Genomic DNA, 141927 nt, shown 5'->3' on the forward strand with positions numbered 1-141927 from the left:
GGGTCTTGGAAGGTCAAAGACCCACTACTATTTTTTCAGCAAGGTCCCTATTTACAGTATCCCAGATGTGCCCGATCTACCTTCTCATCATCTAAAGCTAAGCATTTAGGAACATGAAGTGCTTCGGTTTCAAGAGAATGGTATGTAAGTTCTTTGGGAAACACAACTCCAGCCATTCTAGAAGATGATGTTGGAGCACTCCAAATCATATCCCCCTGTATGTGCACAGAAAACACCTGCAAGGCAATGCATGGGGGGTCTCCACTGATGGTTGCAATGCACCCCTAATTATGGTTATTGTATAATCTTAAGGTTATTGCATTATCTCAGACAGTTGTGTGATCTTAGAAGGGGCATGACTGTGAGACGACGTGGCTGTGGTTCTCACGAAGGGGCTCTGTGCTTCTGAATTTGCCACAGCTCTATGGGGGAAGGTATCACGATCTAAACCTCTGTGTAAGCTTTGCACAAACAAATCCGGATGAGTGCTCAGTAAATAGATAATAAGGAGGAGCCCCTGGTAATGTCACCATGGCCCTCCCCAGTGCATCTCCATAATGTAGGGCTGCCATACATCCCGATTTTCCAGGACACGTCCTGGAATTCGCATCTGAAAATGGCGTCCTGGAGTTTTTTTTTTTGGGAAATCGGGCAAATGTCCTGGAAAACCGGCACCAGGGGTTAAATCATGCCAAAAATGCTGAAGGAAAGCTCCCAAACTCGAAAATTCTTGTAGCTTTTGCTAAACAAAGCTCAACAACCTTGGTTCCCCTAAAAAAAAAAAAAAAGAACTCAACAACTTTGGGCAAAAAAATTAATAAAAGCTCAACAACTCTGTCCTGATTTTCACTTTTGGAGCTGTGGCAACCCTACCATAATTCTCACTTCAGGCGCTCCTGGCCTCTTTCCAAACTGCACCTTCCTTACAGTCTCTCCCATTTGACTTCTGTTAATGTTTGGATTCAACGCTCCTTTCTATCCCCCATTATATTCTTGTAAATGGGGACAAGGCTGCAGCAATGAGCCCCTGGGCACTCTTCATGATTAAGCCCCATAGTTCCCCATTCTGAGACATGGATGGGGAATAAGATGTGACTGGACTCTTGTCTCTCATCAGATGCCACCACGGCCAATGCTCAGGGATGATGGGAAGGTGGAGTTTATCAGCATCCAGAGAGGTACAAATTCCTCACCACTGTTCTGAGATATACAGCATGAATTAATTATTGGCTGGTTATGGCTTCAGTGTCAGGCCAGCGTTTTTCTCTCCCCCCCCCCCCCGCCCAATCTTGTTTTGCTGAAGAGTTCTGTTGGACGCAAAAGCTTGCACACTATTTTATGACATTTTGGTTTAGTTCTATAAAGGGGCTTGGGGGGGTTCAAAATAAAAGTGGCTGTTTAGCCCTTAGCCCACCTCTTCCTCTGCTTGAGTCACTTCTGCATCTTACATTCAGTGCACTATTATACCACTCTAAACCAAATAATCCTGGGAAATGTAGTTTGTTAATGGTGCTGAGAATGGTTAGGAGTCCCTTATTCCCCTCACAGAGCCACAGTTTTCCAGAGCTTCCTGGGAAGAGAGGGAGACTGTTAAACCACTCTGAATTGTGTCTCTGTGAGGGGAATATGGGTATCCTAAGCACTCTCAGCACCAAGCAATAAACTACAGTTCCCATGATTATTTGGTGGAATCCTTCACTATTTAAAGTAGTAGGATATTGCTTTAAATGTATAGTGCAGATGCAGCCTCCATCTTGCCATCAATTCCCCCGCCCAACCAGTGGCTTCAATGCATGTAAATTAGCGTATGCAATTTTTAAAATTGTTGTTGGGAATCTGTTTCGTGGACCTAGGTGTCCTCCTGAATCAGAGCATTAGTTCCTGCCTGCATTAGCAGAGAGGATATTTCACTCTGCACATGCTCAGAAGCACCCCCGTGCCCTCCAACAAGTATGGAGGGGCATGATATGAGCAAATCATGCACCTGGAGAGAGCAATTGATGATGCTTCCCCATGGATGACACTGAAGAAGTGTGCATGCACACAAAAGCTCATACCAAGAACAAACTTAGTTGGTCTCTAAGGTGCTACTGGAAGGAATTTTTTATTTTATTTTGTTTTGACTATGGCAGGCCAACACGGCTACCTACCTGTAACTGGAACCATGGAATCCTGGTATTGTAAAATGGTTTGATGGGGTGCAGGATCCTGGCCTCTAAAGCATCAAGCTCCAGGAAGCTGACATTTTAAATAAATAAATGGGAGGAAGGTGGGGGACCACATGGCAAATAGCAAAATGTTCTAGGAAGCACATATGGAAAGCAAACACAGGATGGAAAGCTAGGAAGCAGATGTCACACACACACACACACACACACACACACAGTGAGAGAGAGAGAGAGCACCTCTGAACACCAGGTTCACCCAACAACATGTGTAGATCAGGCTTATTATTGGGGGGGTGGGTGGAGGGAAAGAGATTCCAATTCAGCAAATGTGGGCCATGATCCAGACAAAGTTAAAGGCTTCATAAAGAGCCCTGCTGAATTGAAATTAGTACGGGGACAAACGAAAGAGGATGCCTTCACTCCAGTGTGGCTCCCCTTTATTGCATACACAGCCCAGCAGGCCAACAACAACATAACCCCACCAACAGCATATGAATCGATATGGCTAATTTGACCCAACAACCCCTCCCCTCCCCAACAAAACTCACTGCAGTCAACCCAGCGCAACTGACCAGGCCCTAGGCTCCCCAGTCTCTCTCACTGCCAATGTAAACTGGCAAATGAATGCATGAAGAACCTATTCACGTGACGCTGGCATAAAAGCCCTACACACTATGTAAAAGAAGGAAAGTTTACGGGGTTGGACTAGATGACCCTTAGGTCCCTTCCGACTCGTAAGATTCTACAATCCCCCCATGGGCATAGCCAAGGGGGACAGGCGGGCAGCTGCTTCCCTAAATCAAGTAAATCGATAAAAATACTTAACTAACTGAGGTTCTGCCCCCCCAAACATAAAGCCTGTCTATGCCCACGATCCCCTCCTCCTTTCTCCCCACCTTTCTCCCCCTACTTCATATATAACATTAGTATCTCATTTAATGTAATTGATCTGTAGAAAGGATTCTATGAATTGAAAACAGAGACGCTGTATGTGCTTTTGTTCCGCAATAAAATATTTTAATAAAAACAAGTTAAAAATAAAATAAAACAAATAGTCCTGCTGGGTCAAACCAAAGGCAGCTACAGTAAGCCCACAACTTATTTGGGGACTATGTTCCTGGATCACACCGAAAGCCAAGATCACATATTGTCGAAACACACTGGGTTCAATGGCAGGTGGGATTGCCAAAGTGCCTTTTTCCTGGACACACTTTCTGCCCTCTTTTAACCGTTTTAAATTTTTATTTAGGCAAGGGCGCCAAAAGCTGAATACGCACAAGTTCAATGTGTGTAAGTCTCAGGGGCTGGGCCTGGGCACCATTTCCGGGCTGAGGGACACATGTATTCATGTGCAACTGTCCTGGAGACACATGCCAGCGGCGAACAGGATGAGTGGGGTGGAACCAGAGGCAAAACGCGACTCTGACCTTTGTACATGCAAGCACACATCTCTACTCCATTCTGGTGACCAGAGTTCGAGGATGCGCTCCAGAATTTAATGACTCCCCCCTCCCCCGCAGAGAATCCTGGGAATTGTAGATCAAGGCTCCCACCAGCACCCTTAAAATACTACAGTTCCCAGGATGCTTTGGGGAAACACCCCCCCCCCCGCTTTAAATGTGCGTTCAGCGTTCTCAGTAAGCATGCATGGGATCGTGCCGCAGTCCTGCGCACACTAACCAAGGAGGAAGCGCCGTGGACTACAATGCAATTCGATTGTCCAATATATTGTGCAACCGGCACAGCGGTCTCTGCGTGTGGCCGGATCCTGCATGGATCCAGGAGGAGCGAAGGACCGTTGACTCATCACAGTGTCTCTCACACAAAGGACCGTCTAATGTCCGTCTCTGGTTGTTAAATTTAGCAGGACAGGCAGCGAAACTGTCCAATATTAACGGGACTCTCTCGAGTCCAAGGGGTCGCTCCGCTCCGCGCGCCGGATCTTCATCACCCTCCCACGCCTTTCCGGACCTGAAGGAAGACAGGGGGCGTTCTTGGGTGCAAGTGTGTGACACACACATAGCGTCTTACATCTCCCGCCCCACATCAAAAAGGAGCGTTGCCAGAGCAGATACACGATCGTCGGTGCCCGATCCTGCAAGCGCATTCAAACATCTGGAGAGAAAGTTTGTGGGAGGGAGGGGGAAACTTGCACTGCGGCTCCACCCCCGCCTGGCCCACACCGCTATTCTCCCCACCCCAAAAGCACCTGCCTTCTTGATCCCTCCTCCCCATGCCTCTTAGAGGGGGGTGGACTTTGGTCCAGATCCTGACGTCACTTGGAGGGGGGGGCTGCCTCTGCCTTTACCTGCCAGCCCGCGCAGTTTCTGAGTCCAAAGGAAACCTCGTCGAAGGTTGTCACTTCTGCAGCAGCGCGTCTTCGCCCGTCGGGGCTTCTCCCTTTTGCCTGCCTGCTTGCCAGACCACCCACCACTCCCCTCCACTCCCGGTTCCCGCCATCCCATAATCTGCCTTTGCCATCGCCATCCTCCTCTCGTCGTCGTCCTCCTCCTCTCCATCACCATGTCTATGATGCTGGAGACCGTCGGTTTTTTCCTGGCGACCATCGGCTGCGGGATGTTGGGGATCACACTCTACAACAGCTACTGGAGGGTCTCCACCATCTCCGGCAACGTCATCACCACGTCCACCATCTTCGAGAACCTGTGGCAGAGCTGCGCCACCGACTCCACGGGCGTCTACAACTGCTGGGAGTTCCAGTCGCTGCTGGAGCTGCCAGGTGAGCGGCAGGGGAGGAGGGAAAGCGGCGGAGGGGTCCTCGGATCTCACAGGACAGGAAGGCAGGTTGGCATCCATGCATAAGGGAAGTGGGAAGGCGAGTGGCAGCCGGGTGACCATTGGCAGCAGGACATCGATTGGCCATGGGAATGAGAGCGAATGCCCATGGGAATGGCACCAGGTGGCCATGGGAGTGAATCAGGTGACCATGGGGATGACATGTCTTGTCTATGGGAAGGACACTATATGACATACGAACGCAAGAAGAGCTTGCTGCAGGCATAGACCAACTCGGCCCTGCAGGTGTTTTGGGACTACAACTCCCATCATCCCTGACCACTGGTCCTGTTAGCTAGGGATGATGGGAGTTGTAGTCCCAAAACATCAGCAGGGCCGAGTTTGCCTAGGCCTGGCTTGCTGGATCAGGCCAATGGCCTGTCTTAGCCCAGCATCCTGTTCTCCCAGTGGCCAACCAGATGCCTGTGGTAAACCAGCAAGCAGAATTCAAGCGCAACAGAATCCTCTCCCCCTGTGGTTTCTCTTCAGAAGCAATGTTGCCTGCTGCTTTAGTACCATCCTGGCTAGTAGCCTTTGACAGCCCTCTCCTCTCCTCCATGTTTCTGTCTAATCCTCTTTTAAAGCCTCCTTCCATCACTGCCTCCTGTGGAAGTGAGTTCCCTAGTTTAACAAAGTGCTTTCACGGTGGCAGCCAAGGAGAATGATTCCGAGTGGCCATGGGAATGGCACCAAGGGGTCATGGAAATGGCTCCGAATGGCAGCTTGCATCCCAGGGGCATCCCAGAATAGTTTCTTTTCTACCCGCTTCCACCCATGCACAGGCTCCAGTCTATTTTCCTGCTGGGCAGCTCTTAGTAGGCATCAGGGTGGGTTTCTGGGCAAAACCCACCCAGGCCGAGTCCCTTCCCATTGGATCTGTTGCAGCAGATTCCTGAAGAGATCCCTTCCTCTCTTTACCCCTTTCCTCGAGGCTGGATGCTTCGCCTTTACATTCGTTTCTGGAAAAGTGGGGTGATGGGGGACCAGACTTGTTACACCACCTGCCTGCGGCAGCTGGGATGCCACCCCAAAGGAGTGCTAGCTGGGTATATTTAAGTCCTTTGCCCATGCTCAGAGGTGCTTTGTTATTAGTTTGAATAGCGAATCTAGAGAACAGCTCGCCGAAGGCCGCCAGAAGAATTTTAAACTCTGCCCCTGGGATAAACTGCCAAATCATCATGTCCTATGTATTATGCTAGGCTAGCTTATATAACCAACAGCCAGTCGGACCTTTCAGCGGGCATGCAAAAGCCATGAAAGAAGTTCCTCTGAGCATGTGCAGAGCAATCTCCTTTTCCCATTAGATCTGGCTTCCATGCAGGCTTGAAACCTTCTGTTACATCTTTCTGCCAAGATTCTCCCGGATATTGAATAGTTGCACATCAGGCAGAAATTCAACAGATGTAGCTTCCATCAATATGGGAGAGTAATGCCCTTTCCCTTTCCCAACTAAGCACTGTTGGGCGGTGCGGGGAGGGGGGGGAGGCGTGCGATATATGGGTACAGCACCTGTTCGATTGACCATGTTGGAATTAAGACTTCTGTGTCAAAAAACAAACAAACACAGTCCTGAACCGTGCGACATTTTGATGCAGTGTTCTGGGGCATGTGCAGAGTGCTTTTCTCTCTCCGCACCCCTACACATGGGGAAGCGCCTTAGAGGGCGTGGGGGGGGGGGAAGATGCCGATTGTGAGCGTTTCTCCTAAAGCCCTGCAGGGGACAGCGATGAGCAATGAAATGATCTCCGATAGGAAAATGCCTACAAGAGAATCAACTGGCTTTTGGCTGCAACTGTTACCCCATACGCCAAACGGGGTTGTTATGTTAGTCTGCATCCTGGTAGGTTGTTTGCAGAATGGTTCTGCTAGCTGCAAACATTCAAAACAGCTGTGTATCATCTGCTGGCACGTGGGGGAAGGTAACATCATGGAAAAAAACAAAACAAAAGCCGTCCTTTCCAGGTGGCTGAAGGGGACTGGCGACAGTGTGCAAACGGAGGTTGCCAATTGCTTGCGCGCAGCTGTGCTTTTAACCGCACTGTGACGATTCCCTCTATTTATGTCCAGGCTTTGAGTGCCGTCGGTTATGTAGCCGAAATGGAACTTCCTTGCGCAAGGGGGATCCATCACGGGCAGCCTTAGAAGAACCCTAAAGTTTGTAGATATGTAGCAGGTGGCGCTGTGGGTTATTAAACCACAGATCCTAGGGCTTGCTGGATCAGAAGGTTGGCGGTTCAAATCCCTATGACGGGGTGAGCTCCCGTTGCTCGGTCCCTGCTCCTCCTGCCCACCTAGCAGTTTGAAAGCACGTCAAAGTGCAAGTAGATAAATAGGTACCGCTCCGGCGGGAAGGTAAACGGCGTTTAGTGCACTGCTCTGGTTCGCCAGAAAGCGGCGTAGTCATGCTGGCCACAAGACCCGGAAGCTATACGCCGACTCCCTCGGCCAATGAAGCGGGATGAGCAGAGTCGTCTGCGACTGGACCTAATGGTCAGGGTTCCCTTTACCTTTTAGAATGCTTTAGGAGGGGGGCGGGATTAAGGGAGAGAACTCCTCGCCCCCCAAAAGAGCTTCTGCCCAATAAGAACTGAGCAAACCTGGTGGCAGCAGAATGCTGACCGAGAGGGATGGAATGGAGTAACTTAAGAAAGGACATGACTGGCTGGCTTGCATCACGAACAGGAGCGTTTCAACAGGCGCCGCTTTGTTGTGCTTTACTAATATAAACGCAACTTTGAGAGGGGGCATTTGGTAGTAGATGGTCCTGTGTGGGTAGGGATGGAACAATCTGGCCACGTTGCTTTCTCTCAGCATCTGGTGTCCCCCCCCTCTAATCTTTACACTGAGATACAGTGTGGTGTAGTGGCTGGGCGACCTTAAGCCAGTCACTCACTCTCAACCTACCTTACAGGGTTGTTGTAAATGATGGAGTGGAGAGGAGGAGACCTGTTGCACCACCCTGAGCTCCTTGAGAAAAGACAGGATCTAAATGTCATAATAATAATAATAATTTTAAAAATCAGTTATTCACACCAGCTTGGGATTTGTTTGTTTATTTATTTATTTTTAAAGAACTCATGAAAATTCACTAGCATTCATAGTGTGAATTTATCATAACCCTTTTTTTTGCATGCAGTTTTGCTTAATGTACAAAAAAATAATTAAATCTGTCATTTTATGCAAAGCAATTCTCCCTAGCAGAATGCATTTGTATATGTTAGGCTCACAAATACATTTGAACAGGTTGTTTTCACTTATAAATGAATTCTCGTGCACACTTCACTCTGGTGTTCGCATTTTTTGTACACATTGCCAAGCTGAAGAACGGCACTGCCAAACTCACAAAGGTGTGAATGTTGAAGGGTGGCTCATGGCTGTGCTTTGATGGTTCACTTTTTGAAAGTGTGAGTTAGGTAGGTTCACCTTTGAATGCCAATGGGATCAAATTTCCCTTCCCATCTTTATGTGCAGGTCAGTGGGAGGGGACAGTCAATTGGAGGAGGCTTTGAGGTCTTCTTCTTTGCCAGGATCCCCCCCCCATCTCCTTCTCCTGGTATTCATTCCCGCCAGGTCATCAATCACCCCATCACGAGCAGGAACAGGCTCAGCCGAAGACATTTTGCTGCCTTGGGCAAAGAACAAGATGGTCCTCCTCCTGCCTCCCACACCCTCCATGTCACATAAAGATGATGAGTAGCAAGAGGACAGCATCCTTCAGGGCACCTGAGGACAGCAGGACAGTTTTTAGGGAGTGCAGGACACAGGCTGTGCGGCACACTTATCTCTCATCCTCCTTGCTAGGGAACAGCTAATCTGTCAATTTTGTTCTCTCCCAGTGTTTCATTTTTCCAGTCTTCAAGTCCAGCTCTCTACATTTTTACATCAGTTAGCAATTTTTAACTCTGCGAATAAATAAGTAAATTTAAATTCAATCCAACTTTTTTTAAAAGGTCTCGTGAAAAAAATCACCAGTGATTCCCCCCCCCCCAATATACATATTTTTGTATGCGGTTTTGCCTACTACAGTGGTACCTTGGTTCTCAAACTTGATCTGTTCCAGAAGTCCGTTCTAAAACCAAAGCGTTCCAAAACCTAGGCACACTTTCCCATAGAAAGTAATGCAAAACGGATCGATCCGTTCCAGACTTTTAAAAAAACAATCCCTAAAACAGCAATTTAACATGAATTTTACTATCTAATGAGACTACTGATCCATAAAATGAAAGCAATAATCAATGTACCGTACTATAAAATAAATAAGGCAGTATTGTAGATGATAAAAATTAAAATTATTATTTTTTCTTGCCTGCACTGATGATAGTCATTGTTTGGATTGGGGGGGGGGGCTTTTATCCATTTCCGCAGTCACACAATCAATCAATCAATCAATCAATCAGTAGCTGAACTGGGTTCCACACAGTCACATAAACAAATCAACCGAAAAAGCCTCAGAAACAAAAACGCAAAATAAATAGCAAAAAACAAAAGTGCCAAACTTAATCCGTTCCGGAAGTCCGTTTGACTTCCGAAATGTTTGAAACCCAAGGTGCAGCTTCTGTTTGGTGCAGGTGCCCCGGGAACAATAGCCGACAGTCGTATCGGGCGTTCGGCTTCCAAAAAACGTTTGAAAACCGGAACACTTACTTCCAGGTTTTCGACGTTTGAGAACCAAGGTACCACTGTATATACATTTTTGCCAGCACTTTCCACTAATAACAAACAATTTTTTTTGCATGCTATTTTCATGAATACAACGTGACTTTTTTCATGCACACACCACCCTGGTGCATTCTGTACACCATCACATTACTGGGATGGAGAACGGCACTGCAAACAGAAAGTTTGGCTTCCCTCTTCAGCTCAGTTGGAGTTTATTGAGCTGCGGGAGCCATTGGTACTTGGCCTATGTGTGAATCAGCGTGTTTGCCACAAGAAAGGGGCGGGTGGAGGTGGGAAGAAAGAGATTTCAACACCCGGACAATGAATTGAGGCAGGACTGATGACCACAGAGCTGTCCTCAGATCAGCAGGCAGGAGAGTCTGGGCCAAAAAGGATTTGAGCAGGGAATGGCAGAACCTGTTTCTTACTTCCCTGTTTATTCTCTGAGACACACCTCCTCTGGCACATTAGCTCTTCCCTACCACCCTTCCAGCAAAGATCTGGAATTGAAGCAGAAAGTGTGATGGAGGAAGAGGAGTGCAGATCTCCTATAGCGAGAGAGTGAGATGCGTGACAATGCTGGACAAGGATTCAGAGTCAAATCAGTTTGGGCAGTGGAACCCGCATGCTCCAGCTGTTCCTTTCTTACCAGGGAGAGTCTGTGTTGTTCCTGTGGGGCTTTTCAGCGGGGAACTTGTCTGCTGCAAATTATTGCCCACATTTTTTTAAGCCATTGCTTTCATGGGCGTAGTAGTAGCCAGGATTTATGTTGTGCGGGGCAGGGGGCAAGACACCCTCCTGTCGCCATCCTCTGTCTGGTTCTGTCTAGCAGACTCAGAATGAAATGTCTCAGCAGCAGTTGTTTCCAGTTACTTTCTTTTGAACCCAAGGGCTCAGAAAAAGCTGCCAAAATCTTTGTACCATTTCTACTTTTAGTTTTTCTGTTTTTTTCTTGAAATTTTTTAAAAATTAATTTTCAATTACAATAATCCAATAAAAGGCTCGTTTTAACATTGCCAAATTATAATACCATTAATAATGCCAATCGTTCAAAAGCCAAATTATACAATTTAGGTGGTCCCCCACATGCTAGAGTTGATGATTTGATGATTTACAGTATTTCTGCATTCCAAAATCTTATAAATTTTCATTACCACAACTGCAATTTTAACGACTTCCATCTGCATTAACACATTAAATGATTTATAGTTCCACAGGTGAAGCATTCAAACCCTCTCTTTGTTCTTCTTGTGTCTGACAATTATTCTGTCCATGATGTTTCTTCCTCAATTTCTACTTTTAATTCAGTGATGGAGCTTCATGCTCTTGCACCGGGGGCGGGAAGCAGGCGGGGCAGGGCCTGGCACGCCCCGCCCCCTAGCCCCGCCCTTCCTACACCAGTGTTTTAGTTAAGTACAGTGGTACCTCGGGTTAAGAACCTAATTCGTTCTGGAGGTCCGTTCTTAACCTGAAACTTTTCTTAACCTGAGGTACCACTTTAGCTAATGGGGCCTCCCGCTGCCGCCACCCTGCCACCGCCACACAATTTCTGTTCTCATCCTGAAGCAAAGTTCTTAACCCGAGATACTATTTCCGGGTTAGCGGAGTCTGTAACCCGAAGCGTCTCTAACCCAAGGTACCACTGTATTTTTATTTACTGTATTTACTTGATTTCAGTGGGGGGGCAGCTGCTTCCCCCCCCCCCGCCCTGCCTCCCCCGGCTATGTCCATGTTTGCCTTCTTAAAATGTGAACGTTGGTTCCTTTCGGAGAAATCTGAGTTTGTTCTTTTTAAAAAGGAACTTTCCAAGTTCTGTTCTAGGGGGTGGTCTGAGAGGACATCAGGCGACGGCCACCTTGTTTGAAACTAAAGCAAATCTGGGTCTGGTCTGTGCCCAGGGAACTGCACAATGTGTCACCTTGGTTTCCCTGATGGAAGAAAGGCAGGATCCAAAAGCAAGAAGATCAATGGATAATTAAACCAGGGCTGGCATTACCATGGAGCAAAAGGAAGCACTAGTGCAGGGCAACAACTTCACGCACCCAGCCTCTATCTCTGTGTACCTTAAAACACACACACTCACACACACACACACACACAAAAGTGATATGCGGAAGGTCAAATGGTTAAAAATTGCATTTTAAAGAGCCATTGATTTAGCTTATTTGCTTGTGGGAAGCGTTATCAACAGGGTTCAAACAGTCACACCCCCACCCCCCACCCCAAGAAAAGGTAAAGGGATTTGTGGTTTTGGCATGCACAGCTTGGTTTCATTGCTTATATGACAATAGCTCTCAGTGTGTGTATAGTGTGTGTGTGTGTGTGTGAAAGAGAGAGAGAGAGCTAGACTACTGGGCAAAACCACAGGTGTGGAAAAACTCTTCAAATGACACCTTTGCTTTACTCCAAAAGCCAACTTTCCGGAACCCGAGGTTAATACCATGCCCAGGGGGTTGTGGGAGGCAGAAAAAATATCTAACGGGATTGTTTTGCCATGTTTTTGTGTTACCAATTTCAATTACCGATGTTTTCCCATGTTCCGAAGGAATTGCTTTATTGCGTATTTGAGTTACATATGGGTTTTTTAATAATGGATTTTATACTTGCAAACTGCTAGACCAATACTTGGAGTCGTTGATGATGTGGGTTAGTAAACTGACACTGAGTCCCAAACAGGCAGAGGTGTTAGGCGACCCGAATTCTCACATCCTGGAGGTGTGGAGATGGCCCCCTTTGGACTGAGATGACTTGGCCACTGAACACCACACTCTGGTAACCTCCAGGTCAGATTATTGCAAAGCGCTCTGCGTGGGTCCGCCTTTGAAGAGCTCTTCAGTTGCTCCAGAGTTCAGCAGCCAGATTACTGTGTTTAGGGCTTGCATGTTTAGAACTCATTCCTGTTTTAAAACAGCTGCACTTTGAGCAATTGTGAGGCCCAATTCAAGGTGCTCACATTAGTGTTTAAAGCCCTAAATGACTCAGGCCCCCAATAACCTGAGAGACTACCTCCTTCCCTACAGACCCTAAGATGGGAGGAGCATGAGGCTCTCAGTCTCAGCGTTGTGGGTTCGAGCCCCACGTTGGGCAAAAGATTCCTGCATTGCAGGGGGTTGGACTTGATGACTCTGCGGTCCCTTCCAACTCTATGATTCTGTGACCCTCTCATTTGTTCCACCACCCTCAGAAGTTCGGATGGTAGCTGTGGCCCCGGAGTGTGCATTCTCTGCGGCAGCCCCTGAGTTGGGAAACTCTAACCCAAATTTGAGGATTGTGTTGGAAAGGTATGCCTGGGTCAACACTGAGCGCTTTTTCGCTATTCCTCTCCAGCTTACCTGCAGGCGTCCCGAGCCCTCATGATCAGTGCGTTGGTGCTGGGCTTCTTGGGGATCCTGTGCGGCATGTTGGGTCTGCAGTGCACCAAGGTGGCAGAGGGGAACCCCAATGTCAAGGCAAAGATGGCGGCTTTCGCGGGCTGCATGTTCATCTTGGCTGGTAAGTGGAGCGAATAGAGGGAGCCTTACGACTGTTGACCAAGACGGAAATTACTTGCTGAGCAATGTTCCTGGATTCAAAGCTGGAGATAGTTCATAAGCCTTTTGGTTGGAGTGGGGAACCTCTCTTATCTGGCACTGGGGATTCTGCCCCCTGGACACACCCCTCTTCCCAGACCACACCCACTTAGTAGCCCTATTTACTGTCAGTGGCTCCTGGCTGGTTGCCCAGGAAAGTATAAAGGAATAGTTTTTTACCATCTTTTTTTAAATTTCAGTCTTCACAGAGAGAGGCTATAGAACCCAGCCTCTTGTATAATGGCATTGTCCTGAATGAATCTCTCCCACCTCCTCATTCGTCATTCTCATCGCCTCCTCTACAGGTGCTGCTACGTGCCCTCTGTCTTTGAGCTCTTTGCTCTCCTACTTTTAAGGCTTGCCAGGTTCTGGGAGATGGAGGGTCTGGAATGCTTTCTAATAACAACGTGTCAGCCGGGTGTTGTTCTGGCCCTCCCATGATTTCCCAGCTTTCCCCCTCATCTGCCTCTGAGCTGTGACCTCCCTCAAACCCCTGTTGTAAATCTATACTGTCTTTCTCTTCCTCCTCCCTGGAAGGGTCAGGATGGGGAGGCAGTCTCCACCATTCCTCCTCTGCCCAGTCCCTGACACTTACAGGTGAAACTCGAAAAATTAGAATATCGTGGAAAGGTTCATTTCTTTCAGTAATTCAACTTAAAAGGTGTAACTAATATATGAGATAGACTCATGACATGCAAAGCGAGATATGTCAAGCCTTTATTTGTTATAATTGTGATGATTATGACGTGCAGCTGATGAGAACCCCAAATTAACAATTTCAACTTTGGGGTTTTCATCAGCTGTGCGCCATAATCATCACAATTATAACAAGCAAAGGCTTGACATATCTCGCTTTGCATGCCATGAGTCTATCTCATATATTAAACTCCAGTAGCTAATGAAAAAAAATTGCTTACATAAATGGACTTTTCCACGATATTCTAATTTTTCGAGTTTCACCTGTACATATCCTTCCCAGAGTGTTTTTGCTTGGCTGCAATGGGTCCTTGAATTCTGACAAGGCCTCTCACTTGCTTGGATGGAGAATAAGAAAGGGGAGGGTATGAACATTATGTACAGATATTATTTATTTGTGTAGCTGAAGCCATTGCTTCAAAAAACATAAGACAAAATACATAAAACAGAATTAAATGCATTACACAGCTAAACTATTTCTTAAAACCAGGCATTCTGTCATAAGAGTCTGCTGCTCGGAAGCATTTTAACTATAAACCCTACAAGCTTTTCTCCCTAAAATTGGTGCTGTAAAGGCAAAAGAGGTGCTGTGTGTACAAAGTGGTGTGTGGAGGAACTATCCAATTGTACAAAGCTAGATGCAAAATTGACATCAGCTGCTCATGTCCATTTTTTCCTCTGGCTCCACCCAACATTGCCACTTGTCTCTTGGAAGGTCCCACAGATGGGAACCTGGCCCTCCGTCTGAAAGTGGTTCCCCACCCCTGCTTGGAGTCTCCTAGCGGCTGCAAGAAACACAGAAAAAGCAGGGGAAGGTTGCCATTGTTTTATCTCCTGCCACATCGGGAAATTTCATGAAACTGGGGGAGGAACCTTTCTCAGCCTGAGGGTGTTATCTCCTTAATAAACAATGTTGTGGGGACCATATGCCCAGCCACACAAACACCAGAAGTTTCTACATACATGGATGTGCTTAAACACACACACACACACACACATAAACAAACCTCTCCATCTGGGCATCATCACAGTTCAGGGACACATTCCAGCCTTGCAAAAACATTCAAGGAGGGTGCAGAGCAAGGCTGTGACTTGTGGAGGATCTCAAGGGCCAGACTGAAGAATCTTAAGGGCCGCATTTGACCCCTGGTTCTTTCCCAAGTAAGTCTTAATCCTCCTCTGCTGGTGATTGTTGACAGTCTGCAGAGATGTGACGGGGCTTCATCCTGTCCTAAACAACCTTTCTTTTTTCTCCTTGTTCAGGTATCTGCGGGATGGTGACCATCTCCTGGTACGCCTTCAATATTACCCGGGATTTCTTTAACCCCCTCTTTGTCGGCACAAAGTAAGTCTGCCAAGCGGCAGGAGGGGCGGGGGCGGGGTGTCAGATCAAAGGACGCCGAACAACAATGAAATAGGGGAAGAGAGGCAGTGCTTCTTTCTAGACTGTCTTAACGACTGGGTCTTTCTTTACAATGACTTTACTGCAATACATAAATTAATTAATTAAATTAGCACTAGCACTAGCGGACTTTAAGGACACATTTCACCCAGGCAAAAGCATTTAGGGTGCCTCATGGGACCAGGTAGGGGGTGTGGCCTGAAGATATGAGGCGTTGCCTGGGGAGAGGGGGAGTGGCCTGGGGCCAATTAGAGAGGACTGGGCGGGCTGCATTTGGCCCCTGGGCCTACAGTTCCTGACCCCTGTTTTATAGGACATGCCCTTGACTGTTTATGCGTATTGTAAGAGTCAAGGGTAAAGAATTTTATTATCCGTGTAGTTTAGTTGACCCCAGCACAGGGGCAGGGAGCCTGTGGCCCTCCAGATGGTGTTGGGCTGCAACTCCCAACATCCCTGACCATTGGGCTTGCTGGCTGCAGGGGCTGATGGGATCGGGATTCCAACCGCATCATCACTGGCATGCCATGTTTTTCGCCAACATTTCCCCCCCCCATGTTTGCTTTTGCAAACTGAATTCCTTTTGGATGACAAAATGTGATGAAAGGATTTTAACCAAGATTCCTTTGGGATGGTTTCCAACGTGCAGGTATGAAATTGGACCTGCCCTCTACCTGGGCTGGAGCGCCTCACTGCTTGTGATAATTGGAGGAGGATGCCTGTTCAGTTCGTGTAAGACCCATTTGTCCCAGGACAAGAGGTGAGAGCAGTGCTGGCTCCAGACGTTTTGTGGGGTGGGTAGAGGGGCTTGTGGCTTCCTCCCTTTCCCCCTCTGGGTCCTAGCTGAAAGACCATGTGCGCAGCCTGGGAGTCATTTTGGACTCACAGCTGTCCGTGGAGGCGCAGGTCAATTCTGTGTCCAGGGCGGCTGTCTACCAGCTCCATCTGGTACGCTTGCTGAGACCCTACCTGCCCGCAGACTGTCTTGCCAGAGTGGTGCATGCTCTAGTTATCTCTCGCTTGGATTACTGCAATGTGCTCTATGTGGGGCTACCTTTGAAGGTGACCTGGAAACTACAACTAATCCAGAATGTGGCAGCTAGACTGGTGGCTGGGAGTGGCCACCAAGACCATATAACACTGGTCCTGAAAGACCTACATTGGTTCCCAGCAGGGGCGTCTTAGCCATAGAGGCTAGTGGCATGGGGAACCACGGCACCACATTCTGGAGGGCACCAGAGAAGAGGCAGAGGCTGGACGTGGCACCTCCCGGCATCAGCTTGCCGCCCTCGCCCGCCTCTGCCATTCTGCCGCGCGCCTGGTCCCTTGTCCCGTTGGAGGAGCCGCCCTCCAGCTGCTGCCTGCCCGGAGGGAAACGTGGGCGGATCCCGGCCAAGGCGAGGTGGCCTTGCTAAGCTTTCAGCTGCCCAAGTCTCTCACCATCGATGCCAACTTAGCCACGGATGTGTGTGGGATCTTGCCCGCTGCGCCTTTACAAGAAGGCAGTTTACCACTGGGGAAAAGGGGGGAAGCTGCACCTGATGAGCTGCTGCCTGCTTTGCAGCGGATGAAGATGCAGGAGCTTGGTGCAGGGTCCATGGGTAAAAATGGAAGTCCCAAGCTGACAGGGGCGTGGGGGAGCGGGGCGGGGCGCCGGAGGGATCTTTGAACCACGGCGTGGCCCCGGATAGGCTTAAGATGGCCCTGGTTCCCGGTACGTTTCTGAGCACAATTCAAAGTGTTGGTGCTGACCTTTAAAGCCCTAAATGGCCTTGGCCCAGTATACCTGAAGGAGCACCTCCAGCCCCATTGTTCTGCCCAGACACTGAGGTCCACCTCGGAGGGCCTTCTGGCGGTTGCCTCACTGCGTGAAGTGACGTTACAGGGAACCAGGCAGAGGGCTTTCTCGGTGGTGGCGCCCGCCCTGTGGAACGGCGTCCCATCAGATGTCAAGGAAATAAACAACTATCTGACTTTTAGAAGACATCTGAAGGCAGCCCTGTTTAGGGAAGTTTTAAATGTTTGTTGTTTTATTGTGTTTTTAATATCCTGTTGGAAGCCGCCCAGAGTGGCTGCGGAGACCCGGCCAGATGGGTGGGTGTATAAGTAATAAATTATTATTATTATTATTATTATTACCCGGAAGGAAAAGGGAAGGCAATGAGAGGTTGTCATGTGACTTCCTGCCTTATGGCTATTTGTCCACCTAGCTTAGAATTGTCTTCTCCAGGGACAGGGAGCCTGGGTACCTCCAGAGGTTGCTGGACTCCAACTCCCATCAGCTCCAGCCAGCATGACCAATGGTCAGGGATGATGACAGTTGCAGCCTCACAAAATCTTTGGAAGGCCACGGGTTCTCTTATAAAGTGGGATGGTTATGAAAACAGCAAGAAAAGGGGGTGGGGGCAATTCTGAGAGGAAGCAACAAGGCCGAAGCCACGTCGAAATTTATCGAAGAGCAACCCCCTCCCCAACATCTGTTTTTGTGTCTTCACAGCTACACTTATCCATACAAGTCAGCCCCTGCCAACACAGCCCCTCGCCCCCGCAGGGAGTCTAACGCCAGCAGCAACGGGAAGTATGGCAAGAACGCTTACGTCTGAGCTTTGCAGTGGGGTGTGGCCACCTCTCTCCGTTTGCATTTTTCCAAGAGAGACGTTTTCAGATGCTTTCCTGGTTGCACAGGAACCCAAAGGCTTTTTTTTTTTTTTTTTGCAAGCCATGGTAGGAAGGGCTCTCTTTCTCTCTCTCATATCCCACTCTCTGCTCCAATTCCTTTGGACATTTCTGGTGATGATGATGGTAATAGGAACTGGACAGAGCCACTGAATCCACAACCAACCCTGGAAAATGCTGCATGGTGTTCAGTTCTTCAATGCGGAGGAGAGCTGTCTACATATAATGATTTTGCCTTCCTTCTCCTCTGAATGGAGACGGTTCCCTGTTGGGTCAGCTAACCCTGGGCTTGCTAGGTTTTGGCCAGCGTGTCATTGGGGAGCAGATGGCTTCTTAAAACGACAGAGGCAGGGGATGAAATCACACCATTTCTCTTGTGAGAAATGACTTCCAGACATTTGCACAGGTCATATGCGCTTGGTGATTGGGAGAGAGGCCAAAAAAGATTTTGAACGTGCTCAGAGGAACTGGTTTTTATCATTACTTCCTACAGCGCAAAACGCCAAATACTTGGATTGGTCTCTATGGGGAAAAGAAGTAGTCTGAACTCAAATTCACTTGTAAATAGCAACAAAATAGTATTTTCTGTAGGTTTTGTACCCCCTACCTCCGCACACCCCAACAACACCCACAATTATTGAGTTTTCTGGATGGGGGGGGAATGGTATTGAATCAGGATGACAGTACTGAATAAGGCTTGCTGATACAGAATAGGATTGCTTTGAGGATTCGTAAGACGAACTTTTAAGATGTGGCTTTTTAAAGCTGCCCTCCCCATTAGACTTCCACTCCCATCAGCCCCAGTCAGCTTGGTCTGGGATAATTGGGAAGTGCAGTCCAAGCATAGACAGAAGACCTCAGATTCCCACTCCCTGAAGTAGCAAAGTGGCTTCAAAATGTCAAAAAAACCTAGACACCCTGTAGAAATGTAAGCTTTTACAAGAACTATCAGGTCTCGTGTTGTAAAGCAAAGTAGCATTGCTTCTGTATCTCATCCCTCTCTTACTAGCCTTAGGGTTTTTTGATTGCTTTTTTGTATTTGAAGATGGGGATCAGGTAGATCAAAAGATCCGGTGCTTTGTCATCATTCATCAAGCATGGCATTGGGTGTATATATTATCTCCAGCAATTCACAGCTGAAAATACAGTTTTGGGTACTTCCTGGTTCCGCTAGGAGTCTCTCCCTCACCCCACCCCCAATTATTACCTACGGCTTAGAGCACACCTCTGCCACCTTTCAGATTAGCACTAGCTACTATCCCCTGGTTTATTCCACGGCAGCTCCTCCTACTCTGGTGCTCTCCAGATGTGGTTGAACTACAACTCCCATCTTCTCTGACCATTGGCCACGGTGGCTGGAGCTGACCAGAGATGAGTGTCCAGCGTCATTTGAAGGGCATCAGGTCAGGGAAAGTGGCTCCACAGCAGGGATCAATGTTATAATCTCTGCAGAGTTACAAATCACCCTGTGAAAGGCACAGCAACATGGGCTGGTTGAAAAGTTGGCAACCAAAGGTAAGCCTTTGTTCTGCAATAACACCTCCTGGCTTGGCTCCTGAAACAGGGTGTGTAAGAAAATTGAGGTCACCCTTTCATGCAGTGTTGCTGGTTTGGAAATTTCTGCTGAAAGGGCCGTGTCAGCCTTCATCCCGGCGGGCAGGAAAGTTCAGATGCAGCTGGAGGTGCATATTGAAAAGTTTTGCATTTCAGGATATGACACACCAAGCTGGTGACTTGAAAGCTCTCCAAAAAGCTCTGGTTGAAAGGGATCACTACTTCTGACAATTACACATAAGGAGGTTAATAATAGCACCTGGACTCTGGACTTGTACAGAATGTTCAACAGCTCCTCTTTGTGATAAGTGTTACTCAAAAGATACTCAACGCGGAGATACGGCAGCCTGGGGTAACTTGGCCTCCCTCCATCTGAGAAGAGGAGCAACTGGACTCCTACAGATAAGAAAACGCGAATTTTGCTTTGACTTTGAACCAAGTCTTTGCTCACTCAATGCTGAGAAAAACAACTCTGGGAGCACATGACCTGTGCGCTAGAAGCACTACCTTGTACATTTCAGATTTATATATTATATATATAAAATGAACATTGTTTTAAATGACAATTGACTGGTGTCTGCTGTTTACAATCAGCTGCAGGAACCCAACTAAAATAAAAGCAGGATTCTTAATCAGAACTAAAGTAGGGCAACCCAGCCAGGACTTGATGGCCAAGTCCTACAACCAAGTGCTCCGAAATGACCACTTTGGAGCAGACTTCACTGGCAATGATCCATGTTCCGATCTTTTCATCCAGGAGCTGCCCATCACAACCCCAACTCTTACCACACTGACACACACACACACAAACAAACAAACAAAAAAAGGCTCTTTGCATCTAGGGACAATGGTAAATTGAGCTCCATAATCTTCACAACCTTGCAATGTCCTATCATTCCTCTCCCCATCCCTAATTGCAGGAGGGCCAACCCCCCCCCCCCTATCCTGATACTGCCTGGGGGCTCCGGATCCTGCTGCCAGTAGCAGGGAAAGAAGTCCTTTCAGCAGCGCGGTGTACCGAATCCACTTATGTTTGCTCCCAAGGCGTAACATACTGGATTTGGCAAAGTCTTGCAAGTTGTTCTGGGTTCGTTGATACACAAGAGAGACCAGAGAAAGGCATGGTTAAACTACCTTGCTCTCCCTAACACGGAACACACTGAAGGCAAATGTGGGTGTCCTGTGGGTGTCCATGTTGGACTACAACTCCCATCATCCCTCACCACGGGTGATGCTGGGTGAGACTTGTCTGACATCTAGAGGGCCACAGGTCCGCATCCTGCCATGCATGCCCCACCAAGTTCTAGTGAAGTGTATAGGCTTGTACCTGCAACTCACCTCTCTCCTTGCAAACCTGGGCAGAAGGCATTAGTAAATCGTTTTTGGGAGGGGTGTGTGGGTGTCACAAAGGGTTCCTCCCTTAATAGGCGAGGTCAGCTCGATAATGCCAGATAAAGGTCTTCATTGCAGAAAGACCTTTGCTTTTGTAGGACTTAAAATGGGGCTGGAGGAGACTCTTGAGAGTCCCATGGACTGCAAAAAGATCAAACATATCCACCCTTAAAGAAATCAGCCCTGAGTGCTCACTGGAAGGACAGATCCTGAAGTTGAGGCTCCAGTACTTTGGCCACCTCATGAGAAGAGAAGACTCCCTAGAAAAGACCCTGATGTTGGGAAAGATGGGGGGCACAAGGAGAAGGGGGCGACAGAGGACGAGATGGTTGGACAGTGTTCTCGAAGCGACTGGCATGAGTTTGGCCAAACTGCGAGAGGCAGTGAAAGATAGGCGTGCCTGGCATGCTCTGGTCCATGGGGTCACGAAGAGTCAGACATGACTGAACGACTGAACAACAAGAAAAATGTCCCCCCCCCGGCTCTTTTTGCACCCTTTTTCTGCTTCCAAGAGAATTTGTGGGGCTGTGATGAGACAGATCCTCCAGATGTGGCCAACCTTCGTTTCTTGAAGCAGCAAGGCAGAAAGGCGAAGGAAAGACAAGCGAGAGCTTTGCAATACAAACGTTTAATCTTGACACTTTTGGTAATAGGTGGAGGTTTAACACCCCCTCCTTAACGTTTCCTTCCCTCGGCCCCTGGGCAACGGCTAGAGCAGGTTCAGGCTTTATAGAAGTACTGTGCTGTCTTGGGGTGGATGCGTGGGGTAAGGGTACAGCAGTGCCTCCCCCTTTTGCCCTGGAGCAGGAGGAAGAAAAGTTAAAAAATTCGCCTAACTGGAGTAAATTGAGGGAGGCAAGAATCCCTCACTTGGGTAGTAGAATATCAGACTCGCAATTCACACACTGTAACAGTCAAATGGTGGCAAGGAAGGAGGGGGATTTCACAGGGTTTAGGGCAAGGTGTAGGACCTAAGCTCCTCTCCCCTAAATCCAGACTGGGTTCTTCTTGACCATTATTCCTTTTGTATTTGGGGGAAGGGAGAAGTCAAATGTGCAATCCCGGAATCCGCCCCACCAAAAGAAGAGATGAGTTTTGCCACTTCATAGGGTGGCCCCAAACCACCGCAAAACCTGGCGGGTGTTGATAAAGGGCCGTTTCTCACTGCCTTTTCCAAGAGGAATAGCTGCATCAAAGAAATTAGGGGTGTTGCAACGGAGGAAGACCGTTGCAGGACTCAGCGGTGCTTTCTCCCATCAGCAGAGATCAGCCCACACTTCATATTAATCAAATGTTTTCTCAGGCAGGCAAAACTCAAATGCATGCCAACAGGTGAACAGGACGGTATACTCTCCTCCCCCCCCCTTTTCTTTTTTTTACAATTTAAATGAGAGGAATCTTTGCATCCTCATGAGCTGCTGGGTTGGTAGTTATATGGCAGGGAAGGATTTTTTTTTAAAGGATAGATGGGAGCGGGGGCAGGAAAGGAGGAATCAGTTTCCATACCACCAGCTTAAAGAAAAGAATCTCAGCGGACACGAGAGGTATAGCCCATTGCCCAACTAAGTCGGGCCGCGTACATAAACTCAGTTGCAAGGACTCCCATGAAAGGCAGGATTTTCAGAAAGGTATGTAAGGCCTGCATGCATGGTTACATCTCACCTTGCAGCCCCCCCATTGGTTGGGAACCACAACCAGAGGCAAGACGACACCATCTTTCTTCAGGCCTCAGCTCTTGTCGGAAAGAGCGTCTGGACATCTGGGCCAGGGATGTCTGGATGCAGCAGGGAGGCCACCTCCACCCACCCCCATTGCATAGTGGTTGTTTTCTGATGGGGGCTGGTAACCTTTGCAGTATCTGAATGGACAAAGCATAGCCCAGAGGTCCATGCACCAGTTTGCTAGTCACAGGGTCTTTTTTTTTTTTTGGCCTTCCTGTTCCAGGCTCGGTTCCGAGTTAATTGAAGTGGAATTTGAAGTGGAAGTTCCCAGAACCAAAAGGGTTGAATTCGAAGGGCCACTGGTGCTGGTGTCCTGCCCCTCCCTGCTGGTTCTCTGGGTCCAGGGGGTCCTCGCCGGAGTCAAACTTCTGCCGCATTTCTGGAAGGGGGCAGAAAACAAGAGAACAAAAAAGTAGGGTGGGAAAGAGGTTGAAGAGATGGCCCCTGGATCAAAAGAGGTGCAAGGCCTATCTGGGTGGACACACGTGGGTGGGAGAAAAGGAGGGAGCCAGCTCTGGTCTTCGTATCTATCAAGCACTCCTTGTTAGCTTCACATCTGAAAGATCTCATCCCCAACATATGTGGATGTTTCTAGACTCATTTAAATACTTATTGTGTGCTAGATGGTGTAGACAAAAACACAAAAAAACCATGCAACCCTACGTGGTCCCTGTCTGCGTGAATCAGTGAGATGCAGAGGTTAGACGAGGAGAGTCACGGATTCAAATCACACCCATTCACAAAAGTGATTATGGGACTGTCACCAACTCACAGCTTGATCTGCCCACACAGGACTGCTGTAAGGTTAAAGGGGAAGAAGTACCATACACAGCATCTTGAGCTCCTTGGAGGAAATTTGGAGTTTAAATACTAGCAAGTACATGGAAATTAGATGCAATCAGTTGTAACCCATTGCATACTCCCAAAATTCTAGTGGTTAAGGGGCGGGCTATCTTAGCAAAGAAGAGCACATGGCAAATATGTATTCTTGCACTTGTTGTGCAAAACAACCAATTTATCGCTTACAGTGAAGCACACACAAACCTGAATTTAATCAGGCAGGCCTTACCTGGATCTGTCAGGACCTCTTTAGCAGCTGCAATGTCAATGAACTTCTTCTCAGCCTCCTTTTTCTCATCTTCAGACTGGAAATTGTCAGGGTGCCATTGCTGAGCTAGCTTCCGGTAGGCTTTGATGATTTCCTGCTTATTTGCACTCCTAGAGTGGGGGACAGGGGAAAACCAGAAACTAAGTTTCCCCCCCTGCATTTTCTTCAGTGACGTGAATGATAACAAATTTAAGCATGAAAGTTTCCACAGACTGCACAGCTCAGACATGGGTTCCAGTGCCATGGGTTTCAGAAGAATAGGAGCAGCAAAGTAGGTACCGGTAGGTAAAAGGACCTTGCTATGTTTGGCCAACTGAGCTCAGCATTCAGTGTATGCAAACTTTGGAGATATACAGAAATCTTTCATGTCTACCAGAGATTCCTGTGCAAACCCAAAGGCTTGCATATTCCTGCAGCAACATAATTAGAGCCACAAGAGTTGTTTTCCCCCACTGCCACCTCATAAATACACTTTGCAAACTAACCAGTACATCTACCTTGCCGCATCAAATATTTACCCAGAACCTGGCTGGGCTGACTTTGTCTTTAAAACTATTGAAGTCGTTCCAATATTTATATCCTTTTGTGAGTGCCGGGTGGGTGGGTAGGTGGGGAGGGCAAGAGTTGAAAAGTTTAAAACTATGCTCTGGAAAAGCTACGACTTAAGGTCTGATTCAGTCAAAGTCAAGTCCCACTGAATTCAACAACAGACAGGTGGCGACTGTGGTCAGAAACACTTCTGCCTGGCTTGGGCTGGTGTGTCTCAATTGCGGCCTTCTCTGGTGAAAGCTGAATTTACCACAGTTACACATGGAGAGAGGACACGTTTGGATTAGACTACTGCAATGCATACTACATGGGGCTGCCCTTGAAAACTGTCCACAAGCACCAATGGGTTCAAAACAAATGAGGAGGATGTGAGCTCAGTTTCTTGACTCTATTAAACCGATGCTATATTGTCTCTCAATTTGTTTAAATGTCCAATTCAATCTGGACCAGGAAAGAGTTATGGAAAGTGCATGCCATACCTCCGGATCCCAAGGATTTTGTAATAGTCCCGTTTCTTCGATTGCTTCAGCAGTTTCTGCGCCCTCTCCAACCCTTCTTTTACTTCCTCGTTTTCACCATCAAACTCTTTGGCCTCTTGATAGTCTTCAACGGCTACAAGGCAAGAGTTGGCTTTAATTCAGGGGGGAAAGTGACTTTTTTGCAGCCACTTTTTTTTCAACTTTTGTCTCTTAACGTCATTATCTGGCAGGTCTGCGCACCTGGAATCTGACAGAAGTGCATGATATCCAGAGAAAATAAAATATTCCTTTTTTTAAATAAAAAAACAGCCTAATCCTTTATTACTGTAATAAAATAAAATGAAAATTTTGACAATTTTCAAGCAATGACCCTGTGCTTGGTCGAGTGAGCAGGGGGGCTGGACAAGATCAAGGCTTCTTCACTTGGGTCTCCTCCTGTTTTTGGACTACAAACTTCCATCATCCCTAGCTAGCAGGACCAGTGGTCAGGGATGATGGGAACAGCAGTCCCAAAACAGCTGAGGACCAAACCCTGAACGAGATGATCCTCAGCGTACCTTCCAACTCTATGATTCTGCAGGCAAAGCAGATGCTCTAGCACTGAGCCGCAGTCCTGACATGGTCCTCCTGTATCACCAACCCTTTTACCTTTCTCAAACTCCTCATTCAGGATATAGGCTTCAGCTCTGTCACGCAAGATGAAGATGTTCCTGGGGTCGAGTTGGTGGGCTTCTGTGCAGATGTCTATAGCTTCATGAGGCTGTTTGCTCTGTGGCACAGAAAAAGGTGAAGGGATTTTTTTGCTACTGGTTTCCCAGCAATCGTGTAACCCCCACCATATCTGCCCCAGATATTATCTATTCTGATCCAGTGGATCACTGTTATAGAGTAGAGAGATGGTGTTTCAAATCTTTCCTGAGATATAGGCCAGTTGCAGCTAACAGGGTGTCCTCTAGATGTTTGATGGATGATTCCGGTCAACCCTGTCCATTAGTCGTGCTGGCTGGGGGACTGATGGCTGTTGGGGAGTCCACCACCAACTGGAGGTCACCCTGTTGGCTACTCTGATTGTAGGCCAACTAGTTTCATTTCTACAGGAAGGAAGAAGCATGAAAAGGCTGAGAACATGACCAGGCACAGATAGGATACCAGCGGCAGAGCAGGAAACCAAATGCAGATCCCTAGATTTCAAAACTGACATCTCTCTTACTTCTAAGGCTGTCAAGAGTTCATTCTAAAATGGACAAAATTGCAATACAAGTGTTATGAATTTTCATTCATTTATGTCAAATACTCTGGCAGTTGTATTTGATTGTTTAATTAAAAAACAAAACAAAGCCAAGTTTGTTTCAGTTCCTATTCGTCTCCTCAAACAGGCTGGACCACACTGCCTTACCTTGGATAAACAGTGGCAGATCCGTTCTTTTGCCTTACTGGTATAGATCTCCACGTTGGGCTCGGTTTTCATGGCTGCTTTATACTTCTCAATGGCATCTTCGTACCTGTCCCCGGGCAACGACAGAGAAGACAACCGTATATGGAAAGGAAAGGAGCACGCGAACCTTGAGGCTGCACAATGCTCTCATCGACAAAGGGATAATGAGCAGCCAAAGAACTGAACGTGATTGGTCTGATTTTGTGGTCCATCTGTGTAACAGAAAGGCTGTGATTATTCTGCTATCACTCTACTCAAGTGCAGAGATTGCTACCGGGCCCTGGAGTGCAGCAACATTGTGTTTGCACAAACAAAACCACACGATAGACATCTATTAAATTATGAATGGTACGGAAGGGAGGAGAGCTTTCTTTTCTCACAGCACTGGAGCCCAGGGATGTCCAATGAAACAAACAAGATGGACAATAGGTGCAGGAGCACTCTGCAACACACGATTATCTTACAAAACTCACTACAAGAAGACATGGAGGTGGTGACCAGCTTAGATGGCTCCATGGGTAGCTGCTAAGACCCGTTTGCTGCAAAGTTGTCTGATAGTTCCCCTTTTAAAGTCACATGAATCTGCCTTGTTAGAGAGCCAGGTGTTCTCAGCCAGCAAAGCACCATTTTCAGTTCTGTCTATCTCCAGTTAAAACAACCATGGGCTTCACAGCTGGGAAAAGACCTTCTCACTTGACCTCAGAGAACCAGTTCTGGGCTAATGGCCTGACTCAGGATAAAAGGCAGCTTCATGTGACTTTCTAAAAAAAGGGAGCAGACAGATTCATGAAGGATACCCACGGCTTGGGAGTGAACTTCCCCAAAACACGTTTTGTGTGGGATGCCTGACTACATGAATCCTTGGTGTGAACCAGAAACTTGGTTCTTATTTTCTTATCTCAAGAGTATCAGTTTACATTTTCTAGACTTAATGTACTGCAAATACAAAACTGTTTATGTACTTAACAGAAACAGAAGCGATGATACACACTGAACAAATATATGCATACTGGTTCAACCCGCAAGCTCATAAAATGCTACAGAACAGAGCATTCCTCTGCGCACCCTTTGAACATGCTTAGAGCACAACGATGTGCACAGAAGGCACTCGATGTGCACTGCTGACTTCTAGCCAGCCACCCATGCAAAGAAATAAAGCAGGAAGGTTTAGGCGGGTGGGCTGAGGGAGGCACTCGGCGCACCTCTGAGATCTGATGTGCTCCTCGGCCGACTCCAGCTGCTTGGCGAGCTTCTTCACTTGCTTGTAGTGGGAGAAGCAGTCCTTGTCGTCCTGATCCAGCTTCAAGCACTCCCGCACTTGGCTGTGGAGGAAAAGAGACCCGGTCTAGATGCAACAGGTGGGAGCCAAGACACTGGAAAGGGTGCAGAAACTCCCTGCCTGTGGAATGCTGCTCCCCAGCAGCTTTATTATTAAACACAGTGCCTGGGATAAGAAATATAGAATGGCACCCCCCCCGCACGAGTCTGTAACACACCGCACAACATATGCATGCACGCACCACTCACTTTAAGGAATCCTCGTGCTCCCCCAAGTTGTAATAGAGTTTGCTGAGCTTCAGGAAGGCCGCCCTGTTATCGTTACGCAGCTTGGTGGTGGGTTTCAGGTCCATGATGGCCTTGTTGTAGTCGCCAAGGTACAGGTAGCACTCAGCACGCAGCTCTTTTGCTTCTGGGTCCCAGGGGGAGATCTGGGGGCACAGAGAAGAGGAAGTTAATATCCTCAAAGCCTCCTGTTGTTTTTACTTTACAACCATGGTTGGTAGCTGAGGAAGTTGCCTTACACAGAGTTGGGTGGCTGGTCCATCTAGCTCAGGATAGTCCACCCTGACTTGTCCACCCTGGCTCTCGAGGGTTTCAGTCAGGGAGTCTCCCCACCCTACCTAGAGATGCCAGGCCTCATTGCATGTAGATGCTCCAATGCTCAGCTATGGCCCTTCCAACCCCCAAACTTATTTCTGCTACGTTTATTCAGAGTTTTGTGTTTGTGTGGGTGTGTATATGTGTATGTGCACACACACACAAACATATACCATATGTGTGTGTGTGTATAATTTATTTATTTACTATTCCTCCCCATGACTAGATAAGTGTGCCAAGCCCAGCTTCAAGTGACCGGGGTGGGTGGAGATGAGCGAAGAGACAGAGGTAAAAGGTAAAGGACCTCTGGACAGTTAAGTCCAGTCAAAGGCGACTATAGGGTTGTGGTGCTCATCTCGCTTTCAGGCCAAGAGAGCTGCCATTTGTCCACAGACAGCTTTCCAGGTCCATGTGGCCAGCATGACTAAACCACTTCTGGCGCAAAGTACACTGTGACCCGAGCCAGAGCGCACGGAAATGCAGTTTACCTTCCCACTGCAGCGGTACCTATTTATCTACTCGTACTGGTGTGCTTTTGAACTGCTAGGTTGGCAGGAGCTGGGACAGAGCGACGGGAGCTCACCCCATCAAACCGCTGACCTTCCGATCAGCAAGCCCAAGAGGCTCAATGGCACCCTCTCCCTTTGGAAGAGACAGAACTGGAGACAAGGACCATGCTATTTATTCCACTTCCATTTTTCCTCCAAGGCGGTCTACATGGTTTTCTTCTCCTCCACTTCATCCTCACAACAACCTTATGAGGTGTGTGAGGCTGAGAGAGAGTGCCTGGCCCAAGGTCAAGCAATGAGCTTCACAGCTGAATGGGGATTGGAAGCCTGGTCTTCCAGGTTCTGGTCTCAACATTCTAACAACGCAGGTTAAAAAGAGGGTTCCTCCTCTCGCTCACACAGACACCACTTCTCCCCAGCCTTTCCAAGCAATGGACGAGTTAAACACCCCCACACGTTGGCCCAAGAGGTGTTTGGTGTGTGACTGTACTTCAACACAGCTGAATGAGTTTTTTAGACTTCATAGCACTCTCATACCAACTACCTCGTTTATAAGGACAGGAAGGCCCGTTAACCTGACCCATGGTGCTGCTTAAATAAGAATATAAAGCCAGGAGGAGCTGAAGACAACATACCTCAATTGCTTGATCCAAAATACTGATTGCTCCCAGGTAGTTCTTCCTCTGAAAGGCAGTACGGGCTTCTTGCATGGAAAATTCTAGCTCAGAGACACGCGCAAGCTGCCTTTGGGCCTCTGTGTTGTCCGGATTACTTTGGAGCTGATGAGATAATTTTTTCAATAAAATAAAACAGAACGCGTGTGTTAGGTCACTGAACATTGTAAGGAGTCTATCCAAATCTGTGAGTAGGTCCGAAAATGTCCACGTAGTTGACACAGGGAGAAAAGATGGGGGCCAATACAGAAAGAACAATGGTGTTGCTATGTATCTGGGGATTTGAAATTATGAGAAAGGTAATTTCCCAAGGTGCTCAGCTGGGCAGATATCCCACTGTCCCTGGAACATTTCTGCTTGCTACAAAGTGAGATTCCCCAAATAATCATATGTGGTACTATTTGCACACCACAGTGAAAGCAATATTTTGCATAACTGCAAGGTTTGAATCCAGTATGTGCTGCTGCAACTTCCTAACTGGCTAGAACGTACAAGCCCAAAGAATCCTGAGAACTGTAGTTTACCCCCACAGAACTAAACTAGACTCTTAAACTACAATTCCCAGGATTCTTTGTGGGAAGATTTTAACTGATGGTGTGTTCCCAGCCAGTGTTGAGCAGAGACTGGTGCTGGAAGGCTACCGCTGCTGAGCTACAAAGCCTTTCTGATGACCCGGAAATGGAATTCTAAGGAGGCGAGAGAATATATTTCACCAGTGGTCCATTGCCAGACATGAAAATGGGTGTGCATCGCTAGCTGAGGCTCCTGCACATGTGATGTGGACGTGGGCAAGTTGCTTACCACAGCTTCAAAGTCCTGCTTGGCCTCCTGCGTGCTGCCTTGTTTCAGGAGGATGTTGCCTCGCTGTAATCGGGCCTGTGGGACAGAAAACCCCCCCAGATCCTTTAAGACAAGTGTGACAGGGAAGTAGGTTTGGGTGTCAGCCATCATTTCCTGCTTGGAAACAGAAAGCTTATCCGTTGGGTTGCGCAAACTGCAATGAGGCAAACCGTTCGCACTTGTGCACATTTGCAAACACACGCAAGGAAGGATAGAGTAAGAATCTGGAGGGCCCTGATTATATAGCAAAACGGGAAACTTCACAAATATGCCCACCGCACGAAGCTGCTCATGCATCCTGACACCACGGCAAAGGAAAGACAAGCCTGGCCTCAGACATCAGTACAAGGTGAGCAGATGCAGGGACGTTACTATCTCCCTGCAGCTCGCCACGCCCCACCTCCAGAAAAGGGACCTTGCTCTGTGCCACTTGCCATGGGACAGCAGTATTGAGGGGAAGTATTGAGGGCTGCTAGGCAATTTAAAATAACAAAACCGTATGGATCTAATGTGTTGCAAGCTATCCCTGAAATCAGCTGATCAGAAGACAGGCTAGAACCTCTTTAAAAATAAAACAAATAATGGCTGCGGATTAGCTATAACCCATATCAATGGCATCTGCCAGCGTGCCCATGCTATTCAGAATCATTTTCCACCCATGCAAGAGGCACTGAAAGAGGAAGCAGGGGACTGATTTGAATCATTCAAACTGGTTCTCTGAGCTGGAAACAAACCCTTCTCCCTGCACCCTTTCCCATTAAGAAGGTCTTAGGGGGGAGGGGGGGGGAGAAGACACAAACACGACTTACAGCCATGAAATCCGGCTTGAGCTCAATAGCCTTTGAGAGGTCAGGGAGCGCCGATTTGAACTTGCCCATGGCCAAGTAGATAGTTGCCCGTTTGTAGTAGGTAAGGTAGTTTTTGGGATCACTTTCTAGGAGAGTTGAGGGAGGAAAACCCAAACAGAAATAAATGTCAGTATGCTTAACAGAATGTATGCAGTGTGAGATGCAAACAGTTCTGCATCTGCACCCTGTCCCCCTCATGAGTAGCAACATAAACTAATAATTATAGGGACAGGCTGGATTTGCTGTGGTTTAGCTCTTTCACATGCATTTCTCTGAACCAGCTGCAGCTATATTTATGATTTAAATTTATACAAAGAAGAACAGATCAGGTAGTGGAACCATTACTTTCCAAGGGCCCTCTAACATACTTTGAGAGAGCTCAGAAGTCAAGCGACACACCGACATTGAGAGGGCAGCATAAGCCTGTAAGACACCTGTCAGTTAGATGCCTTAGGGATGACAGTCAAAACAGGCTATATTACTCACCCACTGCAGAGTGGTAGTGTGATAGCGCCTCAGCCAGCTGCCCAGCGGCCAATAGCTTCCGCCCCATTTCCAGGTGGTTTTCTATCTCAGCTTGCCCAGCAGCCAGCAAACCTGCAAGGTATGAAATGGTTTGTGAGACCAACAGCCATTGTAACAGAGCAGGAGAAAGAGAGGTGTGAGTAGAGGACATATACATGTTTTAAAGAAAGGGGGGCCCCGAGCAAAATGGCAGGACACCTGCTCTGCATAAGATGATCTTTGGGTCAAGCCTGTTGGAAGTACAACAGCAGGGATTATTAAGTTAGCAACCCAAGGGTTAATTCTATTTACAGCTAGCCAGCCAACCAAGAGAATGGTGGAGGTGTTGCCTAACAACCAGTCAGAAGGGCATGCTGCTTGCTGAGGTAACTCACGCTTTGACTGGCTATGTAGTTCTGAGAGAGTTTTCCCCTATATGTGCAGTTGTACATCTTCCTGCTGTGAACAAGGCCTTAATTACAAAACACAAAAACCTGTTTATTTCTCCTCATATTTATGTACTGCTTTTGTTCAGGTTGCAAATTAAAGCATTATTAGTTCCTTTTCTCTCTGGACTCTCTGCTATTGAAGTGACTCTGTTAAAAACTCCTTAGCATTTCCAGGGGGCGGGGGCGGCGGGAAGAATCAAGCAGAATGAGATGTGAAAGATCACTTCTGGAAACTCCATTCAGTTATTCGTTCCAGAACCAGGTATCCTGCCAATCTCTGTTTTGTTCACATTGCATAGCTTTCTGCAAACCCAGAAGGTGTGTACTGTAGAAGTAAGCTTGAAGGGCAAAGCTCTAGAACTGGCTTGCTGTTTTTATAAATTCAACAGACAATTAAACCATTTTAAAAGCTAAATCCATCGTGTTCAAAAACAGCTGCCTCCTGTCATTTAACACAATCTCCCCAGACCCATGGAAACATCTGAAGTGATCTATTGGACTAGAGACTTTAATACACATCACAAACTTGTTCCAAGCAGCGGTTCCAACTTCAAACTACTGTACCGTTACGCCTTTCCCCAAGAAACGACATACTAGCTGCTATCGTTGCTTATGTATGGCACGTGAAGAAATATTAAAGATACATTAGGAAAACATACGTATGGTTTTATAATCAAGGAATGTTCCCTTCAATTAGGTTATCCGACAGGTCCTGAACAATCCTGCCTCTGTTTGGGTAAATAATAAGTGTACTCCTTGTGGAGACAGCGGGGAGTAGGGCGGAGGGAGCGACTACCTCAGCCGCAAGATATTGACGGGTAGCCGGCAAGTACCTTCCACGGGATGCAAAAGATCAGAAGTGCAAGGCGTGAGTTGCGGAAGAGTGGAGGAGAACACTAAGGACTAGAAACATGCTATAAACACGTGGGCGGGGCTACAAGGCGCTTCAACGTGAGAGGGCGGGGCCCGTGGCGGGGCGGGGCTTAGAAGGTGGGTTGGGGTTGTCAGAGCGAACCCTGAAGCGGAGGAGCCGGCAACACAGGAGGAGGGGAGAGAGAAAGGGGCGGGGCCAGCAGAAGCCCGGTCGCTGAGGGCGAAGAGGAAATGACCCCTCGCCTCCCGGTTACCATGGTTACCTGGCAACTGCAGATCCAGCAAAACGCACAGCAAGGACGCGACCCACAGCAGCCGCCTCTCGCAGCCCCCAGGGCCCAGCCCGGGGTTGTCCCCGCCTCTGCTGAGCAGCCCCAGGCCGCGCCACACCGGCTGCTGCCCGGACTCCATGTCCCAGCTCCGGACCCAACTCACTTCCGCTTCCTCGTCGGTAAAAACCATTTCCGGCCGCTCTAGCCTCTAACTCATCTCTTCTTCCAGGCTACGCCAACGTGCCGACTCGGCCTCCCTACTCCTCCAATTGCGTCAAGGAAATGAAAGAAGGACAGGGGAAAGGGGGGGGAATGAGCTCCAGGCCAATCAGCTTCCACATCGTGTATGCCGTGGAACTTAGATAGCCAATCAGCGCCAGATGAAGTCCCGGCATACCACGTGGGCGGATGCGCTTCGGGGTCTTTGCAGAGCCAAGTCGAGGGTGAGATTCCGATGCACGTGTGGATACGATAATAGGGGGGTACTTTTGCAGGGTAGGATCATAATGATAATGAAATTTCTAATGATTACAGATCTCATCGTCCTAATAATAATAATAATAATGATGATGATGATACTTGCTAGTCATAAATGTCATAATTAGGAATTATTAAACTCAGCACTTGTGAATTTCTTCAGTGGGTGAATTGGAACAAGGAAAGAGGTGCACGTGGGCTCAGCTACTCCCCGGCTCTGGCTCATGCGGTTCAATCCTAAAGAGCATGTGCAGAGCGACTTACTTCCTTGGCTGAATAATCACAATCCCTCCCACCGTATTTGAGAACCTGAAGTCCCAGTATCAGCCAGGTTATAAAATAAAGCACTGCGTGTGTGTTTGCCTGTGTGTTGAAATGGGCAGAACTTGTTCTGCTTACTGTATAGTTGTTTTAACAGGTTTGACTAAGAGAGCCTGTGCCAGCGTTTGGTAACTCGATGAGCTTTAGCGATGTATTGATATTTCTCAATGTTTATCTTTCAAGAACAATAGCTTCATACTCGTTTTCAGTAATCTAGTTATTTGATTGTGAGCCTGCAGGCATAGTCAGGTCAGGCTTCCCACTTACAGCCCTTTACAAGTGATACATAGTGATAATGGCATGCAGCCTTTTATTGCAAAGAGAGAGGGGGAGAAATGCACAGGTGTGGTGTAGTTTTGTTGTGTCGTGCTGCATTTTTTAATAACGGGCTCTCCTCTTCCTTCGCCCCACCATCCAGAGAGCGTGCCAGGGATGCGCCCATCCTAATGGAGCCAGGCTGCAAGCGCCGGAAAACGGTGGAGCTGAACGGGGCCTCCACATGGGACGTGCTTCCTGTTCTTTCCGAGAGGGAATCCCAGAGTGTGGTACTAATCCCCGCCTATGCTGCACCCGTCCTGGACAAGAAGGAGGCGTGCCGCCTGGTGAGGGAGGTCTCTGCCGCCTACCCACTGGGGGACCACCCCCACTTGAAACGTGTCCGTGCTTGCGTCTCCGCGGAGAGCACCCACCCACTGGAGATGATCCTATGCCTGGCCAGCCCCAGGCCAGAGCAGGATGGCTCCCATTCCCTTGCTGCACTTTTCCCCGATGGCCAGGTTGACCCGCGTGGCTTAGGGGCGCCTTTTTTGACCCTGGTGCCAGCCTTCCCGCCCTTGACCCGCCCCCAGTTCGAGGAAGCCTCCTCGCACTGGCCTGTCTCTTTCCATGAGAACAAGCGCATCAGCCGGGCTCTCAGCGGCTGCCTCTTCACTCCCTCGGAGAAGGCCGCCATGCAAAGCCATATGGAGCTGGCTATCCGAGCGGCGCGAGGAGGTGCGCGGCTCAGCATGGAGCCGGTGGGGGCCGTGGTGGTTGACCAAGCTTCTGGGAGAGTTCTGGCGGTGGCGCACGACTGCAGGGAAGGCTTCAACCCGTTGCTGCACGCCGCTATGGTCTGCATCGACCTGGTGGCCTGCGGCCAGGGAGGTGGGGCGTACAGTTATGAAGATTACCCTTCCTGCACCTTCCTTCAGCCGGATGGTGACTCAGGCCATTCCTCCTCCTCCTCGGGCGACGGGCTCCCCTACATCTGCACCGGCTGCGATATGTACTTGACGCGGGAGCCGTGCGTGATGTGCGCCATGGCTCTGGTGCACTCGCGCATTGGACGGGTTTTCTACGGCGTACCATCCGCTCACGGCGCCCTGGGGACCAAATACCACATCCACTGCCGCAAGGACCTGAACCACCGCTTTGAGGTGTTCCGCGGCGTTCTAGAAGACCAGTGCCGCAGCTTGGCGCATATTTCGGTTCCCAGGGAATCACGGAAAGGCAGTCCTTGAGGAGGATACTTCTCGTTATGCTTCCTTTTTAACTTTTTATAATATATATTTTATGTATGTCTTATTTTAAGAGAAGTCACGTGTCTGCGGAGCTTTGGAATGTGTGTGTGTGGGGGGGGGTTGTCTCTTATTTTAACACTTTTTACTGTTCTCTTTTTTTCTTTTGAAATACATTATTTAAAGAACAGTCATGTGTCTGTGGTAATTGGGAATTTGGAATACCTGAAACTGAGCAGTGACCCTCTACAGATTTTTGGCACTTGTGAGAATTTTTTTTTTTTGCTGCATCGTGAGAAATGATGACTAGGGAAAACCTCTGCTTATAGATGCTCCTATGTGCAGTTTTGAGGTTCACGAGTGGGACCTGCAAGAAAATGTTGCAGTGCGGAAAGCCCTTGTTCAGGATGTTAGGCAGCCGGTACCTCCCTTCCCTTCACCTGCAGCAGGTGGTCAACTTTCTATAGCAACTGAGCATGCCTAGTCCTCATCAGTGTTTTGTGGTCCCCTAAGTTTTTCTTTTCTAAAGTTGTTTTATACATCTACTCTTAAGATTTAGTGTCAGGAGTATAACGTATTCCTGGACACCGCAGAGTTAGACGCAGACTTTTCTGGAAGCTTCTGGCTGTTGTGTAATTGACTGGACAGCACAACGCAGGAACTCAGCAACTCTCTGGATAACTATATACAGTATTTATTGAAGCAACTAGTATCCATAAGTTACTATTTACAGACATTACAAAATAAAATAAACAAAACATAAAATCTTTTCCTCTCTGTCTCTCTCTCTCTCTACACTGACCACTTTCTCCACACCAACACCTGCACCACACACTAACCACCAACCACACAAGCTCTCACACAGAGCTGAGTCTTTAGGAACTCACTTGACCAATCACAGGTCGTTGCTAAGGGTCTGAGAGAGAGCAGATCTGGGCTTTCTGCCAACTAGTTAATTGCTTGGAGACAGACAGATGAATTTCTGCATGTAGGCAACTCTGAAATCTCTAACATCTACATACCTAGGGGCTTACTTGAGCCTGTTGATACCTCCTGTGTGGGTTATTATTTCTTGCTACATAGGGATTCATGCTTGGAAAATTCAGGCACCACCATGTTGATGACCCCAATGTACGCTTCATGTGGGGAATACTACGCGTATTTCATTGTATTCCTGACTCTAGCATCCTACCCGTCAGCATGAAAAAGGATATTTTTAGCCCCTATATGTTCTAAAGCTAAGCATTTGGGAATACTGAAAATACAAGGTGCTTCAGTTTCAGAAGAAGGTACTTCAAGATCTGTTACGTGCAATGGAGATTTACGGAAAACAACTTAAAAGTCACTCCAAAATAAGATATTGGAGCACTCCAGATCACGTGTGCGCACAGAAAATAGTACATCAAGCTGAAGGGCAACACATGGAGACCTGTCTTGATTGTTGCAACACACCCCTAATTTTTTTATTAATGCATAGTTGTAAGATTACTGTATGATCTTAGAACAGCTGTGACTGCAACTCTCATGAAGGGACCCAACACTTTTGAGTTTGCCGCTGATACAGAAAACCAGCGCTGGCAGTGACAGGCGACTGCATTCAAGAGTGGTACAAATGGGCTGTGAGCTTAGGCCATGCCATTTTAGGGGGTGGAATGTAATTTTCGCAAGTTTTGTCAGTGAGGGGGGGGGTCTTATGTTTTTGCTTGTGAAGAACTCAAATCTGCTATCGGGCAGCATTTAGTTTGGTAAATGATAAGGAAGCATATAAACTGCTTTTGGAGAACCAAAGGATTTTAATTTTAACTTCTGAAAATGTCAGGTAATGCTAAATAAAAGTAAAAATAAATAAATAAAATATATTAATATATAATATAGCTGCCTATTTTGGGCAATCATTTTTAAATATTTCTGCAGTGGAAGACAGGCGTGCCTGGCGTGCTCTGGTCCATGGGGTCACGAAGAGTCGGACACGACTGAACGACTGAACAACACCATGCTATTTTACACACATTTTACTTACTAAGAAAAACAACAACCCTAAATTATATTAATATAACCAAAATATATTTTGAATTGCCAAGTCACGTTTCAACTTTTTAGCGCCTCTCGTTTTGGGAATTTGTAAGTTGAAAAATTCAACACACCCCATTGCGAAGCCAACCTTCCCCCTCCCAATGCCCATCAGTATGCAAAGGTGAGGAAGCCAGTATGTTTTAGACCCAGAATTGCTCGTCAAAATTCGCTGGCTCTAAAATGCACAGCATCGTTTCAAATCCGTGGTCCGTTTCAATTGGCCGAATTTCATTGCTTTGTAATACACAGCGGCGACTATTTAGGAATGTAATGCAACCTTTCTTCTCGTGCAGCAGAGTGGCGCAGCGGAAGCGTGCTGGGCCCATAACCCAGAGGTCGATGGATCGAAACCATCCTCTGCTAAGTTTGATTTTTATTTTTTCAGGGTGACATTTTTAATTTGGTAGCAATGTGGAAGAAATTAATTAATATGCAGGCAATTTGAGTCTCAAATAGCTGCAATACCTTCCAGATTAGATGTCTGGAGACAGAAGTCTTTTGTTTGAATAACTCTTGTTTCCCCGTCAGGGAAAGGAAGACGCCAATCAATGGGTTATTTCAGTCCTTTTTTGGGGGGGGGGGGGACGCAGGGAAACCCCTAAACATTTTGTAAATCTAAGTTTTGGCCACATTGAGGGGCAGTATTTCAATATGAGTAGGAAAATGAGTGTACCCCTAAACATATTTTTTTAAGAAAAAAAAAAGCACTATTCATCGTTCAGTGACAGGGAGCAGACCCGCTGGAATCAATGGGTCCACTCCTAATATGACATGCAGTGCAATCTTAAGTATGATTACTCATAAAAGGTATTGAAAAATATGTCTTTCTGTAATAGTTAGCCGGTCGGTGATTTTTGTAGGGTTTTGTTTGTTTTTTAAACTGTATATATAATTCCGGTAAATCGCTCAAAACCTTACACTTACGTATCCTCATTGAACGCCAGATCTACTTCTGAGTAAGCTTGCTTAAGATTTCGCTGCAAGCTCATGGACCGTGATAGTATTCGATGGGGGGACCCCCACCCAGCCCCACCGTTTAATTTGCTTTGCTTTGACGGCAAAGTTGCAAACAAGCCCGCAGCTTTTTAAAAACAAGCCCTAATGAAATGTGATGCACGAACGTGACACCTTTCCAAGAAGAAAAGGAAAGGATGCTTTTAAAAATAATTTGGATTCATCATTAATTGCTACTTTTGCAATTCACCGTGACCACAAATGGTTGTAAGCCAAGCCTTGCGGTTTTTAAAAGCAGATGCTTATGAACGCGCAAGCTGAGCTGAATTGCGTTAGGATGAAATTCATCGTTAAAAGAGGTCCATCCTTCCAACGGCCAACTTCCAACATTTTTAAAAATGTGTTGTGTTTCTATATACATGCTTAGTTAGGCAAAGGTGGGTGGGGGGGCTGCTTAGCCAGATACGGAAATGAAAGAACAAAACATACTTGATTCTCGAAAAGGGCACTTCTTTGATTTTTTTTTTTTGCTATTTGGAGAGGATTCAAAGCAATCTCTTTAAGAAAGGTAAAAGACAAAAAAGCAAACCAACAAAAAAAAAAAACTCGGCCGCCCGAACAGGGACTTGAACCCTGGACCCTCAGATTAAAAGTCTGATGCTCTACCGACTGAGCTATCCGGGCTCTGATAGTGGTTTGTTCCAGGACTAGTGTAGTGTGTTTTGGCATAGCAAGGCTGCAGGTTCTTTGCACACTGTCTTTCCCTTTGTTTTCCGTAAGGACACAAGAAGAGTCCAGCTGTTGCATCGGGCCAGTGGCCCACCTTGTCCAGCGACCTGTCCTTACATTGTCCGAGCCATGGTGCCCACGGGATGCCCAAAAATAGGAGGTGGGGAGGAGGTCGGGTGGGGGGGTGCGCACAGCGTTCTCCCCACTTGTGATTCGCAGTAACTAGACCCACTGCGTCCAACAGGGGAGAAAGAACGTAGCCACTGTGACTAATCATCGTTTAAAGCCATCCAGGTTGGTACCGCTAACTTAGAGCCCCTTTAGTTCTGTAATTAAAATGGCTCAGATCTGAGACAGAAGAAGGAGACAGTCATTTGTTAACCCAGTGGTTAAATGATTATTACACATATTTTATTGATTTAAAACTTTGAACATAACAACAAATTATTAATACTGCAACCCAAGAAAGAGTAGCCAACAGCTGTCAGGATGGCCGAGCGGTCTAAGGCGCTGCGTTCAGGTCGCAGTCTCCCCTGGAGGCGTGGGTTCGAATCCCACTTCTGACAAGAGGTTATTTTTGGTGCCTTTCCCAAAGAGCGGGTTGGAGAGATTCTTCTCCTTCTCCTTTTTGGGTGCACTAAGCTATCCTTCACTGAAAATTGCATACAATTCACACACCCCGTCCGCTATTGCAGTTAATTGCAATTTTAATACCCCCAAAATTACTGCCATCATTATAAGACTAAGCAGCTTGCAGAGCAGCACAGAATATAACTGCTTAAATCATTCTGTTTCGGTGTTTTATCGTTTCCTCTCTCTCTCTCTTTCTCTCCCGTTTTGCCCCACTTTTCGGGCAAATGTGATTTGATTTGATTTGTTTGATCTGGAATAAAGCTCGAAATAGGAATATCGAGTGCTCTATTTATGTAAGCATAATGGCGTGTGTTGATAGGCGAGAGTTCCTCCAATGTTTTAGTAGTGTGATTTCGCCATCTAGCGTTCACTTTCACGATTTTAATATCCCCTATTACATTCTACAGCTATCCAGGAAACAAGCCTTTCGTAACTGGCCGGTTAGCTCAGTTGGTTAGAGCGTGGTGCTAATAACGCCAAGGTCGCGGGTTCGATCCCCGTACGGGCCAATTAATGGTTTGTTTTTGGAACCTTTTCCAATGCAATACATTATTGTTAATTCTCTCCGATTTTCTCATGCTTTCATTTATTTTTTGACAAAAGAGGGAGCTGAATGGGAAACTTTATTGTGTAATCCAATGGGTGTTTATTCAGATGCCTATCTCTGGTGCATAAAACTAATTTCTTTCCCGCTCTGTGGTTATAATAGAGACCCTCCACTCCGTTGTGATATGTTCATTATATCTGTTGTGATCTGTTGCGTTTTCTGTGTAGGGAGATAATTCAGATTATAAACGCGATGTCATTCCCGAAACTTCAAACGAAACGAACACAAGTTAGTTAATTATTTACTAAAATAGCAAATTAACATCCTGTTCAGGCTTACTGGTACCTTTTAATGATATGTGCCTTCTTAGCGCAGTAGGCAGCGCGTCAGTCTCATAATCTGAAGGTCCTGAGTTCGAACCTCAGAGAGGGCATGATCTTTTTCAAAAACAAAAAGTGTATTTCTAAGCTAAGATATGGTCATTTCTCGTTGTCAGATATTTATGCGTAGAGTTAATGCCTTATCCTGAGGCTCCTGAACATGTCTTTTGTTGACCCATTCTTAGCAGCAGCTCAAAAAGAAAGTATAATTTGGGGTAGGGGGGTTGGGATGTAAGACGAACCCAGCTGGATCAGGCCAATGACCCATCTATTCCAGCATCCCGTTCTCACAGTGGGCAGATCACGTGAATAAACGCACAAGCAAGACCTGAGTGAAGCAGCACTCTCCCCTCCTGTAGCTCCAAGAAACTGGTATTCAGAAGCATGTTTGAAACAGCCCTCCATGCTGTTTCGTGTTTATTTTAAGCAGTCCCTGTGCTGAGAGAAGGACCTCCTTTGTCACTTTCACACTAAGCAACAGGTTTTCAGAAAAGGTTCTACGCTGCATGTACAGATTTTGCTTTCCAGGTATCATTCCAGCTTGTTGGACCTTCTGTTTGGGGTGAATGAGAGTCCGGCAACAAGATGGAAGGCCGCAGGCTCCTCGCCCCTGAGCTAAGCCAAATATTTCACTGTGAAACGTACATAGAGATTCTCTGCAAAAAAAAAAAAAATTCGTGCATATAACTCTACGTAGGAACCCACCTTCCAGCAGATCAGACCCATTGGTCAGTAATGCCTATAAAACTTCTTCATGGCTTCTGGTACGGGAGTCCTTCACTAGCCTTAGCCTGAGCTGCGGCCCTTCCCCGTCCGCCAAAATTTCCGCCCAACGTGGGGCTCGAACCCACGACCCTGAGATTAAGAGTCTCATGCTCTACCGACTGAGCTAGCCGGGCTACTGGCTTAAAGACCTTTTTTCCATCTCCTGCAAGCAGCTGTTTCTCAAAGCAGCTGGTATCTTAGTCTTCACTAGTGAATAAAGATGCCCTTTCTACCTGTCTCATAAAGGTAGACATGAAAATCATCCATTGAAACTGAATAAAAAAAATTTAAAAATTCCTTCCAGTAGCACCTTAGAGACCAACTAAGTTTGTTCTTGGGATGAGCTTTGTGCATGCACACGAAAGCTCATACCAAGAACAAACTTAGTTGGTCTCCAAGGTGCTACTGTAAGGATTTTTTTTATTTTTAATTTTGTTTTGACTATGGCAGACCAACACGGCTACCTACCTGTAACTGGAGCTATTGAAACTGATCAGCGGTAGATTCAGGACAAATAGAAGCCCAGCGGTTTGTGTAATTCATCACCATAAAATGTGGTGATAGATTATCAGTGGCTTAGACATGCCTGACACCAGCTACCAGTTATGGCAACTAAATGGAACCTCCAGCTTCAGATACGGCATATATTTTCTTATGGGAGTGGGGCTAGCGAGGAAATACAGGACCAGTGCTGTTTTAGGAACATTCGCACGGAAACCAAAATGCTTGTTTACAAAGCTATTGTACTACCAACCTTACTGTATGCTTGTGAAACATGGACCACTTATAAACGCCATCTCCAACTCCTCGAAAGATTCCATCAACGGTGTCTCGGGGGAAAAAAATACACATCACTTGGGAAGACTGATGAACTAATGCCAGTGTACTGGAAGAAGCAAACATCACCAATGTCAAAGCAAGGATTCTTCAACATCAACTTCATTGCACTCCTCATGTTGTTTTGATGCCTGGTTATGGTCTTCCAAAGCAACTACTCTATTCCAAAGCTAAAAATGGAAAGTGTAATGCTGGTGGTCAACAAAAGAGGTTGAAAGACTCTCTCAAGGAAAAACTTTTTTTAAAATGTAGTACAGACACTGACAACTGAGAAACACTGGCCTGCGAGTGCTCCAACTGGAGAACAGCCTTTACCAAAGGTGTCATAGACTTTGAAGACGCTCAAACGCTGGACTAAAGGGAGAAATGTGCTAAGAGGAAGGCACGCTTGGGAAACTCTCACCATGATCAACTCCTGCCCGGAAACCTATGTGCCTACTGTGGAAGGATGTGTGGATCCAGAATTGGCCTCCACAGTCACTTATGGACTCACTGCTAAGACTGTGTTCATGGAAGACAATCTTACTTGGCTACGAATGATCACCAAAGAAGACAGTAGCAGTGCTGTTTTAGGGCACTGTTGATTATGGGATCGCTGAATACATCAGGCTGAACACTGTGGCGAGCAGAATGCCCCACCAAATAGACCTTTAACCTGACCGGCTCTTCTGTTATGTCCTCAAGGGCTCTAAACCCTCCCAAATTATATAGTCACTCTGGACCTCTACTAAATAGCATTCTACCTCTAAAAAACGATTACCCACACATCCTATTGCCTCCTTGCCTATTGACATCAGGCAGGTGCCTTCACTGAACTCTTTTCAGCACCTGCTAAAAACATTTTTATTTAGGCAAGCCTATTCAGACATAGGTGGGTAGCCGTGTTGGTCTGCCATAGTCAAAACAAAATCGAAAATTCTTTCTAGTAGCACCTTAGAGACCAACTGAGTTTGTTCCTGGTATGAGCTTTCGTGTGCATGCACACTTCTTCAGATACACTGAAACAGAAGTCACCAGATCCTTAAATATAGTGGGGGAGTGGGGAGGGGTATTACTCAGAAGGGTGGTGGGAATGGGTGATGGGCTGATAAGTGTGGAAAACCTGTTGACGACTCTAAACGGATCTGGTGACTTCTGTTTCAGTGTATCTGAAGAAGTGTGCATGCACACGAAAGCTCATACCAGGAACAAACTCAGTTGGTCTCTAAGGTGCTACTAGAAAGAATTTTCGATTTTGTTTTGACTATTCAGACATGTCAGATGTCAACATTTGTTTTAATTTGGTTGCTTTTTGGCGTATCGTTGATTTTAATTATTTGTTGGATGTCTAGATACTTTTAAACTTTATTTTAGACTGATAATTTTGTTAATCTTTTTGTAAACTGATTCAAGGTTTTACTACAATCAAGTGGTGCAAAAATGTTGTGAAATAAATGCTAATTATCTTGCCTCCCAAAAGAATCCCAGGGCAGCAAACACACTAACGATAAAATAAATAAAACACCTAAAAAGAATTCCAATACAGGTGTAGATTGGGAAAGATCTCTACTTAAAAGGCTTGTTTGAAGAGGAAAGTCTTCAGTAGGTAGGGTTTGAAAAGTCAGATGGCAGGGACATTGCTAAGTATTCAAAAAGAAACAGGCCCAGAGCCAAGCTGTTTGCAAATTTATGCAGACTTCCTGTTATGGGGTAGTTACATGATTTTCTGGGACCTGTATGTTGAATAAGATTGAACATTATACAGATCAGGAAGACAGAGCAAATTTCCACCTGCCAGCATTTCCACACACTGCAGTGGGAGATCTGAAACTGAGCAGCACAAAAACAAAAGAACCCTCCAGAAACTCAATAGCCCAATTCCTAAGTTTTTAAAGTAGCATGAAACAGAATTTACCACTACAGATCTACCTTCAGCCATGTCCCAAGCTATTTAGTCTCTCTAGTTAACCAAGAGGCAATGCTTAGCAATAGCAGCTCATTTTACTGCAGAAGTAGGTGGCTCTTAAAAGAGCCTTTGGTTTTTTGAAGCCCAGTAATCAGTTCTTCGGGGAAGCTCACTTGGAGCTGGTGTACTTGGTGACGGCCTTGGTGCCCTCGGAGACGGCGTGCTTGGCCAGCTCTCCGGGCAGCAGGAGTCTCACGGCGGTCTGGATCTCCCGGGAGGTGATGGTGGAGCGCTTGTTGTAGTGCGCCAGGCGGGAAGCCTCGGCCGCGATGCGCTCGAAGATGTCGTTGACGAAGGAGTTCATGATGCTCATGGCCTTGGAGGAGATGCCCGTGTCCGGGTGGACCTGCTTGAGCACCTTGTAGACATAGATGGAGTAGCTCTCCTTGCGGCTCTTCTTGCGCTTCTTGTCGCCCTTCTTCTGCGTCTTGGTGATGGCCTTCTTGGAGCCCTTCTTGGCCGCGGGAGCGGACTTGGCTGGCTCAGGCATCTTCCAAACTTTTACCAACAGCACCGAAGGAAAGAAAGTGGAGTAACAGCCGGGCTGCGCGCTCTCCTATTTATAGGACGCTTATGCAAATGAGGTATCGAAAGGGCTCTTGTCACAATTGGCTACATTCCTCGCTGACGCAAAAGAAAAAGAGAGGGGCGTAGGTTCAGAATTTTGGTCTTTGAGCCCGTGAGCTCTCATTGGCCAACAGTTTCCCACCGTCCTCTCTCATTGGCTGCATTTCAGAATTCCTGCTGCCGCTGGCATCCTGCACGGTCATTGGGCATTGAGTTCCATAGGCTGACCAATCAGAACGCGCAGTCTCAAAACCAGGGGAAAGTATATAAGGAGCGGAATCGAGCACAGTTGCTTCATTGCAGCATCAGAGGAGTTTATTTGTGTGCATATTCTCAACGTCATCGTCATGTCTGGACGCGGAAAGCAAGGAGGAAAAGCTCGGGCAAAGGCCAAGACTCGCTCTTCTCGTGCCGGGCTCCAGTTCCCCGTGGGTCGTGTGCACCGTCTTCTGCGCAAAGGGAATTACGCAGAGCGCGTCGGAGCCGGAGCGCCCGTCTACTTGGCTGCTGTGCTGGAGTACCTGACTGCTGAGATCCTGGAGTTGGCCGGAAACGCTGCCCGGGACAACAAGAAGACCAGGATCATCCCTCGCCACTTGCAGCTCGCCATCCGCAACGACGAGGAGCTGAACAAGCTCCTGGGCAGAGTCACCATTGCTCAAGGCGGAGTGTTGCCTAACATCCAGGCTGTGCTTCTTCCCAAGAAAACCGAGAGCCACAAGGCCAAAGGAAAATAAAGCAACAAGAAGAAACAAGACAGGTGCTAAAAACTAAAAAATCCCAACCAACCCAAAGGCTCTTTTAAGAGCCACCTACAATTTCATAAAAAGAGCTGATTTTTCTGTTAAGGAGTTGACTCCTTGCGAGATGTAAAAATCCAGGCGAAGCCTCGAAGGAAGAGTTTTAACTTATAAAATTATGGTCCTCACGTTCGCGAGTCCCTTGCTAGATGGGTTTTACGGCCCCTAAAGCTGGCTGCGGTATCTTCCCCGAACAATACATTAAATAAATAAAAGCTCATTGGGACTGGTGAGTGAATTTTTTTAAAAATACACCACAGTAACACAAAAGAGCTGTACTTTGGGGAGCGATGTTTCCAGTAAGAAGGCAAGTTGAATACACTGTTACGGAAAGGGAGGTTTGTACACTACTGAAACAAGTAAACGCCACAACTGATACCCAAGTAACAATTTTGAATCTAATTCAAGTTTCCAGTTCGGCACTAAAGTTCTGATGTTATAATGTAGCAGAATCTCTCCCCCCCCCCTTTCCAGGAGTAAAGAAAAGAGCCGAAGCGGCAGGGACTTAATTGGCTAGTATTTCAGCGCGGGAATTTTGAAAACAGTTTGGACCAATCGTAAGAAAGCGCGGGACTTTTGAAAAAAAGAATTTGGACCAATCACATCCAAGTGCGGAAGTTTCCGTGAAAGAAATGCGGCAATTATAATTAGGAAATTCGTGGTGTCCCCCCCCCCCCTTTCCCTTTCAGGTAAAAATTATTGGTCAACCTAGTACTTCAAAGAACAAAGAAACATGTGGTACCATAAAGGCTAATAAAGTGATTTTGGGGTAAGCTTTCGTGGACCTAACCTCTATTTTTCTGTTAATGTCTGAACTTCTAGAATAGAATTTGCTCATCTTCTGCCTCTCCCGCAACATGAAGCCCTGCCCCCCCCCCCACATAAATCCTGGCTACGCCTATGGTTATGGTAATGTTGTCCACAGGATCCTAGCAAAAATAGGAGATTGCCTTCCACCTATTCGCCATCAACTTTTTAACACAATCTTTATGCTCAAATACCTGGGAAGAAGGCTCTTTGAACTCCATGGGGCTTATTTTTGAGCAATCATGCATAGGATTGCTCTGTGAAAGATTCAATGGATCTTATTCTCAGATTAGGATTGCAGCCTTATTTAGGGTCCCAAATTGTGCGCTTTCAAAATATAGAGAAGTAGCAATGCTTCGTATTCAGTCGTGTCTATTTTGATGTTAGATTGGCACCTTTTGTATCCTTTCAGATCGAAGCTGCCCATCTTTTTCCAGGTGCCTTCTTAGCGCAGTAGGCAGCGCGTCAGTCTCATAATCTGAAGGTCCTGAGTTCGAGCCTCAGAGAGGGCAAGTTTTTTTATGCATTCCTCGCTTAAAACATTTTTCTCTGAACCAACAAAGCAGAACACTACGAACTTCCCCGGGTAGTTTTCAAACGTCATTTATAAAATACCCTCCTGCCCGCAGTTTTGTAATCTAGAAGACGCAACACAAGGAAAAGCAATTGGAAGGAGGTAAACCTCAAACGCAGACACCCTTTTAGTTCACCCACGCTACAGCTCAAAAATAACTCTGGGTGCTGTGATCTTTTAAGTGGCTTTGCAGAACGCGCATCTCCAGTTTAAATAAAATAAAATCCAGAGTAAGAGTCGTGCAGGGGATTGAAATAAAGAAATTCAACTGAAATATAGTTCATGCGTAAACTGACACTCTTCTAGAGTATCGCTATATAGATGAGTGTTTCAGATTCATGTTTCCAGCAGCCCGGCTAGCTCAGTCGGTAGAGCATGAGACTCTTAATCTCAGGGTCGTGGGTTCGAGCCCCACGTTGGGCGCAGAGTTTTTCTCTCTCTTTACTGCTTATTCTTTTAAGTAACCTTTTGTTTCTTCCAAAGCCAACAGCTTTTTTTTTGCGTTACACACCACACATTGATCGTTGCTTCAGTTCATTGTACACTGTATCATTATGGTATCTTTAGAGCTGCCTATATATAGGAACGTTAAGCTCTTTGGCAATTTCTTTTGAGCCAATACCTTCCCCAAAAGTCCACTACACAAAGGCCCTTTTTTGGCGGCGGGGGTGGGGTGGCGGGTGTGCTTCTTCATACTCAGAAGAAATACTGCGAGAGCCAAACAGGTAGCAGAAAGGAAAGGCAATAAAATTAAAATGTCAGAAACTGTATTTGGGACGAGGAAAAAAAAATTGAGTTAGCAGAGGATGGTTTCGATCCATCGACCTCTGGGTTATGGGCCCAGCACGCTTCCGCTGCGCCACTCTGCTACACGGGGGTTTATTGTTCATTAAGAATTCTAAAAAGAATGCTCCCGCCTGTGCTTTACATTTTGATTAGTCCTTGAGAAATCTTTCTCGCGCTCGTCTTGAAAAGATTCCCTGCCTGCTAATTTTGTCTTGGAAGTGAAATGCTTCAGCAGCCACCCGGGAAGGGGAAAAAAAAAACACATATGGAGTTTTGTACGCGCTATGCAACTCTGTATCCTAATCCCCCGCCGCCTAGGAAACAAACAAGCAAGAAAATCTAGTGGTTTCAGGGAATGAATTAATTCCTTGAGATCTCATCCCAACGCTTCCTCAATGAGCTTCACGAGGCAAGGTTTCGGATCGCACAGGGCAGTTCTTTCGGCTTCAACCTAAACGCTGCTCCTTTTTTGAGATGAGGGATGATTTGTGGACACGTTGAGACCCGCAGTAGTTTGGCTGCTTTCAGACGTGCGTGTTCCCGTTGAACATGCGTGGATACTTTAATGTGGGTTTCTTGCACTGATTACTGTATTGTTTTTAAAAGAATCCTGTCATATGATTCCTGAGAGGGACTACACCATTATTATTACTTTTACTTACTTACAAACCCTGTTGGATCAGATCACAGATCCATTTGACCTAGAATCTCCCTTCCACTGTGGGGAGCCATATGTTCTTGTGAAATCCCACAAGCATGGCATAAAAGAAACGAACTTCTGCACCTATAACTTTGGTTGCTAGGCAGCAGGTATTTAAAGAGATACAATTCCTCTGTACGTATATGGAAGTTTCATTGCGCTATCAGAGCTACTAAGAGCCGTTTGAGCAGGAAGGTCCTCGTAGCTCGCCGTGATCGTATAGTGGTTAGTACTCTGCGTTGTGGCCGCAGCAACCTCGGTTCGAATCCGAGTCACGGCATAATGAGGGTTACTTGTTTTATTTTTTTTTTCAACACAGTGCTGTATAAGTGTTAACATGGCCAGGCTAAGAAGTTTATTTATTTAGCAAGCTGTTTAATTGAAAACAGAAAACATCACATGAAATTAAAAAACAAGATAGGAAATATTATTTAAAAATAGTAAGAAAAACCAGACATTAAGAACAGCAGGCACAATAAAATTTCCAATCTGTAGATAAAACCAACATATTTTAATAGCAGATATACATAACCAGGTTTATTTTATTTGGCGATAATGCTAATTGGCGCAGACCCCCCCTTTTTTTGTTGCTCATGGCAGTCATTTTTGGCTGCCCCCAAGACTTTTCAATTATTATTTTTGATTACTTTAAAACACACACACAAAACCACTGTACATAGTACAATTTTTTTCATTTACCCTTGCTTCTAGCCATGAAGCTCACCGGTACTTCTCTTTTAGCCTGACCTACATCACAGGGTTGTTGTGAGAATAAAGTAGGGGGAGGGAGAACCAGCTTGGGTTTGTTGGTGGCAGGGTGTGATAAAAACACAATAACTAGAATATTATTAGTGTGTGTGTGAATCAGTTCAGCTGGTCAGAAATTATTTACTTGCTACATTTGAAAGCACTTTTCATAAACACCAACTTTGCTTGGATACCTGTTTGAACACTGTTGTTGATCTTTATGTGTAACTAACATGGATGTGAGGAGGAATTAAATAACCTTTTAATGAGGGTGAAAGAGGAGAGCGCAAAATATGGTCTGAAGCTCAACATCAAAAAAACTAAGATCATGGCCACTGGTCCCATCACCTCCTGGCAAATAGAAGGGGAAGAAATGGAGGCAGTGAGAGATTTCACTTTCTTGGGCTCCATGATCACTGCAGATGGTGACAGCAGTTACAAAATTAGAAGACGCCTGCTTCTTGGGAGAAAAGCAATGACAAACCTAGACAGCATCTTAAAAAGCAAAGACATCACCTTGCCGACAAAGGTCCGTATAGTTAAAGCTATGGTTTTCCCAGTAGTAATGTACGGAAGTGAGAGCTGGACCATAAAGAAGGCTGATCGCCGAAGAATTGATGCTTTTGAATTATGGTGCTGGAGGAGACTCTTGAGAGTCCCATGGACTGCAAGAAGATCAAACCTATCCATTCTCAAAGAAATCAGCCCTGAGTGCTCACTGGAAGGGCAGATCCTGAAGTTGAGGCTCCAGTACTTTGGCCACCTCATGAGAAGAGAAGACTCCCTGGAAAAGACCCTGATGTTGGGAAAGATGGAGGGCACAAGGAGAAGGGGACGACAGAGGATGAGATGGTTGGACAGTGTTCTCGAAACTACTAACATGAGTTTGGCCAAACTGCGAGAGGCAGTGAAGGATAGGAGTGCCTGGCGTGCTCTGGTCCAAGAGTCAGACACGACTGAACGACTGAACAACAACAAAACATGGATGTACGGATGCTTCTCATGTTGTTAGTGGGAGCCGAGCCGAGCTCTTCTTTCATTACAGAAGGCACAATTTTTGTGACGTGAACAATTCTTTTATTTATTTTTCCGATAATAGTTATCCTTCAGGTTAAAGAGCAGTATCACTTTTCAGACAGGTAAAAATGGTAAATGCAAGATCTGTTGCCGTCCTTTATGCCCTCGGGAGTCGCCCAACAGCATTAAGGTTTCATTTGTATCTTTGTACTACAATCCCCATCAGTCTCAGCCACTGGACTGGCCAGGGATGATGGGAGTTGTAGTCCAAAAGATTTTGAAGTCAGAATTTGGGGCAACCTTTCTCAACCTGGGGTCCCCATATGTTCTTGACCTACAACTCCCACCATCCCTGACCAGCAGTGCTAGCTAGAAATGATGGGAGTTGTAGTCCAACAACATCTAGGGACCTAAGGTTGAGAGAGGCTGGTTTTTTGGGGGGAGGGGGGAAAGGTTGTTACAAATAAGCTCCCCCGTCTTGTGTGACGAGCAGTTTAAGAGGCAATATTAAAGGATTTATCTTCCATAGAATGAGCTCTGGAGTCTCTCTGATATATTTATTTGCAAATTCATGGGCAGATGGATTTTAAGCAGAAGGAGATACACTCCTCTAAGCAGACGGCACAATCTGCGTTGCATTAGCAGGAAGCAGCTTGTGCTTCCCTCTGCAAGGCTGGGACGCCGTTTCCAGCAAACGCCCGCCTTCCTCTTTGAATCCAAGCTGCAAACTCCCCATTTCTAGGCCCCCCCGCCAACCACAAGTCTAGCAGTTCAGAGCAAGCGGCGGCGGCGCCTCCTCGAGTTTGCAGAGTGGTCCTATACTGCCACCTTGTGGCCATAATAGAAAGCAGCAACGGTAAAGATAAATGGGAATGGGCAACAGAGCCATCTACCAATGCACACCGGAACAGAGACGTGGTTCGGAGAAGTGGCTGAATTGCAACTAATCAACAAACTTAAAACCATGGAGAAACCTGGTCTGAACAAAGACATTGGATTCTTATCTCATTATACATGACAAAGCTATCTTTAGCCATCTCACCCCTTGCCTTTCCCTGCAAGACCAATTGCAGCCGTTAATTATCGTCAACAGGTTTTCCACACCTATCAGCTGATCACCCATTCCCACCACTCTTCTGAGTAATACCCCTCCCCACTCCCTCACTATATTTAAGGGTCTGGTGACTTCCGTTTCAGTGTATCTGAAGAAGTGTGCATGCACACGAAAGCTCATACCAAGAACAAACTTAGTTGGTCTCTAAGGTGCTACTGGAAGGAATTTTTTAATTTTATTTTATTTAGACTATGGCAGACCAACACAGCTACCTACCTGTAAGTGGTTCAGAGGGTTCACTCCTTTGGATAAACCTTATTTTCATATTTGGAACTACAGCCGATTATAGTAAAGGATTTCCATTTTTAATGCACATGTGATCTTTATGTAGGGCTGTCATAGTTCAGAAGTTAGCACATGAAGATCTGGACACAAAAGTTGTTGAGGTTTTTTTTTTTTTTGGCAAAGTGAAATTCGTCAAAAAACAACAACACTTCTGACATGGGTTGCCATACCGCCGGGTTCTCCCAGACATTTTCACCGTTTTTCCCAGTGGGGAATTATGCAACGCAGCTATGAGAGCCTCCCATTAGATATAGGGTTTCCCGAACTTGGGTCTCCAGCTGTTTTTGGACTACAATTCCCATCATCCCTGACCACTGGTCCTGCTAGGTAGGGGTGATGGGAGTTGTAGTTCAAAAACAGCTGGAGAGAGACCCAAGTTTGGGAAACCCTGCATTAGAATGTAAAAACATAAAGAGCCAGATGGGTTAGATCAGTGGCCCAGATGCCTGCAGGAAACCCAAGCACAAAAGCACTCTCCCTTCCCTTCGGAAGTTTCCAGAAAATGGTATTCAGAAGCATTGCTGCCTCAAGAATGGTGCCCTCTATCTAGATCAGGTGTTTGGAATCTCTGGCTCTCAAGGTGTTCCAGTTACAGGTAGGTAGCCGTGTTGGTCTGCCATAGTCAAAACAAAATAAAAAATTAAAAAATTAAAAAAATACCTTCCAGCAGCACAACTCCCATCAGTCCTGGCCATCGGCCATGCTGCCTAGGGCTGATGGGAGCTGCAATTAAACGAACATCTGGTGGGTCAAAGGTTCCCAACATCTGCTCTAGACGTTTTGCACTACACATTCCACTACCCCTGAGAATCTTGCCATGATGGCTGGCTGAGGTTCATGGGAGTTGTAGTTCAAAAATCCGGAGGCCACCATTTTTGGCACGCCTGTTTTAGACTTCTTGCTGTCATGACTGTTCTATTTGCAGTCAGATGGAAGTGCAGAGTATAAACAGAGGAGGGAAATTCACTCCGTTAAGCAGATCGCACAGGTCTGCCTTGTTTTTTCAGGGAGCGGCTTCTGCATCCGTCTGCAAGGCCGCAGCGCCGTTTCAGGAGACTCCCAGACACTCTGCCTTCATCCTCAAACTGCAAACTCCCCGTTTCTCATATGGCCGCTCATCTCATATGCCTCATCTCACAGCTCTCTGAGCAGCGGTCCTGTACTGCCACCTCGTGGCAATAATACAAAACAATGATTGGAATCATTGGACACAAGCTTAGAAAGTTGTTGGTGGTTTTTTTTGTAACAGAAATATTTATTATGAAGATAATTTTTAGGACCTGCACTCCAAATTAAAAATCAGATTCAACAGTTAGCCCTAAGAGAAAATGAAAACAACGCCAGAAATGTGTGGAGATATACTTAGTCTAGATATGTTCACTACATAAGCCAATGTTTGGCAATGAAGCACAGAATATATCAGAACCCGTTCAGAATTGAACTTTTGATACCCCTGGCTAGAACAGTCACTAAAACAAATGCCAACTATTTCATAAGCACAAAACAAGAGAACAAAATCCCGAAATAGTATAATTATTTCGCACAGTCCCAATATATTTACAACTCTTTTATAGTTCTATGCAGGATACCAAGAATGTAATAAAACCGCAGACTCTTCTATCATTTATGTCTTTCTTCGTATCAGATGTTCTCTGCTGTTGAGCTCAGGCCGCAACACAATAATGTAGCATTTGGGGAGAAAGATGCAACCCAGGAGGCCAGCACTGGAAGCCAAGATGGAAAAGACTTCAACAGCCACCATATATTTTCCTCTTGTGCTCAGGTAAGTTGGGACAAAGGATACCCAAACACTGCAGAAGACCACCATGCTGAAGGTGATGAACTTGGCTTCATTGAAACTGTCAGGCAACTTCCTGGCTAGGAAGGCCACAATGAAGCTGACAGTGGCGAGAAAGGCCATATATCCCAAGACGCAATAGAACATGAAGACCAAGCCTTCGTTGCATTGCAGTACTATTTCTTCTGTCATTGTGTGCATGTCTAAATCAGGGAAGGGAGGAGAGGTTGCCAGCCACAGAGTGCAGATCCCCACTTGGATTTTGGAGCAAAAGAGGACAAGGGAATAAGCCAGCCTTTTATCCACCCATTTCCTTATCCTGGATCCTGGCTTGGTAGCCATGAATGCCAAAACCACCGATATCGTTTTGGCCAAGATGCTGGAGAGGGCCACAGAGAAGACGATGCCAAAACTGGTTTGTCGGAGAAGGCAGGTCGCCTTATTAGGTGTTCCAAGGAACAGTAAAGAGGAGAGGAAACACAAGAGAAGGGAGACAAGGAGAACATAGGTGAGGCCTCTGTTGTTGGCTTTGACTATGGGAGTGTCCCGGTGCTTGATGAAGATGCCAAAGACGAGAGCTGTGATCAGAGACAACAACAGTGCAGAGAATGTTGAAATGATGGCCAAGGTTTCATCAAAGGCTAAGAAGTTTGGAATCTTAGGAATGCATTGATTCTTGCCATTGTTTGGATAGTGATCTTCTTGGCATACGAGACAAGTTTCCATTTCTGGAAGAGGGGTGGGAAGCAATGCATCACAATCTGAACCAGTTACAGCTATTCTTAAAGAGTATTTATTAGCCTAATATTTATTATTACCCTAATAGTATTTATTAGTCCACCTAGCCTAATATTTTTCTCCAGGGAGCCTTTCAAAATTTCATGCCTAAAACATTTTAAACAGTTTAGTCGTGTTATCAGACCTGGAGTTTTGTATGTGAAGGACATTTAAAAAAATAAAAAAATTCCTGTTTGCTTTGTTCCCCCCCCCTTTATCCTCTTGAATCATTTTAGCCAAAATTTGGCAGCCAAGCCTGTTGATTTTGATGAGACTTTGCAGCTTCTCTCCACACAGCCTTTGTTCATAAAGGAGAATCACAATTTCTATTTCATCTCAAGTTAGTAGAACTAGATGGCGGAATGTAGTAAATTCATTTCTTAAAAAAACGTATTCTTCAAACCAGGTGTTCCCAGACTTATCAGACCTCAGGCCGCTTCCTCCAGCGCCGATTGTGCGGTGGGCCGGAGGCTGGGGGAGCACGCGCCCACACGCTATTTCTGGCGCACTTTCGGGTCGATGGAGCACCGGAAATAGTTTGTTCGCCTGCACACGGGCCTCTGCAGACCCGGAAGTGTGCCGGAAATGACACTTGCACATGGGCACAAGCTATTTTCGTCGCTCCGCTGACCCGAAAGTGGGCAGCCGCGCCACACCGTGCTGGTAAGAGCAGGTGGCGGGGGTTGCCGGGGGGCCGGATAAATGAGCCCCTCAGGCTGCATCCGACCTGTGGGCCTTAGTCTGGGGACCCCTGCTTCAAACTGTTGAAACTTAAAATTGTATACATATTATTTATAACCAATGGGAAAAAAATACACAATGCCATTATTAAATCCTTTCCCTGCTTTAATGAGAAAAGAATTGCAAAAGAGCTTCTCAGAGATTACGGCAATGCATTGTACTGTTTGATTTATCTTAACATGGCATTCCCTACCCTTCTCATTTGAGACCATCCCATCTGGACATGGAACGCAATCATAGCAGCAGAATTTAACTCCTTCCTTCTTCTTTTTCCCATAACCAGGATGGCAGATGCCATTACATTCTGAAAGCGGTGGCACCTGTTCAAATGTATTTGAAGAGTTTAATATTCAGAGAACATCTTGGAGCATTCATCTTACATCAGATAATCTACTAGTAAAGCGGAACACTAATCGTACAAAATATATTATTCCTAATAGCACAGTGGGACAATTATCTGCTGTATTAAACATCATCCAAACTGTAAAAGATTAGAATGTTAATACTTAGAATAAACAATTAGGTTAGAATTCAATCTAATGCCACTAAAGAGAAATTTTAATCTGCATTTTGATTTTTGTATAGTAGTAAAATCCCCCCCCCACCTAGATTTTCTTGTTTGGTCTTCTCGTAAAGCACTTTGAGGTATTTTTTAACAATCAAGGAGTGCATTCAGTTTATGAAACAAACAAACAAACCAGCCTCAGGGATTTCACAGAAGAGAATGATGGACAACATCCTCTGACATTAATTGAGTTCTTGTTAGAGATGTTTTTCCCCCCCGGTTGGTGCACTTTTAATATTGTTGTCATTTGTATATTTACTGGTAGAACTTTCAGTACTTCTTAAAGGACAATATCTTCTGCCAGGTGGCTTACAAACATATCTTCATATGCATGTCGGTATTGGAGAGACCGTGCAGTTATTTGCGCAGACAGGCGGAGTCCCCCAAACCCTAGGCGACCCCTGAGCAGAATAATGACACACGACAACGTGCTATGGGATTAAAATTGGCCACAACTTTATTAAGATTCAGAAGTAGGGAGACCTTGGCTCAGGCATTGGGCGTTTATCCTTCCCAGCTCCCCAGCCGGGGATCTGGGAAACTTCAGGGTTATCCAGAATGTGTGGGGATTGGGCTAGCTCTGGAGAACATATGTTCAAGCAGAGATCCTGCCCCCCATTTTGCTGCCACTGGTGGGGGAGAGTAATGACAACCTCTCGGAGTATGGACAATGCCTCCCCCAATACCCCTTTAACGCGGAACCCTGGTATCGCTGCCACACTGGGGGCGCGGAGTCACTGCCCCACCCCCCACCCCATTTAGGAAGATGACTAAAGGATTCCGCCCAAGGCCTGAAACCGCCAAAGTTGTGACGAATTGCTACAGGAAAGGCGAAACCTGCCAATGCAGGGAAATTCCTTTCTGGCCCTTCAACAGCGGCCTTGACATAGCAGCACCTGTGTACCTGTGGAGAAGAGGTTAACCTGCAAAATAAGCATTAAGTGAGGGAGTGGAGGGTGGGAGAAGCTCTGGAGCCCAACTGCCGTTTCCCAGGTAAGCTACACCCTCTATTGTGTGGGCTGGGTGGTCCCTCCCCTTACCTGGGCGATACCTTGGCAACGCCTCCCCCAGGCAGGATTGGACGGTTAAGTGGGTAGGCGGAGACCCCAGGTATCCCTTCTGGGGGAGGGCGCAGCCAGCCGAACTACCAGGTGTCACCCAGGAATTCAGGGGGCTGCGCGCGACCACGCAAACATTGCCCCCCGTTTAATGTGGGGAGCGGTCATTCCTCACCTGAGTCAAGCCTCTTTGCCATTTGATTCTGTCCTCATCAATGGTGAGTTGTTTCCTAGGAGGTGCCTGAGGATCCAGCCTTCCCACTTTGACCCTGATGAAGGACTGATTTGGGAAAGTGACCAAGTTCGTAATATCAAATCCAGCCACTAATTCTCCATGTTCATTAAATGTAATTTCATCACCAGCGTTGTTGTTGAATGAGATCCTCTGCAGGAATGAATGGAGCTAGGTGGAGAGAGATTAAAATTGCATGTAAAGTGCTGTGGTGATATTCTTATTAAGATTGCTCCATAGCTTTCCTGGATGTATTTAAGCAATTTTCCTTTAGGAGGGAACACACGTCCGCTAGAAACAAACATTCTGCACCCTTTCCAACAGTTTGGCAAGTAGGAGCTGCTAATATGAGCTAACTGTACAGGCATGAGATACCACTTTTTAAAATTACTATTTTAAGTGCTGCCTCTATCGCCGAGGAAGAGACTGATTGTGCTAACAGCTAATTTATCAAAGTTTATTTTGTTATGTACTCACATATAAAAGTATTTATTTATTGCCGGCTCACATAAAATATCAAAACAAAATAAAAATTTCTTTCCAGTAGCACCTTAGAGACCAACCTAGTTTGTTCTTGGTATGAGCTTTCGTGTGCATGCACACTTGTTCAGAATTTATAAATTTATAAATTTTTATTTTTAAATTTTTATTTTGTTTTGAATATGGCAGACCAACACGGTTACCCACCTGTAATGAGCGTTCCCCCATATCAAACGGGGTGCGCATGTTGCGAGGTTGCGAGGAGACCCCTTTGGATCACGGTGGCAGCTCCTGGCAGTTGGTCTGGCTTCACCTTCCCAGGTTGGGATACCTGTGGACTCCACCCACACTAGCAGCCGCCCAATCCTGGCTGGGAAGGTGGTGCCAGGGGGGGGATTGGCCAGGTAGAGGGAGGGATTATACAGTACACACAATAGAACTCGAGTCATACCTGGGAAGCGGCCGTTGGATTCAGAGCTTCCCCACCCTCCACTCCCTCAATTGATGCTTACTTTGCAGGTTTAACCACCTTTTTTCCACAGCCACACAGGCACGCAGGCGCTGCTATGACAAGGTCGCTGTTGAAGGGCCGGAAAGGACTTTCTCTGCATTGGCAGGTTTCGCCTTTCCCGTAGCAATTCGTCACAACTTTGGCGGTTGCAGGCCTTGGGCGGAATCCTTTAGTCATTTACAGGATTGGGGGGGCGTGGGGCGGTGACCCCCTGCCCCCATTGTGGTGGCGATAACAGGGTTCCCATTAAAGGGGTCTCAAGGGGAGGCATTGACCAAATGCCCAGGGTCGTCATTGCCCTCCCCTTCCAGTGGCGGTGAACATAGGGGGGTGGGCTATCTGCTTGAACATATGTTCTCCAGACTAGCCCACTTCCCAATCATGCTGGATAACCCTGAAGGTACCCAGAACCCCGGCTGGGGGGGCTGGGAAGGATAAACACCCAATGCCTGAGCCAATATTAATAAAGTTGTGGCCAATTTAATCCCATAGAACGTTGTCATGTGTCTTATTTCCCTCAGGGGCTGCCCCGGGGTACGGGGGGACTTCGCCTGACTGCGCAACATAAAATATCAAAGCAGTGCACAGCATAAGATACCATCAATACTATACAAAACCCCCCCACAAAATGAATGGTTCGTCTAAAACTGAATGTCCCCCCTTTTACTGTCTAAATTTTATATTCTTCAATTGCTTTTATACTTTTTATATAAAGTGACAATATTCACGAGAAGAGAAGACTCCCTAGAAAAGACCCTGATGTTGGGAAAGATGGAGGGCACAAGGAGAAGGGGACGACAGAGGATGAGATGGCTGGACAGTGTTCTCCAAGCGACTAGCATGAGTTTGGCCAAACTGCGGGAGGCAGTGAAGGATAGGCGTGCCTGGCGTGCTCTGGTCCATGGGGTCACGAAGAGTCGGACACGACTGAACAGCTGAACAACAAGAACAACACACACACACACACACACACACACACACAGACAGACACAGAAAAGTATAAGAAAAAGAAAAGCAAACAACTGAATAGGCCAGTTGGCATAACAGAATACTTTACAAAATTAACTGTTTCCCTGCTAAATTCCAGAACATGGCCAGGTCTCAAGAGTTTGTAGAAGAGGAGGAGAAGAGTACCTGCCAAGGTTTCACATTTTGAGGATACACCCTTCTTCTGTGGTTGGATCCAGCTGACTGCATTGCATGCAAAGCATGTGCCAAAGCATAGACAGCATTATAGATACTGTAGCTGTGGCCAGTCATGCTCATCTCAAAATATGGAGAAGGAAGGCTCTCCAGCATCTCCTCTCCGGTACACACTTTATCATCGTTCGTTGTCTCCGTGGAGTTTGAAACTGAACAAGTGAACGCCCGTTGCCAGAAACCGTTTATAAAACCATCTCCATCTGCCCAACCAGGATTTACATCTTGAATAAATTTTTGGAAGTCTGGAAGCTCCTTTGAGTGAATTGTGAAAGAGATAGCACCATGGAATATTTGTATATCAGTCTCAAGAGTTTTCTGGATGCTGTGTAATGCAAAATCAATTTGGGCTGTTGTAATCCATACCTTTACTTCTGGGGATTTCTTATGTTGAGGAAATATCAACTGAACCATCTTCAGTGCCTTTATAGTACTTGCCAACCATAAAATCGTACCAGTTTTTCCATATATAACAATTGCCGTGGCTTTGTTTGTCGAAAAAGCTGATGAGAAAATTTTTGTATCTTTCATCAAATCAAATATGCTACCAGTGAAACGCAGATTGTTTACAACTCTTTCTGTGAATGCTGAACAGATCCCATTCTCGAAAAGCATTGGCTCTATGATCTGCAAGAAATGTTCTCCACCTTCATTATTTATAGTGATGAGCCCAACCCATTTCCATCTGAAATGCAGAAGTAGTTGAATAATTCCCTGGTACTGAAGGGCTTCATTGGGGACCATGTGGTAAAAAGATGGGAACTTAATTAGATTATTTGCTTGTGATTCAAATGAACCATATGAAATCTGAAAAAATAGGCAAACAGGTAAGAATGGGAACAAGAGTGTGGATCACATTGCCATTTGACGGAATATTTTTTCACAGTGCAATTGTACATATTCCACAAATATTTTTTGAGAGCAATGCCCCCTCCACTTGCACACAAAACACAAACACAAACACACATATACAGTAGTCTTGCTCAACTGTTTCTGTATATATTGATTCCTATTACATCCATGCAGTTTTTAAATTATTATTTTTGTTTCTATTAATGTTTCACCATAAGGAGCCCAGGGTAACGCACAGTGAAATGTCAGTAGAATATAAAAACACCATAGCATTTACAGCAAATATTAAAACATCTAAAACCATCAAAACTAATTCAAGCAATGCAGCACAACAGTACAATAGCAGTACTTCTGGATTAATAATAATAATAATAATAATAATAATAATAATAATAATAATTTATACCCCGCCCATCTGGCTGGGTTTCCCCAGCCACTCTGGGCGGCTTCCAACAAAAGATTAAAAATACATTAAAACACCAGTCATTAAAAACTCCCCTAAACAGGGCTGCCTTCAGTGCCAGATAATAATAATAATAATAATAATAATAATAATAATAATAATAATATTTATTATTTGTACCCCGCCCATCTGGCTGGATTTCCCCAGCCACTCTGGGCGGCTTCCAACAGAAATCAAATACAAAAATATCACACATTAAAAACTTCCCTAAAAAAGGCTGCCTTCAGGTATTTTTTGAATGTCAGGTAGTTGTTTATTTCCTTGACCTGTGATGGGAGGGCGTTCCACAGGGCGGGCGCCACTACCGAGAAGGCCCTCTGCCTGGTTCCCTGTAGCTTTGCTTCTCGCAGTGAGGGAACCGCCAGAAGGCCCTCGGTGCTGGATCTCAGTGTCCGGGCTGAATGATGGGGGGTGGAGATGCTCCTTCAGGTATACAGGACCGAGGCCGTTTAGGGCTTTAAAGGTCAGCACCAACACTTTGAATTGTGCTCGGAAACGCACTGTCTCCCCAGTGCCAGAACTACAACAAATGAATTTTTGATTGACTCCTGAACGTGAAGAATGTGGGGAAAACTTCCTAGTTTCCCAGGGAGGGATTTTCACAATTGGGACACCAACACTGGAAAAGCCCTGGTCCTTGTCGTCACTTGTTAGCTATGGCTGTTGGTAGGACATTAAGCATGACTTCCCCTACTGATCTCAAACCATGGATCAGTGGGTATTGAGGAAGGCACTCCTTAGTTAATGGACCCTGAGCTAGTTGGGGCTTTGTAAGTTAGCATCAACATAATAAATTGAGCTCAGGAGTTCGGTATCCAGTGCCGTGCTTTCAGAATTAATATGATCCCACCTAGTGGTCCCAATTAGCAATCTGTCACCTTCAGAATAATCTTTCAACACATATTCTCGAGATCCTCATACACATTGTTGGGTACCCATATTATATTCCCCAAACATTTCCCATATATTTCAGCTCCTTTTGCTTTTCTCCAGTACATCGTTCCAAATTTATGAATCAACAAATTCCTGCTGGAAAGAAAGAAGAAGAAGAAGAATGAATTATAGTGCCAGGTCTCTCTGTCTCTGATGCTCAGTTCCTACCTGTGGAATCTTGTACAGACCCAATATGTCTGCCATGCATGAAGTGGTATCAGAGCTCAGTCCCCCGATAACTCCTATTACATTTTTCTGGATGCCACATTTGTAGTTGGGGACGAAGTAATTTGTGTTAAAGAGCAGGTCCAGAGTGGCCTTGTAGGTCATCCTTGAATCAGTGTAGCTATCATAGATGTGGAACCCAAGAGTGACATTGGGCAGGATCCTGGGATTCTGGTTGATCTCATCAACAGCAAACACCAAGGCCAAGATGTGCTGGTAGAATTTTGTCAACATTCTGCAAATAAAACGACTTGCTATTTGATGGCGAGATAAGACCAAGTTTCATAAAAACATCGTTGTCTCCATTTATACACTGCCCACAACTAAGTCACACGTTCATTTGCGTTGTGATGGAGGTGATGCAAAGCAAATTTCAGGCTGATCGCTAAAAGGCAGACTTGTAGTAAAATAGCTGTGATTCCTGCATTTCAGGGGGTAGACTAGATGGCACTTGGGACCCCACCAAAGCTGCAATTCTATGATTCTAACTCCGGTGGTCTAAAGGGGAAGGTGGGTGAGCGGGGGGGGGGGGAATTCTTTGGTTTGTCCAGGAACCTACTTCCCTGCCCAGTGCAGAACCCAGGAAAGCTGCAAAAAGTCCTATCCTGTAACTACTTTGTCAAAGCAACAGAAGCACCTTTCAGTCAGATAGAGAAATATAAAGATAAATGAAATTTAAATGGACCGTTTACTTACAAGGGGTTGTCGATCATAACCCGAGAAGGGTGTTCATTGAATAAAACCTTGGGAAACACATAATGGATATGAGATGACATTCCACCGAGGAGGAGATCGCCCGACTCATACCACTCGTGGTGAATATGTACTGGATTGCTTTGGGTGCGCTTCACACAATGCTCTTTGCACCCCAAGTTGGGGAGCAGGAACAGAAGCACCAGCACCACCAACATCCTGATTTCAAACTTTATTCTACGCATGGGCTTTCCTCTCTCTTTCCAACATTGTTGCTCTTTTCAGCCTGATTTGAACAAGATGGCTTGGTGGCAGCAGAACCTGCCAATGGATTTCTCAACCGGACATATATCCACTTTATCCTTGATTTCAACATTGTCACAAAAGCATGCCTTGGATATCAAATAAGGTACACTGATCTGAAGCTTTAGCTAAGTCAGGATTATTATTGATTAAATTTCTATAGTGCCCTTCTTCTAAAGAACACAGGCCAGTTTACAACAAAAAAACACAAAATGCATAATAATAATAACATTAATAATAATAATAATAATAATACTGCTACCCCCACTACCATGAAAGAAGGAACCTGAACAGCTTAACAAAGCCTGATCACTCTGTCATTCTTTATCTGATCTGGCCATGGATTACTGAAGTGTTTATAATCATTTTAGCCTTGCTTGTTGGCTTTTCCCTGTCTCCCTACCGTCTTCCGGAGCTTTGGCTGGGTGAATTGATTACTGTAATCTTAATAATTACAGGGGAAAGAATCACTACTGAAATGCTTTGGGATGATGTAATGTGTCATCATTTGGCGCTCTGCCAAAGGAAACTTATTTGTCAGAGCAGAGATTACAGAGGGGACCTCCAAGCAGGGGCATTGGAAAGGGGGCGGGTTGACCCAGTTGCCATCATGGAGGGGGGTGACAAATCATCACTGCCCTACTAGGGCGGTTCATAAAAAACTTTTTTTTTTAAATGCCTGCTCCAAAGGTCTTATCTTACTACACTAGGGATTATATAGCTATATCTGAAATTTCATGCATAGCAGTTAATGTCTTGACCCTCCTCCATGAAAATAGCTGTTTACTTGGCCGTTTTCCTGTGTTGTGAAGGCTGAAATTTCAATTCAGTGGAGCAGGGTCACTATACAATCCAAAAAAGAAAAAAAAAAAGAAAAGCAAAACTGATGAAAAGGGGCTGATATCCAACTGCATCCATTTATCAATGGGACCAACTTCCATGAGTGGAGAAGAGAGAAAGAGCTATTACACAGCGGTACCACATATGGTTCATGTGCAGAGGGTCTGACACTGAATACCTAGCATTTCCAGGTATAGTATTGCTGGAAGAGACCCCAGTCTGAAAACTTATAAAGCAGCTGTCCACCATTGTAGACAATATTGAACTAAATGCAGCAATGGATTGGTACAATATAATCTAGCTTCTAATGTTCCTATGTTCCCCTCCTTCTCCTTGCTCTGCAGCTTCCCATAGGAGGGTACCCATGGTGTGCAGGAGAGACTTTCTGCTGGCTACCCGGCAATGGCTTTTCCCACCTGCCTTGCCCCACTCTTCAGCCCCAGGAGCCTTTCACAGACCATGGCTTTAGGAACAGCAGAGGCTTTCAGTCATATGATGTTGCAAAGCACCCATAGTTTCATTCCTTCACACAGCCCCTGTTCATTAACACTTCTATTATGAGGGGTCATGCTTGACCTACATTTTGTGTTTGTAACTGGATAAGAAGTTGGCTTAACCTGCAGTGTATCCTGGGTAATCGCCCCCTTTGCCTATTTCTTTTCCGACCCTCTTTAGCAAGTTGCTGTGTGACAGGGGCCTTAATAATTAAATGACTGAAAATGCTGAGTTGCGATAATGATGATGATGATGATGATGATAATGAAATATATTAGCAATGGAAACATCACTGAATGCAGATTTCAGAACTTGAGCCTGTGTCTGAACCTCTGGAGAGAGTACCCTTTAGTCAAATGTAGCTACATAAATGTGGGATGTGTAGTAGAACATTAGCTGGTCATGTTGGGTGTCCTGGCTAGCCAGGAAACAAGATGTAAAAACTTCCTTAAGGTAGGAAATCCATTCAGGAGGACTCTCTTTAAGATAACCTTCCTTGACTGCACTTTGTCATGTACACAAAGACTCACATCTTAGTGGAAGCCCACTAGGCAGCCCTCTTCATTACAGCACTTATACACATCCACTTCTGGTACCTGAAAACCTAGTGGCTTATGCTGGCCACTCTTAGCATAAGCTCAGCAACCTTTCACACTTCTCCCTTCTGCTTTCTAAGAGCAACATTTGTACAGCCCTGGATAGTGTACCTAGGGGCTAGGCAGGGATTCAATTGCCTGTCAGTGTGAAGCCTAGATATACAATTAAGAACTATAATAGCTTCAGGCATAGAATTTCTGGTCCTGGGCAGAATTTCTGGTACCCGGAGTGGCGCTTGTCCCAGGGGGCATAGTGCATGCCTCAGGGTGTGTGGCGCTTGTCCCCGGGGAGTGGTGTGCATCTTGGAGGGTGTGGTGCGTGCCCAAGGGGTGCTGCCGATCAGGGGGTTGGCATTTTGTCACCCACCCCTTTGGAATTGTATTTGGGCCGGCACACACCCCGCCCCTCCTCGGAACGCCCCTGGTCCTGGGTCCATCAAATAGATGTATGACCACGCAGCTGCAGCAGTGGCTTTAGTCAGTGTTTGGACTGTTAAACTTTGGATCAATCACTATCTTCTTGGGAACAGATCTGGCCCAAGACCTTTTGGTGCCTGGTGTAAGCCACAAAAGGCCACCCCCATCTTCTCCATGGAAGAAGGAGTTAGTAAAGATCTACAATAGGAACAAGTGGGGAATAAAGATCTACATTGGAATCTGCTGCCCTTGTAGATCTTGCTGCCAGAGGTGGTCACTTCCCCTTGCCTCATGGGAGGGCCAGCCCTACTTGGGAATCATACAACACACTGTTATGCTGTATCCATTTATCTTCCCCGTGTAGTGTAGGAAGTTGTTACTATGAGTCTGAATGTGTGAGGATATTATTTTAAATGTACCCATGGTTCTATATGTTCTACACTATGCTAATCTATCTATTGTTAAAAGATAAACCAACTCTGTGGTGAACAATCCAGTCTGTGAGAGCTCATTTCTGGGCATAAGATAATTTGGGCACATTCTCAGAGCCGTGCCCAGATGATTTCAGCAAAAGATCTCACAATGGAGTGTGTTTTAGGGGTTAGGAAGGTTGTGGACACACATGGGGATTCCAATTTACACTTTTAAGACCTTATGTTCCTAGACTGATACCGAGAACATAAGTGAAACTACAAACACATCTGTCCTTTACACATTTCTCTATATCAGCTGCTCTCTGTTGTTGAATTCAGACCACACTACTATAACATAGCTTTTTTATTTAGCTTCTTAAATAATTTATCTACCACATAGTCAAAAAACCCAACAACTCTAATATTTAACTCTTCATTCATATTAGCTGTCTAATCAGAATAGCTATAGAGTAATGTTGATGTTTCTCTTTCTATTTCAGAGTTTCAGAATTTCATTGTCTTCAGTTGAAGCCCGGAAGCTCATGTGAAAGTTTGCCTCATTTGGTCTGAATGGCCTCTTAAAATAACATGCAACAATATTGCAGACCAGAAACAAAGCACAAAATAGATGAAATAGTTTCATTTGGTCACATTGTCCTCATTCATTCACATTTTTGCTGAAATAGTTTTATTTGGTCACATAGTCCTAATCAGGGCTTCTTTTCAGCCCTAACTCATTTCTCTGAAACTCATTTCTGGCGTCTCTTAGGTGGGTGCCATTGCCATTCTAAGAAAATGAGTGAGATGTTCATTGTGAGTTCCTGCACCTATTTTTCTATTATTATTTTTTATGTTTCAGTGTTGAAAACAAAGAACAGTCATGGAGGCACAAATTCTTATTTTATTCATATCTTTCTTTGTATTAAATGCTCCCTGGTGTTCAAGTCAGGCCTCACTACAATAATGTAGCATTTGGGGAAAAAGATGCAAGCCAGTAATCCAGCACTAGATGCCAAGATGGAGAAGATCTCCACAGCCACCATATATTTTCCTCTGGTGCTCAGGTAAGCTGGAATAAAGGAGAGCCAAACACTGCAAAATACCAACATGCTGAAGGTGATGAACTTGGCTTCATTGAAGCTATCAGGCAACTTCCTGGCTAGGAAGGCCACAGTGAAGCTGATACTGGCAAGGAAGCCCATGTAGCCTAAAACACAGTAGAACATGAGGACTGACCCTTCATTACATAACAATATAATTTCTTCACTCATTGATTGCATGTCCAAATCAGGGAATGGGGGGAAAGTTGCCAGCCAAAGACCACAGAGCCCTACTTGAATAGTGGAGCCGGACAGGACAATGGAATAAGCCAGTTTTTTGCCTACCCACTTTCTGATTGTGGATCCTGGCTTGGTAGCCATGAATGCCAAAACAACTGATATAGTTTTGGCCAAGATGCTAGAGAGGGCCACAGAGAAGACAATGCCAAAACCTGTTTGTCTGAGTGGGCAGGTTGCCTCCTTAGGGGTACCAATGAACATCAGAGAGCAGAGGAAACACAAGAGGAGGGACACAAGGAGAATGTAAGTGAGGCTTCTATTGTTGGCTTTGACTATGGCAGTGTCCTTGTGCTTAATGAAGATGCCCAACACTTGAGCTGTGATCAGAGACAACAGTAGTGCCGAGAAAGTTGAAATGATGGCCAAAGTTTCATCAAAGCCCAGAAAGTTTGGTATCTTAGGAATGCAATTATCCTGTTCTTGGTTTGGATACTTATTTTCTGGGCAACTGATACATGTTTCCACGTCTGAAAAGACAAAATGAAATTACGAAGAAAATTCTTAAGGATTTTAGTCATCAGGAGTTCACCTCGTTTAATGTTCTTTACCAGGGTAGCTTTTAAAACACCTAGCCCACATCTGGAATTTCTACATAGAGGACCTCTCTATGTTTTAGTTTTGCTCCTCTTCTTTTTTTAGAAATCTATGTAAAATGCCGTACGTTCTTTTCTAAAAACAATTTCTTAACATGTTTTAAAGATTAAAAACTATCTGACTTTTAGAAGACACCTGAAGGCAACCCTGTTTAGGGAGGTTTTTTAATGTTTGAAGTTTTATTCTGCTTTTAGTCCTCTGTTGGAAGCCTCCAAGAGTCGTTGGGGAAACCAAGCCAGATGGGTGGGGTATAAATAATAAAATTATTATTATTAAGGTTTAATATATTGTAAGCAATGATAACGATATAGAAATCCAGTTACAGGTAGGTAGCCGTGTTGGTCTGCCATAGTCAAAACAAAAAATAAAATAAAATAAAATAAAATAAAAATCCTTCCAGTAGCACCTTAGAGACCAACTAAGTTTGTTCTTGGTATGAGCTTTAGTGTTAGTCTCTAAGGTGCTACTGCAAGATATACAAATCCATTACTTAACCCTCCCACGCAGCAGAATTTTAATGACAACAAAATTTTAAGGATCTCAGAATCTGCTAAATAAATTGTGCAGTTTGGTCTATCTTAACATAGCATTTCTCACCCTTGTCATTTGAATACATCCTGCTGGGACATGGATCACAATCATAGCAACAAAATTTACTTGTTTCCTTTTTTTTCTTCCCGTAACCAGGACGGCAGATGTCATTACATACTGAAAGGGGTGGCACCTATCCAAAACATTGCAAGAATTTAGTTGTTTTTTTAAAATGTTTTGGAGATTTAATCTTATACCAGGGGATGTATAAGCAATAGGAGGACCAAGAATGTGAAACATATGGTCCATATTTGCACAGGTCACACATACAATGGGATAAAAAGCAGCTGTATAGCATCAAGTGAAGGAGCTGCACTGTTGTCAGAAGGTTGTGTTGGACAGAACGGTGGCTGAATCCTTATATGTCCAAAATTCTTTGGTTGAGTGGTTTCTGTCTCTCAGAAGGGATTGGATTCACTGTGAAGGAATATGTTTATATTTGGAAGTACTTTGAGATTCCAAACTCATCACTAGGGTCTCAAGTGGCTTCTGTGGCTGCTTATGCCCATCTTAGGTTTATACACTAGCTACAGCTAAGCCTAGATGTATACCTGCTGTACATAGCTTCACACCAAACTCCAGAAGGTTATAATGTTCAGTCTAATAAGAAGCTTGGCATTCTATCTGATGCCACTAACTGGAGATCTGCCTCTGGGACTGCACAAATAAGAATGGCTGACAACTCTTTCTGATAGCCATTGGTCATCCTTAATATGAGATGTCTTCTGTGCATGCTGCTCTTTCTTTGTATTGTGGTTCATTTGTTTATTTAGTGATAGACGTTACAGTATTCCTTCAAGTATATTGCTTACTCTTCGGTGGCTTACAAATACTCAATAAACAAAAATGGAATTTCCATATCATATACAATATAATATCACATACCAAGCAGAAAGCAGTCAACATATGCTGGACAACACATAGGATCTCTTAAACTAATGTGCACGCATTTCCTCACAAGTAAAGCCAATCGTTCAAATAGAGATTCTCTCCATTAAAATACTATCCATCCAGACAGGAATTTCCTTTCCTTAAAGCCTACCTTTCTTTCCAAGGAAACTTCACATTTAATCAGGTTCTAAGTGAAAAAAAGCCTCCTTGTTTTCATTGCATCCCACTTTATTTGGATAACATTTGAGAAATTTATTTCCTCACCTGAGTCAAGCCCCTGTGCCATTCAATCTGTCCATCATTAATGGTGAGCTCTTTGCCTGGAGGGGCCTGAGGATCCAGCCTTCCCACTTTGACCCTGATGTAGGATCTATTTGGGAAAGTGATCAAATTTGTAATATCAAAACCAGCTGCTAATTCTCCATGTTCATTTAATGTAATTTCATCACCAACAGAGTTGTTGAATGAGATCTTCTGTAGGAATGAGTGGAGCTAGGTGGAAAGAGAATCAAAAAGTCTATAAAGTATCATAACATTCTGATTAAGATTGTTGAATATGTTTCCTAGATGCATTCAAGATCGTTATAACTAGGGGTTATAAAGTTTTGATTCAAAGTATAATTTGTGACTTTGGCCACCTCATGAGAAGAGAAGACTCCCTGGAAAAGACCCTGATGTTGGGAAAGATGGAGGGCACAAGGAGAAGGGGACGACAAAGGATGAGATGGTTGGACAGTATTCTCGAAGCTACTAACATGAATTTGGCCAAACTGCGGGAGGCAGTGAAGGATAGGCGTGCCTGGCGTGCTCTGGTCCATGGGGTCACGAAGAGTCGGACACGACTGAACGACTGAACAACAACAACATAATTTGTGACAGTGTAGAATTGGCAGAACCATTCTTGTTTTCTGAAAATGAAGCAGTTATACCACACACACCACATATGGAGCAAAGGTTACATGCTGTCATGTTAAAATACTTCTTTTATGTCCCTTTTCCATTTCAGTTTTTAATCAGTATTGTGTGATGATATGTTCTTGGATAACTGGGACCAATAAGCACATACAAAAATCGTTGCAGTTGCTTCTCCATGCCAATATCTTCCTCTAAGAGGAAGATGGTCTAAGGATCATGTTTGGAGTGGACATGACAACTGAGGTGTTTTAAAAAGTTAATATTATGATAAAACATCCCAATGATTTATGTTCTGCTTAAGGAGCATAGCCTGCAACTCAGTAGGAATCTTCCTTTAGATTCGAGGAGGCCTTTCAAAAGTCTCCACTACAGAAATCAGGTAGGATATGTTGAAGGAAATTGCTGTCTCATTTTAGGCACACCAATGCTATTCTAATCTATCACTTGAATACACTCAAAAGTGGATAGAAGAACTTTGGTCAAACGACTCAGTTGGAAGTGTTAATTCTGGTGATAAATTATTAAAATGAGCATGAAAAGCATCTCTTTACTGATCTGTATTGCTTGACATTTTAGAAGCAATCTTTCAGAGGTTTTGAACAAACTCTCTGGGTGACAATATTTAAGCTCACTACCAATTAATTGAGAAGCTGCAGTTTGTTATTCTTGGATGCACCTCCTACCCTATAAAAAGGTATATTGGGACCGTAAGGATACTTTTTCAATATTGACAGTTTGAATAATTAGTTATATGGAGCAATGCCAAACGACTCTACTGCCTCATTTCAACAATGCCTTCCTTCTCCTCTGCAAATCAAGAGTTGTTTTTTCTGATGCTTTTGCTGGTGTTGGCAGCACAGAGAAGGTTTTTCAAAGTTTGGATGGGTGCATCAGAAAGTTCTTAAGAAATTCAAAGAGGGAAGGGAATTGCCTAAATTATTTCTTATCCCTTGTTAACACCATAAGGTGACCAAGTGGAGAATGTGCTTGATTTTAATTTGCTTTCTCTTTTTAGCTTATGGCATCCCTATACTTTGCTAGAACAGTGCATACAATCAGAAGGTAGGAAAAGGAAAAAAAAAAAAAAGACAGGCACACCTTCCTAGCAAATATATTTAAACAATTATGCAGCACCTAACCAAACTTGGTTTGGATTTCTGTTACTACTCACCCCATGGTTACTACCAACCCCAAAGCTATAAAAATTGTCTAATTAAATGCCATTTGAAATTTTGGAAAAAACACCTTCCAGGGCACAATAGCGAACACTTTGTAAACCAAACGTTTTGAAACAGCAAACACTACCTTCCAAGGCACTATATTCTGAAGAGATCGTCTGCCTGCAGCCTCTGTTCTTCTACGGTTGGATCCAGCCAAGTGCCTATGTAAGGCATGTGCCAAAGCATAGACAGCATTATAGATACTGTAGCTGTGGCTGGTCATGCTCATTTCAAAAAATGGTGCAGGGAGGTTCTCCAGCATTTCCTCTCCGGTACAATGCTTAGCTTTCTCTGTTGATTTAGTAGAGTCTGCAAATGAACAATCAAATGCTTGTTCCCAGAAACCTGTGACAAAACCATTTCCATCTACCCAGGAAGGATTTACATTCTGCAGAAAGTATCGGAAGTCATGAATTTCCTTGGAATGAATTGCAAAGGAGATAGCACCATGGAACATTTGTATATTAACATCAATAAATTTCTGAAGAACATATACTATGAAATCAATTTGAGCTGTGGTAATCCATACTTTTCCTTCAGGTAAGTTCTTTTTGGACTGAGAAAATATGAACTGAGATATCTTTATTACATTTAGAGCGGTTGACAACCATATAATAGATGCGCTTTCTCCATATACAACAACTGCATTTGCTTTGCTTGTGATGAAAGTTGGGGACAAAATCTTTGTATCATCCACCATATGAAGTATGTTATCTCTGAAACGCACATGGTATTCAACTCTTTCAGTGAATGCTGAACAGATCCCATTTTTGAAAAACATTGGTTCAATAGCATTCAAGAAACGTTCTCCAGCTTCATTTGCTGGAGTGATGAGCCCAACCCATTTCCATCCAAAATGCAGGAGCAACTGGATAATTCCTTGATACTGAAGAGCTTCCTTAGGAGCCATGTGGTAAAAGGAAGGGAACTTAATGTGATTATTCATGGATGCTTCAAATGAACCATACGAAATCTGAAGAATTAGAAAGAGAACCATTCCAAATGGATGGAATAATTTATAACAAACATATTTATCCCACACACCCCAAATTTACTGATTTTTTTTTTTTGGAAAATATACACCTCCATTTACATAAAATATACAAACACAATGTTGCTCAAATTCCCATTTCATATGGAGAGCATTTCTAGTTAACATGTCCTGAGCTTATATGATCCACTGATAATATTTTCCCAGGATCTTATATGATCCCATCTGGTTGCCCCACTTATCAAATTGGCACCTTTGAATCAATCTTCCCTTATAGGCATTAAGCACACATCCTTAGTAACCTACCCCCTCTCATGCACACTGTTAGAGACCCCCATGCTATAACATCAACCAACCCATACATTTTTTCCTCCCTTGTCCCTGTTATACCACTCCAAATTTATGAATCAATAGGCTTCTACTGGAAAGAGAGCTGAAGAGTGAATTATAACGTGAAATCTCAATTTTCTCTTACCCAGAATGTTCCTACCTGTGGAATTTTGTAAAGACCCAAGATGTCTGCCATGCACAAGGTGACCTCAGAGCTAAGTCCCCCAATGACTCCTATTACATTTTCCTCGGGGCCACATTTGTAGTTGGGGACAAAGGTATGTGTGTTAAACAGCAGATCCAGAGTGGTGCGGTAGGTCATCTTCGAGTTACAGTAGCTGTCATAGATGTGGAACCCAAGAGTGACATTGGGCAAGACCTTGGGATTCTCATTGACCTCATCAATCGCAAACACCAGGGCAAGGATGTGCTGGTAGACTTTGATAAAACGCTGTGAATGAAGTGGCATTATTTCATGGGAAAATAAAATAGTGCACATAATCTAGTTTTGAGAGGTACAACTTTCAGAATATTGTGGTATATAAGGACTATAAGGAAAGGCAGCAAAGTTAGTCATGAAGTAAGTGTTATTGGAAAGATGGGTCTTACATTGTTCCTTTAGAATATTTGGATTTCCCCTTAGCCCAATTTTTTTTTTTTAATTCCTCAGACACATAGGGTCAGAAATTTTCTTGAATTTAACTTCATCTTTTGCATTTCTGACCATGTTGTTCCTTCTCTGTATTCAGTTTCATCTATAAACATGTGCTTTGCCATATGGACATGCTACAGTTTCTGAAATTATTGCTATATCCCTTTGGTAGTAGCTTTCTCTGGAAATGGAAACTTGCATTAAATGATAATACAGCTGATGATAGCTGCCATTTTTAATGCAAACTATTAGGTTTTTGAGAGAATAAAGATACAGCAATGCAGAGTTTCACATATTGTATTTCTACCAAGTATGCCTATTTGTGAGCTAGCGATGATGGTTGCTAAAGTCTCTGATCCCATGTTTACAAATGTGAACTAGAGTCTAATTCCAAGAAGAAGTGCATCTGGCAACTTCACTATGTAGCTTTCAGCAAATACTGAAGAGGCACCTCCAGACTCTCCAAGATTCCCTATTTTCCAGGGACGTCCATGATTAAGAGAAGCCTTCCTGGTTTCTGATTGGATCCTAGAATGTCCCACTTTTCCTTAGGATGTCCCTACTTTTATTGGAAAAATGTTGGGGTGTGTGTGTATGGAGTTATCTGACCCCCGAGCTATCACAAGGCACCCTTGTATAGAGAAGTTTTTAAACTACAGAGCCTAGGTCTTGCCGATCAGAAGGTCAGCGGTTCGAATCCCTGAGACAGGGTGAGCTCCTGTTGCTTGGTCCTTGCTCCTGCCAACCTAGCAGTTTGAAAGCACGCCAAAAAGTGCAAGTAGATAAATAGGTACCGCTCTGGTGGGAAGGTAAACGGCGTTTCTGTGTGCTGCTCTGGTTCACCAGAAGTAGCTTAGTCATGCTGGCCACATGACCTGGAAGCAACCCCAGAGTCATCTGTGACTGCACCTAATGGTCAGGGGTCCTTTCCCTTTACCTTAAGTAGAAAATAATTTTAACACAAACACGTGTAAACACACGTGCACTATTCAATGCTTACAGTGGTATCTCGGGCTACGAATTTAATTGGTTTCAGAGGTCCGTTCTTAACCTGAAACCGTTCTTAACCTGAGGTACCACTTTAGCTAATGGGGCCTCCCGCTGCCGCCACACGATTTCTGTTCTCATCCTGAGGTAAAGTTCTTAACCCGAAGTGTTTGTAACCTGAACCGTTTGTAACCCGAGGTACCACTGTATATGGGAGACTGGAAATCACATAATTTTATCTTATTCTTTTTTTTGTTTTATAAACCCACTTTGTTTATTAATAACTGAGTAACTAAGACCAACATTATGTTTTGCTGCAAAGACCTTTTTGAAAAGGGGGGAATCAATCCATTAATAATGATACATGACATGAAATAATACAAGTTTTGCCTATTGAAATTTATAGGTCCATTTTGTTGTATTTTAGCAGCCAGTTCTTATGCAAGTTCAGGGCATTCTCCATTACCTTTTGTGGGAGCAAATTCCACCGTTTAACTATTCAGTGTGTGAATAAGTAGGTTCTTTTGCTTGTATTGAATTTTTCCACATTTAGCTTCATAGGATTTTCCCAAGTTCAATAATTATGAGAAAGGAGAAAAACTTTTCTCTATCCACTTTCACCACACCATACATAATCTGGTACACCTATACAATGTTACCCATTGCTCACCTTTCTCTGAACTAAAAAGTCCCAAATTTTAGTACCCTTTTCTCATAGGCAAGTCCCCTGTATCACCTCTCCCCTGCTTTTTCTGAACCATTTCAAGATGTACAATATATCTTTTTAGATACAGTGAACAGAACTGTACACAACATTGCATAATTAGTATAATAACATTATGATTTGTATGTGAAATTAAGGCCTTTCTGCCCCAATGGACATCACTTCACACATTGGATTCCATTTGTCATTTTATTGCCCATACATCCCATTTCAAAAGATCCGTTTTGAGATCTTCAAATCCATTTCTGTTTTAAACACCCTGAAAAATTTGGTTGCATCAGCAAACTTGCCTGGTTCATTGTCGGTTTTTTTTTGCCACCCCCCTTCTCCTTCTCTTACTCAATTTTCTCTTTGCAGACTCGGATCACTAAATCTTAAGGATTCCTAATGTCCAAGTGAGAGTGTAGACGTGGCTTGTATGCACAGATGTTTCTCATACAGTCTATCAAATCTTTCAAATTAATACAGTCAATTAATTAATACAGTTTATTAATAGAATTCTAAAACTACTCATTCAAAGCAAAGTATATTTCAGTCAAATATTGATATTTTAAAAATGTATAAAATAATATTAAGTACTATTTACTTACAGTGGTCTGTCAATCAAAACTTGAGAGGGGTGTTTATTGAATAAAACAGTGGGGAAGATGTAGCGGATATGAGATGCTATCCCACCAATGACAGGGTCACCTGGCTCATACCACTCATGTGGAATAGGTACAGGGTTAGTTGTGGTAAAATTAGCACCATGCACTTGGCACACCATGTTGGGGAAGAGCAAGAGAAACAACAGTAGCATGGACTCTTCTTTGCCTCTCTACAACATCATTATTATTATCAGCAGCAGCATGGATTTGGAGGCAGCAGACTCTGCCAATTCAGTGCTTAAAGGGACATGCATGCATCTATATCATTAAACACTGTCGCAAAGACCTGCCTTGAATGGTAAATAAGAACGAAGTGATTTGATATATGACCTGTACAATCACAGAGCCTGGCCTCTCTCTCCTGCATTATCCTATCTATCTATGGATCACTGGGGTACTATAAACATTTCAGGCTTGCTTGCTGATTCTCCCTCCACCCCACATTTAGCCTTCTGGAGGTGAACTAATTATTGTAATTTGAATAATTACACGGGGGACAATCACTTCTTGCAATTTTTAAACGACTCCACAGTGCATCATCATTAGCAGAGCTGCCAAGTTAAATACATTTATCACCTCATGGAATTATACGTTAGGAAGAAAAAGATTTTGCTTGGTGCTTTTTTTTTTTTGGTATGCAACCATGTAATGGAGAAGAGAAAAAATGGAGGGATGGTAGATACCGCTCCGGGTGCCTTCGTGGGTACCTTGTCAGCAAGTTGTTGATGGAAGCAACACAATAACTTTCTATTCGTGTGAGCAGCAAGTTATCAACAAGAAACAATGGCTTCTGGGCAACTAGGTCTTCTGTATGAATTTAATGGGGCAGGGGAACTGGATAATTTTGGGGGGTTTGCCATTTCACACCAGGTTCCCTTTGATCCTTTGTTTGACCCATCACCCAGCCTATCACTTCATGGGAAATTAGCTTATATTAATCAACTGCTGATTCAGGGGATTAGAGAGGTCTAGTACACAGTTTAGCATCCCAAACCCTAATTAAATTCTGACACTTGCTGGGTCCAGAATTTATAGTGGTCTGGCAACCTCAAGTTCTATACAGCTTCATAAAAATAAATAATAAGTTTCTGTTTCCATCTCAGAGTTTCAGTTTCTTCAGTTGAACTTTGGATCAGCTTTTCAACTTTTTTTTTCCACATTTGGTCAGAACAGCTTCTTTAAAGAAGAGGCAACCATTTTGCAACCCAGAAATAAAAGATGTTTTATTACATAAATAAAATGTTCACCAGTTGATCATCAATTGCTGAAATAGTTTCATTTGGCCACATTGTTCTAATTGATTTAAATATGTTGATATTTTGGTGTGGAATACAAAGAACATGTATGAACCCAGAAAGTCTTCTGTTTATAACTTTCATTATATTGGATGCTACTTGCAGAGGATTGAATGACATGGCCTCTGATGACATTAAATAACAATCCATTTAGATTTTAGTGAACTTGCCTGTCTGTGTGAAGCCCAGATATACCATTCAGAACTACAATAGCTTCAGGCATAGAATTCCTGGGTCCTGGGTCCAGCACATCCTTATGCCCACACAGCTGCAGCAGTTGCTCTAGTCAGTGGTTGGATTGGTAAACTCTTCATCCATCACTGTCTTCTTGGGAGCAGAGCTGGCCCAAGACACTTTGGTGCATGAGGTAAGCCACAAAATGGCATCCCCACTCTCTCCAGGGAAGAAGGAATGAGTGAATGTCTCCATCAGGATCAAGTGGGGAATAAAAATCTACATTGGGATCCCCTGCCCCTGTGGATCTTGCCACCAGAGGTGGTTGCCTCACCTTTACTAATGGGAGGGCCAGCCCTGCTTGGAAACCATACAACACACTGTTATCCTCTATCCCTTTATCTTCCCCTTGTAGTGTAGGAACTTATTACTTTGAGTTTGAATGTGTGAGGATATTACTTTAATTGCACCCATAGTTCTATATATGCTAATCAATCTATTGTTAAAATATCATTTATTCTTTCGTAATAAACCAGCTCCAGGGGGAATAGTCCAGTTTGTGAGAGCTCTTTACTGGGCATAAGATAATTTGGGCCTATTCTCAGAGCTGTGTCCAGTTGACTCCAGAAAAACAGCTGACAAGGGAGTGTATTTTAGGGGTGAGTTAGTTTGCAGACACACAGGGGGATTCCAATAATATACACTTGTCTGACCTAATGTTCCTAAAATGATACCAAGATCATAAGGGAAACTACAAACACATCTGTCCTCATAGCTGTCAACTTCCCCCTTTTTTAAAGGGAAATTCCCTAATTCCGAATAGGATTCCTCACAAGAAAAGGGAGAAGTGGACAGCTATGTCTGTCCTTTACATATTTCTCTCTATCAGTTGCTCTCTATTGTTGAATTCAGGCCTCACTAATATAACATAGCTCTTTTATTTAGTTTCTTAAATAATTAATATATCACTTAGTAAAAAAACAACAACTCTTAATACTTAACTCTTCATTCATATTAACTGTCTAATCAGAATAGCTATAGAATAATGTTGATGTTTCTCTTTCAATTTCAGAGTTTCATTGTCTTCAGTTGAAGTGAACATTTGCCTCATTTGGTCAGATTGGCCTCTTAAAATAACATGCAATAATTTTGCAGACCAGAAACAGAGCACAAAAAAGCTGAAATAGTTTAATTTGGTCACATTGTCCTCCACATTCATTCACATTTTTGATGTTTCAGTGTTGGAAACTAAGAACAATCATGGAACCACAAATCCTTCTATTATTTATATCTTTCTTTGCATTAGATGTTCTCTGGTGTTCAACTCAGGCCTCACAAGAATAATGTAGCATTTGGGGGAAAAGATGCAAGCCAGTAATCCAGCACTAGAAGTCAAGATGGAGAAGATCTCCACAGCCACCATGTATTTTCCTCTGGTGCTCAGGTAAGTTGGAATAAAGGAGATCCAAACACTGCAAAAGACCAGCATGCTGAAGGTGATGAACTTGGCTTCATTAAAACTGTCAGGTAACTTCCTGGCTAGGAAGGCCACAGTGAAGCTGACAGTAGCCAGGAAGCCCATGTAGCTCAAAACACAGTAGAACATGAGGACGGACCCTTCATTACATAACAATATAATTTCTTCACTCATTGATTGCATGTCCAAATCAGGGAATGGGGGGAAAGTTGCCAGCCAAAGACCACAGAGCCCTACTTGAATAATGGAGCCAGAGAAGACTATGGAATAAGCCAGTTTTTTGCCTACCCACTTCCTGATTGTGGATCCTGGCTTGGTAGCCATGAATGCCAGAACCACTGATATGGTTTTGGCTAAGATACTAGAGAGGGCAACAGAGAAGACAACGCCAAAACCTGTTTGTCGTAGAAGGCAGGTTGCCTGCTTAGGTGTTCCAATGAACATCAAGGAGCAGAGAAAACACAAGAGGAGGGACACAAGGAGAATGTAAGTGAGGCTTCTGTTGTTGGCTTTGACAATCACGGTGTCCTTGTGCTTAATGAAGATGCCCAACACTAGAGCTGTGATCAGAGAGAACAATAGTGCAGAGGAAGTTGAAATGATGGCTAAAGTTTCATCAAAGCCCAGAAAGTTTAGTATCTTTGGAATGCAATTATCCTGGTCTTGGTTTGGATACCTATTTGGTGGGCAACTGATACATGTTTCCATGTCTGAAAAGACAAAATGAAATTACAAAGACAATTCTGTAGAATTTTAGTCATCAGGAGTTCACCTAGTTAATGTTCTTTACCAGGACAGCCTTCAAAACTTGTATCCCAAGGACTTTTGCCTGAGATATTTCAGAAATAATTCTCATGCATCAAATCTGGAATTTCTACATAGAGGACATCCCTATGTCTTAGTGGCCCTCCTCTTCTTTCTTAGAATCACAAGCTGCTCTGTAGTGAAATGAGACCAATATTGCAGCTGAAATCTTGTGAGCCAAAAGAGGTCCACTGAGTGAGACATTTACTCTCTCCCCAAACTGCCTTCTTCTTCGTGGAGTGACCATCACTTCTATTCCATCAGAATTTAGTAGGATTTGCGTGTAAATTGTATCACGTTCCTTTCCAAATATTTTTCCTTCAGGATATTTTAAAGATTATATTGCAAACAATAAGAACAATTTAAATATCCATTCTTTAACCCTCTCCCGCACCAGAATTTTAACGACAACAAAATTTTAAGGAACTCAGAGTTGGCTAAATAAATTGTGCATTTTGATCTATCTTAATGTAACATTTCTCACCCCTTTCATTTGAGTACATCCCGCTGGGACATGTTTCACAATCATAGCAACAAAATTTACTTCTCTCCTTCTTTTTCTTCCCATAACCAGGACGGCAGTTGTCATTACATACTGACTGGGGTGGCACCTATCCAAAAATATTGGAAGAATTTATTATTATTATTTTTAAAAAAATGTCTGGGCGGTATTAACCCAACACTGGGTGATATATAAGAAATAGGACCAATAATGTGAAACATATGGTCCATATTTGCACAGGTGGCACATACAATGGGATATGAAACAGCTGCATAGCATCTTATAAACTCATGAGGGTTATAATGTTCATTTTAAGCCCAAGCAGTGCTGTAACAAGCTTAGCATTCTATCTGATGCCACTAACTGGAGATCTGCATCAGGGAATTCACATACAAGAATGGCTAACAACACTTTCTGATACCGATTGGTCCTTCTCAGTGTGAGATGTCTTCTGAGCATGCTGCTCTTTTTTGTATTGTGGTTCATTTGTTTATTTAGTGATAGACCTTACAGTATTCCTTCAAGGACATTGCTTACTCCTTGGTGGCTTACAGATATGCAATAAACAAAAATGGAATTTCCATATCATACACAATATAATATCACATACCAAGCAGAATGCAGTCAACATGAGTTGCGTGTTTAGACCTTTTACCTTTCCCCAAAATAAATTCACACAGGAGTCAGATATGTGGTTTGGTTTTTGGCAGAATTTAGGCCACAACTTTATTGATTACATAAGGGACCCGGGTGTCGCTGTGGGTGAAACCACAGAGCCTAGGGTTTGCTGATCTGAAGGTTGGCGGTTCGAATCCCCGGGACGGGGTGAGCTCCCATTGCTTGGTCACAGCTCCTGCCAACCTAGCAGTTCAAAAGCACATCAAAGTGCAAGTAGATAAATAGGCACCGCTCCGGTGGGAAGGTAAACGGTGTTTCTGTGCACTGCTCTGGTTCGCCAGAAGCAGCTTTGTCATGCTAGCCACATGACCCAGAAGCTGTATGCCGACTCCCTCAGCCAGTAACACGAGATGAGCACTGCAACCCAAGAGTCGGACACAACTGGACCTAATGGTCAGGGGTCCCTTTACCTTTACCTTTTTGATTACAATCAAGTGAGTGGTTGCATAGGTTCTGGTTCATAGGACAGCCCAAGGATGAACACCAGGGACAGCTGATGGAAGGAGCACCAATCAGCTGCCCTGATGTCCCCTGGACTCTGGCGCGGGCCGAACCCCTTCTGGGGATCGCCAAACCAGTGATTCCCTGGATTCCTCTACCAGAATATCCTTCATTGCATAGGTGGGGCCACGTCATGTGCCACGCCTATCACTTGAAACAGAGCCTATCCGCAACTTACAAGTTGTGATGATTTACTACGTGGCAGGCAAAACCCAAATGGCACCAGCCAATCAGCCAAGCGAGGAAAATTCCTACCGTGCTCCTGCCCCAAAAGCAGGCAACACACGACGGCATAGCAAGGTCAAGCGCAAGCCCTAAATATAGGGAGAGGTAGATGGGTGTTCTGATGCGAAAGTCCCAAAGAGGAAGCTCGTAAGCCTCGAATGGGTTATATAGGTCCCGTGTTGCTCCTTTTCTTCAGCACCCCATTGGTCAGATTGCACCCAAACAATGCAGGACCCACCTATCAGGGGTTGTGGCTGTTCCAGGATTACCCACCGACAACACTGGGTCAGGTGGCCAGGTCGCACCTCAACACATGCCCTCTTTTAATGGAGGACCCGCTCTGGACAATAAATAGGATCTCTTGAACTAATATGCAAGTATGCTCGCACAAGCAGAGCTCATTGTTCAAATAGAGATTCTCTCCATTAAAATACTTTCCATCTACATATTGATTTCCTCTTCTTAAAGTCTACTTCACATTTAATCACGTGTTAATGAAAAAAAGCCTCCTTCTTTGCATTGCATCCCACTTTATTTGGATAACCATGAATGTTGGCATTTGAGAATTTTTTCCCCCTCACCTGAGTCAAGGCCCTGTGCCATTTAATCTGTCCATCATTAATGCTGAGCTTTTTGCCTGGAGGGGCCTGAGGATCCAGCCTTCCCACTTTGACCCTGATGTAGGATCTGTTTGGGAAAGTGATCAAATTTGTAATATCAAAACCAGCTTCTAATTCTCCACGTTCATTTAATGTAATTTCATCACCAACAGAGTTGTTGAATGAGATCTTCTGTAGGAATGAGTGGAGCTAGGTGGAAAGAGAATAAAAAGGTCTATAAAGTATTATAACATTCTGATTAATATTGTTGAATAGCTTTCCTAGATGCATTCAAGATCGTTATAACTAGGGGTTATAAAGTTTTGATTCAAAGTATAGTTTATGACAGTGTAGAATTGGCAGAACCATTCTTGTTTTCTGAAGATGAAGGATTTATACCACACAAACCACATATGGAGGAAAAGTTACATGCTGTCATGTTAAAAGACTTCTTCTATGCCCCTTTTCCATTTCACTTTTTAATCAGTATTGTGTGATCATTTGTTCTTGCATAATTGGTACCGGTCAGGGACATATAAAAATCTTTGCAATTGCTTCTCCGTGTAATATCTCACCTCTAAGAGGAAGATGGTCTAAGGATCATATCTGTAGTGGACATGACAACTGTTGGGTTTTAAAAAGTTATTGTTATGACAAAACCTCCCAATGATTTATGTTTTGCTTAAGGAGCATAGCCTGCAACACAGTAGGAATCTTCCTTTAGATTCGAGGAGGCCTTTCAAAAGTCTCCATTACAGAAATCAGGTAGGATATGTTGAAGGAAATTCTTTGTAAGCAGGAATTTCTTTCACTGCCTGCTAAATCAAATGATTGCTGTCTCATTTTAGGCACACCAATGCTATTCTAACTTATCACTTGAATACATTCAAAAGTGGATTAAAGACCTTTGGTGAGAAGACTCCATTGGAAGTGTTAAGTCTGGTAATAAATTGTTAAAATGAGCATGAACAGGATCTCCTTATACACCTGGATAACAGGACATTTTAGAAGCAAATTTTCAGAGCTTTTGAACAATCTCTCTGGATGACAATATTTAACCTCAATACCAGTTAATTGAGAAGTTGCAGTTTGTTATTCTTGGATGCTGCCCCTACCCATTTGTGTATTCTTTGAGGTATATGGGAGCTTAAATATACTTTTAAAAAATTGGTATCATGGATAATTAGCTTATCTAGTGCAATATCAAACTGCTCCATTGCCCAATTTCCCCAATGGCTCCCTTCTCCTCTGCAGAACAAAATGTATCTTTTCTTGCTGCTTTTGCTGGTTGTGGCAGTGCAGAGAAAGCTGGTGAAAGGTTTGCAAAGTTTGATTGGGTGAGCTTGAAAGCTCTTAAGGAATTCAGAAAGGGAATGCAATTGCCTTTTCCCTTTCTAATGTTAACATCACAAGGTGGCCAAGTGGAGAATGTGCTTGATTTTAATTTTCTTTCTCTTTTAGCTTACGGTGGACACGGGTGGCGCTGTGGTCTAAAACACTGAGCTTAGGGCTTGCTGACCAGAAGGTCGGCGTTTCGAATCCCTTCGATAGGGTGAGCTCTCGTTGTTCGGTCCCTGCTCCTGCCAACCTAGCAGTCTGAAAGCACGTCAAAGTGCAAGTAAATAAATAGGTACCGCTCTGGCAGTGAGAGATTTCACTTTCTTGGGATCCATGATCACTGCAGATGGTGACAGCAGTCACGAAATTAGAAGACGCCTGCTTCTTGGGAGAAAAGCAATGACAAACCTAGACAGCATCTTAAAAAGCAAAGACATCACCTTGCCGACAAAGGTTCGTATAGTTAAAGCTATGGTTTTTCCAGTAGTAATGTACGGAAGTGAGAGCTGGACCATCAAGAAGGCTGATCGCCGAAGAATTGATGCTTTTGAATTATGGTGCTGGAGGAGACTCTTGAAAGTCCCATGGACTGCAAGAAGATCAAACCTATCCATTCTCAAGGAAATCGGCCCTGAGTGCTCACTAGAAGGACAGATCCTGAAGTTGAGGCTCCAGTACTTTGGCCACCTCATGAGAAGAGAAGACTCCCTGGAAAAGACCCTGATGTTGGGAAAGATTGAGGGCACAAGGAGAAGGGGACGACAGAGGATGAGATGGTTGGACAGTATTCTCGAAGCTACTAACATGAGTTTGGCCAAACTGCGGGAGGCAGTGAAGGATAGGCGTGCCTGGCGTGCTCTGGTCCATGGGGTCACGAAGAGTCGGACACGACTGAACGACTGAACAACAACAACAACTGGCGGGAAGGTTTACAGTGTTTCCGTGCGCTGCTCTGGTTTGCCAGAAGTGGCTTAGTCATGCTGGCCACTTGACCCGGAAGCTGTCTGCAGACAAACGCTGGCTCCCTTGGCCTATAAAGCGAGATGAGCACCACAACCCCAGAGTCGTCTGCGACTGAACCTAATGGTCAGGGGTACCTTTACCTAGTTGTGTACCAAATGCAATTATACAAGTAATTTCTCACTCACTGGATCATCACCTTGTCTTGGTGAGTGGACCTGCTCATTCCTGTGAACCTTGTGAACAAAGCGGTCGGGAGTCTTGTACTCCCAGTAGGGTCACCCAAGCTAGTAAAGTCATAGGGGAAGAGCTAGACAAAGAATGATCCAAGAAGTCTTCAATGGCAGAATAGGTTGATGATAACAAGCAGTATGTTACAATGGTTGTGAAGGTGGATGAAGGCTGCAGTAGATAAGAATCTACCAGTCATCGTGATAATCATGCCATTGGAATAAAGCCTTAAAGACAGACAGACCTTCCCAGCAAATGTATTTAAACAATTATGCCACACCAAATTTGGTTTGGATTTCTGTTACTATCCACTTAACAGTACTACCCGCCCCAAAGCTTCAACAATTGTCTAATCAAATGCTACTTGAAATATAGGAACAGCATTCATTCCAACTCTTTAAATATATGATGTTATTTAGCCACTATTTATAACTAAATAGCAACTCACAAGGGATGCGGGTAGCGCTGTGGTCTAAACCACAGAGCCTAGGGCTTGCTGATCAGAAGGTTGGCGGTTCAAATCCCTGCGACGGGGTGAGCTCCCATTGTTTGGTCCTTGCTCCTGCCAACCTAGCAGTTCAAAAGCACATCGAAGTGCAAGTAGATAAATAGGCACCGTTCCGGTGGGAAGGTAAACGGTGTTTCTGTGCACTGCTCTGGTTCGCCAGAAGTGGCTTAGTCATGTTGGCGACATGACCCGGAAGCTGTATGCCGGCTCCCTCAGCCAAGAAAGTGAGATTAGCGCCTTAACCCCAGAGTTGTTTGCGACTGGACCTAACGGTCAGGGGTCCCTATACCTTTACCTTACCAACTCACATAAAATATCAAGGCAGTGCACAATGTGAACACTTTGTAAACCAAACTATTTGTTACAGCAAACACTACCTTCCAAGGCTCTATATTCTGAGGAGATCGTCTGCCTGCAGCCTCCATTCTTCTGCTGTTGGATACAGCCAAGTGCCTATGTAAGGCATGTGCCAAAGCATAGACAGCATTATAGATACTGTAGCTGTGGCTGGTCATGCTCATTTCAAAAAATGGCGCAGGAAGGCTCTCCAGCATTTCCTCTCCGGTACAATGCTTGTCTTTCTCTGTTGATTTAGTAGAGTCTGCAAATGAACAACCGAATGCTTCTTCCCAGAAACCTGTGATAAAACCATTTCCATCTTCCAAGGAAGGATTTACATTCTGCAGAAAGTATCGGAAGTCATGAATTTCCTTGGAATGAATTGCAAAGGAGATAGCACCATGGAACATTTGTATATTAACATCAATAAATTTTAGAAAAATATATGTTACGAAATCAATTTGAGCTGTGGTAATCCATACTTTCCCTTCAGGTAAGTTCTTTTTGGACTGAGGAAATATGAGCTGAGCTACCTTCATTATGTTTAGAGCATGTGACAACCATATAAGAGATGAACATTCTCCATATACAACAACTGTGTTTGCTGTGCTTCTCCTGAAAGCTGGCAAAACAAAACTTGTGTCACGCACCATATCATATATGTTACCAGCGTAATGGATATTGTATTCAATTCTTTCTGTGAATGCTGAACAGATCCCATTCTTGAAAAGCATTGGTTCAATTATATTCAAGAAACGTTCTCCAGCTTCATTAGCTGGAGTGATGAGCCCAACCCATTTCCATCCAAAATGCAGAAATAATTGGATAAGTCCCTGATACTGAAGATCTTCATTAGGAACCATGTGGTAAAAGGAAGGGAACTTAATTTGATGATTTGTGGCTGTTCCAAATGAACCATATGAAGTCTGTAAAAGGAGAAGCCCAAGCATTCTGAGTGAAAGAATTCATAACAAACCTATTAATCCCATATATCTCCAATATACTGATTTTATGGAAAACACCCACCCACACTTACATAAAAAATAAAAACAAAATCTTGCTCATTCCCCTGCCCTGTAGATTCCTGTTATTCCCATTATTATGGAATCAAAGCAGATTCCTACCTGTAGATGTTACTTTACTTCAAGTATAGGAGAGAATTTACTCTTTTTTAATTTGCTGCTTTCTACACCTCAAAATAAAATATCAGTAAAACACAAAAATACCTTCTCAATCATGTCCAGTAAAAAACAAAGGAACTAAAATGAATTTTTTTTTTTAAAAAAGAAACCATATAATACTGGCACTGCTAGAAGTGTCTCCCAAATGCCGAATGACAGAATAGTAACTAGAAAAAATGGTTTTCAATTAGTCATTGAATGTGAACATTCTGCAGAAACAGCATAGTTCCCCAGAGAAAGAATTTCCCAAGTCTTATGGAAAGCATTCCTAGTTAAAATGTCCAACAACAGATCCATACATTTAGTCCCTTTCAATTGTCCCTGTTATACCACTCCAAATTTATGAATCAATATATTCCTGCTGGAAAGAGAGCTGGAGAGTGAATTATGGTGTGAAATCTCAATTTTCTGATAACCATAATATTCCTACCTGTGGAATTTTGTAAAGACCCAAGATGTCTGCCATGCACGAGGTGACCTCAGAGCTAAGTCCCCCAATGACTCCTATTACATTTTCCTGGTAACCACATTTGTAGTTGGGGACAAAAGTATGTGAGTTAAACAGCAGATCCAGAGTGGTGCGGTAGGTCATCTTAGCATCTTTGTAGCTATCATAGATGTGGAACCCGAGCGTGACATTGGGCAAGACCTTGGGGTTCTCATTGATCTCATCAATCGCAAACACCAGGGCAAGGATGTGTTGGTAGAACTTTGGTAACACGCTGTGAATAAAGTGGCATTATTTCATGGGAAAATAAAATAGTGCGCAAAATCTAGATTTGAGAGGTACAGCTTTCAGACAACTGGGATATAGAAAAACTATAAGGACTATATTCTTTCCAGTTACAGGTAGGTAGCCGTGTTGGTCTGCCATAGTCAAAACAAAATAAAAAGTAAAAAATCCTTCTAGTAGAACCTTAAAGACAAACTAAGTTGGTTTTTGGTATGAGCTTTCGTATGCATGCACACTTCTTCAGATATTCCTTCCAAAGAGCAATAGGCATGTCAAGTTTATTTTTCACATTTTTTACCACCTTTCATGAATGAAACATAGGCTGGCTTTCTCAGTTCTCTTTGCTCCCCTTGAATCCTCACAACATTCCCTTGGTTGGAATTCACCCAGAGAATGGAGATTGGAAGCTGTATCTCCCTAGTGTTAGTCTGCCATAAAAGCCAACAACTAGAATGCAGGTAGTGTAAATGTCTAAAATAGGTCAATCAAACATGAGAAGGTAACATTAGCACACCAACCATATGGTGGTGGTGGTGAAGAATGCTGACATGGCGGCAGAGATTTTATGAGTGGTGAATGGGTACCTGTCATCTGTCCATGTTAGCATTTCTCTGGCATCAGTAATGATGCATGAATGAGCTATCCCAGGATATCATTCCTGATCATTCAGCACCAGTTCAAATGCCATAGTTTTATAAGTTAAATTAAGACTTTTTTTGCCCAAATTGAAATCACTTCACTCATTGAATTTCAGTTGTCATTTTACTGCTCATACATCCAGTTTGGCAATATACATTTGGAGCTCTTCGCAATCCACTTTTGTTATAACCAATCTGAACAATTTGGTCTCATCAACAAACTTGACTGCTTCACTTCTTCGGTTTTTATGCCACCCGCCTTCTCCTTCTCTTACTCAATTCTCTCATTGCAGAATTGAATCACTAAATCTTAAGGATTCCTAATGTCCAAGTGAGAGTGTAGACGTGGCTTGTATGCACAGATGTTTCTCATACAGTCTATCAAATCATTTAAATCAATACAGGCTGTCAAATCATTGCAGTTCTAAAACTATTCATTCAAAGCAAAGTATATTTCAGTCAAATATTAGAATGTAAAACATGAATGAAATAATATTAAGAACTATATACTTACAATGGGTTCTCAATCAAGACTTCAGTGGGGTGTATATTAAATAAAAAACCGGGGAGGATGTAGCGGATAAAAGATGCTATCTGACCAATGACATGGTCACCTGGTTCATACCACTCATGTGGAATAGGTACAGGTTTAGTTGTAGTAAAATTAGCACTATGCACTCGGCACACCATGATGGGGAATAGCAAGAGAAGCAACAGCAGCATGATTCTGCACATGGACTCTTCTTTGCCTCTCTGCAATATCATTATCATCAGCCTGATTGGAACAGGATGGATTTGGAGGCAGCAGACTCTGCCAATTCAGTGCTTAAAGAGACATGTATGCACCTTATCATTAATTTGAACGCTTTCACAAAGACCTGCCTTGAATGGTAATAAGATGAAGTGGTTTAAAACATGACCTATATAATCACAGAGCCTGGCCTCTGTAACCTGCATTATTTTAACTGTCTATGGAAAAGGGGGATACTGTAAATATTTGGGACTTTGTTGATTCTCCCCCCCACTCCGCATTCTGTCTTTCAGAGCTTTGGCTAGGTGAATTAATTATTGTAATTTTAATAATTACAGGGGAGACCATCACTTTTTGCAATTTTTAAAGGACTCTATCATTAGCAGAACTGCCAAGTAAACATATTTATCACCTCAGTGAGTTATAGATTAGGAATGGTTCTCCAAAGTTATCTAGTCCAAACTTCTTGCTGACACAATACACCCACAGTTATGAAACCATTGATAGACAGGGACCAGCCATTTCCCTAAAAAACCCTCTATCAAAATACAGTATTTTTAGAGTTGAGCCAGCCCTAGCCTTCCCCCAGTTTGTTAGTTTGCCACTACTGGGGCTCCTGTACTCTCTCATGTATGTGACTTTGTTGGGACACTTTTGCCACCCCACTAACTGGATCTTGGGAACAGTGCTGGAACTGTTCCAGCACGTAGGGACGCTGGGAAATGAAGTAAATCATGACACCTATTCACTTTAGAAACAATACATTTTTATTGTCTAAGGCAATCTGGTAGGCATGGGAACCTCTCTGGCAGTGCACTCACTATTGATGGGTGGTCCCATCAGTAACAGTCCATGCAATGTGCTCCAGGTCTTGCTGCAGTTCCCATCACCCACCCATTTCTTAAATGATTCAGTATATTTAAAGGACATGGTTGGATTGGTGATTAATACAGTGCTATTTGTTTATGGGCTTCTTTGATGTCGTAAAAGGCCCATTGAGTGTGTCAGTGGACAAGCAATCTTGGTCCTTATTGCTGAACAAAAAGTGAATGTATTTATTGCCAGACTGGCTCCACTTAACTGCTTTAACCTCTGTAGCTTCTGGACTGAGGATATTATTTTAAATGCACACATGGTTCTATATCAGGGGTCAGCAAACTTTTTCAGGAGGGGGCCAATCCACTGTCCCTCAGACCTTGTGGGGGGCCGGACCCACCGCCTCCTGAAAGCCACCCCTTCCCAAAAGCCCCTCCACCAATGCTACTAATGCCAGGGGGAAAATAAATAAAAGACAAGAGTCTTGTCTTGTCTTGCTGGGGCGCAGAGCCCATGCCACTGGCCTGGGCAGCGGAGGCAGCATCCACACCGCCGCTGCTTCCTCCTGCTCTGCCGCCTCAGTGGGAAGGAAGGGATGGCGCCCAGAGGTTCCGCCAATTTCCTGAAGCCAAACAGAAGCCGTGTCAGCATCAGTGTCTGCCCAGAGGTGTCTGCGCCTTTTGATTGGCTGCAGGAGCAAAGTTCGCGGGCCGTATTAAGGAGCCTGGTGGGCCGTATCCAGCCCGTGGGCTGTAGTTTGACGACCTCTGTTCTATATGTTCTGCACTATACTAATCAATCTTTTCTAATAAACCAAAACTGTGGGGAAGAGTTCAGTTTGTGAGAGTTCATTTCTGGGCATAAGGTAATTTGGGCTTATTCTCAGAGCTCTGCCCAGTTGACTCCAGCAAAAGATCTCACAAGGTGGTATGTTTTAGGGGTTAGGTAGGTTGTGGACACACATGGGGATTCCAATTTATACTTGTAATACCTCATGTTCCTAGACTGATACCAAGAACATAAGTGAAACTACAAACATACCTTTCATGTACCGTATTTTCCGGAGTATAAGACGACTGGGCGTATAAGACGACCCACCAACCTTTTCCAATTAAAATATGGAGTTTGTGATATACTCGACCGCAGATTCTCCACGCGGCATATAAGAAGACTCCTGACATTTGAGAAGATTTTCCAGGATTAAAAAGTAGTCTTATACGCCAGAATATACAGTACATATTTCTCTCTATCAGTTACTCTCTATTGTTGAATTCAGGCCTCATAAATGTAACATAGCTTTTTTATTTAGATTCTTAAATAAATTATATATCACTTAGTCAAAACAACATCAACTCTAATATTAATACTCTCTACTCCTCATTCATATCAGCTGTTTAATCAGACTAGCTATAGAATAATGTTGATGTTTCTCTTTCAGAATTTTACTGACTTCAGGTGAAGCTCAGAAGCTGATGTGAACATTTGCCTCATTTGGTCTGATTGACTTCTTACAACAACATACAACAATTTTGCAGACCAGAAACAAAGCACAAAAAGCTGAAATAGTTTCATTTGGTCACATTGTCCTCATTCATTCACATTTCTGACGTTTCAGTGTTGAAAACTAAGAACAATCATGGAACCACAAATCCTTCTATTATTTATATCTTTTTTTGCATTAGATGTTCTCTGGTGTTCAACTCAGGCCTCACAAGAATAATGTAGCATCTGGGGAAAAAGATGCAAGCCAGTAATCCAGCACTAGAAGTCAAGATGGAGAAGATCTCCACAGCCACCATGTATTTTCCTCTGGTGCTCAGGTAAGTTGGAATAAAGGAGATCCAAACACTGCAAAAGACCAGCATGCTGAAGGTGATGAACTTGGCTTCATTGAAACTGTCGGGCAGCTTCCTGGCTAAGAAGGCCACAGTGAAGGTGACAGTGGCCAGGAAGCCCATGTAGCCCAAAACACAGAAGAACATGAAGACTGACCGTTCATTACATAACAATATAATTTCTTCACTCATTGATTGCATGTCCAAATCAGGGAATGGGGGAAAGGTTGCCAGCCAAAAACCACAGAGCCCTACTTGAAAAATGGAGCCAGAGAGAACTATGGAATAAGCCAGTTTTTTGACTACCCACTTCCTGATTGTGGATCCTGGCTTGGTAGCCATGAATGCCAAAACCACTGATATAGTTTTGGCCTAGATGCTAGTGAGGGCCACAGAGAAGACAATGCCAAAACTTGTTTGTCTGAGTGGGCAGGTTGCCTCCTTAGGGATACCAATGAACACCAGAGAGCAGAGGAAACACAAGAGGAGGGACACAAGGAGAATGTAAGTGAGGTCTCTGTTGTTGGCTTTGACTATGGCAGTGTCCTGGTGCTTAATGAAGATTCCCAACACTTGAGCAGTGATCAGAGACCACAGTAGTGCAGAGATAGTTGAAATGATGGCCAAAGTGTCATCAAAGCCAAGAAAGTTTGGTATCTTAGGAATGCAATTATCCTGGTCTTGGTTTGGATACTTATTTGGTGGGCAACTGAAACATGTTTCCATATCTGAAAAGACAAATGATTAGGAGAATTTGAAAGTGTGAGGAAAATTCTTGAGAATTTTCGTCATCAGGAGTTCACCTAGCTAATGTTCTTTACCAGGACAGCTTTCAAAACTTCTAGCCCAAGACATTTGCCTGAGATATTTCAGAAATAAATCTCATGCATCAAATCTGGAATTTCTACATACAGGACATCTCTATGTTTTAGTGGTCCTCCTCCTCTTTCTTAGAATCATAAGCTGCTCTGTAGTGAAATGAGAGCAATATTACAGCTGAAATCTTCTGAACCGTGAGAGGTGCACTGAATGAGACATTCACTCTCTCCCAAAACTGCCTTTTTCTTAGAGGAGTGTCCATCACTTCGTTTCCATCGTAATTTAGTAGAATTCGCATGTAAAATGTATTGCCTTCCTTTCTAAATATTTTTCCTTCAGGATGTTTTAAAGATTATATTGCAAACAATAAGAACAATTTAAATATCCATTCTTTAACCCTCTCCCGCACCAGAATTTTAACGACAACAAAATTTTAAGGACCTCAGAGTTGGCTAAAGAAATTGTGCATTTTGGTCTATTTTAACGTAACATTTCTCACCCCTTTCATTTGAGTACATCCCGCTGGGACATGCTTCACAATCATAGCAACAAAATTTACTACTCTCCTTTTTTTTCTTCCCATAACCAGGACGGCAGTTGTCAATACATACTGACAGGGGTGGGACCTATCCAAAAATGTTGGAAGAATTTATTATTATTATTTTTTAAAAATGTCTGGGCGGTATTAACCAAGTGATATATAAGGAATAGGAACAATAATGTGAAACATATGGTCCATATCTGCACAGGTGGAACATACAATGGGATAAGAAACTTTATCATTGAGACTTTGACTGTCTCATCCATTACTTCCAAGTCTAAGAGGAGTTTATATATTCGAGAAGTTAGTTTAGTTTTACAATTTAATAATTCCCTTTCAAATCTTGAGGGTTCGATTTCGAAACCCACTTGTTTATCTTGTTTGTAAACTTTGTTAATTTGGAAGTAATCTAGCCAGCTAAAAAGATAATTTTTTATCTCCTCATATTTTTTCAATTTGGACTGATATTCCGTTTCTTTTAACAATATGTTGTATGTTGTCCACTTCTCTTTTATATTATTCGGGTTTTTTTGTTTTTTTTTTACCGCGGTAGCTTCTAAGGGAGTGATCCATTTTGGTGTTTTGGGTTCCAGATATCTTTTGTATTTGCTCCACACCAAATATAGTGCATTTCTTATTAGATCATTTGAGAAGCTTTTATGGACTTTTGTTTTGCCATAATTAAGGTAGGCATGCCACCCAAAATGGGTGTCATACCCTTCCAGATCTAAGACGTCCCAATTCTTTAATGTGCACCATTTTTTCAACCAGAGTAGGCAAGAGGCTTCATAATACAATTTCAAGTCAGGGAGACCATACCCACCTCTATCTAACGTGTCAATTAATATCTTATGTTTTACTCTGGGTCTTTTGCCACTCCATAGAATTTTGAAATTTCTTTTTGCCATTTGTCAATATTCCTCGTCTTACCTATGATTGGCAATGTTTGGAACAAGTAAAGTAATTTAGGCAAAACATTCATTTTAATTACCGAAATACGGCCTAAAAATGATAGGTGTAATCTATTCAAAGTCTCTAGTTGTTTTTTTATTTCATTCCAGCAGTTTGAGTAGTTATCGTTATATAAATTTATTTATTCATTGTCTTCAGTTGAAGTTCGGAAGTTGATGTGAACATTTGCCTCATTTGGTCAGATCGGCCTCTTAAAATAACATGCAACAATTTTGCAAACCAGAAACAGAGCACAAAAAAGCTGAAATAGTTTCATTTGGTCACATTGTCCTCCACATTCATTCACATTTTTGATGTTTCAGTGTTGAAAATTAAGAACAATCATGGAACTGTAAATTCTTACATTATTTATATCTTTCTTTGCATTAGATGTTCTCTGGTGTTCAACTCAGGCCTCACAAGAATAATGTAGCATTTGGGGAAAAAGATGCAAGCCAGTAATCCAGCACTAGAAGCCAAGATGGAGAAGATCTCCACAGCCACCATGTATTTTCCTCTGGTGCTCAGGTAAGTTGGAATAAAGGAGATCCAAACACTGCAAAAGACCAGCATGCTGAAGGTGATGAACTTGGCTTCATTGAAACTGTCAGGTAACTTCCTGGCTAGGAAGGCCACAGTGAAGCTGACAGTAGCCAGGAAGCCCATGTAGCTCAAAACACAGTAGAACATATGGACGGACCCTTCATTACATAACAATATAATTTCTTCACTCATTGATTGCATGTCCAAATCAGGGAATGGGGGGAAAGTTGCCAGCCAAACACCACAGAGCCCTACTTGAACAATGGAGCCAGAGAGGACTATGGAATAAGCCAGTTTTTTGCCTACCCACTTCCTGATTGTGGATCCTGGCTTGGTAGCCATGAATGCCAGAACCACTGATATGGTTTTGGCTAAGATACTAGAGAGGGCAACAGAGAAGACGATGCCAAAACTTGTTTGTCGTAGAAGGCAGGTTGCCTGCTTAGGTGTTCCAATGAACATCAAGGAGCAGAGAAAACACAAGAGGAGGGACACAAGGAGAATGTAAGTGAGGCTTCTATTGTTGGCTTTGACAATCACGGTGTCCTTGTGCTTAATGAAGATGCCCAACACTAGAGCTGTGATCAGAGAGAACAATAGTGCAGAGGAAGTTGAAATGATGGCTAAAGTTTCATCAAAGCCCAGAAAGTTTAGTATCTTTGTAATGCAATTATCCTGGTCTTGGTTTGGATACTTATTTGGTGGGCAACTGATACATGTTTCCATGTCTGAAAAGAGAAAATGAAATTACAAAGACAATTCTGTAGAATTTTAGTCATCAGGAGTTCACCTAGTTAATGTTCTTTACCAGGACAGCCTTCAAAACTTCTATCCGAATGACTTTTGCCTGAGATATTTCAGAAATAATTCTCATGCATCAAATCTGGAATTTCTACATAGAGGACATCTCTATGTCTTAGTGGTCCTCCTCTTCTTTCTTAGAATCACAAGATGCTCTGCAGTGAAATGAGACCAAGATTGCAGCTGAAATCTTGTGAGCCAAAAGAGGTCCACTGAGTGCGACATTTACTCTCTCCCCAAACTGCCTTCTTCTTCGTGGAGTGACCATCACTTCTATTCCATCAGAATTTAGTAGGATTTGGATGTAAATTGTATCATGTTCCTTTCTAAATATTTTTCCTTCAGGATGTTTTAAAGATTATATTGAAAACAATAAGAACAATTTAAATATTCATTATTTAACCCTCTCCCGCACAAGAATCTTAACGACAACAAAATTTTAAGGACCTCAGAGTTGGATAAATAAATTGTGCATTTTGGTCTATTTTAACGTAACATTTCTCACCCCTTTCATTTGAGTACATCCCGCTGGGACATGCTTCACAATCATAGCAACAAAATTTACTTCTTTCCTTCTTTTTCTTCCCATAACCAGGACGGCAGTTGTCATTACATACTGACAGGGGTGGCACCTATACAAAAATATTGGAAGAATTTATTATTATTATTTTTAAAAAATGTCTGGGAGGTATTAACCCAACACTGGGTGATATATAAGGAATAGGACCAATAATGTGAAACATATTGTCCATATTTGCACAGGTGGGACATACAATGGGTTATGAAACAGGTGCATAGCATCATATAAACTCAAGAGGGTTATAATGTTCATTTTAAGCCCAAGCAGTGCTGTAACAAGCTTAGCATTCTATCTGACGCCACTAACTGGAGATCTGCCTCAGGGAATACACATACAAGAATGGCTAACAACACTTTCTGATACCTATTGGTCCTTCTCAGTGTCAGATGTCTTCTGAGCATGCTGCTCTTTTTTGTATTGTGGTTCATTTGTTTATTTAGTGATAGACCTTACGGTATTCCTTAAAGGACATTGCTTACTCCATGGTGGCTTACAAATATGCAATAAACAAAAATGGAATATACAATATAATATCACATACCAAGCAGAATGCAGTCAACATGAGTTGCGTGTTTAGACCTTTTACCTTTCCCCAAAATAAATTCACACAGGAGTCAGATATGTGGTTTGTTTTTTGGCAGAATTTAGGCCACAACTTTATTGATTACATAAGGGTGGCACTGTGGGTGGCACTGTGGGTTAAACCACAGAGCCTAGGGCTTGCTGATCAGAAGGTCGGCGGTTCGAATTCCCCGACAGGGTGAGGTCCCGTTGCTCGGTCCCATCTCCTGCCCACCTAGCAGTTCGAAAGCACAGCAAAGTGCAAGTAGATAAATAGGTACCGCTCTGGCGGGAAGGTAATCGGCGTTTCCGTGCGCTTCTCTGGTTTGCCAGAAGCGGCTTTGTCATGCTGGCCACATGACCCGGAAGCTGTACACCGGGTCCCTCGGCCAGTAACGCAAAATGAACGCCGCAACCCCAGAGTCGGACACGACTGGACCTAATGGTCAGGGGTCCCTTTACATTTACCTTATTGATTACAATCAAGTGAGTGGTTGCATAGGTACTGGTTTGACTATCTCCCTGCACTCATGCAGGCAGCACTGTCTCAGAGCCACGTTCATAGGACAGCCCAAGGATGAACACCAGGGACAGCTGATGGAAGGAGCACCAATCAGCTGCCTTGATGTCCCCTGGACTCTGGCACGGGCTGAACCCCTTCCGGGGATCGCCAAACCAGAGATTCCCTGGATTCCTCTACCAGAATATCCTTCATTGCATAGGTGGGGCCACGTCATGTGCCACGCCTATCACCTGAAACAGAGCCTATCCGCAACTTACAAGTTGTGACGATTTGCTACGCAGCAGGTGAAACCCTAATGGCACCAGCTAATCAGCCAAGTGGGGGGAAATTCCTACCGTGCCCCTGCCCCCAAAGCAGGCAACACACGACGGCATAGCAAGGTCAAGCGCAAGCCCTAAATATAGGGAGAGGTGGGAGGGTGTTCCGATGTGATAGCTCCAAAGAGGAAGCTCGTAAGCCTCGAATGGGTTATATAGATCCCATGTTGCTCCTTTTCTTCAGCACCCCATTGGTCAGATTGCACACAAACAACACGGGACCCACCTATCAGGGGTTGTGGCTGTTCCAGGATTACCCACCCACAACACTGGGTCAGGTGGCCAGGTCGCACCTCAACACGTGCCCTCTTTTAATGGAGGACCCGCTCTGGACAATAAATAGGATCTCTTAAAGTAATATGCAAGTATGCTCCCACAAGCAAAGCTCATTGTTCAAATAGAGATTCTCTCCATTAAAATACTATCCATCTACATATTGATTTCCTCTTCTTAAAGTCTACTTCACATTTAATCAGGTGCTAAATGAAAAAAGCCTCCTTCTTTGCATTGCATCCCACTTTATTTGGATAACCATGAATGTTGGCATCTGAGAATTTTCCCCCCTCACCTGAGTCAATCCCCTGTGCCATTTAATCTGTCCATCATTAATGGTGAGCTTTTTGCCTGGAGGGGCCTGAGGATCCAGCCTTCCCACTTTGACCCTGATGTAGGATCTGTTTGGGAAAGTGATCAAATTTGTAATATCAAAACCAGCTTCTAATTCTCCACGTTCATTTAATGTAATTTCATCACCAACAGAGTTGTTGAATGAGATCTTCTGTAGGAATGAGTGGAGCTAGGTGGAAAGAGAATAAAAAGGTCTATAAAGTATTATAACATTCTGATTAATATTGTTGAATAGCTTTCCTAGATGCATTCAAGATCGTTATAACTAGGGGTTATAAAGTTTTGATTCAAAGTATAGTTTATGACAGTGTAGAATTGGCAGAACCATTCTTGTTTTCTGAAGATGAAGGAGTTATACCACACACACCACATATCGAGGAAAAGTTACATGCTGTCATGTTAAAAGACGTCTTTTATGCCCCTTTTCCATTTCACTTTTTAATCAGTATTGTGTGATGATTTGTTCTTGCATAATCAGGGACATATAAAAATCTTTGCAATTGCTTCTCCGTGTAATATCTCACCTCTAAGAGGAAGATGGTCTAAGGATCACATCTGTAGTGGACATGACAACTGTTGGGTTTTAAAAAGTTATTGTTATGACAAAAACCTCCCAATGATTTATGTTTTGCTTAAGGAGCAAAGCCTGCAACTCAGTAGGAATCTTCCTTTAGATTCGAGGAGGCCTTTCAAAAGTCTCCATTACAGAAATCAGGTAGGATATGTTGAAGCAAATTCTTTGTAAGCAGGAATTTCTTTCACTGCCTGCTAAATCAAATGATTGCTGTCTCATTTTAGGCACACCAATGCTATTCTAACTTATCACTTGAATACATTCAAAAGTGGATTAAAGACCTTTGGTCAGAAGACTCCATTGGAAGTGTTAAGTCTGGTGATAAATTGTTAAAATGAGCATGAACAGGATCTCCTTATTCACCTGAATAACAGGACATTTCAGAAGCAAATTTTCAGAGGTTTTGAACAATCTCTCTGGATGACAATATTTAACCTCAATACCAGTTCATTGAGAAGTTGCAGTTTGTTATTCTTGGATGCTGCCCCTACCCATTTGTGTTTTCTTTGAGGTATATGGGACCTTAAATATACTTTTAAAAAATTGGTATCATGGATAATTAGCTTATCTAGTGCAATATCAAACTGCTCCATTGCCCAATTTCCACAATGGCTCCCTTCTCCTCTGCAGAACAAAATGTATCTTTTCTTGCTGCTTTTGCTGGTTGTGGCAGTGCAGAGAAAGCTGGTGAAAGGTTTGCAAAGTTTGATTGGGTGAGCTTGAAAGCTCTTAAGGAATTCAGAAAGGGAATGCAATTGCCTTTTTCCTTTCTAATGTTAACATCACAAGGTGGCCAAGTGGAGAATGTGCTTGATTTTAATTTTCTTTCTCTTTTAGCTTACGGTGGACACGGGTGGCGCTGTGGCCTAAAACACTGAGCCTAGGGCTTGCTGATCAGAAGGTCGGCGTTTCGAATCCCCTCGATGGGGTGAGCTCTCGTTGTTCGGTCCCTGCTCCTGCCAACCTAGCAGTCTGAAAGCACGTCAAAGTGCAACTAAATAAATAGGTACCGCTCTGGCGGGAAGGTTTACACTGTTTCCGTGCGCTGCTCTGGTTTGCCAGAAGCGGCTTAGTCATGCTGGGCACTTGACCCAGAAGCTGTCTGCAGACAAACGCTGACTCCCTTGGCCTATAAAGCGAGATGAGCACCACAACCCCAGAGTCGTCTGCGACTGAACCTAATGTGTACCAAATGCAATTATAGAAGTAATTTCTCACTCACTGGATCATCACCTTGTCTTGGTGAGTGGACCTGCTCATTCCTGTGACCCTTGTGAACAAAGCCGTTGGGAGTCTTGTACTCCCAGTAGGGTCACCCAAGCTAGTAAAGTCATAGGGGAAGAGCTAGACAAAGAATGATCCAAGAAGTCTTCAATGGCAGAATAGGTAGATGATAACAAGCAGTATGTTACAATGGCTGTGAAGGTGGATGAAGGCTGCAGTAGATAAGAATCTACCAGTCATCATGATAATCATGCCATTGTAATAAAGCCTTAAAGACAGACAAACCTTCCCAGCAAATGTATTTAAACAATTATGCCACACCAAATTTGGTTTGGATTTCTGTTACTATCCACTCAACAGTACTACCCGCCCCAAAGCTTCAACAACTGTCTAATCAAATGCCACTTGAAATATAGGTACAGCGACTTCCGGCGGCAACGCCATTGCGGAGCGGTCGTGGGTTGCCTCGGCTGCGAGGCGACCCAGTCCGTCCCGGGGGTTGGAGCCCCGCTACCGCAAAGCGGGGCTCCGGTGGGGTGCGGGAAGAGCGTCCCGCACCCTGGGCTCCCCGGCTATGCCCACTGTGGCTCCGAACCCTTCCCTCGCTCCCCCTGTAAAGGGGGAGTGGGGGTGAAGGGACAACGGAGCCGGGCTTCAGGGGACATGCCCCAACCGGGACGCGGAGCGGCGGTTGCCCCCGCGATGAGCGTCAATGTTCTACCTGTTAAATTTGGAGCCTAAGAAACCCGGTGGCCATGAGTATTGGATCGGACTTGCTTTTGTGCTTTTTTGACGACCCGGGTGATATTTGGAAAGGAAGCCTGCCTCCCTCCCTTCGGGGGATAGAAAATAACCAGTTTAAGAGACTGCTGTTATAGCGATGGCTACAAAGTACTTGAAGTTTGACAAGTGAGACTTTCTGGATTTCCCTCTGGGGAATAAATTGGGGGACAATATCTCTTTTTAAAATTTGTGGTTCTTGCGCCCTGGATTCAGGGAAAATGGCTGCGAAGGACTGTGACTGAATGGAAAGTTACTGGTATTAAGATGGAGAAGTCTGAAAATCGAAACTGTAACTTGACACCTATGCCTGCTTCTGCCATGCTTGGCTTTGTTTTTGATTTGGTTACGAACCGTGAAATGAGTGATGAAGAAAGGATTATTTTATTGAAACTGGAACTGCTCAACCGAAAATTGGAAATATTGAACTGTCATATGTCAGAAAAGTTATATCCCACAGAGGAGACTTTACAGGAAATGGCTGCATTGGAAGAGAACCTTGGCACGGAACTGAAGGGGTTGATTGAACAACAGGATGGAATGATATGGCGACTCCGGAGAAATGAATCGTCCTTTGGGGGTGGCAGACCCAGGATGGAGAAAACTGTTATATCTAACTCTCGAGGTGAGAGCTCGGGAGCGAAGGCGAAAATTTTATGTTTATGTCTACAAATAAAAGAAGAATGTGACGACGAACTGGAGAGGCCGGAAGAAAAGGTGCGTACCCTGATGTTCTATGCAAGGACTGCTTTGGACTTAGTCTGGATCTGTGGACTTGTAAAGAAAAAGGTCACTTCGAGGAGCGGCTCTGGAGCAAGACGACCAAAGAAAATGGACAGAAGGGGGATAGGGTGAGCTGTACTAAGGGTAAAAAGGAAAAAGGGATTTATTATGATAACCTGAAACCGGTGTGTCAAGACTTTAAGTTTTAGATAAAGAAAAGAGGTATTTAAATTTTTGTTATTAACAGCAGTTATAGTGAATGAAGATATTTGTTATGATTTATATTGAAAATAATGGGATAAGAATTAGAATCTTGTGTGGAATTAATATGAAGTTATAATATGATTCGATCTATGTTAAGTTAAGAATGGGAAAATATTGTTTATTATAAAACAAGATTTGTTAAGAAGAATGTTTTAGATTCTAACTTTAGATTTTTGATTTTTTAAGATTATGATGGTATATGATGTTATTAAAGTAATATTTGGGATTAGAACCGAAGGTGAAAAGGCAGGGGAAGTCTGTACCAAGATTCAACCAAGAAATTTTTTTTTTTTACAGCATAAGAAGAAGAATTATTGGTGTTTGTGTATTTTTCTATTTTTAGTTGGGTGTTGAGTTAATGTGGGTGTTATATTCGTCTGTTGTTTGTTGTAAAACCAATAAATTTTCATTAAAAAAAAAGAAATATAGGTACAGCATTCATTCCAACTCTTGAAATATATGATGTTATTTAGCCACTATTTATAACTAAATACCAACTCACAAGGGATGCGGGTAGCACTGTGGTCTAAACCATAGAGCCTAGGGCTTGCTGATCAGAAGGTTGACGGTTCGAATCCCCGCGACTGGGTGAGCTCCCATTGTTTGGTCCTTGCTCCTGCCAACCTAGCAGTTCAAAAGCACATCAAAGTACAAGTAGATAAATAGGCACCGCTCCGGTGGGAAGGTAAACGGTGTTTCTGTGCGCTGCTCTGGTTCGCTAGAAGTGGCTTAGTCATGTTGGCGACATGACCTGGAAGCTCTATGCTGGCTCCCTCGGCCAATAAAGTGAGATTATCGCCGCAACCCCAGAGTCGTTTGTGACTGGACCTAATGGTCAGGGGTCCCTTTACCTTTACCTTACCAACTCACATAAAATATCAAGGCAGTGCACAATGTGAACACTTTGTAAACCAAACTCTTTGTTACAGCAAACACTACCTTCCAAGGCTCTATATTCTGAGGAGATCGTCTGCCTGCCGCCTCCATTCTTCTGCTGTTGGATACAGCCAAGTGCCTATGTAAGGCATGTGCCAAAGCATAGACAGCATTATAGATACTGTAGCTGTGGCTGGTCATGCTCATTTCAAAAAATGGCGCAGGAAGGCTCTCCAGCATTTCCTCTCCGGTACAATGCTTAGCTTTCTCTGTTGATTTAGTAGAGTCTGCAAATGAACAACCGAATGCTTCTTCCCAGAAACCTGTGATAAAACCATTTCCATCTTGCAAGGAAGGATTTACATTCTGCAGAAAGTATCGGAAGTCATGAATTTCCTTGGAATGAATTGCAAAGGAGATAGCACCATGGAACATTTGTATATTAACATCAATAAGTTTTAGAAAAACATATGTTACGAAATCAATTTGAGCTGTGGTAATCCATACTTTTCCTTCAGGTAAGTTCTTTTTGGACTGAGGAAAGATGAGCTGAGCTACCTTCATTATGTTTAGAGCATATGACAACCATAGAAGAGATGAATATTCTCCATATACAACAACTGTGTTTGCTGTGCTTCTCATGAAAGCTGGCAAAACAAATCTTGTGTCACGTACCATATCATATATGTTACCAGTGTCATGGATATGGTATTCAATTCTTTCTGTGAATGCTGAACAGATCCCATTCTTGAAAAGCATTGGTTCAATGGTATTCAAGAAACGTTCTCCAGCTTCATTAGCTGGAGTGATGAGCCCAACCCATTTCCATCCAAAATGCAGAAATAATTGGATAAGTCCCTGATACTGAAGATCTTCATTAGGAACCATGTGGTAAAAGGAAGGGAACTTAATTTGATGATTTGTGGCTGCTCCAAATGAACCATATGAAGTCTGTAAAAGGAGAAGCCCAAGCATTCTGAGTGAAAGAATTCATAACAAACCTATTAATCCCATATATCTCCAATATACTGATTTTATGGAAAACACCCACCCACACTGACATAAAAAATAAAAACAAAATCTTGCTCATTCCCCTGCCCTGTAGATTCCTGTTATTCCCATTATTACGGAATCAAAGCAGATTCCTACCTGTAGATGTTACTCTACTTCAAGTATAGGAGAGCATTTACTCTTTTTTAATTTGCTGCTTTCTACACCTCAAAATAAAATATCAGTAAAACACAAAAATACCTTCTCAATCATGTCCAGTAAAAAACAAAAGAACTAAAATGAATTTTTTTAAAAAAAAAACCCATATAATACTGGCACTGCTAGAAGTGTCTCCCAAATGCCGAATGACAGAATAGTAACTAGAAAAAATGGTTTTCAATGAGACATTGAATGTGAACATTCTGCAGAAACAGCATAGTTCCCCAGAAAAAGAATTTCCCAAGTCTTATGGAAAGCATTACTAGTTAAAATGTCCAACAATAAATCCATACATTTAGTCCCTTTCAATTGTCCCTGTTATACCACTCCAAATTTATGAATCAATATATTCCTGCTGGAAAGAGAGCTGGAGAGTGAATTATGGTGTGAAATCTCAATTTTCTGATAACCATAATATTCCTACCTGTGGAATTTTGTAAAGACCCAAGATGTCTGCCATGCACGAGGTGACCTCAGAGCTAAGTCCCCCAATGACTCCTATTACATTTTCCTGGTAACCACATTTGTAGTTGAGGACAAAAGTATGTGAGTTAAACAGCAGATCCAGAGTGGTGCGGTAGGTCATCTTAGCATCATAGTAGCTATCATAGATGTGGAACCCAAGAGTGACATTGGGCAAGACCTTGGGGTTCTCATTGATCTCATCAATCGCAAACACCAGGGCAAGAATGTGTTGGTAGAACTTTGATAACACTCTGTGAATAAAGTGGCATTATTTCATGGGAAAATAAAATAGTGCGCAAAATCTAGATTTGAGAGGTACAGCTTTCAGACAACTGGGATATAGAAAAACTATAAGGACTATATTCTTTCCAGTTACAGGTAGGTAGCCGCGTTGGTCTGCCATAGTCAAAACAAAATAAAAAGTAAAAAATCCTTCTAGTAGAACCTTAAAGACAAACTAAGTTGGTTTTTGGTATGAGCTTTCGTATGCATGCACACTTCTTCAGATATTCCTTCCAAAGAGCAATAGGCATGACAAGTTTATTTTTCACATTTTTTACCACCTTTCATCAATGAAACATAGGCTGGCTTTCTGAGTTCTCTTTGCTCCCCTTGAATCCTCACAACATTCCCTTGGTTGGAATTAACCCAGAGAATGGAGATTGGAATCTGTATCTCCCTAGCGTTTGTCTGCCATGCAAGCCAACAACTAGAATGCAGGAAGTGTAAATATCTGAAACAGGTCAATCAAACATGTGTGAGGTAACAGTAGCACACCAACCACATGGTGGTGGTGGTGAAGAATGCTGACATGGTGGCACATATTTTATGAGTGGTGAATGGGTACCTGTCATCTGTCCATGTTACCATTTCTCTGGCATCAGTAATGATGCATGAATGAGCTACCCCAGGATATCATTCCTGGTCATTCAGCACCAGTTCAAATGCCATAGTTTTATAAGTTAAATTAAGACTTCTTTTTTTTTTTTTGCCCAAATTGAAATCACTTCACTCATTGAATTTCAGTTGTCATTTTACTGCTCATACATCCAGTTTGGAAATATACATTTGGAGCTCTTCGCAATCCACTTTTGTTATAACCAATCTGAACAATTTGGTCTCATCAACAAACTTGACTGCTTCACTTCTTCAGTTTTTATGCCACCCGCCTTCTCCTTCTCTTACTCAATCCTCTCTTTGCAGAATTGAATCACTAAATCTTAAGGATTCCTAATGTCCAAGTGAGAGCAAGTGAGAGTGTAGACGTGGCTTTTATGCACAGATGTTTCTCATACAGTCTATCAAATCATTCAAATGAATACAGGCTGTCAAATCTTTGTAGTTCTAAAACTATTCATTCGAAGCAAAGTATATTTCAGTCAAATATTAGAATGTAAAGCATGAATGAAATTATATTAAGAACTATATACTTACAGTGGGTTCTCAATCAAGACTTCAGTGGGGTGTATATTAAATAAAAAATTGGGGAGGATGTAGCGGATAAAAGATGCTATCTGACCAATGACATGGTCACCTGGTTCATACCACTCATGTGGAATAGGTACAGGACTAGTTGTAGTAAAATTAGCACTATGCACTCGGCACACCATGATGGGGAATAGCAAGAGAAGCAACAGCAGCATGATTCTGCTCATGGACTCTTCTTTGCCTCTCTGCAATATCAATATCATCAGCCTGATTGGAACAGGATGGATTTAGAGGCAGCAGACTGCTTAAAGAGACATGTATGCACCTTATCATTAATTTTAATGCTTTCACAAAGACCTGCCTTGAATGGTAATAAGATGCAGTGGTTTAAAACGTGACCTATATAATCACAGAGCCTGGCCTCTCTAACCTGCATTATTCTAACTGTCTATGGAACAGGGGGATACTGTAAATATTTGGGACTTTCTTGTTGATTCTTCCGCCACTCCGCATTCTGTCTTTCAGAGCTTTGGCTAGCAGAATTAATTATTGTAATTTTAATAATTACAGGGGAGATCATCACTTTTTGCAATTTTTAAAGGACTCCATCATTAGCAGAACAGCCAAGTAAACATATTTATCATCTCAATGAGTTATAGATTAGGAATGGTTCTCCAAAGTTATCTAGTCCAAACTTCTTGCTGACACAATACACCCACAGTTATGAAACCATTGATAGACAGGCACCAGCCATTTCCCTAAAAACCCCTCTATCAAAATACAGTATTTTTAGAGTTGAGCCAGCCCTAGCCTTCCCCCAGTTTGTTAGTTTGCCACTACTGGGGCTCCTGTACTCTCTCATGTATGTGACTTTGTTGGGACACTTTTGCCACCCCACTAACTGGATCTTGGGAACAGTGCTGGAACTGTTCCAGCACGTAGGGACGCTGGGAAATGAAGTAAATCATGACACCTAGTCAGTTTAGAAACAATATATTTTTATTGTCAGAGGCAATTTGGTAGGCATGGGAACCTCTATGGCAGTGCACTCACTATTGATGGGTGGTCCCATCAGTAACAGTCCATGCAATGTGCTCCAGGTCTTGCTGCAGTTCCCATCACCCACCCATTTCAACCCATTTCTTAAATGATTCAGTATATTTAAAGGACATGGTTGGATTGGTGATTAATACAGTGATATTTGTTTATGGGCTTCTTTGATGTCGTAAAAGGCCCATTGAGTGTGTCAGTGGACAAGCAATCTTGGTCCTTATTGCTGAACAAAAAGTGAATGTATCTATTGTCACACTGGCTCCAATTAACTGCCTTTAACCTTTGTAGCTTCTGGACTGAGGGTATTATTTTAAATGCCCACATGGTTCTATATCAGGGGTCAGCAAACTTTTTCAGGAGGGGGCCAATCCACTGTCCCTCAGACCTTGTGGGGGGCCGGACCCACCGCCTCCTGAAAGCCACCCCTTCCCAAAAGCCCCTCCACCAATTCTACTAATGCCAGGGGGAAAATAAATAAAAGACAAGAGTCTTGTCTTGCTGGAGCGCAGAGCACATGCCACTGGCCTGGGCAGCGAAGGCAGCCTCTGTGCCACTGCTGCTTCCTTCCTGCTTGGCTGCCTCAGTGGCAAGGAAAGGGCGCCGCCCAGATGCCGCTGTCCTGGGCAGTGGAGACAGCATCCACACCGCCGCTGCTTCCTCCTGCTCTGCCGCCTCAGTGGGAAGGAAGGGATGGCGCCCAGAGGTTCCGCCAATTTTCTGCAGCCAATCAGAAGCTGTGTCAGCGTCAGCGTCCGTCCAGAGGTGTCTGTGGCTTTTGATTGGCTGCAGGAGCAAAGTTCGCAGGCCGGATTAAGGAGCCTGGTGGGGCATATCCGGTCCGCAGGCTGTAGTTTGATGACCTCAGTTCTATACGTTCTGCACTATACTAATCAATCTTTTCTAATATACCAAAACTGTGGGGAAGAGTTCAGTTTGTGAGAGCTCATTTCTGGACATAATGTAATTTGGGCTGATTTTCAGAGCTGTGCCCAGTTGACTCCAGCAAAACATCTCACAAGGAATTATGTTTTAGGGGTTAGGTAGGTTGTGGACACACATGGGGATTCCAATTTACACTTGTAATACCTCATGTTCCTAGACTGATACCAAGAACATAAGTGAAACTACAAACACAACTCTCATTTACCATATTGTCCGGCATATAAGACGACTGGGCGTATAAGACAACCCCCAACTTTTCCAGTTAAAATATGGAGTTTGAGATATACTCAACTGCAGATTATCTACCTGGCATATAAGATGACCCCCGACTTTTGAGAAGATTTTCCTGGATTAAAAAGTAGTCTTATACACCAGAATATACAGTACATATTTCTCTCGATCAGTTACTCTCTATTGTTGAATTCAGGCCTCAGAAATGTAACATAGCTTTTTTATTTAGATTCTTAAATAATTTATATATCACTTAGTCCAAACAACAACAGCTCTAATATTAATACTCTCTACTCTTCATTCATATCAGCTGTTTGATCAGAATAGCTATAGAATAATGTTGATGTTTCTCTTTCAGAATTTTACTGACTTCAGGTGAAGCTCTGAAGCTGATGTGAACATTTGCCTCATTTGGTCAGATTGGCTTCTTACAACAACATACAACAATATTGCAGACCAGAAACAGAGCACAAAAAGCTGAAATAGTTTAATTTGGTCACATTGTCCTCAATCATTCACATTTCTGACGTGTCAGTGTTGAAAACTGAGAACAATAATGGAACCACAAATTCTTCTATTATTTATATCTTTCTTTGCATTAGATGTTCTCTGGTGTTCAACTCAGGCCTCACAAGAATAATGTAGCATTTGGGGAAAAAGATGCAAGCCAGTAATCCAGCACTAGAAGTCAAGATGGAGAAGATCTCCACAGCCACCATGTATTTTCCTCTGGTGCTCAGGTAAGTTGGAATAAAGGAGATCCAAACACTGCAAAAGACCAGCATGCTGAAGGTGATGAACTTGGCTTCATTAAAACTGTCAGGTAACTTCCTGGCTAGGAAGGCCACAGTGAAGCTGACAGTAGCCAGGAAGCCCATGTAGCTCAAAACACAGTAGAACATGAGGACGGACCCTTCATTACATAACAATATAATTTCTTCACTCATTGATTGCATGTCCAAATCAGGGAATGGGGGGAAAGTTGCCAGCCAAAGACCACAGAGCCCTACTTGAATAATGGAGCCAGAGAAGACTATGGAATAAGCCAGTTTTTTGCCTACCCACTTCCTGATTGTGGATCCTGGCTTGGTAGCCATGAATGCCAGAACCACTGATATGGTTTTGGCTAAGATACTAGAGAGGGCAACAGAGAAGACGATGCCAAAACCTGTTTGTCGTAGAAGGCAGGTTGCCTGCTTAGGTGTTCCAATGAACATCAAGGAGCAGAGAAAACACAAGAGGAGGGACACAAGGAGAATGTAAGTGAGGCTTCTATTGTTGGCTTTGACAATCACGGTGTCCTTGTGCTTAATGAAGATGCCCAACACTAGAGCTGTGATCAGAGAGAACAATAGTGCAGAGGAAGTTGAAATGATGGCTAAAGTTTCATCAAAGCCCAGAAAGTTTAGTATCTTTGGAATGCAATTATCCTGGTCTTGGTTTGGATACTTATTTGGTGGGCAACTGATACATGTTTCCATGTCTGAAAAGACATAATAAAATTACAAAGACAATTCTTGAGAATTTTAGTCATCAGGAGTTCACCTAGCTAATGTTCTTTACCAGGACAGCCTTCAAAACTTCTAGGCCAAGACTTTTTCCTGAGATATTTCAGAAATAATTCTCATGCATCAAATCTGGAATTTCTACATAGAGGACATCCCTATGTTTTAGTGGCCCTCCTCCTCTTTCTTAGAATCACAAGATGCTCTGTAGTGAAATGAGACCAATATTACACCTGAAATCTTGTGAGCCAAAAGAGGTCCACTGAGTGAGACATTTACTCTCTCCCCAAACTGCCTTCTTCTTCGTGGAGTGACCATCACTTCTATTCCATCAGAATTTAGTAGAATTTGGATGTAAATTGTATCATGTTCCTTTTTAAATATTTTCCTTCAGGATGTTTTAAAGATTATATTGCAAACAATAAGAACAATTTAAATATCCATTCTTTAACCCTCTCCCGCACCAGAATTTTAACAACAACAAAATTTTAAGGACCTCAGGGTTGGCTAAATAAATTGTGCATTTTGGTCTATCTTAAGGTAACATTTCTCACCCCTTTCATTTGAGTACATCCCGCTGGGACATGCTTCACAATCATAGCAACAAAATTTACTTCTCTCCTTCTTTTTCTTTCCATAACCAGGACGGCAGTTGTCATTACATACTGACAGGGGTGGCACCTATCCTAAAATGTTGGAAGAATTTATTATTATTATTATTTTAAAATGTCTGGGCGGTATTAACCAGGTGATATATAAGGAATAGGAAAAATAATGTGAAACATATGGTCCATATTTGCACAGGTGGGACATACAATGGGATAAGAAACAGCTGCATAGCATCATATAAACTCAAGAGGGTTATAATGTTCATTTTAAGCCCAAGCAGTGGTGTAACAAGCTTAGCATTCTATCTGATGCCACTAACTGGAGATCTGCCTCAGGGATTTCACATACAAGAATGGCTAACAACACTTTCTGATACCAATTGGTCCTTCTCAGTGTGAGATGTCTTCTGAGCATGCTGCTCTTTTTTGTATTGTGGTTCATTTGTTTATTTAGTGATAGACCTTACGGTATTCCTTAAAGGACATTGCTTACTCCTTGGTGGCTTACAAATATGCAATAAACAAAAATGGAATTTCCATATCCTATGCAATATAATATCTCATACCAAGCAGAATGCAGTCAACATGAGTTGCGTGTTTAGACCTTTTACCTTTCCCCAAAATAAATTCACACAGGAGTCACATATGTGGTTTGGTTTTTGGCAGAATCTAGGCCACAACTTTATTGATTACATAATGAACGTTGGTGGCGCTGTGGGTTAAACCACAGAGCCTAGGGCTTGCTGATCAGAAGGTCGGCGGTTCGAATTCCCTGACAGGGTGAACTCCCGTTGCTCGGTCTCAGCTCCTGCCCACCTAGCAGTTCGAAAGCACGTCAGTGTGCAAGTAGATAAATAGGTACCACTCTGGAGGGAATGTAATTGGCGTTTCCGTGCGCTGCTCTGGTTTGCCAGAAGCGGTTTTGTCATGCTGGCCACATGACCCGGAAGCTGTACGCCGGCTCCCTCGGCCAGTAATGCGAGATGAGCGCCACAACCCCAGAGTCGGACACGACTGGACCTAATGGTCAGGGGTCCCTTACATTTACCTTATTGATTACAATCAAGTGAGTGGTTGCATAGGTTCTGGTTTGACTATCTCCAGGCACCCATGCAGGCAGCACTGTCCCAGAGCCACGTTCATAGGACAGCCCAAGGATGAACACCAGGGACAGCTGATGGAAGGAGCACCAATCAGCTGCCCTGATGTCCCCTGGACTCTGGCGCGGGCTGAACCCCTTCCGGGGATCGCCAAACCAGTGAATCCCTGGATTCCTCTACCGGAATATCCTTCATTGCATAGGTGGGGCCACGTCATGTGCCACGCCTATCACCTGAAACAGAGCCTATCCGCAACTTACAAGTTGTGACGATTTGCTATGCAGCAGGTGAAACCCAAATGGCACCAGGTAATCAGCCAAGTGGGGAAAATTCCTACCGTGCCCCTGCCCCAAAAGCAGGCGACATATGACGGCATAGCAAGGTCAAGCGCAAGCCCTAAATATAGGGAGAAGTGGAAGGGTGTTCTGATGTGATAGCCCCAAAGAGGAAGCTCGTAAGCCTCGAATGGGTTATATAGATCCCGTGTTGCTCCTTTTCTTCAGAACCCCATTGGTCAGATTGCACCCAAACAACACGGGACCCACCTATCAGGGGTTGTGGCTGTTCCAGGATTACCCACCCACAACACTGGGTCAGGTGGCCAGGTCGCACCTCAACACGTGCCCTCTTTTAATGGAGGACCCGCTCTGGACAATAAATAGGATCTCTTAAACTCATATGCAAGTATGCTTGCACAAGCAAAGCTCATTGTTCAAATAGAGATTCTCTCTATTAAAATACTATCCATCTACATATTGATTTTCTCTTCTTAAAGTCTACTTCACATTTAATCAGGTGCTAAATGAAAAAAGCCTCCTTCTTTTCATTGCATCCCACTTTATTTGGATAACCATGAATGTTGGCATTTGAGAATTTTCCCCCCTCACCTGAGTCAAGCCCCTGTGCCATTTAATCTGTCCATCATTAAGGGTGAGCTCTTTTCCTGGAGGGGCCTGAGGATCCAGCCTTCCCACTTTGACTCTGATGTAGGATCTGTTTGGGAAAGTGATCAAATTTGTAATATCAAAACCAGCTGCTAATTCTCCACGTTCATTTAATGTAATTTCATCACCAACAGAGTTGTTGAATGAGATCTTCTGTAGGAATGAGTGGAGCTAGGTGGAAAGAGAATCAAAAGTTCTATAAAGTATTATAACATTCTGATTAAGATTGTCGAACAGCTTTGCTAGATGCATTCAAGATCGTTATAACTAGGGGTTATAAAGTTTTGATTCAAAGTATAATTTGTGACAGTGTAGAATTGGCAGAACCATTCTTGTTTTCTGAAAATGAAGGAGTTATACCACACACACCACATATGGAGGAAAAGTTACATGCTGTCATGTTAAAAGATTTCTTTTATGCCCCTTTTCCATTTCACTTTTTAATCAGTATTGTGTGATGATTTGTTCTTGCATAATTGGTACCGGTCAGGGACATATAAAAATCTTTGCAATTGCTTCTCCGTGTAATATCTCACCTCTAAGAGTAAGATGGTCTAAGGATCATATCTGTAGTGGACATGACAACTGTTGGGTTTTAAAAAGTTATTGTTATGACAAAACCTCCCAATGATTTATGTTTTGCTTAAGGAGCAAAGCTTGCAACTCAGTAGGAATCTTCCTTTAGATTCGAGGAGGCCTTTCAAAAGTCTCCATTATAGAAATCAGGTAGGATATGTTGAAGCAAATTCTTTGTAAGCAGGAATTTTTTTCACTGCCTGCTAAATCAAATGATTGCTGTCTCATTTTAGGCACACCAATGCTATTCTAACTTATCACTTGAATACATTCAAAAGTGGATTAAAGACCTTTGGTCAGAAGACTCCATTGGAAGTGTTAAGTCATTGTTAAAATGAGCATGAAGAGGATCTCCTTATACACCTGGATAACAGGACATTTTAGAAGCAAATTTTCAGAGCTTTTGAACAATCTCTCTGGATGACAATATTTAACCTCAATACCAGTTAATTGAGAAGTTGCAGTTTGTTATTCTTGGATGCTGCCCCTACCCATTTGTGTATTCATTGAGGTATATGGGATTTTAAATATACTTTAAAAAAAATGGTATCATGGATGATTAACTTATCTAGTGCAATATCAAACTGCTCCATTGCCCAATTTCCCCAATGGCTCCCTTCTCCTCTGCAGAACAAAATCTATCTTTTCTTGCTGCTTTTCCTGGTTGTGGCAGTGCAGAGAAAGCTGGCGAAAGGTTTGCAAAGTTTGATTGGGTGAGCTTGAAAGCTCTTAAGGAATTCAGAAAGGGAATGCAATTGCCTTTTTCCTTTCTTATGTTAACATCACAAGTGTGCCAAGTGGAGAATGTGCTTGATTTTAATTTTCTTTCTCTTTTAGCTTACGGTGGACACGGGTGGTGCTGTGGTCTAAAACACTGAGCCTAGGGCTTGCTGATCAGAAGGTCGGCGGTTCAAATCCGCTCGATGGGGTGAGCTCTCGTTTTTCGGTCCCTGCTCCTGCCAACCTAGCAGTCTGAAAGCACGTCAAAGTGCAACTAAATAAATAGGTACCGCTCCGGCGGGAAGGTTTACAGTGTTTCCGTGCGCTGCTCTGGTTTGCCAGAAGCGGCTTAGTCATGCTGGCCACTTGACCCGGAAGCTGTCTGCAGACAAACGCTGGCTCCCTTGGCCTAAAAAGCGAGATGAGCACCACAACCCCAGAGTCGTCTGCGACTGAACCTAATGGTCAGGGGTACCTTTACCTAGTTGTGTACCAAATGCAATTATACAAGTAATTTCTCACTCACTGGATCATCACTTTGTCTTGGTGAGTGGACCTGCTCATTCCTGTGACCCTTGTGAACAAAGCCGTTAGGGGGCTTGTACTCCCAGTAGGGTCACCCAAGCTAGTAAAGTCATAAGCCGCCCAGAGTGGCTGGGGAGACCTAGCCAGATGGGCGGGGTACAAATAATAAATTATTATTATTATTATTATTATTATTATTATTATTATTATTATTATTATTATAGGGGAAGAGCTAGACAAAGAATGATCCAAGAAGTCTTCAATGGCAGAATAGGTTGATGATAACAAGCAGTTGTGTTACAATGGCTGTGAAGGTGGATGAAGGCTGCAGTAGATAAGAATCTACCAGTCATCGTGATAATCATGCCATTGGAATAAAGCCTTAAAGACAGACAGACCTTCCCAGCAAATGCATTTAAACAATTAAGCCACACCAAATTTGGTTTGGATTTCTGTTACTATCCACTCAACAGTACTACCCGCTCCAAAGCTTCAACAATTGTCTAATCAAATGCCACTTGAAATATAGGAACAGCATTCATTCCAACTCTTGAAATATATGATGTTATTTAGCCACTATTTATAACTAAATACCAACTCACAAGGGATGTGGGTAGCGCTGTGGTCTAAACCGCAGAGCCTAGGGCTTGCTGATCAGAAGGTTGGCGGTTCGAATCCCCGCGACGGGGTGAGCTCCCATTGTTTGACCTTGCTCCTGCCAACCTAGCAGTTAAAAAGCACATCAAAGTGCAAGTAGATAAATAGGCACCGCTCCAGTGGGAAGGTAAACGGTGTTTCTGTGCGCTGCTCTGGTTCGGCAGAAGCGGCTTAGTCATGTTGGCCACATGACCCGGAAGCTGTATGCCGGCTCCCTCGGCCAAGAAAGTGAGATTAGCACCTTAACCCCAGAGTTGTTTGCGACTGGACCTAACGGTCAGGGGTCCCTTTACCTTTACCTTACCAACTCACATAAAATATCAAGACAGTGCACAATGTGAACACTTTGTAAACCAAACTCTTTGTTACAGCAAACACTACCTTCCAAGGCTCTATATTCTGAGGAGATCGTCTGCCTGCAGCCTCCATTCTTTTGCTGTTGGATACAGCCAAGTGCCTATGTAAGGCATGTGCCAAAGCATAGACAGCATTATAGATACTGTAGCTGTGGCTGGTCATGCTCATTTCAAAAAATGGCGCAGGAAGGCTCTCGAGCATTTCCTCTCCGGTACAATGCTTAGCATTCTCTGTTGATTTAGTTGAGTCTGCAAATGAACAACCGAATGCTTCTTCCCAGAAACCTGTGATAAAACCATTTCCATCTTCCAAGGAAGGATTTACATTCTGCAGAAAATATCGGAAGTCATGAATTTCCTTGGAATGAATTGCAAAGGAGATAGCACCATGGAACATTTGTATATTAACATCAATAAGTTTTTGAAAAACATATGTTACGAAATCAATTTGAGCTGTGGTAATCCATACTTTTCCTTCAGGTAAGTTCTTTTTGGACTGAGGAAATATGAGCTGAGCTACCTTCATTATGTTTAGAGCATATGACAACCATATAAGAGATGCACATTCTCCATATACAACAACTGTGTTTGCTGTGCTTCTAATGAAAGCTGGCAAAACAAAACTTCTGTCACGCACCATATCATATATGTTACCAGTGTAATGGATATGGTATTCAATTCTTTCTGTGAATGCTGAACAGATCCCATTCTTGAAAAGCATTGGTTCAATGGTATTCAAGAAACATTCCCCAGCTTCATTAGCTGGAGTGATGAGCCCAACCCATTTCCATCCAAAATGCAGAAATAATTGGATAAGTCCCTGATACTGAAGATCTTCATTAGGAACCATGTGGTAAAAGGAAGGGAACTTAATTTGATGATTTGTGCCTGCTCCAAATGAACCATATGAAGTCTGTAAAAGGAGAAGCCCAAGCATTCTGAGTTAAAGAATTCATAACAAACCTATTAATCCAATATATCTCCATAACAAACCTATTAATTCCATATATCTCCAATATACTGATTTTATGGAAAACACCCACCCACATTTACATAAAAAATAAATGCAAAATCTTGCTCATTCCCCTGCCCTGTAGATTCCTGTTATTCCCATTATTACGTAATCAAAGCAGATTCCTACCTGTAGATGTTACTTTACTTCAAGTATAGGAGAGCATTTACTCTTTTTTAATTTGCTGCTTTCTACACCTCAAAATAAAATATCAGTAAAACACAAAAATACCTTCTCAATCACGTCCAGCAAAAAACAAAAGAACTAAAATGAAATTTTAAAAAAAGAACACCATATAATACTGGCACTGCTAGAAGTGTCTCCCAAATGCCGAATGACAGAACAGTAACTAGAAAACATGGTTTTCAATTAGACATTGAATGTGAACATTCTGCAGAAACAGCATAGTTCCCCAGAGAAAGAATTTCCCAAGACTTATGGAAAGCATTCCTAGTTAATATGTTCAACAAAAAATCCATACATTTAGTTCCTTTCAATTGTCCCTGTTATACCACTCCAAATTTATGAATCAATATATTCCTGCTGGAAAGAGAGCTGGAGAGTGAATTATGGTGTGAAATCTCAATTTTCTGATAACCATAATATTCCTACCTGTGGAATTTTGTAAAGACCCAAGATGTCTGCCATGCACGAGGTGACCTCAGAGCTAAGTCCCCCAATGACTCCTATTACATTTTCCTGGTAACCACATTTGTAGTTGGGGACAAAAGTATGTGAGTTAAACAGCAGATCCAGAGTGGTGCGGTAGGTCATCTTAGCATCATAGTAGCTATCATAGATGTGGAACCCGAGCGTAACATTGGGCAAGACCTTGGGGTTCCCATTGATCTCATCAATCGCAAACACCAGGGCAAGAATGTGTTGGTAGAACTTTGATAACACTCTGTGAATAAAGTGGCATTATTTCATGGGAAAATAAAATAGCGCGCAAAATCTAGATTTGAGAGGTACAGCTTTCAGACAACTGGGATATAGAAAAACTATAAGGACTATATTCTTTCCAGTTACAGGTAGGTAGCCACGTTGGTCTGCCATAGTCAAAACAAAATAAAAAGTAAAAAATCCTTCTAGTAGAACCTTAAAGACAAACTAAGTTGGTTTTTGGTATGAGCTTTCACATGCATGCACACTTCTTCAGATATTCTTTCCAATGAGCAATAGGCATGACAAGTTTATTTTTCACATTTTTTACCACCTTTCATCAATGAAACATAGGCTGGCTTTTTGAGTTCTCTTTGCTCCCCTTGAATCCTCACAACATTCCCTTGGTTGGAATTGACCCAGAGAATGGAGATTGGAAGCTGTATCTCCATAGCGTTTGTCTGCCATGCAAGCCAACAACTAGAATGCAGGAAGTGTAAATATCTGAAACAGGTCAATGAAACATGTGTGAGGTAACAGTAGCACACCAACCACATGGTGGTGGTGGTGAAGAATGCTGACATGGCGGCACATATTTTATGAGTGGTGAATGGGTGCCTGTCATCTGTCCATGTTACCATTTCTCTGGCATCAGTAATGATGCATGAATGAGCCAACCCAGGATCTCATTCCTGGTCATTCAGCACTAGTTCAAATGCCATAGTTTTATAAGTTAAATTAAGACATTTTTTTGCCCAAATTGAAATCACTTCACTCATTGAATTTCAGTTGTCATTTTACTGCTCATACATCCAGTTTGGAAATATACATTTGGAGCTCTTCGCAATCCACTTTTGTTATAACCAATCTGAACAATTTGGTCTCATCAACAAACTTGACTGCTTCACTTCTTCGGTTTTTATGCCACCCGCCTTCTCCTTCTCTTACTCAATTCTCTCTGCAGAATTGAACAACTAAATCTTAAGGATTCCTAATGTCCAAGTGAGAGTGTAGACGTGGCTTGTATGCACAGATGTTTCTCATACAGTCTATCAAATCATTCAAATGAATACAGGCTGTCAAATCTTTGTAGTTCTAAAACTATTCATTCGAAGCAAAGTATATTTCAGTCAAATATTAGAATGTAAAGCATGAATGAAATTATATTAAGAACTATATACTTACAGTGGGTTCTCAATCAAGACTTCAGTGGGGTGTATATTAAATAAAAAATTGGGGAGGATGTAGCGGATAAAAGATGCTATCTGACCAATGACATGGTCACCTGGTTCATACCACTCATGTGGAATAGGTACAGGACTAGTTGTAGTAAAATTAGCACTATGCACTCGGCACACCATGATGGGGAATAGCAAGAGAAGCAACAGCAGCATGATTCTGCACATGGACTCTTCTTTGCCTCTCTGCAATATCAATATCATCAGCCTGATTGGAACAGGATGGATTTAGAGGCAGCAGACTGCTTAAAGAGACATGTATGCACCTTATCATTAATTTTAATGCTTTCACAAAGACCTGCCTTGAATGGTAATAAGATACAGTGGTTTAAAACGTGACCTATATAATCACAGAGCCTGGCCTCTCTAACCTGCATTATTCTAACTGTCTATGGAACAGGGGGATACTGTAAATATTTGGGACTTTCTTGTTGATTCTTCCGCCACTCCTCATTCTGTCTTTCAGAGCTTTGGCTAGCAGAATTAATTATTGTAATTTTAATAATTACAGGGGAGACCATCACTTTTTGCAATTTTTAAAGGACTCCATCATTAGCAGAACAGCCAAGTAAACATATTTATCATCTCAATGAGTTATAGATTAGGAATGGTTCTCCAAAGTTATCTAGTCCAAACTTCTTGCTGACACAATACACCCACAGTTATGAAACCATTGATAGACAGGCACCAGCCATTTCCCTAAAAACCCCTCTATCAAAATACAGTATTTTTAGAGTTGAGCCAGCCCTAGCCTTCCCCCAGTTTGTTAGTTTGCCACTACTGGGGCTCCTGTACTCTCTCATGTATGTGACTTTGTTGGGACACTTTTGCCACCCCACTAACTGGATCTTGGGAACAGTGCTGGAACTGTTCCAGCACGTAGGGACGCTGGGAAATGAATATTTAAATGAATATTTAAAGGACATGGTTGGATTGGTGATTAATACAGTGATATTTGTTTATGGGCTTCTTTGATGTCGTAAAAGGCCCATTGAGTGTGTCAGTGGACAAGCAATCTTGGTCCTTATTGCTGAACAAAAAGTGAATGTATCTATTGTCACACTGGCTCCAATTAACTGCCTTTAACCTTTGTAGCTTCTGGACTGAGGATATTATTTTAAATGCCCACATGGTTCTATATCAGGGGTCAGCAAACTTTTTCAGGAGGGGGCCAATCCACTGTCCCTCAGACCTTGTGGGGTGCCGGACCCACCGCCTCCTGAAAGCCACCCCTTCCCAAAAGCCCCTCCACCAATGCTACTAATGCCAGGGGGAAAATAAATAAAAGACAAGAGTCTTGTCTTGCTGGAGCGCAGAGCACATGCCACTGGCCTGGGCAGCGAAGGCAGCCTCTGTGCCACTGCTGCTTCCTTCCTGCTTGGCTGCCTCAGTGGCAAGGAAAGGGCGCCGCCCAGATGCCGCTGTCCTGGGCAGCGGAGACAGCATCCACACCGCCGCTGCTTCCTCCTGCTCTGCCGCCTCAGTGGGAAGGAAGGGATGGCGCCCAGAGGTTCCGCCAATTTTCTGCAGCCAATCAGAAGCTGTGTCAGCGTCAGCGTCCGTCCAGAGGTGTCTGTGGCTTTTGATTGGCTGCAGGAGCAAAGTTCGCAGGCCGGATTAAGGAGCCTGGTGGGGCATATCCGGTCCGCAGGCTGTAGTTTGATGACCTCAGTTCTATACGTTCTGCACTATACTAATCAATCTTTTCTAATATACCAAAACTGTGGGGAAGAGTTCAGTTTGTGAGAGCTCATTTGTGGACATAATGTAATTTGGGCTGATTTTCAGAGCTGTGCCCAGTTGACTCCAGCAAAACATCTCACAAGGAATTATGTTTTAGGGGTTAGGTAGGTTGTGGACACACATGGGGATTCCAATTTACACTTGTAATACCTCATGTTCCTAGACTGATACCAAGAACATAAGTGAAACTACAAACACAACTCTCATTTACCATATTTTCCGGCATATAAGACGACTGGGCATATAAGACAACCCCCAACTTTTCCAGTTAAAATATGGAGTTTGAGATATACTCAACTGCAGATTATCTACCTGGCATATAAGATGACCCCCGACTTTTGAGAAGATTTTCCTGGATTAAAAAGTAGTCTTATACACCAGAATATACAGTACATATTTCTCTCGATCAGTTACTCTCTATTGTTGAATTCAGGCCTCAGAAATGTAACATAGCTTTTTTATTTAGATTCTTAAATAAATTATATATCACTTAGTCAAAACAACATCAACTCTAATATTAATACTCTCTACTCCTCATTCATATCAGCTGTTCAATCAGAACAGCTATAGAGTAATGTTGATGTTTCTCTTTCAGAATTATACTGACTTCAGGTGAAGTTCAGAAGCTGATATGAACATTTGCCTCATTTGGTCAGATTGGCTTCTTACAACAACATACAACAATTTTGCAGACCAGAAACAGAGCACAAAAAAGCTGAAATAGTTTCATTTGGTCACATTGTCCTCCTCATTCATTCACATTTCCGACGTTTCAGTGTTGAAAACTAAGAACAATCATGGAACCACAAATCCTTCTATTATTTATATCTTTCTTTGCATTAGATGTTCTCTGGTGTTCAACTCAGGCCTCACAAGAATAATGTAGCATTTGGGGAAAAAGATGCAAGCCAGTAATCCAGCACTAGAAGTCAAGATGGAGAAGATCTCCACAGCCACCATGTATTTTCCTCTGGTGCTCAGGTAAGTTGGAATAAAGGAGATCCAAACACTGCAAAAGACCAGCATGCTGAAGGTGATGAACTTGGCTTCATTGAAACTGTCAGGTAACTTCCTGGCTAGGAAGGCCACAGTGAAGCTGACAGTAGCCAGGAAGCCCATGTAGCCCAAAACACAGTAGAACATATGGACGGACCCTTCCTTACATAACAATATAATTTCTTCACTCATTGATTGCATGTCCAAATCAGGGAATGGGGGGAAAGTTGCCAGCCAAAGACCACAGAGCCCTACTTGAACAGTGGAGCCAGAGAGGACTATGGAATAAGCCAGTTTTTTGCCTACCCACTTCCTGATTGTGGATCCTGGCTTGGTAGCCATGAATGCCACAACCACTGATATAGTTTTGGCCAAGATGCTAGTGAGGGCCACAGAGAAGACAATGCCAAAACCTGTTTGTCTGAGTGGGCAGGTTGCCTCCTTAGGGGTACCAATGAACATCAGAGAGCAGAGGAAACACAAGAGGAGGGACACAAGGAGAATGTAAGTGAGGTCTCTGTTGTTGGCTTTGACTATGGCAGTGTCCTGGTGCTTAATGAAGATGCCCAACACTTGAGCAGTGATCAGAGACAACAGTATTGCAGAGATAGTTGAAATGATGGCCAAAGTTTCATCAAAGCCCAGAAAGTTTGGTATCTTAGGAATGCAATTATCCTGTTCTTGGTTTGGATACTTATTTGGTGGGCAACTGAAACATGTTTCCATATCTGAAAAGACAAATGATTAGGAGAATTTGAAACTGTGAGGAAAATTCTTGAGAATTTTAGTCATCAGGAGTTCACCTAGCTAATGTTCTTTACCAGGACAGCTTTCAAAACTTCTAGCCCATGACTTCTGCCTGAGATATTTCAGAAATAAATCTCATGCATCAAATGTTTTAGTGGTCCTCCTCCTCTTTCTTAGAATCACAAGCTGCTCTGTAGTGAAATGAGAGCAATATTACAGCTGAAATCTTCTGAACCGTGAGAGGTGCACTGAATGAGACATTCACTCTCTCCCAAAACTGCCTTTTTCTTAGAGGAGTGTCCATCACATCGTTTCCATCATAATTTAGTAGAATTTGGATGTAAAATGTATTATTTTCCTTTCTAAATATTTTTCTTTCATGATGCTTTAAAGATTATATAGCAAACAATAAGAACAATTTAAATATCCATTCTTTAACCCTCTCCCGCACCAGAATTTTAACAACAACAAAATTTTAAGGACCTCAGAGTTGGCTAAATAAATTGTGCATTTTGGTCTATCTTAATATAACATTTCTCACCCATTTCATTTGAGTACATCCCGCTAGGACATGCTTCACAATCATAGCAACAAAATTTACTTCTCTCCTTCTTTTTCTTCCCATAACCAGGACGGCAGTTGTCATTACATACTGACAGGGGTGGCACCTATCCAAAAATGTTTGAAGAATTTATTATTATTATTTTTTTAAAAATGTCTGGCCGGTATTAACCAGGTGATATATAAGGAATAGGAACAATAATGTGAAACATATGGTCCATATTTGCACAGGTGGGACATTCAATGGGATAAGAAAGAGCTGCATAGCATTATATAAACTCAAGAGGGTTATAATGTTCATTTTAAGCCCAAGCAGTGGTGTAACAAGCTTAGCATTCTATCTGATGCCACTAACTGGAGATCTGTCTCAGGAAATTCACATACAAGAATGGTAACAACACTTTCTGATACCAATTGGTCCTTCTCAGTGTTAGATGTCTTCTGAGCATGCTTCTCTTTTTTGTATTGTGGCTCATTTATTTAGTGATAGACCTTACGGTATTCCTTCAAGGACATTGCTTACTCCATGGTGGCTAACAAATATGCAATAAACAAAAATGGAATTTCCATATCATATACAATATAATATCACATACCAAGCAGAATGCAGTCAACATGAGCTGGACAACAAATAGGATCTCTTAAACTAATGTGCAGGTATGTTCCCACAAGCAAAGCTCATTGTTCAAATAGAGATTCTCTCCATTAAAATACTATCCATCTACATATTAATTTATTCTTCTTAAAGTCTACTTATCTCTACCAGTAAACTTCACATTTAATCAGGTGCTAAGTGAAAAAGGCCTCCTTGTTTTCATTGCATCCCACTTTATTTGGATAAACATGAATGTTGGCATTTGAGAAATTTATTTCCTCACCTGCGTCAAGCCCCTGTGCCATTTAATCTGTCCATCATTAATGGTGAGGTCTTTGCCTGGAGGGACCTGAGGATCCAGCCTTCCCACTTTGACCCTGATGTAGGATCTGTTTGGGAACGTGATCAAATTTGTAATATCAAAACCAGCTGCTAATTCTCCACGTTCATTTAATGTAATTTCATCCCCAACAGAGTTGTTGAATGAGATCTTCTGTAGGAATGAGTGGAGCTAGGTGGAAAGAGAATCAAAAGGTCTATAAAGTGTTATAACATTCCGATTAATATTGTTGAACAGCTTTCCTAGATGGATTCAAGATCTTTATATCCAGGGGTTATAAAGTTTTGATTCAAAGTATAATTTGTGACAGTGTAGAATTGGCAGAACCATTCTTGTTTTCTGAAAATGAAGGAATTATACCACACACACCACATATGGAATCAGGTAGGATATGTTGAAGGAAATTCTTTGTAAGCAGGCATTTCTTTCAGTTCCTGCTCAATCAAATGATTGCTGTCTCATTTTAGGCACACCAATGCTATTCTAACTTATCACTTGAATACACTCAAAAGTGGATTAAAGACCTTTGGTCAAAAGACACCATTGGAAGTGTTAAGTCTGGTGATAAATTGTTAATATGAGCATGAACAGGATCTCCTTATTCACCTGAATAAAAGGACATTTTAGAAGCAAATTTTCAGAGCTTTTGAACAATCTCTCTGGATGACAATATTTAGCCTCAATACCAGTTAATTGAGAAGTTGCAGTTTGTTATTCTTGGATGCTGCCTCTACCCATTTGTGTTTTCTTTGAGGTATATGGTGTGGAGAACTAGCCCAATGCCAGGTAGGGGTTAAATTTTCTGACAGTTAGAACCCTCAGGGGCGGGCTTAGCCTGGGTATAAAACACCCCTCCCAGTGGTCAGTGAGGGAGAAGTGTGGGCAGGTGGAGTTGGAGTTGGAGGTTGAAGTGTGGAGAGTTAGTTGAGCAGTGTGAGTCAAGAGATAGAGCTGGGAGTTTAGAGTCTGAGGTGGAAGTTAGCAGAGAGGATAAAGAGATTATGAAACGTGTTGTTATTGCTATTTAGTTATCTGTTAGAGGTAATAGGCCGGTAACATTTAGAGGTATTAGGCCGGTATAGGACAACTGTTATAAGCTTATTGAACAACCTTTTATTTATCAGCAACCACAAGCTTTTGTACTCAATAAACAACTTTTTAGTTCACAATATCCTCGTCTGTGGTGAATGAAATAAGCAGGATCCAGCTAGAAGTCTGGAGGGCTGCAGCTGGGGTCCGTGTGTCGTTGGTGCAGCACCCATAGACCGTAAAACGTCCGGGGGTGGCTGTACAGGGCGAAGGGCCCGCGACATTAAAGTGGTGGCAGCGGCGGGACGAAAGATAGACATAAAGTGGTGGTCACATCAGGATCAAAGATAGATCTAAAGTGTTGGCAAGCAGTGCCAAGGTACAAGAAAGATTTAAGGGTGACGCATTGTGTGAAGTGTGAGGCTTAAAGAGGATTTAAGCAAACTTCTGTGAGACTCTACAATCTAGTCAGGAAGGGGGATCGCATACACCTGGAAAGGGAGAAGGGGAATTCAGAGAGGAATTACCTGGCCCTAGGGTGTGGTGTGATAGCGCCTAAGACTGTGAGATTGTGAGAGAATTACAAAGATACTTTGCGTTTAAAACTATTTCAGGCAGAAAGGTTTATAGTGAGAGGTCGGAAAAGTACGCTGGACAAAGTGCACTGAGGTAACTTTAGGCGTGACTTTGGACCTAAACTGTGGAAACTAAGCCTGAGGAAATAGTTTAACTGAAACATCCTTGATTTAAGTACAAATATAATACCACCAAATAAATAGAAAATGCCACCTAGGAAGACGAAACCAGCTCTTAGGGACTCACAAGTAGAAAGCTCTGAAGAAGAAAATGGGGTTTCGCAGATTGAAGAAACCAGTACTGAAATAGTTAACAAAAATCCTGCTGAGGGGACGAGTTTTAAAGCCTCAGAGGAATTTGAGAAATGGAAACTTGAGAAGGAATATAATTTAAAAATCGAACTAGCGAAGTTACAAGCTGAAGCAAAAGCGAGAGAATTAAATATTGAGAGAGAGAGAGAGAGAGAGGCAAAAGAGAGAGAACTGAAAGAGAAAGAAATGACCTTAACTATTGAGAGAGAAAGAGAAAGGGAGGAAAGAGAATATTTATTAGAAATGAAAAGACTTGAATTATCAGCTGTAGATAATAGAAACAACAACAATAGTTCCACACAAAATCCTAGCAGGGTGGATTAAAAAAGATTCCCTGACTTCAGAGATAAAGACGACCCTGAAGCATTTATCATTTCTTTTGAGAGGGCTTGCGAAGATTTTGAAGTAAAAGATGAGGAGAAAATGCAAATACTGAGAGCTCGTATTAGTGGAACATTAACAGAGATTTATTCTCAAATGCCATCTGATCAATCCAAAGATTTTGAAGCATTTAAACAGTTGGTTTATGTTAGATTCGGAATTACTGCAGAGCAACTGAGACAAAAGTTTAGAACCATAAAAAAATTGCGTGAGGAAACCTTTGCTCAATTAGGAGCTAAAACTACAAATTATTTAAACAAGTGGCTAGAACAGGAGGGTGCCGATTCTGTGGCAAAAATAAAAGAGGTGATCGCATTAGAACAATTTTATGACACGATTAATAGTCATCTGAAGTATTTAATTAAAGAAAGACGCCCTAAAACCATCCTGGAAGCTGCTAATCTGGCAGATGAAATAAATGAAATCCGAGAACACGCTTATGATTTCAAAAATGAATGATATAAACGATATAATTCAGCATGGTGAAGGGAGGCGGGTCATGCAGGTGAATATGATAAACCCCATCAAGCCACTAAACCATGAACCCAATCTAGACTACAGTATTCACGTTGTTGAAAAAGCCTGTGATATTGGTAAAGGAGTGTCTACCGGCAATGTGTCCAGTGACCTATCTGTGAGATCAGTTAGAACAACTAGTCATATTTATGATAAACCATTCATCAGTTGGAAAGATAGAAAGAACGATGTACTGGAAGTTATAGCTGGCATGGGGTCCCATCGAATTTCTATGAAAGTGAAAGTGTTTCCTACACTAGAGATTGTGTGGTGGGAAGATGGGTACCCTGCTGCTCATGCAACACCAATAAATGTCCAAAATGAATGTGGTTACACAGCATTAACAGAGCTACCACGTCAAAGGCATAAAAAAGTAGTCTTCAAATTGCTCGAAGTGGGAACTGATAAATCAATACAGACCAAAGATGAACTGACAACAAGGGCGATTGCTATGAGCAATAAGCAATCAGAGCTTTTTAGCCCCCTTTCATTAAGTGATCACGCTTGTCTAGAAAGCTTCCGCAAGCTGACTAAAAAAGAAGATATCAACAAACTTCTGAAAATAGTTCCCAGTGAATTTAAAAGCCAGACAACCAGTTTATATGCAGCTTATGATAAAATGGAGATGTGTGTACAAGTCCGCGAGCTTGAACCCTTAACAGAGATCCTGAAGGAGGGAGAGGTTGAGCTAAGAGCGCTTTTGACCCTGAGAAACAAGGCCTCTACCCAGCTTGGAATCCACAATCGTTACAGACGCCTCGAGTGCAGGGATCGGAATGGGACTGTGTCATCTGGCCGAGGAAGACAGCTTACATCCCATCACGTATGGCAGAGAAAAGACTGGTGCCCAGAGAAAGATACTTCTTGCGACGGTTAAGGACGATAAGGAGTGTGAAAGGATCCTAAACATCATCGCAGACGCCTTATCATGAAGACCCAAAGACCAAGGTTAATGGACAGTTACGGCTTTTCTTGCAAAAAAGGCCTAACGCTGCATGAACTATTGTATATAATAAAAAAACCACAATTTTTATGCCAGTATGATATGTGGAGTTAAGGTTAGTAAGCATAGAAAATGTTTGTTTATGTTAATGTTTAAACTGTTGTTTGTATCAGAGGGATACTTTGGCTAGTAACTCCTCTGATACAAACCTAAAAAGGAGGGAGGTATGTGGAGAACTAGCCCAATGCCAGGTAGGGGTTAAATTTTCTGACAGTTAGAACCCTCAGGGGCGGGCTTAGCCTGGGTATAAAACACCCCTCCCAGTGGTCAGTGAGGGAGAAGTGTGGGCAGGTGGAGTTGGAGTTGGAGGTTGAAGTGTGGAGAGTTAGTTGAGCAGTGTGAGTCAAGAGATAGAGCTGGGAGTTTAGAGTCTGAGGTGGAAGTTAGCAGAGAGGATAAAGAGATTGTGAAACGTGTTGTTATTGCTATTTAGTTATCTGTTAGAGGTAATAGGCCGGTAACATTTAGAGGTATTAGGCCGGTATAGGACAACTGTTATAAGCTTATTGAACAACCTTTTATTTATCAGCAACCACAAGCTTTTGTACTCAATAAACAACTTTTTAGTTCACAATATCCTCGTCTGTGGTGAATGAAATAAGCAGGATCCAGCTAGAAGTCTGGAGGGCTGCAGCTGGGGTCCGTGTGTCGTTGGTGCAGCACCCATAGACCGTAAAACGTCCGGGGGTGGGCTGTACATATGGGACCGTAAATATACTTTTTCAAAATTGGTATCATGGATAATTAGCTTTATCTAGTGCAATATCAAACTGCTCCACTGCCCCAATTCCCCAATGGCTCCCTTCTCCTCTGCAGAAGAAAAGTGTGTTTTTTCTTGCTGCTTTTGCTGGTTGTGGCAGTGCAGAGAAAGCTGGTGAAAAGTTTGCAAGGTTTGGTTGTGTGAGCTTGAAACCTCTTAAGGAATAATAAAAAAAGGAATGGAATTGCCTATTTCCTTTCTTATGTTAACATCACAAGGTGGCCAAGTGGAGAATGTGCTTGATTTTAATTTTCTTTCTCTTTTAGCTTACGGTACCTAGTTGTGTACCAAATGCAATAATGCGAGTAAGCCACTTCCGCTCATCAGCAGGAGGTGGCGTTGCGGGCGTCACGCACCGAGCACGCCCTCAGGGGCTGATTTAGAGCCCCTGCGTGATTGGTTGGATTCCCGCCGCTTAACCTTGCGGGCTGACCAATCCAGTCGGCGGAACGGTGGGACTGCGGTCCCTTTAAATTTGAGATTGGCAGGAATCCTTCCCCCTCTTCTTCTCTGCCCCCCAGCTTCACTGGAGCTCCTGCCCACCCACCCTTTAGGTTAGCTCTTGACCTTGCTATGGACCTCTGGTTGGTTTTCCCAGTTGGCTGGGGCGCCTGGTAGGACTGTTTCCCATTTGGGCTAGCCAAATCGGGTTTTTTCACCTACCTCGTAGCAATTTGTTACAACTTTGCTTTGGCGGTTAGGCATTGGACAACATCAATAGAGGTGGAAAGGGGAGGTAGCGCCATCACCTGCCCCTCATTGGAAGGGTATTCCGTAAAGGATGCCGGGGGCGTGGCCCTGTCTGAAGCTTAGGTAGGTTAGGGCCTAAGGCACGCCCCAACGGTGATCCCAAGGGGAGTTCTGCTTGATAAGCGTCAGTTGGGCTCCCCTTGGTGGTTAACCCTTCACAGACTTCCAACAGCCGGGTTGGGGTCAGATATAGTGGTTAGGGTCCAATGCCTAAGCCAATACCGCTCAACATCCGTAACCAATAAAGTTGTGGCCTTTATGCCCATTAATTTGATATCAGTGTCTCGTGTGTCATTATTTCTTCATGGGAGGGAGGGACATTGCCACGCAATTTTCTCACTCGCTGGATCATCACCTTGTCTTGATGAGTGGGCCTGCACATTCCTAGGACCCTTGCGAATAAAGCCGTTGGGAGTCTTGTACTCCCAGTATGGTCACCCAAGCTGATAAGGTCAAAAGGGAAGAGCTAGACAAATAATGATCCAAGAGGTCCTCAATGGCAGAACAGTTGGATGATAACAAGTGGTATGTTACAAAGGCTGTGAAGGTGGATGAAGGCTGCAGCAGATAAGAATCTACCAGTCATCGTGATAATCATGCCATTGTAATAAACCCTTACTGTGAAGACTGTGCATTGTCCAGCATGCACTGATCTACACACATAAAACAGATCCACACACAAGCATATTGCAAAAACACATTGCAAACCCAAACCCCAAAAGTCCCATGGCAATTGGCAAATGGTAATGGGGGCAGGACCGAGGAATCTGGAAGCTCCTAGTCATGAATTGGCACATGGGCGGTGGATACAGATACAGTCGCTCTGACTCAAGGAATGAGGCATTTGAGCAGCTCAGCAGCTGTATCCATGACTGAGCAGCCCTATTTGGGATCCACTCTGCTCACCCCAAAAAGGGGCTAGAAAAGGTGCACTAAACATAGTCTGCCTCCCTTTTCCCCTGACTGGATTACCATGCCCACTGGGGTCACCACCCAGCGGTCATAAAAGACAATTGAACTTTGGAACATGGAATATACGGACTTGGTCAGATAACACAGATCATGAATGTCCCGAATGCAGAACTACATCATTGCAAGAGAGCTGCGACATTTTTACATCGATATTGCAGCACTTCAAGAAACTCGAAGAGCAGGTGAGGGTCAACTGAAGGAAGAAAAAGGAGGCTACACATTCTTCTGGAATGGTCTACCTGAACAAGAATGTTGAATACATGGAGTAGGCTTTGCTATCAAAAACGATATTGGAAGCTCTTGTCAGAAGTCCCTACCGGCATTAAGGTCCAACTTTCAACCCTTCGAATAAAACTCACAAAAAACCAACAGGCTACTATTCTAAGCTCTTATGCATCAACACTGGATGCCGAGGAAGACATTAAAGAAAATGTTTACTCTCAGCTGGATACCATTCTATCGGAGACGCCAAAGGAGGATAAAGTTATCCTCCTGGGTGATTATAATGCAAGAGTTGGGCGCGAGTTCGATATGTGGCCTGGGACTATTGGGGAAGAAGGAATTGGCAATAGCAACCAGAATGGAATCTTACTTTTGATGATATGTGCTTGAGGACGAGGACATTCACAGGGAAACAAAAATGCTTGTTTACAAAACTATTGTACTACCAACCTTACTGTATGCTTGTGAAACGTAGACCACTTATAAACACCATATCCAACTGATCAAAAGATTCCATCAATGGTGTCTCTGAAATTTTTTACACATCTCTTGGGAAGACAGGTGAACTAATGGCAGTGTACTGGAAGAAGCCAAGATCACCACTGTTGAAGCAATGATTACACTTTGTCAACCAAACTCTTTGTAACAGCAAACACTACCTTCCAAGGCTCTATATTCTGAGGAGATCGTCTGCGTGCAGCCTCCATTCTTCTGCGGTTGGATCCAACCAAGTGCCTATGTAAGGCATGTGCCAAAGCATAGACAGCATTATAGATACTGTAGCTGTGGCTGGTCATGCTCATTTCAAAAATTGGTGCAGGAAGGCTCTCCAGCATTTCCTCTCCGGTACAACGCTTAGCTTTGTATGTTGACTTAGTAGAATCTGCAAATGAACAACCAAATGCTTGTTCCCAGAAATCTGTGATAAAACCATTTCCATCTGCCAAGGAAGTATTTACATTCTGCAGAAAGTATTGGAAGTCATGAATTTCCTTGGAATGAGTTGCAAAGGAGATAGCACCATGGAACATTTGTATATTAACCTCCATACGTTTTTGAAACATATTTATTACGAAATCAATTTGAGCTGTGGTAATCCATACTTTTCCTTCAGGTAAGTTCTTTTTGGACTGAGGAAATATGTGCTGAGCTATTTTCATTACGTTTAGAGCAAATGACAAACATATAAGTGATGTACTTTCTCCGAACACAACAACTGTATTCGCAGTGCTTCTCATGAAAGCTGGCAAAACAAAACTTGTGTCACGCACCATATCAAATATGTCACCAGTGTAATGGATATGGTACTCAATTCTTTCTGTGAATGCTGAACAGATCCCATACTTGAAAAACATTGGTTCAATAGTATTCAAGAAACGTTCTCCAGCTTCATTAGCTGGAGTGATGAGCCCAACCCATTTCCATCCAAAATGCAGAAGTAATTGGATAAGTCCCTGATACTGAAGATCTTCCTTAGGAACCATGTGGTAAAAGGAAGGGAACTTAATTTGATGATTTGTGGCTGCTTCAAATGAACCATATGAAATCTGTAAAAGGAAAAGCCCAAGCATTCTGAGTGAAAGACTTCATAACAAACCTATTAATCCCATATATCTCCAATATACTGATTTTATGGCAAACAACAACCCACACTGACATAAAAAACAAAAACACAACCTTGCTCATTCCCTGTCCTGTAGATTCTTGTTATTCCCATTATTACAGAATCAAAGCAGATTCCTACAAGTAGATGTTACTTTACTTCAAGTATAGGAGAGCATTTACTCTTTTTTAATTTGCTTCTTTCTGCACCCCAAAATAAAATATCAGTAAAACACAAAAATACCTTATCAATCATGTCCAGCAAAAAACAAAAGTACTAAAATGAAATTAAACAATACAGAACACCATATAATACTGGCACTGCTAGAAGTGTCTCCCAAATGCCAAATCACAGAACAGTAACTAGAAAACACGGTTTTCAATTAGGCTTTGAATGTGAACATTCTGCAGAAACAGCATAGTTCCCCAGGGAAAGCATTCCTAGTTAACATGTCCTAAACTTATATGATCCACTGATAAAAAGTTCCCAGGATGTTATACATTCCCATCTGGGTACCCCATTTAGCAATCTGGCACCTTTGAAGCAAATTCCCTTATGTACATTAAGCACACATCCTTTGTAACCTTGCCCCTGTCATGCACATTGGTGCAGAACCCCATGGCATACCAACAAAAAATCCATACATTTCAGTCCCTTTCTGTTGTCCCTGTTACAGCACTCCAAATTTATGAATCAATATATTCCTGCTGGAAAGAGAGCTGGAGAGTGGTGTGAAATCTCAATTTTCTGATAACCATAATATTCCTACCTGTGGAATTTTGTAAAGACCCAAGATGTCTGCCATGCACGAGGTGACCTCAGAGCTAAGTCCCCCAATGACTCCTATTACATTTTCCTGGTAACCACATTTGTAGTTGGGGACAAAAGTATGTGAGTTAAACAGCAGATCCAGAGTGGTGCGGTAGGTCATCTTAGCATCTTTGTAGCTATCATAGATGTGGAACCCGAGCGTGACATTGGGCAAGACCTTAGGATTCTCATTGACCTCATCAATCGCAAATACCATGGCAAGCATGTGTTGGTAGAACTTTGATAACACGCTGTGAATAAAGTGGAATTGCACAGAATCTAGATTTGAGAGGTACAGCTTTCAGACTATTGGGATACAGAAAAACTATAAGGACTATATTCTTTCCTATGAGCAATAAACATGACCAGTTTATTTTTCACAATTTTTTACCACCTTTCATCAATGAAACATAGGCTGGCTTTCTGAGTTCTCTTTGCTCCCCTTGAATCCTCAAAACAGTCCCTTGGTTGGAATTGATCCAGAGAATGGAGATTGGAAGCTGTATCTCCCTAGCGTTAGTCTGCCATGCAAGCCAACAACCAGATTGCAGGAAGTGTAAATGTCTGAAACACGTCAATCAAACATGTGTGAGGTAACATTAGCACACCAACCACATGGTGGTGGTGGTGAAGAATGCTGACATGGTGGCAGAGCTTTTATGAGAGGTGAATGGATACCTGTCACCTGCCCAAGTTACCATTCCTCTGGCATCAGTAATGATGCATGAATGAGCTATCCCGGATCTCAGTCCTAGTCATTCAGCACTAGTTCAAATGCCATAGATTTATAAGTTGAATTAAGACTTTTTTTTGCCCAAATTCAAATCACTTCACTCATTGAATTTCTGTTGTCATTTTACTGCTCATACATCCAGTTTGGAAATACAGTATACATTCGGAGCTCTTCACAAACCACCTTTGTTATAACCAATCTGAACAATTTGGTCTTAACAACAAACTTGACTGCTTCAGTTCTTCGGTTTTTATGCCACCCGCCTTCTCCTTCTCTTACTCAATTCTCTCTTTGCAGAATTCAATCACTAAATCATAAGGATTCCTAATGTCCAAGTGAGAGTGTAGACGTGGCTTGTATGCACAGATGTTTCTCATACAGTCTATCAAATCATTCAAATCAATACTGGCTGTCAAATCAATGTAGTTCTAAAACTATTCATTCGAAGCGAAGTATATTTCAGTCAAAAATTAGAATGTAAAGCATGAATGAAATAATATTAAGAACTATTTACTTACAGTGGGTTCTCAATCAAGACTTCAGTGGGGTGTATATTAAATAAAAAATTGGGGAGGATGTAGCAGATTAACGATGCTATCTGACCAATGACATGGTCACCTGGCTCATACCACTCATGTGGAATAGGTACAGGATTAGTTGTAGTAAAATTAGCACTATGCACTAGGCACACCATGATGGGGAATAGCAAGAGAAGCAACAGCAGCATGATTCTGCACATGGACTCTTCTTTGCCTCTCTGCAATATCATTATCATCAGCCTGATTGGAACAGGATGGATTTGGAGGCAGCAGACTCTGCCAATTCAGTGCTTAAAGAGACATGTATGCACCTTATCATTAATTTGAACGCTTTCACAAAGACCTGCCTTGAATGGTAATAAGATGCAGTGGTTTAAAACGTGACCTATATAATCACAGAGCCTGGCCTCTCTAACCTGCATTATTTTAACTGTCTATGGAACAGGGGGATACTGTAAATATTTGGGATTTTTTGTTGATTCTTCCGCCACTCCGCATTCTGTCTTTCAGAGCTTTGGCTAGCTGATTTAATTATTGTAATTTTAGTAATTACAGGGGAGACCATCACTTTTTGCAATTTTTAAAGGACTCAATCATTAGCAGAACTGCCAAGTAAACATATTTAGCACCTCAGTGAGTTATAGATTAGGAATGGTTCACCAAAGTTATCTAGTCCAACCTTCTTGCTGACGCAATACACCCACAGTAATGAAACCATTGATAGACAGGCACCAGCCATTTCCCTAAAAACCCCTCTATCAAAATACAGTATTTTTAGAGATGAGCCAGCCCTAGCCTTCCCCCAGTTTGTAAGTTTGCCCCTACTGGGGCTCCTGTACTCTTTCATGTATGTGACTTTGTTGGGACACTTTTGCCACCCCACTAACTGGTTCTTGGGAACAGTGCTGGAACTGTTCCAGCACATAGGGACCCTGGGAAATGAAGTAAATCATGACACCTAGCCACTTTAGAAACAATACATTTTTATTGTCTGAGGCAATCTGGTAGGCATGGGAACCTCTCTGGCAGTGCACTCACTATTGATGGGTGGTCCCATCAGTAACAGTCCATGCAATGTGCTCCAGGTCTTTCTGCAGTTCCCATCACCCACCCATTTATACCCATTTCTTAAATGATTCAGTATATTTAAAGGACATGGTTGGATTGGTGATTAATACAGTGCTATTTGTTTATGGGCTTCTTTGATGTCGTAAAAGGCACATTGAGCGTGTCTGTGGACAAGCAATCTTGGTCCTTATTGCTGAACAAAAAGTGAATGTATTTATTGCCAGACTGGCTCCACTTAACTGCCTTTAACCTCTGTAGCTTCTGGACTGAGGATATTATTTTAAATGCACACATGGTTCTATATCAGGGGTCAGCAAACTTTTTCAGGAGGGTGCCAATCCACTGTCCCTCAGACCTTGTGGGGGCTGGACCCACCGCCTCCTGAAAGCCACCCCTTCCCAAAAGCCCCTCCACCAATGCTACTAATGCCAGGGGAAGAATAAATAAAAGACAAGAGTATTTTCTTGTCTTGCTGGGGCGCAGCGCCCATGCCACTGGCCTGGGCAGCAGAGGCAGCCTCTGTGCCACTGCTGCTTCCTTCCTGCTTGGCTGCCTCAGTGGCAAGGAAAGGGCGCCGCCCAGATGCCGCTGTCCTGGGCAGCGGAGACAGCATCCACACCGCCGCTGCTTCCTCCTGCTTTGCCGCCTCAGTGGGAAGGAAGGGATGGCGCCCAGAGGTTCCGCCAATTTCCTGCAGCCAATCAGAAGCCGTGTCAGCGTCAGTGTCCACCCAGAGGTGTCTGCGGCTTTTGATTGGCTGCAGGAGCAAAGTTCGCGGGCTGGATTAATGAGCCTAGTGGGCCGTATCCGGTCTGTGGGCTGTATTTTGACGACCTCTGTTCAATATGTTCTGCACTATACAGTACCAATCAATCTTTTCTAATAAACCAAAACTGTGGGGAAGAGTTCAGTTTGTGAGAGTTGATTTCTGGGCATAAGGTAATTTGGGCTGATTTTTAGAGCTGTGCCCAGTTGACTCCAGCAAAAGATCTCACAAGGTGGTATGTTTTAGGGGTTAGGTAGGTTATGGACACACATGGGGATTCCAATTTATTCTTGTAATACCTCATGTTCCTAGACTGATACCAAGAACATAAGTGAAACTACAAACACACTTTCCATTTACCGTATTTTATGGCGTATAAGACGACCCCCGACTTTTGAGAAGATTTTCCAGGATTAAAAAGTAGTCTTATACGCCAGAATATACAGTACATATTTCTCTCTATCAGTTACTCTCTATTGTTGAATTCAGGCCTCAGAAATGTAACACACCTTTTTTATTTAGATTCTTAAATAAATTATATATCACTTAGTCAAAACAACATCAACTCTAATATTAATACTCTCTACTCCTCATTCATATCAGCTGTTCAATCAGAATAGCTATAGAGTAATGTTGATTTTTCTCTTTCAGAATTATACTGACTTCAGGTGAAGTTTAGAAGCTGATATGAACATTTGCCTCATTTGGTCAGATTGGCTTCTTACAACAACATACAACAATTTTGCAGACCAGAAAAAGAGCACAAAAAAGCTGAAATAGTTTCATTTGGTCACATTGTCCTCCTCATTCATTCACATTTCTAACGTTTCAGTGTTGGAAACTAAGAACAATCATGGAACCACAAATCCTTCTATTATTTATATCTTTCTTTGCATTAGATGTTCTCTGGTGTTCAACTCAGGCCTCACAAGAATAATGTAGCATTTGGGGAAAAAGATGCAAGCCAGTAATCCAGCACTAGAAGCCAAGATGGAGAAGATCTCCACAGCCACCATGTATTTTCCTCTGGTGCTCAGGTAAGTTGGAATAAAGGAGATCCAAACACTGCAAAAGACCAGCATGCTGAAGGTGATGAACTTGGCTTCATTGAAACTGTCGGGCAGCTTCCTGGCTAAGAAGGCCACAGTGAAGGTGACAGTGGCCAGGAAGCCCATGTAGCCCAAAACACAGAAGAACATGAAGACTGACCCTTCATTACATAACAATATAATTTCTTCACTCATTGATTGCATGTCCAAATCAGGGAATGGGGGGAAAGTTGCCAGCCAAAGACCACAGAGCCCTACTTGAACAGTGGAGCCAGAGAGGACTATGGAATAAGCCAGTTTTTTGCCTACCCACTTCCTGATTGTGGATCCTGGCTTGGTAGCCATGAATGCCACAACCACTGATATAGTTTTGGCCAAGATGCTAGTGAGGGCCACAGAGAAGACAATGCCAAAACCTGTTTGTCTGAGTGGGCAGGTTGCCTCCTTAGGGTTACCAATGAACATCAGAGAGCAGAGGAAACACAAGAGGAGGGACACAAGGAGAATGTAAGTGAGGTCTCTGTTGTTGGCTTTGACTATGGCAGTGTCCTGGTGCTTAATGAAGATGCCCAACACTTGAGCAGTGATCAGAGACAACAGTAGTGCAGAGATAGTTGAAATGATGGCCAAAGTTTCATCAAAGCCAAGAAAGTTTGGTATCTTAGGAATGCAATTATCCTGTTCTTGGTTTGGATACTTATTTGGTGGGCAACTGAAACATGTTTCCATATCTGAAAAGACAAATGATTAGGAGAATTTGAAAGTGTGAGGAAAATTCTTGAGAATTTTAGTCATCAGGAGTTCACCTAGCTAATGTTCTTTACCAGGACAGCTTTAAAAACTTCTAGCCCATGACTTCTGCCTGAGATATTTCAGAAATAAATCTCATGCATCAAATGTTTTAGTGGTCCTCCTCCTCTTTCTTAGAATCACAAGCTGCTCTGTAGTGAAATGAGAGCAATATTACAGCTGAAAGCTTCTGAACCGTGAGAGGTGCACTGAATGAGACATTCACTCTCTCTCAAAATTGCCTTTTTCTTAGAGGAGTGTCCATCACATCGTTTCCATCATAATTTAGTAGAATTTGGATGTAAAATGTATTACTTTCCTTTCTAAATATTTGTTCTTCATGATGCTTTAAAGATTATATACCGTGTTTCTCCTAAAATAAGACACCGTCTTATATTTTTTTTCGCTCAACAAAACACAGTATGGCTTATTTTCAGGGGATGTCTTATTTTAACCGTGTCGCATCGGTACGCTGCATAGCCACGCCTCTCCAGGCTGTTTTAATGGGAGGTGCCACGTCACTATGGCTTATTTTCGGGGTATGGCTTATTTTTGGGGAACGGCTTATATTCGCAAATGCATAGAAATCCTGCTATGGCTTATTTTATGGCTATGTCTTATTTTAGGAGAAATAGGGTAGCAAACAATAAGAACAATTTAAATATCCATTCTTTAACCCTCTCCCGCACCAGAATTTTAACAACAACAAAATTTTAAGGACCTCAGAGTTGGCTAAATAAATTGTGCATTTTGGTCTATCTTAATATAACATTTCTCACCCATTTCATTTGAGTACATCCCGCTGGGACATGCTTCACAATCATAGCAACAAAATTTGATTCTCTCCTTCTTTTTCTTCCCATAACCAGGACGGCAGTTGTCATTACATACTGACAGGGGTGGCACCTATCCAAAAATGTTTGAAGAATTTATTATTATTATTATTTTTAAAATGTCTGGCCGGTATTAACCAGGTGATATATAAGGAATAGGAACAATAATGTGAAACATATGGTCCATATTTGCACAGGTGGGACATACAATGGGATAAGAAAGAGCTGCATAGCAATATATAAACTCAAGAGGGTTATAATGTTCATTTTAAGCCCAAGCAGTGGTGTAACAAGCTTAGCATTCTATCTGATGCCACTAACTGGAGATCTGTCTCAGGGAATTCACATACAAGAATGGTAACAACACTTTCTGATACCAATTGGTCCTTCTCAGTGTTAGATGTCTTCTAAACATGCTGCTCTTTTTTGTATTGTGGCTCATTTGTTTAGTGATAGACCTTACGGTATTCCTTCAAGAACATTGCTTACTCCATGGTGGCTAACAAATATGCAATAAACAAAAATGGAATTTCCATATCATATACAATATAATATCACATACCAAGCAGAATGCAGTCAACATGAGCTGGACAACAAATAGGATCTCTTAAACTAATGTGCAGGTATGTTCCCACAAGCAAAGCTAATTGTTCAAATAGAGATTCTCTCCATTAAAAATACTATCCATCTACATATTACTTTATTCTTCTTAAAGTCTACTTATCTCTACCAGTTAACTTCACATGTAATCAGGTGCTAAGTGAAAAACGGCCTCCTTGTTTTCATTGCATCCCACTTTATTTGGATAAACATGAATGTTGGCATTTGAGAAATTTATTTCCTCACCTGCGTCAAGCCCCTGTGCCATTTAATCTGTCCATCATTAATGGTGAGGTCTTTGCCTGGAGGGACCTGAGGATCCAGCCTTCCCACTTTGACCCTGATGTAGGATCTGTTTGGGAACGTGATCAAATTTGTAATATCAAAACCAGCTGCTAATTCTCCACGTTCATTTAATGTAATTTCATCCCCAACAGAGTTGTTGAATGAGATCTTCTGTAGGAATGAGTGGAGCTAGGTGGAAAGAGAACCAAAAGGTCTATAAAGTATTACAACATTCTGATTAATATTGTTGAACAGCTTTCCTAGATGGATTCAAGATCTTTATATCTAGGGGTTATAAAGTTTTGATTCAAAGTATAATTTGTGACAGTGTAGAATTGGCAGAACCATTCTTGTTTTCTGAAAATGAAGGAATTATACCACACAAACCACATATGGAATCAGGTAGGATATGTTGAAGGAAATTCTTTGTAAGCAGGAATTTCTTTCAGTTCCTCCTCAATCAAATGATTGCTGTCTCATTTTAGGCACACCAATGCTATTCTAACTTATCACTTGAATACACTCAAAAGTGGATTAAAGACCTTTGGTAAAAAGACACCATTGGAAGTGTTAAGTCTGGTGATAAATTGTTAATATGAGCATGAACAGGATCTCCTTATTCACCTGAATAACAGGACATTGTAGAAGCAAATTTTCAGAGCTTTTGAACAATCTCCCTGGATGACAATATTTAGCCTCAATATCAGTTAATTGAGAAGTTGCAGTTTGTTATTCTTGGATGCTGCCTCTACCCATTTGTGTTTTCTTTGAGGTATATGGGACCTTAAATATACTTTTTCAAAATAGGTATCATGGATAATTAGCTTTATCTAGTGCAATATCAAACTGCTCCACTGCCCCAATTCCCCAATGGCTCCCTTCTCCTCTGCAGAAGAAAAGTATATTTTTTCTTGCTGCTTTTGCTGGTTGTGGCAGTGCAGAGAAAGCTGGTGAAAAGTTTGCAATGTTTGGTTGTGTGAGCTTGAAAGCTCTTAAGGAATAATAAAAAAAGGAATTGAATTGCCTATTTCCTTTCTTATGTTAACATCACAAGGTGGCCAAGTGGAGAATGTGCTTGATTTTAATTTTCTTTCTCTTTTAGCTTACGGTACCTAGTTGTGTACCAAATGCAATAATGCGAGTAAGCCACTTACGCTCATCAGCAGGAGGTGGCGTTGCGGGCGTCACGCACCGAGCACGCCCGCAGGGGCTGATTTAGAGCCACTGCGTGAATGGCTGGATTCCCGCCTCTTAACCTCGCGGGCTGACCAATCCGGTCGGTGGAAGGGCGGGACTGCGGTCCCTTTAAATTTGAGATGGCAGGAATCCTTCCCCCTCTTCTTCTCTGCCCCCCATCTTCACTGGTTCTCCTGCCCACCCACCCTTTAGGTTAGCTCTTGACCTTGCTATGGACCTCGGTTGGTTGCCCCAGTTGGCTGGGGCGCCTGGTAGGACTTTTTCCCATTTGGGCTAGCCAAATCGGGTTTTTTCACCTACCTCGTAGCAATTCGTCACAACGTTGGTGTGGCGGTTAGGCATTGGACAACATCAATAGAGGTGGAAAGGGGAGGTAGCGCCATCACCTGCCCCTCATTGGAAGGGTATTCCGTAAAGGATTCTGGGGGGGTGCCCTGTCTGAAGCTTAGGGAGGTTAGGGCCTAAGGCACGCCCCAACGGTGATGCCAAGGGGAGTTCCGCTTGATAAGTGTCAGTTGGGCTCCCCTTGGTGGTTAACCCTTCACGGACTTCCAACAGCCGGGTTGGGGTCAGATATAGTGGTTAGGGTCCAATGCCTAAGCCAATACCGCTCAACATCCGTAACCAATAAAGTTGTGGCCTTTACGCCCATTAATTCGATATCAGTGTCTCGTGTGTCGTTATTTCTTCATGGGAGGGCAATTTCCATGCCACGCAATTTTCTCACTTGCTGGATCATCACCTTGTCTTGATGAGTGGGCCTGTACATTCCTAGGACCCTTGCGAATAAAGCCGTTGGGAGCCTTGTACTCCCAGTAGGGTCACCCAAGCTGGTAAGGTCAAAGGGGAAGAGCTAGACAAATAATGATCCAAGAGGTCCTCAATGGCAGAACAGTTGGATGATAACAAGTGGTATGTTACAATGGCTGTGAAGGTGGATGAAGGCTGCAGCAGATAAGAATCTACCAGTCATTGTAATAATCATGCCATTGTAATAAACCCTTACTGTGAAGACTGTGCATTGTCCAGCATGCACTGATCTACACACATAAAACAGATCCACACACAAGCATATTGCAAAAACACATTGCAAACCCAAACCCCAAAAGTCCCATGGCAATTGGCAAATGGTAATGGGGGCAGGACCGAGGAATCTGGAAGCTCCTAGTCATGAATTGGCACATGGGCGGTGGATACAGATACAGTCGCTCTGACTCAAGGAATGAGGCATTTGAGCAGCTCAGCAGCTGTATCCATGACTGAGCAGCCCTATTTGGGATCCACTCTGCTCACCCCAAAAAGGGGCTAGAAAAGGTGCACTAAACATAGTCTGCCTCCCTTTTCCCCTGACTGGATTACCGTGCCCAGTGGGGTCACCACCCAGCGGTCATAAAAGACAATTGCAATTGGAACATGGAATATATGGACTTGGTCAGATAACACAGATCATGAATGTCCCGAATGCAGAACTACATCATTGCAAGAGAGCTGCAACATTTTTACATCGATATTGCAGCACTTCAAGAAACTCGAAGAGCAGGTGAGGGTCAACTGAAGGAAGAAAAAGGAGGCTACACATTCTTCTGGAATGGTCTACCTGAACAAGAATGTTGAATACATGGAGTAGGCTTTGCTATCAAAAACGATATTGGAAGCTCTTGTCAGAAGTCCCTACCGGCATTAATGACCAACTTTCAACCCTTCGAATAAAACTCACAAAAAACCAACAGGCTACTATTCTAAGCTCTTATGCATCAACACTGGATGCCGAGGAAGACATTAAAGAAAATGTTTACTCTCAGCTGGATACCATTCTATCGGAGACGCCAAAGGAGGATAAAGTTATCCTCCTGGGTGATTATAATGCAAGAGTTGGGCGCAAGTTCGATATGTGGCCTGGGACTATTGGGGAAGAAGGAATTGGCAATAGCAACCAGAATGGAATCTTACTTTTGATGATATGTGCTTGAGGACTAGGACATTCACAGGGAAACAAAAATGCTTGTTTACAAAACTATTGTACAACCAACCTTACTGTATGCTTGTGAAACGTAGACCACTTATAAACACCATCTCCAACTGATCAAAAGATTCCATCAATGGTGTCTCTGAAATTTTTTACACATCTCTTGGGAAGACAGGTGAACTAATGGCAGTGTACTGGAAGAAGCCAAGATCACCACTGTTGAAGCAATGATTACACTTTGTCAACCAAACTCTTTGCAAAAGCAAACACTACCTTCCAAGGCTCTATATTCTGAGGAGATCGTCTGCCTGCAGCCTCCATTCTTCTGCGGTTGGATCCAACCAAGTGCCTATGTAAGGCATGTGCCAAAGCGTAGACAGAATTATAGATACTGTAGCTGTGGCTGGTCATGCTCATTTCAAAAATTGGTGCAGGAAGGCTCTCCAGCATTTCCTCTCCGGTACAACGCTTAGCTTTGTATGTTGACTTAGTAGAATCTGCAAATGAACAACCAAATGCTTGTTCCCAGAAATCTGTGATAAAACCATTTCCATCTGCCAAGGAAGTATTTACATTCTGCAGAAAGTATTGGAAGTCATGAATTTCCTTGGAATGAGTTGCAAAGGAGATAGCACCATGGAACATTTGTATATTAACCTCCATACGTTTTTGAAACATATTTATTACGAAATCAATTTGAGCTGTGGTAATCCATACTTTTCCTTCAGGTAAGTTCTTTTTGGACTGAGGAAATATGTGCTGAGCTATTTTCATTATGTTTAGAGCAAATGACAAACATATAAGTGATGTACTTTCTCCGAACACAACAACTGTATTCGCAGTGCTTCTCATGAAAGCTGGCAAAACAAAACTTGTGTCGCGCACCATATCAAATATGTCACCAGTGTAATGGATATGGTACTCAATTCTTTCTGTGAATGCTGAACAGATCCCATACTTGAAAAACATTGGTTCAATAGTATTCAAGAAACGTTCTCCAGCTTCATTAGCTGGAGTGATGAGCCCAACCCATTTCCATCCAAAATGCAGAAGTAATTGGATAAGTCCCTGATACTGAAGATCTTCCTTAGGAACCATGTGGTAAAAGGAAGGGAACTTAATTTGATGATTTGTGGCTGCTTCAAATGAACCATATGAAATCTGTAAAAGGAAAAGCCCAAGCATTCTGAGTGAAAGACTTCATAACAAACCTATTAACACCATATATCTCCAATATACTGATTTTATGGCAAACACCAACCCACACTGACATAAAAAATAAAAACAAAATCTTGCTCATTCCCCTGTCCTGTAGATTCTTTTTATTCCCATTATTACAGAATCAAAGCAGATTCCTACAAGTAGATG

The 141927-nt window shown here is 43.3% G+C and overlaps 12 protein-coding genes and 10 non-coding genes across 22 annotated transcripts; 10 read left to right on the forward strand and 12 right to left on the reverse strand.

Annotated features, from left to right (window-relative positions):
• Positions 1–4345: 4345 nt before the first annotated feature.
• CLDN15 (claudin 15) lies at positions 4346–17986 on the forward strand. The gene is made up of 5 exons (XM_033170627.1): positions 4346–4908; positions 12951–13115; positions 15152–15233; positions 15937–16047; positions 17785–17986. The coding sequence occupies exons 1-5, from the start codon at positions 4692–4694 to the stop codon at positions 17888–17890; spliced, it is 681 nt and encodes a 226-aa protein (XP_033026518.1). The 5' UTR covers positions 4346–4691; the 3' UTR covers positions 17891–17986.
• A 4840-nt stretch (positions 17987–22826) lies between these two features.
• Positions 22827–33205, reverse strand: LOC117058371 (dnaJ homolog subfamily C member 3-like). Its single transcript, XM_033169511.1, has 12 exons — positions 33040–33205; positions 31437–31547; positions 30912–31036; positions 30064–30138; positions 29224–29367; positions 27729–27910; positions 27404–27523; positions 26163–26268; positions 25415–25535; positions 24767–24899; positions 23700–23848; positions 22827–23009 (listed from the first exon to the last, which is right to left on the reverse strand). The coding sequence occupies exons 1-12, from the start codon at positions 33185–33187 to the stop codon at positions 22867–22869; spliced, it is 1557 nt and encodes a 518-aa protein (XP_033025402.1). The 5' UTR covers positions 33188–33205; the 3' UTR covers positions 22827–22866.
• A 244-nt stretch (positions 33206–33449) lies between these two features.
• ADAT3 (adenosine deaminase tRNA specific 3) lies at positions 33450–35432 on the forward strand. The gene is made up of 2 exons (XM_033170938.1): positions 33450–33543; positions 34265–35432. Exon 2 carries the CDS (start codon positions 34293–34295, stop codon positions 35346–35348), a length of 1056 nt encoding a protein of 351 aa, XP_033026829.1. The 5' UTR covers positions 33450–33543; positions 34265–34292; the 3' UTR covers positions 35349–35432.
• Positions 35433–37709: 2277 nt separating this feature from the next.
• Positions 37710–37781, forward strand: TRNAM-CAU. Its single transcript has one exon. It is a non-coding gene; the product is annotated as a tRNA-Met (tRNA).
• Positions 37782–38983: 1202 nt separating this feature from the next.
• Positions 38984–39056, reverse strand: TRNAK-UUU. Its single transcript has one exon. It is a non-coding gene; the product is annotated as a tRNA-Lys (tRNA).
• Positions 39057–39584: 528 nt separating this feature from the next.
• On the forward strand, positions 39585–39667 carry TRNAL-CAG. The gene has a single exon. It is a non-coding gene; the product is annotated as a tRNA-Leu (tRNA).
• Positions 39668–40169: 502 nt separating this feature from the next.
• Positions 40170–40243, forward strand: TRNAI-AAU. Its single transcript has one exon. It is a non-coding gene; the product is annotated as a tRNA-Ile (tRNA).
• Positions 40244–40641: 398 nt separating this feature from the next.
• On the forward strand, positions 40642–40714 carry TRNAM-CAU. The gene has a single exon. It is a non-coding gene; the product is annotated as a tRNA-Met (tRNA).
• A 773-nt stretch (positions 40715–41487) lies between these two features.
• TRNAK-CUU lies at positions 41488–41560 on the reverse strand. The gene has a single exon. It is a non-coding gene; the product is annotated as a tRNA-Lys (tRNA).
• Positions 41561–44281: 2721 nt separating this feature from the next.
• Positions 44282–44731, reverse strand: LOC117059326 (histone H2B 1/2/3/4/6-like). Its single transcript, XM_033170965.1, has one exon. The coding sequence runs from the start codon at positions 44696–44698 to the stop codon at positions 44318–44320; it is 381 nt and encodes a 126-aa protein (XP_033026856.1). The 5' UTR covers positions 44699–44731; the 3' UTR covers positions 44282–44317.
• Positions 44732–45063: 332 nt separating this feature from the next.
• LOC117059146 (histone H2A type 1-E) lies at positions 45064–45558 on the forward strand. The gene has a single exon (XM_033170691.1). It carries the CDS (start codon positions 45123–45125, stop codon positions 45510–45512), a length of 390 nt encoding a protein of 129 aa, XP_033026582.1. The 5' UTR covers positions 45064–45122; the 3' UTR covers positions 45513–45558.
• Positions 45559–46821: 1263 nt separating this feature from the next.
• Positions 46822–46894, forward strand: TRNAM-CAU. The gene has a single exon. It is a non-coding gene; the product is annotated as a tRNA-Met (tRNA).
• A 412-nt stretch (positions 46895–47306) lies between these two features.
• TRNAK-CUU lies at positions 47307–47379 on the forward strand. The gene has a single exon. It is a non-coding gene; the product is annotated as a tRNA-Lys (tRNA).
• Positions 47380–47753: 374 nt separating this feature from the next.
• TRNAM-CAU lies at positions 47754–47825 on the reverse strand. The gene has a single exon. It is a non-coding gene; the product is annotated as a tRNA-Met (tRNA).
• An 825-nt stretch (positions 47826–48650) lies between these two features.
• TRNAH-GUG lies at positions 48651–48722 on the forward strand. The gene has a single exon. It is a non-coding gene; the product is annotated as a tRNA-His (tRNA).
• A 4507-nt stretch (positions 48723–53229) lies between these two features.
• On the reverse strand, positions 53230–61674 carry LOC117057355 (vomeronasal type-2 receptor 26-like). The gene is made up of 4 exons (XM_033168198.1): positions 61384–61674; positions 56720–56929; positions 55115–55241; positions 53230–54131 (listed from the first exon to the last, which is right to left on the reverse strand). The coding sequence occupies exons 1-4, from the start codon at positions 61672–61674 to the stop codon at positions 53230–53232; spliced, it is 1530 nt and encodes a 509-aa protein (XP_033024089.1).
• Positions 61675–66102: 4428 nt separating this feature from the next.
• LOC117057356 (vomeronasal type-2 receptor 26-like) lies at positions 66103–67023 on the reverse strand (the record flags this gene model as incomplete). The annotated part of the gene is made up of 1 exon (XM_033168199.1): positions 66103–67023. A coding segment is annotated over one exon (921 nt), but the record flags the coding sequence as incomplete, so codon positions are not given.
• Positions 67024–77816: 10793 nt separating this feature from the next.
• Positions 77817–78801, reverse strand: LOC117058620 (vomeronasal type-2 receptor 26-like). The gene has a single exon (XM_033169904.1). The coding sequence runs from the start codon at positions 78731–78733 to the stop codon at positions 77834–77836; it is 900 nt and encodes a 299-aa protein (XP_033025795.1). The 5' UTR covers positions 78734–78801; the 3' UTR covers positions 77817–77833.
• A 14497-nt stretch (positions 78802–93298) lies between these two features.
• LOC117058801 (vomeronasal type-2 receptor 26-like) lies at positions 93299–94297 on the reverse strand. The gene has a single exon (XM_033170169.1). It carries the CDS (start codon positions 94242–94244, stop codon positions 93345–93347), a length of 900 nt encoding a protein of 299 aa, XP_033026060.1. The 5' UTR covers positions 94245–94297; the 3' UTR covers positions 93299–93344.
• A 12963-nt stretch (positions 94298–107260) lies between these two features.
• LOC117058829 (vomeronasal type-2 receptor 26-like) lies at positions 107261–111936 on the reverse strand. Its single transcript, XM_033170204.1, has 2 exons — positions 111921–111936; positions 107261–108179 (listed from the first exon to the last, which is right to left on the reverse strand). The coding sequence occupies exons 1-2, from the start codon at positions 111934–111936 to the stop codon at positions 107278–107280; spliced, it is 918 nt and encodes a 305-aa protein (XP_033026095.1). The 3' UTR covers positions 107261–107277.
• Positions 111937–119384: 7448 nt separating this feature from the next.
• LOC117057357 (vomeronasal type-2 receptor 26-like) lies at positions 119385–130951 on the reverse strand. The gene is made up of 3 exons (XM_033168200.1): positions 130694–130951; positions 121745–121972; positions 119385–119999 (listed from the first exon to the last, which is right to left on the reverse strand). The coding sequence occupies exons 1-3, from the start codon at positions 130949–130951 to the stop codon at positions 119385–119387; spliced, it is 1101 nt and encodes a 366-aa protein (XP_033024091.1).
• A 3767-nt stretch (positions 130952–134718) lies between these two features.
• Positions 134719–135618, reverse strand: LOC117057358 (vomeronasal type-2 receptor 26-like). The gene has a single exon (XM_033168201.1). The coding sequence runs from the start codon at positions 135616–135618 to the stop codon at positions 134719–134721; it is 900 nt and encodes a 299-aa protein (XP_033024092.1).
• Positions 135619–141927: the final 6309 nt, after the last annotated feature.

The sequence above is a fragment of the Lacerta agilis genome, chromosome 14, assembly GCF_009819535.1.
Source record: "Lacerta agilis isolate rLacAgi1 chromosome 14, rLacAgi1.pri, whole genome shotgun sequence".
Taxonomy (NCBI): Eukaryota; Metazoa; Chordata; class Lepidosauria; order Squamata; family Lacertidae; genus Lacerta; species Lacerta agilis.

Coding starts and splice junctions, on each gene's coding strand:
- LOC117057358 (XM_033168201.1), bottom strand. CDS start 135,618: ATGGAAACATGTTTCAGTTGCCCACCAAATAAGTATCCAAACCAAGAA.
- LOC117057357 (XM_033168200.1), bottom strand. CDS start 130,951: ATGGTATTTGCGATTGATGAGGTCAATGAGAATCCTAAGGTCTTGCCC. Junction 121,973..130,693: donor GTCTTTACAAAATTCCACAG/GTAGGAATATTA, acceptor CTTTCCACCTAG/CTCCACTCATTCCTACAGAA. Junction 120,000..121,744: donor GGCACAGGGGCTTGACGCAG/GTGAGGAAATAA, acceptor GGTACCCCTAAG/GAGGCAACCTGCCCACTCAG.
- LOC117058801 (XM_033170169.1), bottom strand. CDS start 94,244: ATGGAAACATGTATCAGTTGCCCACCAAATAAGTATCCAAACCAAGAC.
- LOC117058620 (XM_033169904.1), bottom strand. CDS start 78,733: ATGGAAACATGTATCAGTTGCCCACCAAATAGGTATCCAAACCAAGAC.
- LOC117059146 (XM_033170691.1), top strand. CDS start 45,123: ATGTCTGGACGCGGAAAGCAAGGAGGAAAAGCTCGGGCAAAGGCCAAG.
- ADAT3 (XM_033170938.1), top strand. CDS start 34,293: ATGGAGCCAGGCTGCAAGCGCCGGAAAACGGTGGAGCTGAACGGGGCC.
- LOC117058371 (XM_033169511.1), bottom strand. CDS start 33,187: ATGGAGTCCGGGCAGCAGCCGGTGTGGCGCGGCCTGGGGCTGCTCAGC. Junction 29,368..30,063: donor AGCAGGACTTTGAAGCTGTG/GTAAGCAACTTG, acceptor TTATCTCATCAG/CTCCAAAGTAATCCGGACAA. Junction 25,536..26,162: donor TCTGCCACTGTTTATCCAAG/GTAAGGCAGTGT, acceptor TCTGTGCCACAG/AGCAAACAGCCTCATGAAGC.
- CLDN15 (XM_033170627.1), top strand. CDS start 4,692: ATGTCTATGATGCTGGAGACCGTCGGTTTTTTCCTGGCGACCATCGGC. Junction 13,116..15,151: donor CTGCATGTTCATCTTGGCTG/GTAAGTGGAGCG, acceptor CTCCTTGTTCAG/GTATCTGCGGGATGGTGACC. Junction 15,234..15,936: donor CCCCTCTTTGTCGGCACAAA/GTAAGTCTGCCA, acceptor TCCAACGTGCAG/GTATGAAATTGGACCTGCCC.
- LOC117057355 (XM_033168198.1), bottom strand. CDS start 61,674: ATGTTGACAAAATTCTACCAGCACATCTTGGCCTTGGTGTTTGCTGTT. Junction 56,930..61,383: donor GTCTGTACAAGATTCCACAG/GTAGGAACTGAG, acceptor TCATTCCTGCAG/AGGATCTCATTCAACAACAA. Junction 54,132..55,114: donor GATGGTCTCAAATGAGAAGG/GTAGGGAATGCC, acceptor CCCCTCTTCCAG/AAATGGAAACTTGTCTCGTA.
- LOC117059326 (XM_033170965.1), bottom strand. CDS start 44,698: ATGCCTGAGCCAGCCAAGTCCGCTCCCGCGGCCAAGAAGGGCTCCAAG.